The sequence below is a fragment of the Semicossyphus pulcher genome, unplaced genomic scaffold (assembly GCF_022749685.1).
Source record: "Semicossyphus pulcher isolate SPU_LCO1_2020_fin unplaced genomic scaffold, fSemPul1.0.p SCAF_6, whole genome shotgun sequence".
In the NCBI taxonomy this organism is placed as follows: Eukaryota; Metazoa; Chordata; class Actinopteri; order Labriformes; family Labridae; genus Semicossyphus; species Semicossyphus pulcher.
This window is the reverse complement of record NW_027211737.1, coordinates 18654165-18757866: the sequence shown is the minus strand read 5'-3', so window position 1 is coordinate 18757866 and position 103702 is coordinate 18654165. Positions and strand designations below refer to the sequence as shown.

Here is a 103702-nt window from a genome sequence, read left to right as displayed (position 1 = left end):
CACTTACAGCAGTGGAAAATTATATCTAAATATTGACAATATCTCATTCAGGAAACAGTATCACCAAAACACATTAGAACAGTTTAATAAGAGTTTCCATTTGTCACAGTTCTGTTGATTTGCACCATTGAAAATTGTGTCTGACTGTCTGAAATGTAACTGAGAATATACAGATGTCTATAAATAAAAGACATACATGCATCTTAAGTTGTTGCTGAACCTGTTTTATTGTTCTAAGTAAAGATTTGTCAAAAATACAGAATCCTTTGTTCCAATCAGAACACAAAGACTGAAAGCATGCACTGTTTAATAAAACATTTTCATGACATGTTAAAAATCTGTTCAAAAGGAAGGACACAGGCACTGAATAATAATAATAAACACACAACTTTTGCATTTAAATGAGATTTTTTTCTCTTCCAAAAATAAACACAGAACAGTCAGAGCTTGAATTCAGGAGGGGTATAAGGGAATAGTCATACTGATAAAACCCAGTAAGAAGATCTTGTTTGTGGGTGTAGCACATCACCCAACCGTAAAACATGAACCTGGTTTGCTCTTCGGACCAGGTTGGATTAAGGTAATGGACAACACTGATGTGTTTTTAGTGTAGAAAAATAAATGTTAATGCTTAAGTACAGGCTCTGGTGCAGAACACCAAGCAGTCAAAGTCTTGAATCACTTGGTGTGTCCAATTCTCACCTGACAGTCGACCAAAACAAAGAACAGATGTAGTCTGCTGTTTTAACAGCATGAGTCGACTTTATAAAGGGAGCATAAATTGTATTAAACCTACACAAACAATTTCAGTGATGAATTAGGGGAGGATGGCTTAAACATAGACATATATAAGCAGGTATATAAAAAGGGCTAAAGAGAAAACCACAGGCCAGGAGGCAACTCAACAATGGAGAAACGTAAAGAGCGAACTGGTGCCGACTAAACGAATGATCAGAAACAAAGATCAAACTTATGACAATCAGATTTTACAAGTGGAGGGATCGACAAGGAAAATATCCCTAAATATTCACAGCCAACTCTGCACATGAGCTCAATTCGTTGGGGGGCCGTCATCAAGTGTTGGCTGGAATGAAATCTGCCAGTCTGTTTGTGTGCATGTCCTCTTCTCTCTTTTATATTTCTCAGATTTGTCTTTTCTAATCACCTTTGGTGAGGAGGTCCTCTATGTATGCATCAAGTTCATCATCTGTGTTTATGTCAATGTCCTGAAATTGTAAAAAAAAAAAAAAAAAAAGGTGTAAGTACAAGTAATAGGGAGCAGTATTTTTTGTCACCCTGTTTGGAGATGTTGGTCTTACCTCTTGCACTTTTTGCAGAAGAGCTACAATGTTTGTTCGTAGCTTCTGTAGTTTCTCATCGGCCTCCTTCAGCTTGACCTCAGCGCTGTTACTCTTCTCTTCCACAGCTTTGGCCCTAGCATCCGCCCGGCTCTGGTACGAGTTACACAATGACTGGAGACCTGATTCATACTGCTGGAAATACTCTTTCTAAATAGAGGGAGAGAAAAAAACAAGGATACAGCAGCACTCATTACTCTGGACAAATAAGTACAGTCGTAAGAAGAAGTAAAACCATTCCAAATATTATTTCCTTCTCCATGCTCTTTCAAAGTAAAACTATATTTTCGATCTACAATCTATTATCTTTCTCACCAAAGGAAAAGACACCAGCTCCTCAGCCGTCATGCTGTTAACATCGTCCTTTGGAATCCGAAACGCAGGAGGGAAAAAGTAACGCAGCATTGTCCTGGAAACAAACGGGACAGTGAACACATCATGGTGCTGTGACATTTAGATGAAAAATAGGGCCTGGCTGTTGTGTGGTAACAAAACCAGTTCTTTGTAATCAGCTCACCTTAGCATGGTGACCAGACTGTCAGTCACCTCTCGACTGGTTCCTGGTTGGGTAGTGTCAGGCTCCATGGGTGCCGGGCCCTTCTCTGTCTCCTGTTGGGTGTCAGGTGTCTGAGAGATTGGAGACGGGGGCCGCATCAACCGTACCTCATCACTGCCCTTAAACACCCTTCACAGACACCAACATAACTTATTATTTATTATCTATTATTATTTATTAACTTATATTTATTATCTGGCATATAAACATGTGCCGTACATGCTGCAAAACAGACAAAGCATCTTACCATCTGTCTTTAGGGGTCGATCGAGGTACATAATCGAACTTCACCTTCCAGCGAACACTTTGTTTATTTGCCTCCACAGCGATCACTTTGCCTGTGTACCACTCTTTGTTGACACGTACTTCAACAAGAAGACCCTTATCTGTAGAAAAAAATATAAAGGAAGAAAGTCCTCTGAGCTTTAAGAATGTTATTTGCAGCTCCATGTTGATACATGTTAGTGAACAGGAATCCATCATCTCACCTCTCTGAGCATTTTTTGTGTCGTTCTCTGGTTCCTGCTGCGGCAGCTTCTCGGGAGCCTGCAAAAAATAAACAATCATCAACAACATTGCAGTCAGAGAAACGTTTGCTAGTGGAAAGACAGTTAAAGAAATGATTTGCATCCCTTTAAATGAAAGAAGAGAAAGTCCCAGTGTGACCTCAGGTATTAGATGGGAAAGGTATGCTTGATAGCAGAGACCTAGCAGAGAAAGACAACTTTGCTTTCAAGAGAAGGAGTAAGAAGAGAGAATGAGAATCTGCCAACACACCCAGATCAGCTGAAAGTTTAGGTTGTTAGAAGTGTTAGGAGCAGTGAGAGCAGATGCAGCTTCATTAGAGGTTATTAGAGAGGTGGACCGAGTAAAGCTACCTTTGCTTTAGCAACATGCTGCTGCATGGAAATAGATTTAAGGCCAGAGGTTGGTGTGGTTAGCGTCTGCCGTGTAGGAGTAGAAACCCCTTTCTTCCCAGGTTGTAAGCGTGTGTTAACCTGCAAGGTCAACAGCAGAAGGGCTCTGATTTGAAGTTCAGTAACCTACTTAGCCCTACAGGAACGTCTGTATTTCCGTCTTGTCTTCAATATTTGAGGCTCAAACTTATTTCACAAGCGTGTTAGCTATCTAAATACAGAAGGAAGCTAGTTAAGCAGTGCTTGCTGCAGTGAAAGAAACAAAAGAAAACACGGTGCAAGCAACTGTGAGGATCTTTCATTTTGGCATTGCCTGTGGACAAAGTGGTGTCTCTTATTTCTTTTCCAGACTGTCCTGTACATGTCTGTGTTATATTCTTCTGCCTCCTTCTAACTGTAAAAGTACCACTCACTGTGAAACTTTGCAGTGGAAAATGTAAAGAAAAGCCTTTTCCTTCTACGTGCTGTAAATCGTTACAGACACTGACACAGTGACAGACAGGAAGTAAAGAACAGGCCATAATTTGAATAACTTTTCCCCTGATAAACCATTAGCTGTGATACTTCATCTATAATAGATAAAGACCTTTATGGTTCTGAAAACAAACGTATGACTCAAATCTGTTCATGTCCATCTTCACTTTTGTGCTTAATTTGCACACTTCCCATCTCTTGTCGGAGGCAAGTGGTATTAGAGGAGGAAAGGCAACAAGCAGCGGAAAAGAGACAGCAGCACAAACCATCACAGCTCAGTCATCACATCATGTTATACAATGCACTGCACACCCCGACTGACACACAGGCTCGTACAGTCTTTGTTAATGCTGCCATTATATTCTCTACGTGTGGAAGTTTTATAGAATTATTTTCTTTTAAGTTTTCCTTTTAGAATCTTTAAGCTACATTATTTCTGACCTCATGCCAAAGAAAATCTACTCTATGTTGTGAAGTAAGTTGTGTGTTTACCTCGTCCAGCTTGCCACGTTTTGGAGGTGTGGCCTTTTCTACCACTTTACCACGGTTAGCAAGTGCTGCGGCCATCTTGGATTTCTTAGTCTGTGGTTGTTCCTCTTCACTCTCGTCCTCACTGTCGTCCTCCTCCTCCTTCTCCTCCTCTTCTTCTTCTTCTTCCTCCTCCTCCTCCTCACTGTCCTCCTGCTCTATGATTCTTTTGCGTTGTCCAGCAGCTGCGGGTTTGGCTGATGCTTTGGCAGGAGTCTATGTAGCGAGACAGAGACATTATTTTTTGGCTAAATCTTGAACATGCTGCCATATTTAAGCATATCACCAACAGAACCTTCCATCGGTACTGGTTCTGGGGAAACCTTTATAAAAACGTACCCGTGAGCTGCGACTGGGTGGGGGTGTTTTGGCAGTAGCTTTTGGTACAGGCTTTGCAGCAGGTGTAGGAGGCTTTGCTGCAGCTCTGGACCTGGATGCTTCCACTTTGGGAGGTGGAGGGGCAGGTGTTCGGGTGGTGCGCTGAGAAGCTGCACGAGATGGAGGTGTACTCTGGGCATTCTTGAGGTGAGCTGGGAGAGGTGGGGAGCGAGGGCGTGTTGAGGACCTTTCCGAAGACCTAGTTGCCTGAAACCACAGCATGTGAAAAAGAGACAAAACAGAACCTTACTGAAAAGAGCTATTAAAAAAACTGAGCCAGAATTAGAGAACTATAAGAAGCTTAGTACCTGAGAGGTGCTCTCTGTTGGTTTCATGCTGACCTCCAGAGGTAGCTTCTTTACATCTGCAGCAGATTTGACGGTGCTAGTTTTCTGATGGGTAAAAACACAAGTATTAAGTCCTGATGTACAGAAAGGGTCCGGAAGAGAAGAGACAGGAGGAGAGGGGTGAGGTACCTGCAAGGCCTGAAGTTTCTCCTGCTGCTGTTTGATTTTCTCTGTCAGCTCTTTCCGTTTGTCCTCAGCCGTCTGCTTGTCTTTCTTCAGAACACCACATGGCAAATTCTGTTTCTGTTCAGGAGCGTCACACCTGAAAACAAGAAATACACACTTTATGTAGCATGAAGTAACACTACATTGATTGCCAAACAGTCTTTTAGTGACTTCCTGTGTACCTGTCCTGGTTGCTGTCTGGGTTCATGAGACACATCCAACTGTCTGGGTAGCGTTTGTCCACAGCGTCCATCTGGAAAGGTAGCGTTCTCCACTTTAAACACTTGTCTGTTGATAGAGTCAGAGAGTCAGATGAGTTTGTGGCAGTAAGTCAGTATGCAGAGATACAGCATGTGTGTGAATGTGTGTTTGGTTCTGTAACATACCACACTGAATAGTTAGAGGTATCTCCATAGCGCGACGTCTCTTGTATCTCGGCTCTGATGACGGAGGTGCGGACCAGCTGGCCGACAGATATCCAAACTCATCCCAGAACTTCACTATTCCTTTCTGAGCTGCGTAACACAAACGCAAAAAGGTAATCAATAATATAACAACAAAAATGAAGATATTAGCTGCAGTCAACAGGTAGTATGACTTAGTGTGTTTCAACAAGGCCTTCAGTCGACCTCACTTCATTTAAAGAAGCTGTAGCTCATCTGGAAGGTCCAAATCAGCCATTATGATTAAATAAGGACAGGGTTAGCTAAAGCTTATACCGCATTGCTTGATGGTGGAGCACCTTCACTGTGCCCTACCAAGAGTAACAGCGATTAATGACTGTGATGAGATTATGACAGTCCATTCAAAAGGATGCTAAAATGTGTTTTCTAGTTGTGTTGGAGGGTTGAGTTTTGTATAAACTGTAATAAGCACCCTTCACCCTTCAGTCGTCTTTTTACCAGTTCAGAAACTCAGGCGAACAACTGTCAACCCAGGAATTTAAAGAAACTCACCAATGTTAGTGTCCTTCCAGTACTGAGCTAAATGCTCCCCCATTGATTTCAGTAAATGTCGATACTCCTTTGCGTCTGCGAAATCCTGTTTGTTGTGGGTCGGCTCTAGAACTAAATACGGGACATCCACCACTCCAACCACACCTCCACAGGCCCTAAAACACACAATTCACAGAGCTGTGAAACATCTTTCTTAATCATTCAAATATCGTCTATTTTAAATTGTTACGCATGAGTTACTCACATGCCTCCCTCCAGCTGGGGACCTGTCTTCTCGTACATCTTGATGAGCCGAGAGCAGTTGTACACAAACATCCCATCCAGCTCCCTCTGCTCAATGTTGACTCCAAAAATGAAATTCAACTCTTTGGGCTCCTTCAGTGCTCTGAGGAACAGAAAGTGTTGTGTTGGGTGTTGTTTTCAAGTTGCTTTCAAGTTTTCATGCAAAAACAGACAGAATGGCTGATTACATATCAATCAGTAAGCCAGTAAGAAATATACAAGATATATACCAGCCTAAGGAGGTTTAATTGTTAGTAATCTGTAAACAGGAAAAATAAAAGACTTCACAGTTTTGTCATCATACTTCTGTTTGACTTCAAGAATCATTTTCTTCATGTCAGCATCCCGTCTTAGCATCATGGCTGAATCTTGAACCTTCCTCAGGATGGCCTATAGGAAGAAAGGGTGTAGGGGGACATTACTTAAGACACTAAAACATCTTAGATTAAAGCTGAGTTTTGAGACAAAAGCATAGTGACAAACACACTTGCATTTGACAAAAAGCAATATATGCTCTGTGGCTTACCCGGGAGTCTTTTGACAGGTCCTCTCCCAGTCTGGCCTCCAAAGCTATGCGCTTACTCTCTGCCTCTCTTGCTTTTTCCTCCGCTGAAATAAACAACACAATTGTCGACTGATAAAAGTGAACATGAAATAAAAATGTGAATAAACACTCTTTTCACAGCTCACTCACAAATCTTAGCAAGGTGATCGGCTTTCTTCACTTCCTGCTCAGCCCGAGTCTTGAAACGAGTCGATGAGTATTTATAAACCCTTTAAACAAAACAAGAATGGTAATGACAGTGTTGTCGCTTGAATACAGTAGTTACAGACATAGTACATACACGTGTTGCCATATTACCTTGGTTTATACAGACAGCACGACAACCTCTTGGTTCTGACTTTATGCCCCTGGATGAAAATCCTCATACGTGGGTCGATGTACAACACAGCAGCGTACGCCCTGAATGACCTCTTCTCTGGTTTCCTGTGAGACAGGGAAGGGCATGGCCATTAATATTCTTTTCTGATTAATACCACACACACATAAAGCTAATTTTATATAAAAGATAGGGGTTCGTGATCCAATGACTGAATGCTTTAAAAAAAAAGTAACAACAATACTCACACTCCTTCAACAATTGTTCCAGCCATCAGGATGTCCTGGTGATCCGTCTCTACATCCAGCTCAGGTTCTCTGTTGTCCATCAACTTCAGATTATAGACGATCACAAGAGTACCTTTTAACAAGATACACAAAAACAGGAAGTATAATTATCACTATTAATTATGCCATCCCCCAGCACTTACGCTTATGTGTGATAATAAAGATCATCAAAGAGCAATATATTGTGTTTGACATAAAAACAATGAAAATTTTGAAAGTAGTTGGTATGAACTTGTCTAAAAAATAGACACAATCATACGCTTACCACTGCTACTTTCTATTTTGTGGAACTGCTCCATCAGCTGCTGTTCATTTTTAAAAGGCGAGTATTTGAAGATCAGCTCTGTCTCTATGGCGTACTTCTCTGGGTCAGAAGTTAGCGGCTCTTTGGTCTTCAGATCCCAGGACGGGAGGGGCACTATCACCTGAGGAGAGAGGTTTAAAGGCTTTCTGTAGAGAAGATGTTTGAGAGGCCCCAATCAAACAACAAAGCACTCCTGGTCCAACCTTTACCTGTGCATGACAGCTACCTCGCTGAACTGCTGCGGCTCTCATTCATGTGGTGTTTTAACAAACAGCGTTTAAACTGCAGTGCTGCTGCTGCTGCCAGCGTTCTATGCAACACTGAGTCTTCCTTTGATGTTTGCCATCAATAAGTGAATGTGACATTTCGTTTCTATATCAATTTTATACTTAGTTTATGTTCGGGACACCTTGTACGGATATAAAAATGTAAATATGTCAATATGACTATCCACAGATAATTTCCAGTCTATTTTTGTAAAGTACCAAATGTGACACATGAAAGAGACAACCTCAGTAGCGTGAGCTGCAACTGAGCCGTGCTTGTGAGGACTAAAACAGGACAGTAAAACCAGGCAGATTAAGGAGCAGCCTTGCCAGAGATAGAACTGTTTCTTGCAGAACAAACAGTATGCTTTGCTTGCTGAGTTTATTGACTTTGGGTTAATGAAAATGTGTAAAGTGATGCATGAAGTGACAAGTGTAGCATGCACTAACTCCAAAAACATAAATCAATTATGCAAAAAATGTGATCTGGTAAAGAGGCTGTTGAATTCTCACTTTTCACATGCAAAAAAAATGTACTGACTTGATTTGTTTGCTTTAAGGCAACCCAACTTATACAATATTTAAAGTGACTTTTGCCAATCCCTGACAAACAGTTGACTCTTACCTCATCCAGTCCCTCCTCTTCATGGAAAGTCCTTGACAGGAACAGGCATGTCAGCGTGTCGCCCTTTTTCGTGAATAAGATGAAGTCTTTCCCGATACGCATAGAGCCACTGTGAAAACACACACATTCAATTGATATGAGAAATGACTCAAACACCAGCATGTCAAGCCTACATTACCAGAACAACACAAGAATCAGATGAATGTCTTACGATTTCAATCCGTTTCCATACTGGCCGATCTGGGTGGACTCAGGGGACCTTTTGCTTGACTTTCCGAACTGAATAACATGGGTTGCTTCATCTAACAAAGAAAAATGTGCAGCAACATGTTTCAAACACTCACAATAGATAATCATAAAATAAATGTATCTAATTTTATCTAAGTAATAAGCATCACTTACTCGGGTCCATTCCAATACCATCATCCAGAAAACAAAGCATGTAGCCGCCCCGCAGCTCTGGCCTTTTTTCTGTAGCAAGAAGGTGAAAGAATCGTGTTAGAAGCAAGGAATTGATGTGTATGCTTTATAGTGAGAGTCATTGTGAGGTGTACCTGTGTAGATGTCTATTCGAGTGGCATTGGCATCCCTGTGAAAGAAACAAACCAACCGTGAGAAGTGTACGTACTAAAGATACCTGGATAATATGATAGTTTTCCATGCTGCATAACTTGATTGCAATTAAAGGCTCTGATGAAAATCATTATGGTACCTTGAGTTGTCAACAAGCTCTGCCAAGGCTCCAAATAAGAACTCGTGGGTTGTCCTGAAAGCAGACCACAAATTAATTACAATATAATTGAGTAAAGTGTTAGGTCTTGAGTTGACTAGGAAAGCTGATCAGAAAAACAGGACGCATGGGATGCTTGTTTCTCTCATAATTATAATAATAATGTTCTATGTGGGGTTGTTTTTAACTTATTAAACCTGAAGTCTAGAGATTTCTGTCAATCTTAACAGAGCAGAGGAGTGTCACTTTGTGTACTGACTGATTCCCAGTAAACCACTCATTCTTACATCCTCTCAAAGGATAGACTATCCCTATCCTTATATTGTTTTTTCTTTTTCGTACTTTGCCTCTGAAGAGTTTATCTGGTCACTTGACCCCTGAGAAAGTAACGGTATGATGGATGCAAGTGATAGCTGCAAATATTGTGTTTTGATTGGCCTTATAATGGCACTCACTGCTACTTATAGTTATTATGAATTAATACAGACACAATTAAAAAATCATAACTGTGAGTAACATTATGTTGTAGCACCTGGGAGGATTTAATTCAGAGCCACATTTTCGTAGTAATTGAAGGGTTTTGATTGAATGAACATGTACCAGAACATCAGAAAATTATGTTATTCCATTTCTAAAAGAGATCAAAAGCAGAACTGTAGTTTACACAGATTAATATCTTGCTTAATTTCTGTTATATACATGCTGGGTATCTAAATATGTAGGTGGGAATGGAGAAATTAATTTTATACATCATAAGAAAATACTTCCCATGCACACACAGTACACAGAGAGTAAAGTTAAGCAGATACAAGCAAATGGACATTACAAGTATCACATAACCTAACTGTAGATGGTCCATGCTAACTTAAGAAAAATGTTTCAATGGAAGACAAAGTCGTATTGAATGCAAACTGACACATAATGAAATGACAGCATATTCTCATTTTCTTTGAATAGATGATCAAGATTAACAGAACTGACCCTTATCATCTATTCACATTCAAACTTAGGTGTATCTGTCAAACAGTAATGTTAGGGCATCAATCTGTTGTAACCTACTCATCATCTTTGGGCAACAATAAATACATGGGTGGGTTAGGTTACGTCTATGTCTATTGGTATTAAACATTTTTATCATACTTATGTGTAGTATCAGGGTTATAATCAGGTATGAATTACCAACAAGCTGGTACTTACGAATTTGTGTGCAGGTACTCAAAGGTAAGTTGAGCCCTGCTCAGGTTGCTGTAGTTGGAGTAGGCCATGTCCATTCAGTTATTTCCTGTTTACTTCTTGTTCTCCTGTTTGTCTTCTTTCTGTCCAACCAAGCCCTAGTCCAGACCTTCCATACTAAAGAGGGAAGAAACTATTACAGGGCGTGTACATAAATCTACAAAGTGCCTTCATTCAGTGAAATAAGGGTCATGATCTGACAACAGCTGATGTGGACGCTTGACAACAAGTCAAAATGTCAGGTTAACACCCACTCCAGAAAGCCTCCCCCTAATGTGAGGGGTACCACGTGGGAGGCCTGCTTAGGAACAACACTATATTATAATTCAGTGCAAAGTGCGCCTTTGAGGAAGCACGAAGCTATGAAGACAACAACTTTGATGTATTTATGCAAAACTCAGTATTTGGTTTAGCTCGGTTTCAGTGAAGTAAGGCAAAGTCATGTTTAGTAAAAAGCAGAGGACATAAACATTTAGGCTGTTCTTCAGAAACGGTTACTAACGTTTTAACGTTAGGCTAACACGGGTAGCTAGCAGACGTTAGCGACTTCTACAGTGATTATGATGTAACACTAGCTAGCTAGCTAGCTTCACACTGTGAAAACATGTAGCTGACGTTAGCCAAATCAAGTAATTTTCACCGACTTTGCAAACCGTTTCATAAGACGGCGACTTCGTAGTGGCTTCGCGGTAGTGTAATAATCCGTCCAGTGAGTAACAAATACTTTGTAACGTTATGTTGCTTTTTTCTTTAACATAAAACAGTCCACCAGGCCGCGAAGAATCCGACCAATTCGACGATGGTTACTTGGTTTTTCTCTGGATTGCAGAAATCCCGCCTCCATTTTTCTATACTCAGCCAATAGGACAACACCATGTAAAGATTCGTAACGATGATTGGCTGAGAAATCTTGCTACGTAGAAGAGGGAACATACCGGTGCATCAGTTCAGTGGTTGCTCCTCTGAATACTGGAGGAACTCTTTGATTAGAAAAATAAAATGTCAGGTATATTTTCATATGTATAATAGAAAACTAAATAAATCATTGAGTTACAGAAGGAAATGTGCTTATTGTGTATTAGTCAACTATGACAATCAAAGCCTATTTACCGATTATAATGGCTACAGTGTCAGAAATGATGATCAAGTTTCAATCCTAACCCCAACCCTTACATTTTTGCAGAGGGTCTTCTCTTTTCTTAAGTTCTACACAGTCAGATCAGAGGGGCTTTCATATCATTTTCATCATAGATATTGTAATTTATTTTGTTCTCTGTAAGACATTTAAAGCAAATCTCAAGTTTGTACAAGTTGATTTACATACTGCAATTGAAAGATCTGAAACCAATACCTTGAAAAAAGAGAAGGACATTATTTAAGGTGAGATATATTTGCATTGTTCCTGTCTCTTAAAAGAATCACCGAACCTATTAATTTAGATCTCCAAATCTGACCTCCCTCTCCCCACTGCTTGTCCCATCTTTCACAAAAAAACTGATGAAGCCAAGTGTGTTATTTACTCCAGCCAGCTGAAGAACAGTTTGTCTTTAAGATAAATAACTGCAAAACGTTAGTTGTGTAGAGTGTGTAGATCAACACAAAACTTAATCATTACATTACTTTACTGGTTTTCCTAACCACAAACACTAAAGAAACTGTTGGTTTATGTAAATGTTAAGTTCTTTAACTCCCTAGTCATTTTCACAAATTAAATATAGTATTTATATTGTTCTCTCTTAATTTGAAGTTACTGTTAAAAGGCAAATAGTGTAAACAGGAAATCAGGATGCGTTCTTGACTGCAGTCACCTTGTTTCTGAGCTGTCTTTTGTGTAGAAAATCCAGAACAGACTCAGATACACACACAGTTTGGAGAAAAAGACAGTTCATAACACTGGTAATTTCCATGCACAAACCTTACTGTGCTAAGTGTCTTGTATCTCTTTGTTATTAATAATGTTACAAATAGCCTGTATCAAGGCAACTTCAGAACACCCTTTGCTTACTTAAACACTATCTGTTGCTCAAAAATTAGGAGCAAGAGGCATTTCAGTTTTTTCTTATCACTCACTTTTAACAGTTTCTACTATGAGCAAGGGATATAACACTTTGTAGTTGGATGCAATACTACTTAAATTGTGGATCTGTAGATCTGGCACCTGAGTACAACGAGCTTTCAATGTCAGGTATGAAAAATTAAAAAAAGGCAATCTAGCCTAGTATGCCTAGACATCTTTGATCCAGTAATTCTGGGAAATGTTCAAGATAATAAAGCACATAAATGCTGGAATGTATTGTCCATACCAGACTGGATAGTAAATGTATGCTCAGTCAACGGTGTGGGCATTTCGAGGAGTTGTTCCCATTACATCATGGTCCATTACAAAACAATCCCCTTCTCCATCAAAACAGTGTTTCTGACTTGAATGTTGAATATTTTAGTTTCCTATTACAAGGATGCTGCACTGATTAAGTTTTGCACTGTTATAAAGTTGAAAAATCTGTGTGATACAAATTAAAAATGGTAAAAATTAATGTAGCATAGGCTGGAATGTCCTTCCTGTGGGTCCTTTGTACGAGTCAGGCTTGAAAATTGCCACAAATATTCATTCTCCAAACCTAATCTGAGGGTACCCTGATGACATCAACAGGGTTCATTCCTTAAGTTTTTTGAAAGTTCTGTCCAGAGTCTGGGAAGACGTTTTACAACTGTATTCACAGGCTGAGTAGAAGTGGAATGCCCTCTCTCTCAACCAATGAATGATTTCTTCAGGTTGCAGAGGATTCAGCTGTCAATCAAGGGCTCCTGCAAATAAAGTAAAGCATTAAGGTTAGGATAAAACAGTATCTGCACATTTTAAACATGTGATATCTACATGCTGTTCTCATATATAACTAAACAAAAATTCCCCTTAAAACCCACATAAGCTATAAAATATATTTCATACATACTTAATTAGTATTTCCTGTGATAAGGTATATGCATTATGTATTTGTACATGTATTATAGGGTATGTTTTTGTCCGTGTAATCCCCTAGTTCTCTATTGAACGTTACCATAGACAGAAATACAAAACAAAGTTGTGTGATATTGTAAGAAATTACTGTTACATTTTGAAGGTCCAGTCCATTCCAATGGGGGCGGCGTAAAAGGGAGTGTGTCATACAAGCAGCTAAACAGAGAATCACACAAACTCCGAGCAGACAGACACTGACTTCCAACAGATGTCGCACTGCCACAGTCCGCTCCTCCTACAAAATAAAAGCAGAGAATGACTTAAAGGACAACGGGAGGGTATCTGAATCTATTATGGCGGGACAAGTTTTGTTGTTCATGTGTAATACACCGTACCTGTGTTAACATGACTGTGAGTGAAGGGTCATACTTGGAGTGTAAACTGTAGCAGGGTTGTGATGCTGTAGGCAGCTGATTGCTCACTTCCACATGGACAGGTGAAATCTTTTTCTCAGAAACAGGACACTCTGGTGGAAGTCTTCATGAGAGTATAAAGTGTATTCATGAAAAGACACATACATGCTTTGAAAGACACTATTATTGTAGTAGTTGGTGATTTTAATTAATGAAATAAAATAAAAATAATGAAAATTCAAAAACTGGACTTTAGAGTCAGAATGAACTTACAGGCTGGGCAGGAGGTGTGCTGGGGCACTTATAGTGAGGCAGGTGTAGGTTGCATTTCCAGACAAAATCTCTACAGTCACATTAACAGTCTCATTTCCTGGGGAGTAAAACAAACATTTATGGGTGAGAATTAGCACTTTTATACATTTTATTTCACGACTAAACCTATCAACTACAATACCAACCTCCAAGGTGTAGCTGACTGGCATTTAAGGCAGTGTATAGACTCAGGTCTTTTAGAGAGCCACTGTTTGAGTTAGTTGTCACAGCCAGAGGAACCTTGAGACGTAAAGTGGTGACGGATGGAGTCTTTTTATGTTGAACTGAAGTGTCTCTTTTAATCGGACGAGAGGGGGCTTGTGAGACAAGGTCAGACAGACTTGTATTAGCCTTCAAACATAGCTGGAACTGTGATAAAGAGGACAGCAGGTGGTTCCAGTCCTAAGGGAGGAATATAGCGTATATTTGCATGAGTATCGGGTCAGGACACACAGGCAAAAGCATACCTTTAGTCACAGCCTGCACAATGGCCAAGAATGTTTATACATAAAAGCAGTCTGACTACTCTTTTGTTCATCAGTCTCAATTTACTTTTATGGGTATATATAATGTAACAAAAAGGATCTATTCAATTAATATTTTCAAAAGACAAAAATAAAGACTATTAAAAAAAAATAAATGAGTTGGATTAGTGAGTCCTTACCTTTGTTGTGTCAGGGTTAGGCACAGTGTGACTGTAGCTGTAGGAGCTGAGGCAGATGAACGTGATAGCTAGAGTCAATAGACACAAGAAAAATGTCACCCCTGGAGGATTCTGGGATACATAATCTTTAAGGTTGGTGAGCGGCTGCCAGAAAGCCATCATCAGACCGTGACCTGTAAACAGAAGGAAGTAATTTCAGCTACTAAAGTGTAGTAGTGCTAGTGGTTGTATAATCGTAATATAGGTACCTCTTAACGTTCAGAATGAGACCTAACCAACAGTTGATTTTGGCTTATATTTACAACAGGTCTTGTGACTTTGTAGATATCCAAAAACAAGGCAATGATGTTACATTTCTGCAAGTAATAACCCCTACGGAAAGCTATCTCTCTAAAATACCAATAATACTGAAAAGAAAGTTTGCTGTACAACAGGTAATATACATCATTTGGTCCAGACTATAGTGCAAAGGGAGACGTGTAACTTGTCTTTCTTATCGGCCAACCAACTCCATCGATAACGTTAGGTTAACTGTGTAATGTTGCAATCATATTAGCATAAAGAGAAGTACATACTTTGAATTTGGGTAGTCTTCTCTAATCACGTCGCCAGTTGTGGTAAGATGCGGTGAAACCGGTGTTTTTTGTTGTTGGGTAAAGCGGAGTTTTACACTTGCAGATGTTAAAACTTCAGTTAAAGACACACGATAACACCAACACGACAGCAGCTAGGGTTTTTTCACGACAGCGGGGTCCGTTTACGATGGTGCACTGCTATGACGACGACCATGACGTGTTCTGTCATGTAAATGGATATTGGTAGCCAGCCTAGCACTGGTAGCAAACGGCGGTGAAGTTAGTATTAAGTTGGATATGCGACAGACATTCCCTCGGGAGCCAGCGACGCTTTCTCACTCGGCTTCCCCCAGAGTTAGCAGAGGGAGGAAGGTTAGCTGAACTCTGCTCTGAGCCCTCGCACTTAGCAGGCAGAGTCTGACTTATGGACCAACAATATATTACTGTAAAAAAATGTAATGAGATGATTTGAGGATAGTGGGTCATGTTACATGGAAGCTTTTTATCATTATTAAATATTACTAGATATAAATATTACTAAAACAACAAATACCAATAAAAGGAGGTGTGCCTTAGTTGCCCAGGTGAGTAACATTGATTTGAAGACACATGAAATGGAAGCTATTGAAAAAAATATAATTGATAGGGTGTGTCTTATTTGTCCAAATAATGGTAATTTCTCTTATTCATTTCAGGTTGCATGACCTCAAAGCTGTTTACAAAAAAAGACCTTATTTCTTTTCAAAAAAACATCTATAGAAAATAAATGAGTAATACTGAAGCATTTAAAATGAGTGGATGTATTATAAAAACATCAGTTTTGTATCCATTTAACAGTAATTTATTGATGGTTCCTAAGCCAGGCTCTACCTGTTGTGTGAGGACTCGGAGTTCAGCTAACCGTCCTCCTTCAACCAACTCTGGGGGAAGCCGAGTGAGAAAGTGTCGCTGTCGCTGTGGAGTTAATGGCTGTCGAATATCCAACTTAAAACTAACTTCACCGCGGTTAGCAGCAGACACTTTTATGACTGATATTGACAAAGCATTAAATTGTGCTAGTAATACAAAAAATTTAAACAAAAAACAAAAACGCAACAATCAGGGTATTTTTTATTCATAAAATACCTGACAAAGAAAACCTATACAATGCATTATTATTAGAATTGCAAAACAATATTTAACTCATGATTAAAACATTTTCATCCTTATTAAACAACACTGTTTAATAACTTGGTGATTTCTCATTTTACAACTCAAGAACCTTATAAAGCCATCGGATTTCAGTGGATTTTACATTTTCCCACAGTTAGCATTGGAAATAAAATCTTAAAAACAAACCATAAAAATCAGAAATAATTTTACATAGAAGCTCACTTTACAACTGCAAGCTGTAGAGTTGTGATTCTAGTTTACATTGCCTCACAGACAAGGCTCTGTGCTTGAATTATGCAAATAGTGCAATGCTATAATACCGCCAAAATTATTGCCACTCTCCTGAGAATTAAAAACATGATTATTGTGTTCATAAAAATCATGTCACACTGCATTCAAGTACCATTTCCCTTTGTAAAAACTTCAGACAGCACATCTGGCAGCATTTAAATGTATCATCTCTTTTTTGTATACAGTATGATAGCTACTAAGGAGTCCAGGTGACTTTTATAGGCTTAAATTTCCAAGTGTCAGGGTGACCCATGTGCACCAGGTCTTTGTAAGGGGAAGTGCTCCACTGAAAGGGTGGCACCTGGTCCCATGTTGGTCCGTTCACTGCCAGCATACCATAGTCACGAAACATCTCGTAAGAGGTCATCTAAACAGAAACGCACACAGCGCACCAGATTCAGCCAATATCTCTTTACATTACACAGAAGAGATTCAGGGATCATGATGCGTTAATGTATGGACATAGAAACTGGTGATAGTAAGAGAATGACAAATAAATACCTTCATATCTGTCCCTCCATGTGATCGCTGCTTTAAGGCGCCAAACGGATATGTTCCATTAGCTGGGTTCAGGTCTGAACGGGCTGAGATGGCATTTTCTCCATTCCAAGGTGGATCACAACTGTCACACCTTGAGAGTGGGTCTTCTTTAAAGTTATTGTACCTGAGAAGAGAAACTGCATCTAATGAACAACATTATATTTAGTCTAGACAAAAATAAGATAAAATATATAATCTAATGTTAAGAAGTCTGTAACTAAGTAACACCCAGACTTTACCTCATGAGGCGGACCATTGAGTCAATATCTGTGACAGCTGTCTGGTTTCTCCTGAATATCTGAGCCCGAGGATTCTGGTCCAGAGAGAACCACGGGCCGAACTTCTCAACCAGCTCATTGCAGCCACTGGCATTGAATATGTCCACATAGTACCTACACATTAATCAATATAAACGAAAGGAAATTTTACATACAACGCTATTAGAACATCAGTAATTTGTGGTATATGTTTACACAAAACTTAACCTTAACTTACGGTATGTTGTAACTTGCCCAGTACCCTTTCTCCAGCAGTTCCTGAGTTTTATCGGCGTAAACAATAAGTCCCCTGCAGCATTAAATATAGGAAATAAAGTGATAGGTTTGTAAGTCATAAATATAAGTACTGAAATATTCTTGTGTTTTGATTAAAAATTGGTTGCAAAGACTTACGGGATCTGCTCCAGCACAACAAGGAGCCCCTCTTTAATGTCAGTCTTTCCTGGAGTGAAGTGGTTATAGTCCACAATCATCCACTGGTTGTTATACCTACAATGTAGAAAGTCCAATATAAGAAAACCTACATAGACCTACTAGCAATTAGGGATTCTTATATTTTTTTTTTATTGTATATGCATTTAACTGAAGTTTCACATCCCTCTGTATGACCTAACAGACTTCTCATGTGACTCCTGATTTCTTAATGCCCTTTTCCCGCTTCCTTTACAGCTTCCCTTACTGCTATCAGTCCACATTGCAATCAAAGGTCACACGAAATCTTATCTAAACTTCTCATGCATTGGGAATCTGAACACAAGACAAAATGCAGCAGACAGCAGCGTGTGCTCAGGAGATTACTTCTGGACAAAGTGGTTGTACTGTTGGTTACAAAGTCATGAGAACCCGTTCCGGTGCATAAAACTCACGTTCCACTGTTGAACTCGCTGAATATCGTAGCCCACTCCTTTCCAGTAGTAGCCAGCCGATTAGCCACGATGTTCCTCAACCACTCCATGACCCCTCCTGTGGGCTGAACAAACTTCCAGCGATCCGGGTTACTGTTCCCAATGGTGGTTTCCAAAGTTACCTGGAGACACAAAATGGATTCATAACATGAAACTCTATCAAGCAGTCATCTATTTGTAATCAAAAGTAGCATAATAACACAATACATTAAAATACCAAATTTATTAACAATTTTATCACGCCAAGTACAAAGAGTTGTCGCACCAGGCCACTACTAAGGATATAGAAGTCATCTCCAGAGAAGATAGATCCAGGATAAGAGGAGAAAGCCTGAGTTCCTCCGGGGAGAACAGCCTGGTCTGAAAAAAAATAAAAAATAAAATCCATCAAGCTCATAATTAAAGGTATAATAAGTAGGATTTTACACGAAAAATAAAATATAGACTTTTACAAATGTAATATAATATAAATCATCACTTATGGGCCTCTATACATGTGTGTTGGTGAGTGTGTGTGCAGACCCTTGTGAGACCCTTCCCTCTGCATCTTTTCTGTTGTTTTGCTTTGCACGGGACGTTCTCAGGAGGGGCGTGTTGCGCTTCCCTGAGCCAATCACACCGTATAGGTGAGTGTGGGAGTGGTTCAAATTAGCAACTGGGCCCCATTCAGACCGGCGAACATGGCGAAAGAGAGATGCAGAGATGACCTTCTTTCCGTTGGACAGGTAGGTGCCTCAAACCAGGTAGGACAAGCTAACCGGCGGTTAGCATACTAGTGCAAAGGTAACCGTGATGCTGTTGGAATCCTGTTGTCATTGTGACTTTGCCAAGATGCGACGGCGGCCACCTGCTTGTCAGTATTTGGTTAAATCTGTAAGGAGAAGGGTAACCGTTTCCCCCCTTTTCGGTCTTTATGCTAAGCTGAGCTGCGGCTAGCTTTAGCGGCATAATAACTGAACAGAAACTGAAGCGGTATCTTCTCACCTTACGCTCGAAAGTTTAAACTACTCCTTTATTATGAATATACTGATGGGCGCTAGCACAGAAGCAGTCACAAACTGGAGACATACTTGATTAAGAAATCTACCTGAAGGAGAAACCTTGAAGGCAAAGATGTATTTCTTCATGATACGCAGCATGGATTGGTATGTGTTCCAGGTGTCATGTGACACCAGAAGTTCCTTATTGTTTGGCAGCAACTTGATGAGAGCGGAGCAGGAGCCAGAGCCAAGAGGTCGAGTTTGGCTGGATTTGTTCAGAGCTGATTCCAAGTCTTCAAGATCCCCACCCATTTGGAAAAGTCTGGTTGGAAAGAGTAGTAGTCGAGATAGTGAGAAAACAGTTTCAAAGTTTATAATCTCAGGAGCAGTGAAGTTATTAATACAAAATGAAGATGAGCACTTACAGGAAGCCAAGTGGGTTGAGGGAGATAGGCCCTGTTGGAAATGACAGATCGTCATTGTAGCTGTCCTCTAGGCCTTTCAGCTGCAGGAGTGTCAGGCGCACCTGAAAAGCAGAGATATTGAAACATATTATTTCTGGCCTATTACTATTTTGGAACAATGCAACAGATTTTATTCTTCCTAAAGAAGTACTGTCTAATTACCTGGTACCAGTAGGGTGAATCGGGCTGCTTCTCTATTTGCTCCTGAACCCATTGTAGATTGGTTACAATGAAAGCCTTTAGGCGCTCACAGTAACCGGTTTGAGCTGTGAAGGGTCCGCAGTAATTCATCAGAATGTTCATCCAGTGCTTATAGATGAGCTAAAACAAACACACAGCAGGTCTTAAATAAGTAAATTAAATGGAAAGAAAGTAAATGAAAAGTTTTGACTGCTACAGCACTAACAGGGCTGTAGATTTAAGCTGACCTGTGATGTGAGTGCAGCCTCTACTGCACCGGCTGCATACGCCTGCAGACTGTCATTGTACTGACTGCTGGTAGTGACCTCCAAGAACGACCAGCTGCAAAGAAAGCACATTTGACTGACCTGTACAGTAGGTTAGGATGAGACAAACTTTCCTACCAGACCAGTACCAGAAAGGATGGTGCACAGATATGGAATTATGTGTGATAACCCTTGGCTATCGTTTCATTATTACCTTCTGTGTTGTTTTATTGTCCTACACAAAAGTCTTTCTTCTTTGTAAAATTATTGTCCATTAAACATTGTTGCAAGTGCCTCTATATCTAGCATTGTTTTTGTCCAATTCATGGGTTCAACAACTTTTCTTAATTTGAACAAAGGTCCACTATGAGTTTAACGCGACCTTTCCTGTCATGTGATTTACTTCTGCTATCTGTTATTATGCCATGTCTAGCAGTACATAGGTTAGCTAGATTCTAAGTTACGGCTGAAATTATTAACTGGTGGATTGTTCAATCAAGAGAAAATGACTCAGCAACAACTGAACTGAATAAAAAATATAAATATAAAATGCCAAACATTATTAGGGTTGCAGATTTGTTTTACTCTATATCATTACATTTTCGACAAAGCAAGCAACTGAACTGTTACAAACATTTAAAAATGTCATGACTTATTATTAAATGTTTATTAAGCAGGGACAAAAAAAGTGAATGGTAAAAGACCATTTTCAACTGCAGTGCCTGGATAGAGGCCACTAATGATGCGCACGGACAGTTATGACAATGAAAATAATGTTTACGTGCATTTAAAACTTTAATTTTCTGAAATGGTTTAGCTGTCAGAGCTAACTAACTTGATCAATGACAGTATATCCCTTTAAACAGTCCGTTGTTTTGCCTTAAAACAAAGATGCTAACCGGTCAGGATAGTCCACTCACCCTGATGTTTTAATGTCATCAGTGAAGTTACCCCAAGCTACAAAGTCTTGTCGGTATCCCTCTATGACAGACAGCTGTCCGGTTTGCTTGTCGATAACAGCGGTTCGTATTTCAGCTTGAACAGATGAACTCATAAAACACAAACCGGATAAAACAGCTAAAACATTTAAAACCATTTTAACAGCTCCGACGGCCAACGTCTTATTTGGCCTGGCCGCCATGATTACATGAAGATGTCACGTGAGGACGTCACATGGCTGGTTCTTTCAAAATAAAAGACCCATCCGCTTTCTTTGTTTTATCATTTGTTATGTCAGATTCTCACACAAACACTTTCAACCTGAGACATAGAATGCAAAACTCTTAAAACATGAAATAAAATGTTTTATAAAAACAGTCCCATTATCCCTCTTGGTTGCATTGTTCAATACAAAACACGTAATGTAAAAAATGCAGGGCAAAACTGTGACCAGCTGATTAATTAATTATAATAGCTCCTTCAGCACACTCTACACAGGCCCTTATTTTGTACAACAGTCTTATTTATACAGAAAAACACAGAAGCACTGGTCAGAGTGGTGTAAATTCTTTCTTCCCATGGTCTCTTCCAAGAATTCAGTTTTCTGCAACCCCATCAGTGTCCATCGTCTCCAGGATTCCCTCCAAAACGTCTGCTTTTCGCTGCTTTTTGGAGGCCACTGTCATAGAGAATAATTGATATAAAATAAATTATTTAATAAACAGCAAAGTTGCATTTATATTTGCGTGTTGTTACAAATTCTTGTGGATTTACCATGAAAATGTTCGGCTGTTTTTCGTCTCAATGTCTCTACTGTTTCCTCAGCATCAGCCCACTCCAGCACGAGGCGTCTCCCATACAAATGGGTACTGTGGCACAGTGCAGCAAATGCTTTCTATAGAAAAACCAGAGCATAGGATTTATCAGAATAATAATGTACACTTTAATTGAGCACAATGGTAGCAAACTTCTTAAAAACACTGCTAAAGCTTTCACAGCACACAAACCTTAGCGTCTTGTTTGGTGAGGAAGTCAATAAAGCCGAAGCCTCTGTGATTTCCTGAACCAGCTGCTTTCTTTGGAAGACGGACTGTCTTGAGCTCTCCAAATGTACTGAAAGAAAAGCAATTATTAATAAATGATCTCTCTCTAATCGTTCTCCAAACACTGAGTTAAAAACAGTCGTATGTATATGTGACAACTACCAGAAGAGTTCCCGAATTTCCCTGACAGTGGCCTGGAAGGGGACGTTGCGCACGAGGATCTTAGATCCTGTCTGTTTCTTGTCGACTTGCTTCTTCTTGCGCGTCACCTCAGTAGTCCTGCACACAGAGGAAAAACACTCAATAAGTAGCCCCACCTCCTTTTAAAACCAACATTTTAAAATATAGCTTTTATACCTTATAGATACACTTTTATATTTTAATGAACATGACAGCTGATACTAATACCATATGAATGTATTTTCCTGTTTCTTCCAGGGTATCTAACATGTTATAATCTAACTGTGGTGTTTATTGCAAATGCACATGCCTAAACCACATGACTGTCCTCGTTTACTACTACAATTAACTTTTGGATCACCATCTGTATTCGTCAGTACAGTCAAAGCTCACTGAAACCGCTCTAATGCACATCTTACCTCGTCGCTCTCTCAGAAATCTTCAGCTCTAACTGGTGATCGTCAACATTACAGTGCTGGTGGAGACAAAGAAAACACATTAGTAAATTTTTTTTTAAAAAGCCTGTAGAGAAATTATGTGAGGGTGTCAGCAAGGAAATGGAGTTGATACCTGAAGCTGCCTCAGAGCTTTCTGTGCTGCCTCTGCAGTCTGGTACTGGACAAAACCGTAGCCCATGGACAACAGCTTGCCTGGAAATCAAAATGGTCAGAGGTCATAGAGAATATAGATACGCCTTTCAAAAAAGAGCCAAATGTTGTGTAATTTTAAAACATAAAAAAATGTACATTTTTATCTGAACCAAAGTATGAATAGTGGGTGAATATTTAAAAGATCACATTTTAAATTTTCAGTACCGGTTTTATCTTTCTTCTTGGAGATGGAGCAGGACATGACCTTTCCACATTTGGAGAACGTCTGCAACAAACAAAGAAACAATACTAACCATCTCAAACATCAGACTATGATTAAACAGCATTTCATAACTGAGGGTTGTATTAATGTAAAGACCTACCTCCTGTAGTTTCTCCTCTGTTGTGCTGAAATTAAGATTCTTAATGAAAAGTGTGGAACCAGGGGCAGAGTCCTCCTCCTCCTCCTCCTCCTCTTCTTCTTCTTCTTCTTTTTCTTCTTCCTTCTTCTCTTCTTTCACTGCCTCCTCTTTTTCTAATACTTTTGGAAAGATTTAAGTGTTTTTAATAATGAAAATTTACCTTCAATGTCTTAAAAATACGTATAATAGTGTTCTGTAGAAGTGTACCTGGTTGTGGTTTGCCTGCTACAAACACTCCCACAGGTGCCCACTCCAAATACAGCGGGACGTGCTGAAACTACAAAGTAAAGCGAAAGTCTTTAAAGAGTATCTGCTCAAACAGATGCTGTGTGTGCAGATAGCGTTGGTATGAAACTACACACACCTTGCTGTAGGCCAGCCGAGTGAAGGCTCGCTTCGCCTCAGTCGGCTCCAGGAACTCGATGACGGCGGTGAGTCCTGAGGGCGGCAGCAGCACTCGACCCAAAGAGCCATGAGGTGAGAAGAGCTCCTCCAACTCTGACGTCGTCACTCCAGCTGGAAGGTTTTTCACCAGGATCACAGAGGTACTCCTCGCTGCTGCCGCCTGCAAAACAGCACACGGGTAAACAAAACATGAGCCAAGGCAATTAAGCAACAAGTGAGTAGGAGTTTGTAAAAGGCATACCTGACTAAAGGAATCCAGACTGACACCGTTGTCTAGTAGAAACTGTCGAGTCTCCTGAACGATCTGGGTTTCTCCCAGAGCCATCCGCACTGCAACGCTGCCCTTTGACTCCTGCAGGAGAAAACGGGCCAGAGAAGTAGGAACAAACTTTAAATGTGCAACACATGAAAAATTACACATTCAGTCAGGCAACAGCCATATCCTTCATTTAAACTAGTAGGCTGCATTGGCTCAGCAAGGTCGCCAAAGCAGAGAGCCACATCTGCGATAAGATTATAGAGAGCAGTATTGCACAAGAACAGGATGCAGTGTTACTCACATGGTCCAGGACTTGGCTTTTTGTGGTGTTGTATTTTTCAGCAATGGCATCTGCCACTGCACTTGTGCCAAGAAACAGGGTGTTCCAGTTGTGGGAGCTGAAAGGAAGTGTACAATTATACAGAGATAAAAAAGGACAGGTCATATAATCGACCATGTACAAAAACATTAAATACTAACTAATGAAGTCATTCTTACAGGTACATTTGAGGAAACCACAAACACAGCAGAGAGGGGTTAATGGGGTTATCTATACCTGGAACTTGAAGCTTTATTTTTAGTATCTTTTTGCCGTTTGTAAGAAGAAGAGCCGGGACCGCCACCATCTGCAGAGTCAATCTTTTCCTTCTTCACTGTGGAGGGAAGCAGGTGAAGCATCCTCCCCTAAAGAGACCAGAGAAAGAATGTTTCTAATCAGCCTCAACTTAATTTGAAAATCAAGTTGTACTACTAAATAATGAAGCTAACACAGCTCTTACTGTGGAGAGAAGATTGTCAATCATTAGTTGGAGATCAAATACCTGAAATATATGTCCGTCCAGCTGAGCCAGAGCTGTCACAGCGTTCTCTGGTAGCATGTACGTTACAAACGCAAATCCTTTAGGCTTCTTCGTGAGATTGTCAATCGGAAAGAGCACCTCAGATAAAGGACCTGTAAAGATGTAATGTTACTAAAATCTAAGACAAGAGTGAATGTATTTTTATAGGTGCAGGCATTTTTCTTACTTACCATGCTTAGCAAACAACTCTTTGATCTCCTCCTCGCTGCAGGTGTAGGGAAGGTTTCTGACGAAGAGTCGACCTGACTCTGCAACATCCTCCTCTTCCTCGTCCTCTTTGAGCTTCCTGGAGAAGTTTCGGTCAATTTCTTTGTCCTTTCTGTCTCGTTTGGCCTTACCCCCAGAGGGATCTACACGGAAGAGCTCAATGTATCGCCCACCTGAAAACACAGACAGGAGGTTTGTCAAGGTCGGAGGTACGGAATGCCCAGGACGCGGACAAAAAGAGGCAGTGAAAGATGTCCGCCTGAGATAACCTCAGCAAATGTCTTGTTTTGTCCATCCAACAGTTTTCAATTATTTTAATAAAAGGCCGGAAAATAAAGGACACAATTTCCTAGAACAGTTGATTATCAGAATTGGTGCTCATCAGTTGTCCATCTAGCTTTTAATTGATAAAATGTTGCAGCTCAACACAAACTCCAGGCAGGCAGCAATAAAAGATAATCTTTCCCTGTTTAATCCCGACAAACATTTCAAAATGATGCAAAAAATAGAAATATGGCACAACATTTCTCACCTATGTAATCTTTATTCTTCTTTAAGGCCTTCTCCACCTGTTCCTCAGAGTGCAAGTCCACATACACATAACCTGAAGCACATGATACAAATATCCAATGAGTATACACATCCAATACAATGATCTACCCTTTAGAAATATAGAAAACAGGATATCATTATGAAAATATTGAATTTTTTGCTGAGAAAAACATTTCAAGTACAGTAAAATGCTTCCAATAACATACCTGTTCTATTTCCACTTTCATTCTTCCCAATCCTGATGGCCGCAGGCTTCAGCGGCGTCATGAACTCCCGAATTTGTTGCTGTTGATGTCACACAAATTGCGTTGTTGTAATGGATGCAGACAATTACATAGACAGAGTGTATACATCAGGAAGCTCTTGTTCACTTACCTCTTTCACATTGAAGGGAGCTCCTCTCAGCTTCACTGTGAACTCTGTCACCGGCTCCATCTGCAAAGAGCAGAAGTTAGTGTGAACTAGTAGGCACTGAAATCAAATACTGCACTGTATTGAATCGTATTGTTTGACGTGAAGATCTCTTAACAGTCACCTCCTGTTTGGCAGTTTTCTTGGCTTTGCTCTGCTTCTTTTCCTCAGAGGAAACTGAGGCTTTGTTCTTTGAGGCGTTTTCTCTGTCGCCGCTCTCATAGGCGCTGTCTGTGTGCTGCACAGGACCACCATCCTCATCTTCATCATCAGCCCCATCGGCATCATCCTTCTGCTCACTCCCCTCCATGGTGTCATCGGTCTGTGCAACCTTCGAGCGCAGGTAGTCCATATCTGATAAGCCAGACTTTAGTGCTTCTTTAGTGGTACCTGAAATCAACAAAATGTCAAGTCAAGAGACTGTAAAGTCAAATATTTCCAGGGTTAGTACTGTATAGTTGCGAGAAAAAGTGTAAATACTAGTATTTAACTGGGGAAAGTATCATATTAATGGTCCTAACTATCAGATAGTATACCTGCTTTAATGTAAATGCACTACACAGACTTCGTTCTGTAATACTGGAAATCCAGACATGAAAAGGATCAAACCCCAAATGAAGAGAGCTTTCATCTCGCTTTACTGAGAAGGGACCACCATTACCAACCTTCATCTTCATCATGTTCCTCTTCCTCATTCTCTTCCTCTGACTCGTCTGAATCAAAGTTGAGGTAATCATCTGAAGCAGGCTTCTTCTTGCCCTGAGTCTTTGTCGGTCCACTGTCAGGATCGGCCGCTTGCTGCATGCTGTCATTCGCCCAGGTCGGTGCTTGGCTCCGATTCTGATGTACTGAGAGAAACTCCTTGAACCCCTGATCCTTCTCCAGCTGACACACACAACAAATAGACACACATCAATTAAAGCATCACTTAAACCTAAAATCATATAACTTAAATAATCATTGCACATAAAGAATTTATTAAAATTTGAGCATATAAGAGTATAGTATCACGAAATATAATATTATATAACTCAAGAGTATCAATATTTTCTAAGACGTCTACTTTCTAGCAGACAGTCAATGCTGCTGCTGACACATTTACTCACTGTTCCAAGTGCGCTGGTGGTTTCCTTTGTCTTTGTCTTTTTCTAAGGACAGAAACAAAAAGACACAGACAGTATTATTTTAAAATAGTAACACAAGAGAAATGCAGAACTTAACTACATTATTCTCCTCCAAAACAACTGACTTTTGTCATATACAGACTCAAGCATCAAAGAGATTTAAGTACTGTGAGAAACAACCTTTTTCTGGGTATAACATCTGACATTGTGGAAATGTAAACTGGCAGGATGAGAGACTTTGTTGTTGTAACTCTCTGGAGATAAGGCTTTACTTTCAGGCCTATGTGTCTGCAGGTACCTTTTTGCTGTCAGTGTCAGCAGGAGTGGAGGGTTTGTCCAGGCCTGAGCTCTGGGTATGTTTGCTCCAGGCTTTGGCTTTAGAGGGATCTCCAAAGGCCTTACACATCTCCACCTAATAAAAAATAACACCCAAAATCACCTACAATAAAATGAGAACAACAATGTCAACAAAATTATCAGTTGTAAGGCCATCACTGAACTGTACCGTTACTCTGGATGTGTCCACGAAGCTCTTGTTGAAATGTTTCAATGCTCTGTTCGCATCTTCCTCATCTTTAAAACCAACAAAACCGAATTTGCGGAACTTTCCATCCTTGGTGAACTTTAGCGAGCAGTCTGTCACGGTGCCAAAGGCAGCAAACATGGACCTGAACCTCTCCTCCTTCATCTGCACACAAGATAACAGTTACATTTTCAGCAGGACTGAAACAAAATGCCACCGTTACTGAGCCCTGACATCTGGGAGGTTACTTACCCCATTAGGGAGGTTTTTCACGATGATTCTCGACATAGTTTTAGTAGTTTTGAATCCACTATTTGAGCATAAGCTTGTTATTAGAATATATGTCAACAAACGAGCGTGGACGGTCCACTAAGTCGCCATCTTGAATGGGAGGAGTCTTCTTCTTCTTCACTGTCTTGTACGTCACTGTTAAAGCGTTTTGTCGCCACCTGCTGGTCTGGAGTGTGTAGTGATAGATTGGCTGGAGGGGAATAAAAACAGTAGTGAATCTCCTCTGCCTAACCTGGTTATCTTATTTTGATTAATTTAGTAGATATTGTTTTTGTTAACCCTCCTGTTATCCTTGCGGTCAATTTGACCCCATTCAATGTTTATCATTCAAAAAATAATAGTTGACTTTTTTTTTTTTGCTTCATATTTCATGACTTTTCCGAATTTGATGTGAACAACTGATTAAGCATAAAATTATCATGATGATATTTTTTTCAATGTGCTGAACACATATTGCACGCATTGGCGTTCCTCTGGGGTCAATTTGACCCCAAGCTGTTTTAGCTGTGTAAAACTTGTCTGTCTGTGTGTGTGTGACCTAAAATCCCCACACCTGCAGAGGCAGAGTTGATACTTTTGAGTTGATACATAACAGGGGGGTGGGGAAACAACTATTCCCACCAGAACTTGGATAGTCTTTCCAACTACACATGCCTCCCCTCTAAAATTATCATCTCAAGTACAATATTTTCAATTGATGGTTATATGAAGAGCTCGAATAATGACTTTATGTCTTCAACATGGCTGACTGTGTGTCTGGTGGGACACACTCTTAGCAGCACGTCTACCTTGTTGTTGAAGTGAGTAGAGGGACCATAATTTTCCATTTTTGGTGCTAACGTGACATGGGGGAGGGGGAGACAATATTCTCATGAGAACTTTCCTGCACCATGGGCATGAAGGTGTGTGTGTGTATGTGTGACCTACTGTACTCAACCTGCCAAAGTAGAACTGATATTTCCTGTGCTGTGGAGGGCGGGGTAAAAATGGAAAGATAATATGGTCCCTTTCCCCACTTCAACAGCAGGGTAGACTTAACGCTACTAATATTATTAAAATGGTTCCAGGGCCCACCAGATATGCAACCAGCCATGTTGAAGACATTGAGTCATCATTAGAGCTCTTCATAACACTGTACTTGGGATGACAAATTTGTCGGTCCCAAGCCCGGATAACAAAAGAGGAGAGGTGAGTGAAACTTTATAGTAACTAACCACAAATATGTTAAAAAAAAGGATATAAAAATAAGTAAATAAATATGTTTATGAAAGGAAAGGGGGGGTCACCAACATCAATCAATATGGTTCATTCTGTGAGAGTCATGAATGTGCACCCCAAATTAGAAAAGATTTGGATGAAAGATACACTAACTCTAAAACTGAAAGTTTGACCTGGTGGTGGCGCTACAGGAAAGGTCATATCATCACCAAAACAAATAGGGTTCATATTCTTGTGTTCATTAATGTTGTCAGTAAATTTGAGAAGATTTGTATGAAAACTTTTCAAGATACATTCATTCTAATTTAAAAGTTTGGCCTGATGGTGGCGCTAGAGAACAGGTCGACTCACTGATAGGTTTCATTATCAAAGGGTTATTTATGTATTTAACAAATAAACAAACTGCCTGACACAAAAACTTGGTCAACAATTTTATGTAAATCATTTTCTGGAGGCAAATATACCTTGGGGACCCCAAGGGTAAAATGTGTTAGTTTATTTGAGGATAATAGGAGGGTTAAGTGGTTAAATACAGTATAACTAAGTACATCCACATAGATTATAATATCATCTGAAAAGTTAAGCTGCTTAAGTCGAGTCCTGCATTATTACTTTAACTTGAGGCCATGTTGCATGCAGGGTCCCTGTGTCATAACCAACTTCATTATTGTGCCTCATATTGTGCATAATCAGTAAATTTGGGACCAAGTATGGCAGCACTAGTTTACTTTTTCTGGAGTTGAGAAAAATATAATTTAGCTGTCATGAAAAGTATTGTATGTCTGTGCTGAACTTTAAGACAAAAGTGTGTAAGGTTCTTCAAAGCGCAGAGAATAAGAAGGATGGAGGTTTAACAGGGGTCCACCGCTCATTTGTCCCCCTGTGGATTAATCTGGCTGTGTGTGGTCTGTGCTCCAGACAAAGAGCAACTTCTGCAAAAAACTAAAAATGTCACAAATTGTACAAAAAGAAAAAAAAGGCTATCGTACAAAAGAAATTAAATTAAGGATTAGCTGCACAGGTCTGTGAACAGCATTCCTTTAAGGACATACAGTACATAAAAAGACTGTACTGGGCTGTTTTCAGTGTACGGCACCTGACCTAACTGATTATTCCTGTCCGCACACATTTCCTGAATGTTTGACTAACAGGCAAACAAAATCAATTTATGTAAATAAATAAACCTTTTCTGATCCCACTTTCTTCATGGCTCCTGTGCTAAGTCTAGAAGATAAGCAGTAGCTTATTTAATGAGTTGAGAGTTTGAGCCTTAAGAGTGGTACACAGCAGGATTTTGGTAATTGCACGTGTGAGTACATATTAAGGCAACTTCTCTCTCACTCAGACAGATTTGGATGATTTTTTGGCGCAGGCAGTGTTTACAGGGCAGCCTAAAGGCATGCTTTTGTAGTATAATAATTGCCCCATAGATATTTTACTTAGCGATGCTGGTTGGTACTGAAGAATGTATTAGTACTGAAATAGTGACTGTTAGTTCTTTGGCAGCTACCACGTGACTAAAAAATCACCAGAGTACTCCCAGTTATTATTTTCCTAAATCTATACATAGGCCTGCATGAGACACACATCAATGAACCCTTTGTTCTCCAAAGCAGAAGTCTGAAGGGCATAAGAAGAACTCTTTGACACTTTTCTTGAATGGATCTCAAAAAACAAGCATTCTTTGTGAAAGTTGTACAAACCAATATTTATTTCCACCAAAATATTACAGATCAAGTTATATTTCAAGGTGAGCTTACATAATCTAATCATTACTACCCAGTATATCTCTGAGGTTCAGGCAGGGCTCCATTGCTTACAGCACCTCTTATCATGCTACATTTTCTATAGTATATTACTGCTCTTTGTGATATAAGTATACTCTATATAACACATAACAATCTTAACTTGTCTGACCCCTGAGTCATGGGTTGTACTTCATATAGAAGTGGATAACAGTATAGTTCCTGCTCCATCCACACCGTTAGACTTTTTGTTGTTGTTGGACTGGAACGCGTACTCGATTTCCAGGAAGGTTTTGTTCTTGGTTTCAGGAACAACGAGGCAAATGTACGTCGCCACTAAGGCGCAGATGACCAAGAAGACCAGGAAACAGTACTGCTGCAGTCCGATCTGTGCAAATGAAGCATAATACAAGTGAGTACAACTCAAACATCCAAGCTCTTGTTTCTAAATTTGAATTGTAGCAGCTCATGAGAAAATGAAGGCACATTTTGGAATTATACTTACCACAATAAAAGGGAAGGCCAGGCCGATGAAAAAGAAGCTGAACCAGTTGAGTGACCCTGAGATAATGTACGCTGCCGGGCGCGTGCTTTGTGTGAATAGTTCCGCAGTCAAGATGTTCGTCACGCCACCTTCACGGGAGAAGACACAACAAAAGAAATCACTGTTTTAACTGTTCATCACTTCAGTAGTCACTAAATTTGACTCCAATGTTACTGATTCATACCTGGTCCCAGGCCAAAACTCAGGATAAAAGCGAAAACACAGGCCATGCTCAGGTATGGAATTATTGGGTTGGCTTCCTGTGAGACAGATAACCACACAAAAGTGTTATTTATAGATATACGTATTCAATTTCATTTATTATGATGTAAGCTTTAGTTATTGTAGAGGTTCAGTGAAATTGAAATAGCTTGAAGAAGCTGTTGTGAGTTTTAAATGTTGTTTGTTGATCAGTTCTTCATGATTCCTGGCTACTAGGGAAAGCGACACCAAGTGGAGTAAAAACCATATCAGTGTCGTGATAGGATAAGTGACTGGAAATTACAGACATGAATCAAATTAATTAATTGTAAAGCACCTTCTTACGACTTCAGACGGGTCAGTGAAGTGAAGAGAAGAGAAGGCAGCATGTAGTAAATAATGTGCCCATAGTTAAATACTTCATACCTGGCCTGTATACGTGCGTTCATAGCACTGTTTCTTTAACAGAAACCCAGCCTGACCTTTGGTGTCTTTACTCCTTTCTCACACTGAATGAGAGCGTGTCAGTACTTAAAGGATACTGTTTCATTTGAGTCCCCTCTTATGGTATGAATGAACATGAGATCTTGGAGCGTGCTTTGAAAAAGATCATACATTTGACCCAGAGAGAGGCTAATAAATAGACTATTGTATCATCTGCATAAAGATGCACTTTAGCTGTACGCATGTCCTTCGCAATGTTGTATAAACTTTGAGATCTCCATGAAGCTTAACTTGTGACTATGTGTAAATACACAGTGAGTTGTAAACAGTTCATGAACTCTCTATAGCCATACCACACTAACATAAGCAAGTCTGCATAAGCACAGCTCGTCATTCACAGAATCAAAGGCCTTGAACCGATCCAAAACCTGTAAACCAGATTGAGTTTCATTTAAAATCGTTTTAAGCCATAATTCCTCTCAGTTAAACAAGTTGCTCTGAATCCAACTGTAACCATCACTTTAAAAATTGGAACCAGTTTTTCCCACATGCACCTGCAGGTTTAGCTCCAACCTTTGGAATAACCTTTTCTGAGCATCCTGCACAGACCCAGTGTTTAAAACATGGTCACGTAAAGGTCTGCTGACTATCCATCCATTATCTATACCGCTTATCCTGTTCAGGGTCATGAGGATGGGATTCTATCCCAGCTGTCATTGGGCAAGAGGCGGGGTACACCCTAGACTGATGGCCAGTAAATTATAGGGCAGACAACCTTTCACACTCACACCTACGGGCAAATTTAGAGTCACCAATGAACCTTGTTGTGGATTTATTAGTAAAACTCACTTGTTCCTCTTCTTCCAGATTAGGCTCTTCAATCAAACCGACCTCTCCAAGGGTCGTCTTTAAACAGGAACTCAGTTCTACTTATAATCATAATCACCAGTCTGCTATATGCACACGATTCATACACTTAACTTCTTCGGTTAAACAGTAGACCACCACTTGCTCACACTGCAATCTTTCCATGCACACTATTTGATTCACCACTCTCCTTGCTGGGACGCTTAATCTCCTTAAATGGACTAATCTCTGCAGATTTGTTTATTCTTTTTATTTGGCCCACAAGGAGGATTAATTATGTTCCTTAGTTTTAAGGAACACCTTAGTTCCTTAATACAATCGGAGGAAAACATACAGTGATTTAAATATCTTTTCCTCTGAGGGTTGTTTACCTGAAAAGTGAGAGTCAGCGTGATTAAAACGCAGCAGACACTCATCAGCGTGTATCCTCCTGCGATGAGCACTTTCCTTCCCAGACGGTCAATGAGCAGACCCTGTGAGGCACACAGCATGTCACAAGATCAGGAAGAATTCTCAGGCCAGCGCTTGCATTCATATCTGAGCTTTCATGGTGATAATGTAGTTTTGGTCTGTCAGACTCTGCTCACACAGTGTGTTAGTTCATGTTTCAACCACATATACCTCGTTTCAATTATTTTATTCACACTTATTTTTTAACCTCTATACAGCTTTCTCTTTGGTGAACAATAAAGTATTTTGTGTCTTTATTTCAGGAGCTCTTTCCAAACTTTTCAAACACTTTAAGTTTTTTTATTATAACTGTCTGACCTGTTTTAGCCTTGTTCCTGTGCACTTATGCCTACGTATCTTTTTCTGAAGCATGGAGAAGAGTCATACAGTGAAACTCATACTTACACATGTTAAAGCCGTGACGCATTCACAGGCACCAGTTCCAATGGTCACGTATGGTATTTTCTCAGCAGGAATACCAGCTTGTTTGAACAAGTAATCTGCGTAGAAGTAAATCTGCAGAAAATACAGAAAAGAAGACTTTTATTTAGGAGTTGTACTTGAGATTCAAGACAGATTCAACCTGGGCAGAGACTATTGGACAGCAGGTAGATCATCATGTACATACAGCGTTGATGCCGTTCAGCTGTTGTGCGGCATTGAGCAGCAGGATGGTGAGCAGCTGCCAGCGGATGGTGCGATCAGCGAAGAGCTCCCACGGCTTCTTGGCCTTGAAGCCTACGAAATTATTCTTCTCCCTCTCTATTTCTTCCCATTCTTCGATATAGCCGATCCCTCCGTGCAGTTGCTTCAGAGCTGCGGACGGGAGAGCACATGACGCACTTGGTAATTGTAGTTTTTATCCACGAACACCATACTTTTAATCTGATCATGCTGAAAGGTCTGTATTTTGATAATCCCATCAAAAGCTTTACTGCATCAAATCAGTTTCTTAGAGTGTGATCCCATGCTTCAACTCACATGAAGACAAATGACGTTGCCTCTGGGGATGCCAGACAAAAGGAGTCCTTAAACTTTAAAGTGACGCTGTCATGTGCACTAAATCAATCTTTCCATATTAAATATAAAATCACAGCAAATTCCAAACTTAAGTGAGCGTCTGTGTACCTTTTTTACATCTGGCATCATCGCCTTTGTCAATGAGCAGGTAGCGCGGGCTCTCTGGGAACCAGGGCAGGATGAGCAGCTGCATGATGGCTGGGACACATGTGGTGGCGAGCAGGAGATGCCACAGCTCCTCTCTGCCCAGGAGCTCTCTGTCGAATCACACACAGATGTCTCATCTTGCTAAAAAAAAAAGATTCTGAGGAAGGGTTAATATTCTGTATGATTAAAAATGTATATGTCCAGTATTTACTTGAGGCCGATCACTTGTCCGGTCAAAATTCCACCGGTGATGAATATAGAAGTTCCAGTTCCCATCGCCCCACGGAGAGCCGTGGGAGCTATTTCTCCCAGATACAGAGGCTGAACACAAAGTCCGATACCTTTATGAAAACACAACATGATTAAAGTCAAACTTCAAATATTTATCAAATGATTTCATATATTTTTAAAAGTCAGTTCAGTGCGACAGTCCTTATATGTTTCACTGTATAAGTCACCTGCGTTTATTCCACAGAGAAGACGTCCAGCGATGAGTAACTCAAAGTATCCTGTTGGGTAACTCAGACCCATCAGCAGAGCAGCCAATAATGCAAAGATATTATTGGACAACAGTGCCCCTTTCCTGAAAAAGCAGGAATACAACACTTAATACTGAAATACAATAAGGAGAGTATTAACAAAATATTTTGTCCATACCTCCCCAGCATCATGGACATTGTCCCACCGATTGTTACTCCAATAAGTCCTCCTACTGTGAACATAGACACAATGGTGGACCACAGCAGAGTGAGGACGTGGTCCGATATGTCCGACTGGTAACGTTCACTCCAGGTTTGGTTGATGAAATCATGAACGTACTGGAGACAGAAGAAGGAAAAATCAACGTGTACAGCCAGCAGGTAAAATAAAAACGAGGGTTTAAAAATGTTTAAATGTATGTTTACGTGTGCGTCATCACCAGACATCACTATGAGGAGGATGTGTACTGTGTGTTAGTGATGGATACATGTTATTGAGTAACTACAGACTATGAATCAGACAAATACTGAGACACGTTGTCAATACTGTACAATATATATTAAACCACTATGTTGTAGATCTTATAGTGAGAGTTGGTGGCCTGTCCCTTAACAGTGTTCTTACCATTGTAGGTGCATTGATGACAGATACATTGTATCCATACTGAAAGGTTCCCCCTATACAAGCAGCACACACAGCAAGCAGAAGGGATCTGTTTGGGAGCTGCAATAAAACAGAACAAAAGAGAAACACAGACACAGAGTGACATATAAAACATAAACCAGAATAAAGCTGCTTCCCATCTTACTTCATCGTACTCTACATACCGTTGGTTGCTTTGTATCTTTGATTCCTTTTACAAGCAGAGGTTGATATTCGTCCATAAATTCTTTTGGCATTTTGTAGCTGATGTTTTGCTGAGCGTTTGGTCCAATAAAGTATGTGCACAGAGACTGGCCTTTCCTTCATGTAAAGAGTTTGTTCTCAAGTGGAAACTTGAATCTGACGGGAAGCCGAGTTTATCCTGAGGATGATACAATTGATCTGTTGTCATAAAGTCACCGCGTGGTGGAGAGAATCGGCTGTACCGTGCATGTTATGATTTCATGGCATCAGATCTGAATCAAATCGCAACAATTCGTCTCGGGTTGTATTTCTCCGAATGAAAAGAAAGGGGATGTGCTACAGCCAGGGACGTCAGGCTGGGGTGGGGGGAGAGGGACTGAGTTTATAAAGCCCTCATGAGACGGGCCTACAGAGCTACTAGAATGATTAGAAGCGGATGTGAGGAGGGGCCCATACAGACTGAGTTTGGAGCTACGCCCCTGACTAAAGCTATCTAAACACATGAATTGAAGGTCAGAAGACTGCACGTGTGTGAATGTATACCAGTGCAGGGTAGAAAAAAGTGCCACAGCTTCCTCACAGGCTGCAGAGGAGGCAGACAGTCAGGAAACTGACTGCTGAGAGATAAACTTCAGACAGTGGCCTCAATGAGTATCTGATTAAAAACTGTTTTTCTGTTACAATTAATATCTTAAATATTGTAATATGTATATCTCACATTGACTCTTTATCTCAATCCAGGTCTGTAAAATTGGATACAGTCCAAAAAAGGCATAAATGGTAAATGGACTGTACTTATATAGCGCTTTTCTAGTCTTTGCAACCACTCAAAGCTGCTTTTACACTACATATCACATTCACCCATTCACATACCGATGGCAGAGGCTGCTACGTAAAGTGCCCAACTGTCAACCAGTTATCACATTCGTACCGTCGGCTATGCCTCCAGAGGTTCTGTGTCTTGTCCAAGGACATTTCGACATGTAGCCTGAGGGAGCTGGGGATCGAACCTTTGACCTTCCGATTGAGAGACAACTGACTCTACCACTGAGCCACAGCCGCCCCAATCATGAAATCATGACTCTATGAGCCGTCTGAGTTTGACTCCCCTGATGATTCAGAGTTCACAAGAGCAGGCATTAAAGTGATGTGAACATCTGCAGCAGCTTCAGTCTGTCTGAATATTCAGAGTACAAAGGTTCCTGGAATACGTGGAGACGGGTAACTGATCATGAAGGCATCGTCACTCTCTACATGTCTGTTATTATTAATGAAAGCTCAGTGTTAAGAGGTTTATATGTTATAATTAATTGTTTTAGTATTATTTATGACTAATGTATTAATGAGTCATGTTTTATAAATCTATTAATAAGATCAAGATCATGAATTAACAATATTTATAATTTAATTATCACCAAATACAAAATATCAACACAAAGGAATTTTTCAGAACCTGAAACTTGATCTTATTAATGGCTTTTAATTGATCTTTGAATCATGCATATTTTTGACTTATTGTTCCTTTCTACAATTATTATTTACTAGAACTATTAGTTACAACTTATAACCCCTTTACAGAGTGCACCTCTATAAATAGCAGTAGGCCCGCTTACATTTTAGACAACATCGATAATATTTACCTTCCTCCTCTTCACTTTGACTCCTGAGATAGATGTTTTAAATTAAGCAAACGAATCATCCTCCAATAAATAGGAAAAAAATAGACAAAAAATAAACCCAAACACCTTCTGTGCAAAATTCTGCTTCCCAGGCCAGACCTCACACAGCTCCCCTTACATGGTCTTGTCGCAGGCTGTCCCTGTGATCAAATGATTATGCATGTGTGGACAAATAGACTCATATTCATCGCAAATTTGGCTTCAGTTCAAAATCGAGTCACGTGGAAAGCACACATTTCCATCTAAGCCCCCTCAGGTGCTAAATGATCAGAAAGAAATTAGCTCAGTGGGTTGATTCGTACTCACCTTTTTGCCCGACTCCCCAGCTCCATTATTGGTTTTCATTTTAGATGCTGCCTCAGAACCAAGTGCGAATGAAGCACGGATGTTCCCCTTAAGTCTCTGCACTTACATAATGAACCCCTGTTGTCAGGTGCAGCATATGATCTCAGGAGAGGAGGGGGAGTCTGACTCATTAACTTCTCAAACACATTCCTCGCCCCTGGGTGGCCTAATGGGAATGCTGAGTCAAACTCACAAACAATGTCATCCCTTTCATGTCCAAGTGAGGGCTATATTTTGTTTTTGTCATTGTTGGATGTTTTTTTTTTACCACAGTCTCTTAAAAATAATTCACTCCCAGTCTCACTTGGAGACATTGTCCTACTGTTCCCCATTAAAGATCTGCAGAGAACAGCAAATTAGGATTCATGAAACTGCACAGGAACAGTGTTCTCTGCAGCATAAAATAATACTTTAAATAGATGATAATAACTGAAAAAGGATCTGCAATAACAGGTATAATATTTTAAAAAGTATGTGTGGACATATTAACAGTCCTTTAAAAGTTCTTCCCAGGTTTTGTTCTTCCCAAGTCTGTGCTGTGACATCAGTGCTTCTGAAGTAGGTCGAACAAATTTAGGCCTCTGATATAACAACTTATTTTCAGAAATTTTTCACAAGTTCCACCAACTTGCTGACAATGTCCGCCCATAATCTGTGCCTGGCTTTTCAAAGGCATGCTGTTCTGCACGAGTTGAGAATTTCACTGCCATAAACTTTTAATCCTGAATCAGCCTCTGAGAATTTGCGTACAGCGGGAATTTGAGCCTTAAAAGGGAAAATCCTTCTGGCAAATGGAAGTTAAAACATGTCATTTATTTATAATGAGCAATTTGGTGTTTGATCTGAAAGCAGCAGCAGACAGGGTGAAGTGATGATGTCCTGGAGCTGGTGAGCAGACAGCAGACAAAAAGAAACAACATGTGACAGGAGTTTTGGCAAACTGAGAACACGTGATTCAAAGCCCTGCGCCAAATAAAATCCACTTGGATGTAAAATATAAAAACAACATGTCTGAGCTGCCGCGGTTAATAACAAGCAGATAGCTGTCTGATATAGTGAGCTCTTAGTGTACAGATGTGTTCAGCTACACCGTTATTCAGAGCAACAGGTGGTTATAATGGTCTCTATAGAGGAGGATAGGCTTCATGTTTATGTGTTGTTTCATGTCTTTCATGTGTTATTTCTAATATATCATAATGTAAGTGTTTATAATCTCTGCATGCCTTCTTCTGTTTGAATATTAAAGACTGTCACCGTAATCTGCTTGTTAATTTAAGACAGAATTTTATTAAACCTGAAGGAAATTCGAGTGCCAGATTGCTCCAAAATGACACACACAAAATAAGAGTGATTCAGAATAACAACTCAAATATAAGTGAAATATGCAATATGACTTATGGCAAGACTTTGTGGATGCTTTTAATTCAATTTTTAAGCCATCTTTGCATTGTATACGTTTTTTTACTTTTTATTTTTGCACAAATAAACCACTGAGAGAGTTAAACTTGATGAGTGTCTTTGTTTGCAGAAGTTCTTTTCCTGGGAACTCTTTTCCAAAGTCATGTATAAAGAACAATAACCATTTAGGATTTGGAGTTGGCTTTTCACTGTAATCTAAGGGTTGCTGGAGTTAATCCCTCTTATATGGTCCGGACTCTAAATTCCTAAATTAAAGCTTTGATTATAAAAGTGGTTGGCCGAGGCCACAAGAGCAATTATTAGGAATAAATTTGATTTGGAAAATAATTATAGACAAAATCATTTTAGATACAGTTTTTGAGAAGTAAGCAGGTTTTCTTCCTGCAACATGGTGTAAGAGAAGTAAATATCCACTAGTAGTAACTGCATTTCAGTCAACAAATTATGTCAATGATACACTGCACACTACATGCTTATCCTGTTCAGGGTCGCGAAGGGGGGATTGCATGGGGAGAACATGCAAACTGCACACAGAACGGCCCACTTCGTCTGAACCCGGATTCAAGCTAGGAACCGTCTAATGGCTGTGAGGCGACAGCGCTGACCACTACACCACCGAGCAGCCCAACAACAGACGGAAAATTCAAAAAACCACAAAAGGAAGCAGATTGAATTGAAATCAAAGAAAGGTTTCAGATTTTGAAGAAGCTCAGTTCAGTATGTTTATATTTTGCTGTCAGTTTTGCCCCCAAAAAATAATGAATATTGTTTGGGTCTGAGAGGGCATGAAAGTCTGGACACTTCAAGTATTTGACAGCTTACAGTCCCAAGTAAATTTAAATGAAATGCTTATTAATGCATCTGTATGATATAATCCAATAATGTCTAATTACTATAACACAGATGAGGCACACCCAACTACAGCACAAGTAGACGCTCCTTATACAGTACTAGTGTACCTTTATGAAAGGTGGATCTTTCACTCTTGGTTTAGTATTGGGATTGCTGTTTTTAAAGGATTTGAACAGGTGACTTTTATAGAGCAAATATGAACTGATTACCCCCAGCTTGGCCAGAAGAGGAGTAGAAGTGAGGTAAATGCAGGGTGACTTCTCACCAGTTTCATTCATATCGTGTTGAACTGCGTATTACCAAACATACAGTACAAGTCATCAGGGGCATTTGGGGGTGGGGCCGGTGGTGTGGGGCTGCAGGGCATTTGCCTGCTTTGCCCGGTTGGTAATCCAGCCAAAAATTTCCAAGTCATAGCCTATAGGGTTAAGTCTTATTCTCTAAACAGTAGCCTATAGACTCAAACCCTGCAGCTCGCGCCTGGGACACACTGCATGTAGCAGCGTGTGATGGCTGCAGCCTGCCGCACTGGACTGCTGTGGCTCGCGCTGTTCCACACCAGCAGAGGCGCTGTGGAGATTGAGGCCTGGGGGAGCTATTGGGGGGCTGCATTGATTATAGCAGGTGCTGAGGATTAATGACTCCAACAATAACAAACCAGATTAACACAAAATTAATTCTGTGCAAGACTGATAAACAAACCCATACATATGTAAACAACCACATACGACCACAATCCAAATCAAACCACAAAAAGCATCAGTGGATTTACACAGTGCTTTACCTGTGAGCACTAGCCAAAGTTGAGTACAGTATGGTAAAGACATTAATCTTCTATCGCTATGGAAACAGCACTACCAATCACAAGCTAGCTGCTGCCTGATAGCTGTAGCTAACGTCAGCCTGAGGCATCCAGCACAGAAGTAGCTTACCTTCAGCTCAAGACACATACTTACAGTTTGTTCATTAAATGCAGCTCGTCCAAGTCTTCTTCTTTATCCTCCTCATCGTCCTCCATGTTTAGCATCAGGATGTCCTCCACCATGTTAGCAGTTAGCATTCTTGTTGCTAGAATTAGCAGCCTGTGATTGTTGCAACTGTCATCACCCACTCTCCCATGTGAAGTGAACCTTTATCAGCTGATTAGGGTTAACAAACTAGAAGCACAAACTTACACTACACTTACACTTTAACTGCTAACTGCAAAAATGATACTGTATAGCAGGTTTATGTTGGCCCACATAGAAAATCAGAGATGGATTGAACCAACCAATCAAATTGCTCAACAAGCAGCAAAGGTCAAAGGTCAGTTTTCATCACTCACTAACAGCAACATCTTTACATAAATGATAAGTTCATTTGATTTTAGTTTTGATTTGACTTCTGCAGCAGTCTCTGTCTGTTTCTTTTTTATAAGGTCGATGGTCTTTTCATATTGAGTTGGTCCTTGATTATATCCATAAATAATCCAATGTTTAATTTTGTGTAAATATAAATTACATTTATACTTATTTTAGAGACATATCGAATACGATACAGAAAGTTTTGAGTATGTTACATATTATAAACAGACATTTACACTGTAAATGTCAAAGATGTAAGGTCTATTTTTTCTGAAACCTCACGGGGCTCTTTGCTTGTAGGTGGCAAGACTCCACTGTTCCTGTCGAGTCTGTACTTGGTGTTCTGTCAGCGTTTGACCGCAGGAGGGCACTTCATCCGCACAGCTGCCTGCTGGTGCAGCACTGAAACTCTTCCCCCGGCGGTTTGGGAAACCGCAGAGAGGCGGCTGGTGGCTGGTCGTCATAATGTCGGGCAGAAAGCCCCGGTCTGTGGCGAACCCACTGGAGTCCGCGATCACCACACCGAGTGAGAGGATCCTGAAAGAATGCCACAGTCTTTATGTGGACACCGAAAACGGTAAATTATCAACACACGGGATAAACATAGGCGACGTTACGGCACAGTTAGGACCGTACAGCAGAAACAAGCACGCATAGTTGTGCTGTTATGTAAGTTAGGGGTTCAGTTTAACTCTGTTTAAAAGTAAGGTGGGAGTGGGACAGCGAGGTGGTTTGATGTGAATATAGGGTGGTGGTCTGCAGCAGCTGATAGTGTCAAACACATGATGACATTGCACACTGTGTTGCCCCTCTGCAGCCTGCTGCAGGGCAGCGCCTCAACGGGCTGTCAGGTAACACCTCTGCAACATGTTGTTGAAAAACTGTTGAGCCCAGAGGGGCCTAAACTGAATCAGGCGTTTGTCTCTTTGGTGTGTGAAAGTAAATATTGGAGAGGTCTTGAACAATAAACCCTTTATACTATAAGGTTCACACTGTGCGTGCGCAGACTTTGCACTTAAGGAGTTGCCTCACGATGTGCCCTGTTTTAGTGAACATACAGAATGATAGTTGCAGCGGCATTATTTAGTTGATTAAACAATTATTCGTCAGCTATTTAATCAATTGCTAACTATTTTGATACATGATTATTAGTTTTGTGATTAGTTTTGACTCTTAATCTAAATCTTTGGTTTGCGGACAAAAGGAACAATTAAGGATGTCCCCCTGGGCTTTGGGGAACAGTGATCTAAATTTTCCATTAACGTTTATAGACCAAACAACTAATTGATTAATAATAATAAAAAAGATTAGTCAATGATGTAAATAGGCATTAGCTGCAGAGTTGTCATAGTTAACTCTGGTATAGCAAATGAGACAGGAACAGGCTTGTCTACTGTTGAGCTTCACTCATAATATCTTAATTTTCCACTTAATTTTATGGCTTCATCATTTTCATAGAACTTTCCTGGAAATACTTAGTAACTTGATACCAATTAAAGGATAAGTCAGAGTTTATTGTCCCTGTATTTGTATTTTATTTTACAGCTGATCTGAAGCATTACATTGTGATGCTGCATGCCCTGCTTACGTGTGTCTTTGTGTTCTCAGGCCTGGTGAAGATTGCCAGCAGCCTGGGAGTGCGTCTGCTGCCTCCCAGAAAGAAGATAATAGTGATGATAATGGGTAACCACTCTGCAGGGAAGAGCTCCTTCATTAACTGGTAATACATCTCTTTGTCTATGGGCTCTGTGGTGCCAGGCTGCCTGACCATCACATGCTCTGCTTCATGTGTCTCCATGAGATACACAACCAGTGACACAGAAATATCATCTTCACACATGATGTTTAAAAAGTACTTTGTAGTTTGAATAACGTTCTGCAGTTTAGTTCATCGGTTGTTAGTAACATGACATGTTTTTCTTTTAGCAGCATTTATTGGTTCAGGAAATAATTCAGATTCTCTCTAAGAGGAAGCTTTTTTTTTTAACCATTGTGATGAGCATCATTTGCATAATATAAAACGGCATGCTATCCTTTATTTTATGCAAATGTTACAGATGTTAATCTTACTGGATTTAAGAAGATGAGACTGTACAAGGTTTATTTTTCTGACTGTACTTTTTTTGTTCCTATTTGACTAAGTGTAGTTTATTGTTTGTAATTCAGCGAAACGGAAGGGATTGCAGCTTCACATAACAACTTTTTGGTCCTCTTACATATAAGCTGGCATTCTCTGTGCGCATGCAGCAGGCTATCTAAGTTATCAGTGCTAAAATGATTAAAAAATATATATTAGTTGAGTTGACATAAAATAAATTGACTGAAATTGAATAAATTGTAATCGACTGATTGCTCTAGTTTTTTATTGAGGAAAATGGCTGACGACTCAATGGCCCAAATCTGATTTCCATCTTTATAAATTGGATATCTCTGGGGTTTGGCCCGGCAGTTTGACAAAATAATCAACATAAGGACATCAATTTATGCACTTCAAAATAATAATGGGCATTTCTCATTATTTTTTGCCATTTAAAACTAAAAGGATGGGGAGAAGATGAGGCCACGACAATAGTCTTTGCAAATTATGCAAATTATGTATTTGCTGTAATTTCAGGTATGTTGAGGAGCACATACAGAAAGCAGGCGTCGCCATCGAAACTCAGGGCTTCACTTTCATCACAAGTGGTCGTAAAAGAGAATCATTGACGGTAAGACCAGCAACATTTCCATCACTGATACAGACAGACTTGATATTCAGTGTGAATAATAGCCCTAAAGCAGATCAACCGACTAATGCTTAAAAACAAAACAGCCAGCTTTGTTTTTATGCCCGATTTAAAGGTGTTTGTAATTTATCCTGAGATCTTATTCCTGTTTGTTAACTGTCAATATTTCATATTCAGTTGAATTTCTAACTTCAATAATGGGATCTGAAGCTGCAGCCAGTCATGAAGGTTAATGAAGCGATATGATCGATGTCAGCCTGCATGGAGGGCACTCCCTCAGTCAGCTGTGATTTCTCATTCTCTATGCTGCTTCAATGAGGGGCTTTGTGTACACACACACGCACACGCACACACACACACACCCACCCACACACACACACTGACGTCTTTGCAGCATACAAACAGGCTGTGGAGACACCTGTCCCTCTCTCTCCTCTCCTCCTCTGCCTCTCTGTTCATCTCCCGCTGTGCAGAAGGTGATGAAGATGAATAATATATTTGCAGGACTGCAGAGCGGAAGGATTATCTCCTACCTACAGGAAAAGCTTAAAGAACGCGCACTGAGCTGCAGCGCTGAGTGTCAGACTTGAGTGCAAAGTCTTAAGAAGAGAAAGCACTCTGTTGTAGCTCAGATGAACTGCACAGTAATATTTGTCTCATCAGTCTATTTATCACACTGTCTGTGTTTTGTAACTGTTTCACAGGGGAATGCTACGCTACATCTCTACCCTCACTTTCGACCACTCCTGGAGTTCAAAGGTAAGTCTTTTCTTCTTGTTTTAGCATCAGATGCTCAGGAATGCTTTTTGAAAAGTGCATGATGTGCCATGGTCGGATAGAAAAGAGAACCACCAAGCCTCAGCTTTGTACTTGTCCTCTGCTAAAATCCATTTTATGTTTCTTGATGAGTCATCATGTGTGGATTTGGTGTCTGCCTGCATTTTGTGCTCAGTAACTTGATACATAACATACAGAAAATGTTCTGTGTATTTCCTGTGAGGATTATCACTCAAAAGAAGACACTTTGCATCTTCCCTGCCTTAGATAATGAAGCAGCATTAATTATTTCCTCCTTTCTTGTGTTGAGATCAACACTGCAGTGTAAAGATGCAAACAAAGTACTCAACCCCTACTAAGCCAAAAAACAATACACAGCCATATGCTGTATATACTCAATGTTGGGATCTCTTGGCGGGAGAATGAACTGTGTAAAAGGGTTCCTGCAACCTAATGTCACATTTGTCTTTTGCACGCAGAGAAAAGGCAGCTCTAAAATACAGAACATCAAAACATAGTTTTTCCTGAAACTCTGGAACAAATAAATCCTGTTTCAAATGAAGTCCTGTTCGGTCCTAAAGCTTTTTAAATATCGAATCAGTCAGGTAAAAAATGAGGTTAAATGAGATATTATGTCTGGGGCGATATATCACTTTGTATACAGTGAACCTCATGGTGATGATGATGTCAATTTAAAAGCCCTTTCAGAATGACAAGGCTGATTGTTTTTGCTTCTTTGACCACTTGAGGGCAGTAAAAATAAGCTGTTTAAACAAAACACAATTATTCAGCTTTTGTTCGTATGCTAATTGTTTTAAAGTTGATGTGGTATATTGTTATCTAACAGGAGCTGTAACATGATCAGGAGCAGATAAAGAAAGGATCAAATATGTTTCTCTTTTAATACAACAACACTGTTCCAGCTGTTAAGATCCATGAATGCACTATTTTATCACAGTTTATTCTAACTGTGTTTAAAAGTGAGTAATCAGTCGTCAGTGTAGTTAAATGCTAAATATTATAAACCAACTAAATGGATTATGGATGCAATTATGTGTAGCGGTTAATATACTGCACATAATAAAATATTCAGATAGACTGAACTATGTGTCAGAGCTCAATTGATTTGAGAGGGAGAGAGAGAGAGAGAGCTCTTACAGAGTACAGTGGAAAGCTCTGACGCTCCCGTAGGAGCCCTGCAGTGCGGCCATGCTCGCGTTAGCAAGGCACTGCCCAGGCACTGGACGCTAGTTACTGGGCTCAGCATGAGCGCCTTGGCTCAGCGACACTAGCTGAAACTCAGGCCCATTGTCCGAGCCTCAACCCGGAAATGTAGAGGTTACTCTAATTACTCCCAAAGCTTAAGTTTACAACCTCAATATAGAAACCTGATGATATTTTAAACGACAACATTGATGCAACAACGCCGATCAGTGTCATCATCTTTGTTTTTTGGTGTATTCCGTACTTGAGGCTACACTTAATTATGTCATGTTCTGCAATTAGCCGTGACCAGTGACATCATCTGTGACGTCCACTCTTAACACACAGATATTCATCAGTAAAATTAAGCACGGTAAAACAATTTTTTTTAAATGACTGTTTTTGTACTGATTATTTTCCCTCTGCTGGCATCATGATGAAAACATCAGAGGGCAAATAAAGAGGATAAAGTGCAAACAATGATGCTGCAGAGAGAGGCAGCATCAGGACCAGTGAGCTGGACATGAATGTAATTGTGAGTCACAGTCACAGATCGCTTCCTTTGAGTTGTAAGACGGTGCTCATCTGTGTGGCAAATGAAACTGCCGAAGTTTGTCGTCATTTAAAACCGCATCTTGTCCCCTGCACTGATGGCTGTGTCATTATTTCTCTGATTCTGCTCATCTCAGGTGAGGTCGTCTCTTGTGATTGGAGGTTGAGTTTAGGTGACTCAGCACTGAGTCATGCTTTGACGTGTTGAGTTTCTCTCTATAAATCAGACACTTGGTCCCCTCTCTACATGTGTGCAGTTAGTTTCTGAGACGTGATGCAAGTTGAAGATTCCTCTCACATGAATAAAAGAGAGATGCTATTAAAGCACATTGTGTTAAGACAATTGATCAGAGCTCTGTGTGCGTCAGCGGTGGTCTGAAGCTTCAAGATGTTAAGGTGGTCGTGCAGAAGAGTCTGGGTGTGCCTGCTGTCTGAGTTGGAGCATCACAAGGAAGGGGGGAGGGGAGGGGAGTAATGTATGTGTGTGCGTTGACAGTGAGTGTGTGGAGAGCGAGGGTTCACTGGGTGCGGACCGGAGCGCTCACGGTATGTCGTGTGAGTCACACGCCCCATCGACAGCAGTGCAGTGGAGTCAGGAGGAGCTGCTGAGAAATGTCACAGCCGTTAGAGACGCCACAGCCCTGATCCAGGAGCAGCAGCAGCAGCAGCAGCAGCAGCAGCAGCTCCACCCAGCAGGCCCGAGCCTCGCACAACACCACCGATGTGCTGCTGGAAATCTTTTTATCTGAACTTCATCTCCGCCTCTGGAAATACTCTATATCAGGCATTTGTTTACCTGTCACAGCGGCTGTGGATGACTCATCAGAAAAGCAGCATAGATCCTTCTGTGGGAGTAGCTGCTGATCGTACAGTTTGCTCTCCTTCGGGATGTGCATGGAGATACTTCTTAATGTTGTTTCAGACTTAAATGAAGGATGTTTAACTCTGTCTGTGAGTCTTAATCTTAGCAACCTGTTGTCATGAGGTTAGACTTCATCCTGCATGAGAACTGGAGAGTTCTTCAGGGGAGAAACGACTCATTATCGTTGTATGTTGCTGTTTAATTTACTCCTTCGCTTCGGTTGTGTTTGCACTGCGTCTTGTTGAACTGTTTGGTCCAACAAGTCCTTCTTTAGTCTTGGCTGATGCAGCATTATTGCAGCCTTTGCCCTTTTCCTCGTGTACAGCGCAGCCTTCTCAGTAACAGCCACTTGAGGAACTTAGCACTCATTGGCGAGTATCGCTCTCGTTTCCTTTAAGCCTACTTAAATGACTTTCTGCAACTAGAGTGGATGCATACGTTTGTATCAGCGGCATTTTATTCACTTTTGCATTGTTACACATATACTGGCAGTCAGCCCGTGTGGAAATATACTTCTAAGACGTGTTTTAGGATGTAGATGCATTGATATTGTGGCCGTGCTGGTGTAAGAGAAACATGAGGGAATGCTAATGTGCCCCCGCAGCAGCAGCCCTGCTCGCTGCAGCACAAGGATGTGATTTGTGCTGCCTGTTAACACCTGCCTCTTCCTATGAAACAGCCTCAGTGTCATCCAAGGCCTATGTGTGTGTGTGTGTGAGGGGGGGGGGGGTTGTAAAGCGAGAATTGGGTGGGGTGGTGGGTATGGGTGGGGTTTGATTTGTCACTATTGGGGTCTGTCCAAATAGTGATCCTGTTCTGGTGCTCTGTGGTGTTTGTAGTGGAGTATCGTAACCTCTCAGTGCGTTGCCTCACAGTCGTTCTTCACTGGCTAGCTTTATGTCCCACGCCCCACGCTAAAGCTGCCAGTTGAAGAGCTGTTGTGTGTAACCATGACAACAGATTCCAGCACAAAGATTACCGTGACAAAATCTGAAAGTGTTTTAAAGTGTTAAAACAGAAGTTCTGTCTGTGAGGGTGTGGCCTTTAACCCACTTTTTACTGACACTCTTTCTCAGATGTAGCCAACAAACATACAAATCCTTATCCAGAATCATCCTTTATATTTTTGCAGTGCAATTACAAATGCACAAAAGCCAGGAAGCAGCAAATGGTTGACAGTGTTCTTGATCTTTAAAGTCACCGGTCTCCCTCAGGGGTTCAAGTATTGACCGCACTGCGGCTTCCAGGAGCACACAGTAATACAGTCATTAGAGGTGACAGCTTCCTGCAGAGAAGCAGCTTTTATTTATATTCAGCGTGTTGTTACTTTGAATGTGTCCTGAGGGAAGCACCGTCACACACACAGTGTATATGTGTATGTTCCAGGTGTTATGGACTATCTGTGTGCCGAGATCTCCACCTCCAAGCAGAAGAAGTTCAGTCTGGTGACGTTTGTGGACACGCCGGGTTTGGTGGACGGGGACATGGTCTATCCTTTTGATGTCAACAGCGCCATCATTTGGCTGGGTATGTCAACGCAGCTGTAAGTTTTACAATCCACCCTAAAGCTGTTGTGTTCCTCTCACAGATGTGATTTTTTCGTGTGTGTGTGCAGGAGAACAGTCCGATCTGGTGTTTGTGTTCTTCGACCCGATGGGCCAGGCTCTCTGCAAGCGCACGCTCAACATCGTGGAGAAGCTGAGTGAGAAATGTGGGGACAAGCTGCTGTTCTACCTCAGCAAGGCAGACGAGGCAGGGAAGGAAACAGACAGACAGGTGTCGACTTAATATCTATTTTTAAACCAAATCCTGATTGATTGAATCCTAAAAAAAGTCAAGTTTAACCTAAAAAATGACTTACACTTGTTTGTTTCTGCAGAGGGTGATGATGCAGATAGTCCAGGAACTGTGTCGCCGTCCAGGTCTGAACAAATGTGGTTTTGAGATGCCGACAATTTACATCCCCAACCCGCAGAAGGTGAGACAGTTTGTGTGCTTTAAGTTCATGTAATGGGCCATTAGCAGGATGGGACATAAGCGGAAATCTTCCTGCTTTTAGTTTGTCAGGGCAACCGATAATCAGTCTCTGTCTGGGATTGATGAGAAAGTGGATCCAAATACCACTCAGCACAATATTTCAGTTATTTAGTCAGCTATTATGGCTTGTAAGCAAGAGCCACGCCGACATGACTGAGGAGAAACTTTTTCTCCACTTAAAGTTTTCACCAAACTACTGGATAGACTTTATCTTACTCAGGATGTCATTTGTCTTCTATCACATGTTCCAGGATGGGGCTTCATCTTGCTGCACTCCTTTACAATGTGCTCACTTATATACCCTTACCAAACAGCTTGACCAAGTATTTTCCTTACACAAACATATCTCAGATCCAGGTCTGATCTCGGGTCTAGATTTAATACTCTTTGCTTCCCTTGGGGATCTGCAGCCATTGATTATCCTCGAATGTAAATTCTCCGCTCCAGCTCTCCTGGTGGCCTCTGATGGCTGGAACAGGATGATTCATTTAGCGTCTGATGACTGAGACAGTTATCTGCTCTAAGGGGGGCACCAGGGGTTGTAAACCATGGCCTCTGATCAGCCACCTTTGACATTTCCAGCCCCAGTCTTGAATTATTGCTGCGCCATGTTGTGATCTACAACCACAAAGCTCCAATAGTGATGGTAGATTTGTGCGTTCCTCCCGACCTCCAATTTATTTTTGCTGAGCGAGTGTAAGTTCACTTCCTTCTAAGTGCACATGGCCGTCAGTCAAAGGGTTTGTTGTGGAAGCTTCCAGACCTCCTCTGTTTAAGATGCACAGCTGATCACGATGTCTCCAATATCCTAAAACTGATGCTGTTGTTGTGGTTCTATTAATTCTGTTCAATCGTCTGTAACTACCTAAATAAGAACTATCAGGTTCTTAGGAACCAAACACTGAGATACACAAGAACAAAAGTCTGTTTTATCAGGTACAAAGTGTTTTATTCTTTGGCAAGTACATTGCAAAGCTGGAATAAGATAGGCGTGGCTTCAGAATACAGAACAACATTTTCCCTGGCATCAGATTTAAACCTCTGTGTTAGGATCAAAGTGTTTGGTTAGGACATTCCTGATAGGTCGGTCATGTAAACATGAAAGTCTGTAAGAGGTTAGCTATGATGCTGTTATTAGTCATGGATTCAAGACAAGATCCTGCACCATTATACTTCTGCCTACTTGAAGGAGCACAAGGAAACGTCTCTGTTTAATAACATTTTAAAGCAACTAACTGTTGTACCTGCAAGTGCAAAGCTTATCCTTGAGTTCTGCTGAACAGGAACATTTAGAAACAGAGATGCGACTTCAAACTAATTGCATTGCTTTGTAATCATAAATTAAATGTTTTTTGATAGAAATAAACACATCAAGGTTATAAAATAGGTTTTGCACTCATGCGTTTGTGTTGTTTAGCCGAGCCGGTGTGTGAACCAGATCGATGGAGTGTGTCAGACCATCGAGAAGACCATCAACCAGGCCGTTCAGAAGACTCTGGACCAGCTGGAGAAAGACTGCGATCTCATTTGTTCTACCATCAGCAGCAAACTGGAGAAGGACAGGTGTGACTCTCAGCCTACAGCCAAGCATGTGTTACTGTGTTCATGCTGTTGCTAAAGCTAATATAACCTTTTGTAAGATGGGAGACTGCGTCTTTGAGCAAATAAACCATATCATGATTAAACAGAGGAGATAAGACACAGCAGATATTACACGCTGCAGAAAATGTGATATTAAAAGCAGGTTTCCTTTGTGTGCTCGCAGGGCCGATGCGACGTACAACAAAAGCGTCCGCCTTCACTCGTTCCTGTGCGGCGCTCTGGGTATTGTCCTTCCTGCCCTCTTCATCCTCAGCTTCATTGTGAACACCTTCTCCAAAGAGCAGCTTCACGAGCTGCTGGGCGAAGGGCCGGCTCGGACTGTCTTTATCTTCACAGTGAGTCACGCAGGCCTTATTTATACAAATAACACTAAAAAACAATATAATTTAATATTTATATACCTATCTCTGAGTGTCTATTGATCATGTGTCCGACAGGGGATAGTGATGTACTTATGGGACTGGATACCAGAAGATGGACAAGTTGTGTTTGTCATCTTCTTTGGAGCTTTCTGCTACCTCCTGCTTTTCCTGGCAAAGTATTTTGCAGGGTGAGTATACAATTATACAGAACAAACATACACACAGTGCACCAGCAGTTTTATTGGTATTGATCTACAGAAAATTAATCTGCAGATATTTTTTGATAATTCTTTTAACAGTGCCAAAATGAATTGGTTTAGTTTGTCAGTTGAGAAGATTTTCTGCTTTCTAAGATGTAAACTGAGCATCTTTTGGTCTGTTTAACGTACAAAATTAGACATTTAAAGATCTAATTTTGGAGTTTAGGAAGCTCTGATGGACATTGTTCACTATTTTCTGATTTTTAACAATTCATCAAGGAAATTATTGTACGATTAATTTATGATGAAAATTCTTGTGAATTGCTGCCCTAAAAACACACATCCATTTGGTCCATACCTGGAAAAAGTAACTAAAAATTCAGTCCTTATAATAAATATCTTTGTTCCTCAGAGAAATGTCTGAAATATAGAGCTTTTTCTGTTTTGTCAAGAGGATGTGTGTGTTTACTTCAAACATACACACACACTTCTTCACAAACACAGAGTATACATTTTACACACATTGACATGATGTTGTGCTGCTCTTTTTTTCTCAGCCGAAGGAATACAACTCTAACGAAGAAGGAGAAGAGGGCGATGGCCGAGTACAGTGACTACATCCAGGATGTCGTCAGAACCAAGAAGGTTAGATTTCTATTTTGTGCCGTTAAATCTGTCTGGTATAAAAGTTCAAGCTGCAGTCATGCTCATTATGTGCTCATACTATCCATGTTATGTAGAACGTTTTATATAAAACCTCTCACACGGTTAATTTTCCTCCACAGGGGAAACTGTATGAATGGTACCTCCAGCAGTGTGCGGCAGAGTACGACCTCTGACCCCAGGTAAACTGGACACGGTTAACATGTTTGTGCATTTTGCGCCAAGCTTTTTGTGCAAATTGGCCTAACTGCCCGAGTGTGTCATTTGTTGTTTACAGTGGATTCAGAAGGACAAGTGATCATCCACCAAATAATCAGGTGTTCCTCCTCTCAGCCGGGCAGGTGTTACCTCTGATGCATCATCACTGCCAACATTTATCATCTCATGAGTTTAAAGATAGAAAATCTCAAAAGTGCTTTTATTTGTCAGTACTGGAGAAGCTGTGATTGTAGTTGTTTGATGAAAACAGATCTCAGAATGTGAATATTTGTGGCACATCAATGTTAAAGTCAGAAAAAGACTTCTTAATTCTTCTTAAGTAACTTGTAGGAAACAACAGTGTTTTTTCATGATAAAACCTCGTTGTTCACAAGTCTTTGTGCTCCTCAAATCTCATGACACCGTCCTGAAGACTCTCATTTGGTCTTTACAGGATACCAGAAGGTCCTTACTATAGCAATAATGCAACTACAGATGCTGTGAAAACCCTCGGGCATTAAAGTCAGACTCTTTTTTAACATATTTTCATACCGATACGAGCTGCAAGCTTTCTCCTGCCTCCAAGTATTTCATCAGCTATAATCATTGGTTAATCATTTTCAAGTGATGATATTTTCATAAACCACAGTCAACCTTGTTATTTAAAACTTGTATACAACAGTTTACAAAACGGATCAGCAGTCAGTCACGTGTTACTGCACAGATGTTTATCTCCTTGTTGTTAACGAGCCCTTCATGTTGTCTATAAATGCATCTAATTTAAATCTACTTAAAGACTATATCACCATGTACTGCCTTCACTCCAGTGTTTGTACCTGTATTTATTAGTCTTTGAGCTTTTTACCCAAATAATGTAGAAGAACCTCTGCGGGCTGTTTGCAATATTCTTGTGAACACTGTCAGTTTGTGTCGTGTGTTAATTGTCCTCCTCATTAGGGAAGAGACTTGTCTTACAAGATGCTTCATTTACAAGTTGTGTGTGACTTTATATATTCTGTGTACGGTTTCCAAAAACATTTTTAATGGTATGAAGCCTCGACTCATCTGGCTTGTCTTTAAATGCTTTTTGTAATCCGACTCAAAGAATGGAACTTTTCATGCAGCTGCAAACTCGGCTCTGTCACTTCCTGGACACTTATTAAAGATTTTTTAATGACCTGTGCTTGGACACTTTTTGCATCACTCCTGGATGACACAGTAACACTTCTTTTGAGGGGTTGTAAATAAAATCCATGTATATTGTGTAAATTGTACTAAAAGTATACAAGTCAGCAAGTGAATTAATTGAAATGAGTAAAGCTTACCTGCATTACCTAATTTTCAACAGTAACAATTGCAACCCAAAATAACATAACAAAATCTACATGAAGATATCGGGCCCGTACTGCAAAGTGCGCATGCGCCAACGTTTGTTCTTGGCTGCAGGCCAGGGTTGGATTATTCAGTGCGAGTATCACCAGTGTGGTAACAGATTCCTGTTTAACATTTAGAATGACTGACAGTGTTTATATATTTATTAGTTAGATATACCAGATTTGTACTAGTTGGCGTGTCTTTATATGACAAGAAATGTAACTTTGTAGTAGGAATAGACCGATTATCGGCCGCATTGACGCATATCGGCATCGGCCTTTTTTTTTTATCCGACGGCCGATAAGAGATCAATTTAAAACTGGGTTATTTTGCCTCTGATGCAGCCGCGCCTCTCTGTCTGCAGTCACTACTCTGTCTCCAGCATTGTCCCACCCACAGCACTGATTGGTTACACGCAGAGCCATGGCACGGGTAACAGCCAATCAGCAGTGCATGGAAGCTGTGCATGCAGAGTGCTCACACACACGGCGGAGAGGAGAAAAAGTTCATTTCTTTGCTAATTTTATTTAACTTTGTTTTATTTACTTTATAGAACTACAGGAAGTTATTTATTTATTTATTTAGATGTTCAGTTAACTTTATAAGAGATGCTGCTGACCCTGGGAACTCCCTGCGCTTTTTGTTTGTTTGTTTAATAAACATATGCTTAAAGGCATTTAAACAAAGTTAAGTGTTGGAGTTTGTATTATTCAAAATTTTGACGCCAATATTTTCACTTTTACTGCAAATGAATATCGGCTTCAAATATCGGTTATCGGCCTCCTTGACTACTAATAATCGGTTATCGGCCCTGAAAGAACCATATCGGTCTATCTCTAATTTGTAGCCCTCTCCTGGCGGTTACACTGGCTGACTCTCACAGTCCAAAGACGTGCTTGTTAGGTTCATTGGTGACTCTAAAATTGCCTGTGAGTGTGAAAAGTTGTCTGTCCCTATGTGTCAAGAATTATTGATACTCATTTTAATGAATTAGTTTTGTAATCTAATGAGAAATTTAATTTATTTTAGCTTATCATAGTTGTTAAATTTAGGTACTCCACTCAAAACGTATTAAATCCAATAAAGTGCAAATTGTTACCTCAATTTTATTGAGTAGATTTTAAAGGTAGCTTTTCACAGTGCATGCTCACATAAATACCAGGTGGACTAACATGAGGAAGGAAACATGTAAAGCAGTGAGTAGTTGTTGTTGGAAGACTTTTATTTCAAAGTTTAGTTATAAAAATGCCTCTTTTTAAAATACTTTGTCGACATGTGTGCCAGGTATTTTGGGATCATCATCATCATCAGCACATCAGGATGTAATCAATCATCCTCTTTATAAACGTTACAAGCAGGTCTGAATGGAAATGAATGCGCCCGTGGATTTACAGTAACTGGGGGGGGAAATATTAAAGCGAAGAATTCATGCCTAGTTGCAAACATGACCATTAATCCCAGTTAGCCCGGACCACAAACCTCAGCTCCCTGAGTTAGTAACAAAGTATATCCCAGTTATGAACCTTGAGCTACTACAGGAGTGATCTAAAGTGGGGAATCTATTTGTTAGAAAATACATGAATCTATTGTGCAAGCACTAATAATAATAATTCCAATTTAATTTGTGCAATCTACAAGCAAGGCAGCCATAACAAAGAGGTACAGTCTGTTGTAGTCCTAGTAACTGTCATTGATTACCAAATACAGCAGCGTGTGTGTGTGTTAGTGTGCCGCTTAAAGCTGCATTCAGGGTCATCACGCAGTTCCTTTCTAGCATCTGTGAGATTTGTTCGCCGCAAACATTTTCTGTTTAGGGTTTTTTTTTTGTTTCAGCTCTTCTTGTATTAAATTATTACATGCAGATCTAAGGCCTGCACACAACCAAACCTGTTACACAACACTTAGAAAAGTTCATTTGAAATTGTACGTTCTTATTTTTGTTACAGTGCATTCAGGATTATAGCTATATACAATGTTATTTGTACAAAAGGAAAATGCCCATCCGTGGCTTCTTATAAACAAAGTGTACAGTAGATACATCCTGCAATATTGCTTTGTTGTGAAACATGACAACATTGTTAAAAAAGACCTGCCAACACAGCGATTCAGCGACTGTTTGGCTCCGTCTGTCACGTTTAAGTGTCTCTCAGGAACAAAAGCAAGTCTCTGGTCCTCAGGTGAGTGTGTCTCTAACAGTCCTCTTCCCCAGTGTGTGTGTGTTTGTGTGTGTATGGGTCCAGACCGGGATAGCTGCTCAGTGTCTCAGCACCATTAGTGTCCATATTGAGGTGGACTTTGGGTCCGTCCTTCAGAGGTAAAGTCATTGAGAGCCTTTGTCAATCAACCAGGAGATGTCTCCAGTCCTGCAAACCCAGAGAACAGCGGTGAGACACATTCACATGAGTGTGTTTATGAAAAAGACTCCCTGCACACGCTCAGTATGAGGGGAATGAAAAAGAGAAAAAGCTCATATTTGTTCGTACTTGCCGAGCCGGGCTAACATCCTGGAAAGTTTGTGTTTGCGTTATTAGAAATGGAAGACATAAAAGACGTGAGCAACACAACATTTAGATCAGACCAACAAGACAGAAATGTGTCTAATAACAATATAGTAACACAAATACAGCAACATGATATCAGCCTAATGAACTTCTATCTTATAGCTTCCATACTTTGCCATAAAATACACATTTAATAATGAAAGGGCAGACATGCCAATTATTTTGAATATTCTAGGAAGTTAATTTTATATAAATTATATGAAAATCTCTTATTCCCTATTTTTAAGTTGAATCGAAATGCAATTAATTGCAATTAATTTATATCTATGTAATTTGCATTTTATTGTAAAGTTTAATATTATGTCATAATTATCATATTTTATAAAATATTTGTGTATTTCTTCACTCTTCATGATAACTAAATTAAATAAGTAGAACTTAAATTGAAATTGATTGTCAAAACTTTTGTTTTTGAAGTACAATTTAACGCTGCCTGTGAATGAACTGTTCATGCTTATAAATAGTTGAGGCGAGGAGAAGTTGTTAGCAAATGGATTAATTAACACTTAAAATATCTAATATATTCTTAATTATCCGCTTATTACAATAATATTCAGTGTTATTAACATTGAAAATCAAATAACCTGTAAAATAAAGTATCACTGAAGCAGAATAACAGCTGGTGTCATGTTCCTGTAGTCTAACATGTAGTTTCATACTCCAGCTGCTTTGCCCTGTGTAATACTTTCCATGTGATTTAAGTCACACGCTCTGCGAGGAGACATGTTCTCTGTCAAACTGATGACATTTGTCATGTTTTTCTTCATAGTGAAACCTGAGAAACCTAAAGAACACAACAGCTTTTGTAACCGTGACCAGATTTAGCTCTTACTTACTCCACATCTCGTTTCTTAATCGTCTTTCCGGATCCTAAGACCTCTGCCACTCGGGATACAATGGGATCATAGTTCATGCTGGCAACAGCCACCACCTCCTCACTCCTATAGATGCACCACAGGGAGAAACAGTGAGCGACTGTTATTAAATTATACTGTACGTCCCTGTTTAATCCTAAAATTAGATTATAAATACACAGAAATCAAATAATATATGGATCTACTCTGAACTTTTTCATTGTGATTAAGATTGCAGGGAAAATGAACTAAATAAAACCTACCTGGTGTAAAACGCCACAAATCTCAGTTCATCCAGATCTCCTTGTATGATGACATCATCAAATCCGTCACCATAACCTTCACAAACAGAACATTATAAACATATATTGTGTATCAAAAACATGCAATTTCAGGCTCAATTCTCAGTCTGAGGTGTTTATTTTAAACGTACAGCTAGGTGGCAGTGTGGTTACCTACACTTTACAGCCTCTGATCTGTCCCATGCTGCATGTTTCCCTCATTACACTGATCAAATGTCAGCAAACAACTAAAGACAGGTGTGAGGCCTGCACCTACCTGCATAGCGTATGGTCTTCCCGAACATGGCTGACCAGAAGTAAGGCACAGTTTTGATATCAGTGGCTCTGCCCATCATGCTGAGAGCTGCCACTCTTCCTGTCAGTGACAATAAAACATTTACATCACAGTAAAGTGGAACAGCTTTAGATATGCAGGCAGGACCGAGCGATTACACACTCACCGTGAACATGAGCCATCTGCCAGTGAGGGATGTTCACCTTCTTGTTGTTTCGAGGCGGGAAAGGAAAAATCACCACGTCTCCTCCAGCAAACACCCCGTCAGCATTTGTCTGCATCATCTGGGAGAAAGTTTACAAGAGTTAAATTGACATCACAGGACAAAACGGTTTCACTCAGGCTCCAGGATTTTATAAATTACCTTGTTGACAGTGATGAAGCCCCTGGAGTCCATGTGGATGCCGCTTTGTTTCAGGAAGCCTGTAGCAGGAACACTTCCTGCAGGAGAGAAGAAGTGACAGAAAGTCAGAAAGTCAATCAATCGAATCATCTTCCCTGTTTATACACCACTGCAGGTAACAAGGAGAGATTTGAAAGTCTTTTACATCACCTGCACCGATGACACACACGTCCGCCCGCAGGACTTTCCCACTCTTCAGCACCACCTCCTTCAGCTGTGACACAGGAAAAACTAAATATCCAGGACATGTAATAGATTTCCATTATGATACATTTACTGCTATGACACTTCGAGTGGTGCTAGGAAGTGAAAAAGTGGAGATTAAAAGGTCCAAAAAACATCCATACAGTAAGCACACATTTTTCAACCAAGCTTTAAGCTCTTTGTGTCACTTAAGAGATTTCAGTTACTCTGTTTGTGTTGGAAAATGTTGGCATCACGTAGTTTTCTGTTAAATGGACTGTACTTATATAGCGCTTTTCTAGTCTTTGCGACCACTCAAAGCTGCTTTTACACTCCATGTCACATTCACACATTCATACACTGATGGCAGAGGCTGCTACGTAAAGTGCCCAACTGTCAATCAGTTTATCACATTCATACCCGTTGGCTTTGCCGCCGGGACACTTCGACATGTAGCCTGAGGGAGCTGGGGATCAAACCGCCAACCTTCTGATTGAAAGACTCTACCACTGAGCCACAGCCGCCCCAATTCTTACAATACCACTCTAAAATCACTCTCTTAATACTATAAAACAACTATATATGACCCTCAAATATTTCAACAATGGCACAAAAAGTAGCCAGTGGCTCCATATGTTTTTCTATTAGTCCTCAAAAATAAGTGGTGCCTGGCTACTACAGAAAACATTGCACTTCCAGAAAAACAGTCACAGTCAAATTAAAATAAATAAACCTGCAAGCGAAATATTGTATTGACAATATAATTATATTGACCCTAACAGCATTCTCTGGGTTTGTGTCATCAATCCATCCTGAACTTGATAATGACATGTTTCAGTAGAGTCTAAATTAGCAAAAAATGCTTTGTGATAACTCGCATAATGACGCCGTGTAGGTAGACCAGGCTGTGCAAAACATAATATCTACAATATGTCTTTCACAAAAAAAAAGTTCTACAGGGAAATACCAAAAAACAAAGATCAAACTAAGGTCCTGCTTCGAATTGGGCAAACATAGTTTAGCATAATATGGTGGCCAATCAAATTTCAGCAATAGTTTTAAACAGTCGTAATACTGTGAAACAAATTCTTCAGGGGCTTTAAAGTTGTCACCCTCCAAAAAGTCGTTTTGTGTTTCTTATCTGACTCATCTTCATGGATATACATGGAGCGATTGTGCTGTTTCTCTCACTTTCAGAATACCTGTCCATGATGACCAATCATCTCTGACACCTCGTTCAGCATGTAGAACTTCACTCTGTTCGCCTCAAACAGCTGCAGAGATAAAACACATCACAGCGCATACAGTGACCAGGTGAAAACAACTGAAACATTTACACCCTCTCTTGTGGTAACTGGGGTATAGCATTTTAACCAGCAGGATTTTTTCCCCCATGTAGATGTACGTGTGTGTATGTGTGTACCTTCATTATGGCTTTCCCTACTTTCTCGCCGAGAGCTTGTTTAAAGGGGACAGTCTCGATCCCGATGACAGAGACCGAGTGGGCTTTGTCAGTGAGAGCTGCAGCCACCTCCATGCCTGCCAACACAACAAAGAAACAGCATACAAATGATGTATGTCCTAGTTAATGCAAAATGATACAAAGGGCGACAAATTAAAGAAGCACCAGAACGATCAGCGAGCAGAGGGGTGACTGAATGCTTTGATTACATTGACAATAATGTCTAGACAATGTTCTCTTATTTTATTACAATGTATATATTATAAATATCATCTCATTAGAATTTGATTGTTTCATAGCCACTGGGTGTATTAATTATTTCCCACGTATAAAAATATAATGATTTTTGCTGCAGAACATATCACTGATTTATATATGTGTTTGTTTTAAGGAAGGGAGCAGATGAAGGGTAAATCTTTCTCTCTGATTGGTTGTTAGTACACGTGAGTCATCATGTGATACTTGAGAGCTGCTTATAGGTTACACTTACACTTAGTTAGTGATTGGAGTGGGTCAGAGGAGTACATTGCTGTAGTAACTACTTTGCTATAATTCTTAAAGGTTTGATAAATAGCCCATGTGATGCTTATTGTCATATCACCACATGAAGGACCATGTTTTGTTTTAAGTTTAAGAAACTTAACCCGAACCAAGGCATGCTGAAAAACCTCGTAGTGCTTTAACCCTGTACTGACTCAATCTTCGCAGTTTTGTCACCCTCAAATGAGAAGAATGGGATTAAACGTAAATGTCTCTTTTTCTCACCAACAAAAGATGTTCCCACAATCACAGCGTTCTTGTTGTTGGCGAGCCTCGCGACGCTGTTAGCGTCATCCGGCGTCCTGAGGTGGAAGACGTTCTTGACGTCGTTGCCTTTGTAGGTCATTGGTTTGGGTCTTTTAGGAAGAAAAAGAAGCAATCAGACATCAATATTTAAATAATAATGTCAACTGCTTAATTACTCAGTGTAAATAACGTTTTTATTTACTTGCTTCCTGTAGCAATAAAGAGTTTCCTGTACTCCATCCTCAAGCCATCTTCAAAGGTCACAGATCGTGTTTTCACATCTATTGCGACAACCTGAAGGGAAAAATCAAAGGGACATAGAGGTTTATACTTTTGGATATATACTGTATATCTAATGAATTAATTGATCTATTATTAGCCATCAGCCAGCTGTCTCACCTCTTTCTCTGTGAGCAGCTCGATGTCATGGTCCTGTAGGAAGCTCATGGAGCGCAGTTTCAGCTGCTCTGCTGTGCTCTCTAAGGACTGAGGATCATTAAGTTAGTGCTAAGTCTATCAATAAAAAAATAAAATAAATTGAAGCAAAAAGGGCTGTTCCAAAATCAACAGCGTTAAGCTTTTCATGGCACATCTTCACACTCAGTTGTGTCTGTTTACATTCACTCCCTTTAAATCTTTGTTGCAGTGAGGTGCAGCTGTTCCCCAAAGATCTCCTGTTTTAGCACCGCTGACCAAAGCAGCACCTCTGCAGTCTGTTACATAACTGTTTAAGCAAAGACATTTCTGTCTTAGATTTACATGGTCTGAGTTTGTGTACAAACCTTACTCAGTTTAGGCCTGTCGTACGGAGGATGTCTGTCCATGGTGCACATGACGATGCGATCGGTGAAGCCCTCCTGCCTCAGTGTCTCTGCACACACCAGACCTGCCGGACCTGCGGACACGTTCAGAGAAAGCGAAAGACAATGCTGCTGGGAAGAGTCAAATACAACTGGATCCTTAGAGGAAAAAACTACAGAAACTCACTGACCTGAGCCAATGATGAGAACATGGCTGAAGCCCGTGTTGGAGTTAATGACGGCTGAGCATCGGGCCATGGGCTTTGACCTTTTCTGTGACTGAAGAGCCTGAAAATGTTAGTTTGAAGAAAGATCTTAGATCAGTCCGATGCTCTGTTTATTTTCTGACATAAATTCCCCACATTCCTTTTCTTGTTACCTGCTTGTTTGCACGAATGATCACCTTGTCCTTTTCAACTCTGACCTGGAGCAAACAGACATGAGCGATGTGTACACTTTTTGAAGGTGCTTAGAGACATGATAAGGCAGGGAATGTGTTAAAAGACAGCGCCAGCGTAGAGGGTCACCTGGAAGGTAGGCAGGCTGTCCAGTCCAGGGAAGTCCTCGATGTCTCCAGTTGCAATGTTGAAACACGCGCCGTGCCAAGGACAGCGCACGTGTCCTTTTGACAACACACCTGGAAGGACAGAAAAGGCAAGTTTATCATTTAACATAAGATAAGAATGTTATTAACAAAATATAAATATAAATTCCTTACCTTTGACCAGCGGTGCTCCGTAGTGTGGACACTTGTGGCCCATAGCTGAGAACTCGCCGTGTTCTTTGATCAACAAAGCTCTGCCACTTCCCAAGTCGACCTCACGCATCCTGTTAAACATATAAAACAGGCTTGTGTTTGCATTCACAAATGTTTTTTTTAATAAAATCTTGTCCACTTTTTTATTTAAAAGAACTATGTGGATGCCAAATTAAAAACACAAGAAGGCATCAGGACTATTGCTACAAGTTGAATTTTAGCAGCTGAATCTATATATTGAAGTTGCACTCTGATATCAAAAATCAGCACAAAAACTTGTGGAAAAAGACACTTTAAGTAGCAGTGTGTAGGATTTAGTGGTGTCTAGCTGTGAGGTTATAGATTGCAACGATCTAATTACCCTCCCCTGCCAAGCAGGGTTTTTGGGGGATGCACAAAAAGCAAAAATCCCGCCCTCTCCAGAGCCAGGGTAATTTTTCGTATGGGGCTATTGTAGAAGCTTTGCAGTCTTCATGGATGACACCTGCTCCCACTCTAAATGTAAAGACTTCAAGGTGACAAAAACCCAAACATACTTAGGAATATCATATTACATTTATGCCACTTCATCTTTTAACACAGCAGCCATTTTCCTCTGACGTCATGCTAAAAGTAAGAAGCTCAAATGCTGTGATAATGTTGCCCTGCTGTGTTTCAGGTTAAAAGTTATGTAAAATAAGGAAACCTGACAAAAAGTGAAAAAAATAAAGGTCCAACAGGCCAAAAAATATTATTACAATTAGCCACCTTTCGACAACAGCTAAAGTTAGCATTTAAGCACTTCCTGGCTAACATTACTGTTTGATAGTGTGTCTCAGTTCAATAGTAAAGTTGTCATATGAATTTGAAATATCATCACACACCTTCAATACACTCTAATGAACCCTGTGGGTAAAATACACTGGACCTTTCTTATCGTGTAACACTAATGTAACTGTAATGTTAGTTCGGCAGTGGTTCAGTGCTAACTGAAGCTGCCGTTAAATGCTAGCTAGTGGGTTATCCAATGTATTGTCCTTCTAGATAGAAGTCTCTCCAGACTATTCATTGAATTTTTATTTGTTGATTAATCTGGAAGCAGTGAAATTATTATGATGTGTCATGTTCACTACTTTATGGCTTATGACTTGTAACCTGGAACACAGCAGTGCAACAATATTTCTGCATTTGAAACTCTCATCCTTAGCATGACATCAGAGGAAAATGGACGACGTGTGAATATGATAGCTAGATTAATTGGAGATGAAACGCACCCTTGCTCATCCCAATACAGTCAGAGGTTTGCTACAGCCTTTACTGGTATTGTGACTAGTAATATATGGAAGCTAATGTTGCTAACGCTAGCAAACTTTTCATAGATGCTGCTGTGAGTTTAATGACTTTGCAACTCTTATTTATTGTGTCGTTGTTACACTAGCTTTTAGCCTTTAATCCCTTAATTGTTACATATGGCTGTTATTTAGTATAATTATTTTCCTTTTCGATTCGTTATTCGTTAATATGTTTTGTTGTTGTTTGCTTAATGTTTGTGTGATATATTAATTAATTTCTTACTGTCCGTTTTCCAGATCTTTAACGTGACAGACGGAGGCCTCCACATAGTCCCGTGGTTTGTGGTAGAGGGGGAGCGCCGTGGAGTCCTCATCTGAGCCGTGTCCCAGGGCCCCGTTAGGTCTGCAGTCAGCGAAGGGACTCGCCTTTCCATTAGGTGAGAGTCCGTCCGCCTCTTTTTCTTTTTCCAGGAGAGAGAGTTCCACTTTAACTTCAACTGCACAACACAGACACGTCTCACTTAGAAAACACCTGAAATGCATGACTGAACACACAAAGCGCTGTCACTTAAAGCAGGGAAATGATGCTGGAAAGATTTCAAATAGAACTCTGCTTCAGTAATTGTGGTAGATTATAAATGCTGCTAATCACCAATGGATTGCATGCACGTTTTTTATTATAGCTGACCTCTCTTGATTTATTACTTTCCTTCTCTATTGCTTTGGAGGAGTAATATGACTTCGGCTAGAAGAGACGTCTACAGCTTTGAGACAAATTGAGTCTGACATCTCCACTTAGGAAACAAATGAATGCAGGAAGTAGCAGAGGGGAGAAATGTGTAAGGGCAAGTTTGCCTTGTTTTTGCTTCCTTTCCTTCGACCTTCTTGTGAGTAGCATTGTTAGGAGTATCATTCAGATGTTCAAAACTCAATACAAACCCACATTTGTCTCTTAAATTGCAGTAAATCAGTTCTACAATGCACCTAAATGTCCCCATGTAAAGCATGTTTGCCATGTAAAGCAAACATGCTTTAAAACTGTTACTTTTCATACCAGATTTACCAGTGATACGGAGCAGAAAATCCACTAAAACTGAGACAGGTGGCTCAACATGTTGCTGCTAAATTTGAAACAAATCACTCCTCACTCTCCATGCCATCTGTCTATATCTAAATAAGCTTAATAAGCAAGTAAATTGTATTTTGACAAAACAAAAATGCCTTTAAAAATGACATTTCCATAAAGGAAACTGAAATAAACACCAAAAAGACCATTACAGTGAATCTTAGCATGTCAGTCAGTTTGGCTGCTTTCCTTTAGAAAACAGACTCTAGCAGACTGGAGTATATTTATTTCTCTTTTGTGTGACAGTCAGTTTCATTGCTAATTTGAGATGGGCTTCAGTTTGGTTTGTATATTTCTGAACATTAAGAAATGGTTGTGTAACTGATTTTTTTTTCACTGCCGCAGGCTTTATCTGTTCGGCTGGAAAAATGTGCTGATCATCCGGTTCTTACACAGTAATCTGGCAGGAATTTTCTCCTGCTGAGCGAGCCTTAATTAAAATCAATGGAAAATCATAATAGTGAGAGCAATTGCAGGAGAAAAGAAAAAGAAAGCTTTCCACAGCTGAAGAGATGCTGCTGCTAAATCACCACTGAGGCTTCATTTGATCAGCACTAATAACTTATCTGGTGTTCCAAAAATATTTTCTCTAATACTTTATTTAATCTCTTAAATGTTTTGAGCTTTAATGCAGACTTTATTTTCATCATATTTTGACGAAAATAAAGGAGGCAGTATGTTATGTCTACAAGCTCCCACTCCCTGTAGATCCTGTCATGCTACCAGTAAACTCCAGCTTAAACTCAGATGTATAGCTTTACCATATATTAAGCAGGTGTTCATTTATAGATATATTTTAAGGTCACAAAATAAGCAACTTAAAAATATTATCACCATTAATCAGTGTATTGTTTTGATATTCCAACTTCACAACCAATTTGTAACTTCAGCCCTGAACTTTTTAGTTATGGCTCAGAAATTAAGCCAACGCTGAAGTTCCAAAAACTGCAGTTCCTCAAGTGGCCACTTGAGGCCGGCTCCAAAAGTGAGTCATTCCTCATTAGGCCCCATATTAAAACATACACAACATGACAGCAGAATTAAACCTGTTCATAGTCTGGTACAAACAACGGTTTAGGTCTCTATGGCTACTTTCTTGACAACTCAGTGCAGAGGTGAATGTGTAACTCACCTGTTTAAATTGTCGTACAGTTAAAATTAGTCGCTTTGAGTGACAGGCCGTTGCAGCTAGCTGTCTGCTAGGTGTCACACCTGACACTGAACTCAACCTCTTTGCTTTGTTTGTGGTTTTGGAGATTTTTTCATGCTAGACCGTCTAAGTCTGTGCTCCAGCTTTTTCAGAGAGTGAATTAAGTATTAATATGTTAGCACTAGTTAGCATGTATCGTGTCTGCGCTCACTATATTTGTCCTGTTAGCTTGTTCTATGTTTGCATCCATTGATTTAGTTCTGGTGGTCCATGCAGGTGAGACAGGACTGTTGTTGGCTTTTCTCCTCAGAGAAGACTGCGCACCGTAGCGATGAGAAGTGTGGTTATTTTGAATAACCCTGTTAGCTTAGTTCACCTACTGCTTGCTCTCCCAGTGGAGAAATATGCTAGCTAGCGGCAAGTTTGCTTGGTTCCAGAAGCTCTTTTTACTTTTTAATAATTATAATAATAATAATAATAATAATAATACATTTTATTTATATAACGCTTTAAAAGGTACTCAAAGGCACTTTACATGAAAGAAAGAACGGAAGCAACAATAGCATTAGTCTAACAAATTAACAACTCCTGTCAGCTACCACCAAAAATAGAATTGTTGTAAGCTAGCTGATTTGCCAGCTAATTAATTTGCCTTGAGCATAGGCGAAAACCCTCTAATCTAATTTTGTTGACCTCTGGGTAAAACAAGATCTGGACACCCGCAGCACTAGAGGCTTCAAAACAGCAGCTCACAAACCAGTAGGTGATCTCACGTTGGCTGCATCCTCTTCTTTTATAAAGACCTGAACGTTAAATTTGTTTCTTTTTGAATTCACACTTGTTAGGAGCTTCATCATCGCTAATCTTTCCCTGGTTTGTTCGTCCTTAAAATTTCAACTAAAAATATACAATAAAACTAATTTAACCTCCACTTTAGATAACACTGAGAATAGTCTGACAGTCTAAATGGCAAAAACAGTAGTTAGTTAGTATCACCTGCAAGACTGCAATGGAGCACTGAAATGGATACACACATATAAAGTGTCATATTTCTATATTCATGTCTCAGTATGTAATCCTCTTGACCAAAGATGCCACAGCCATCATTGAAATTCCTCCCACACAAACACTATACAGCGCACAGAGGAGGCTGGATGGGATGTGTAACAGGATTTGGAGGATGTAGCTATGAGAAGGATCCAAACTGAACAAAATGTCCCGAAATATTTTGGAAAAACAAATTGTTCATTTTTACCGGGAAAAAAATGTTCCTCAGAAACAGAGATGAGCGTAGAGTTTTCAATCAGAATAATTCGCTTTTTCTGTTGTCACAGATTTTATTAGCAATATATTTCCTGGACCTCATGTTTACAGCTACTGGCCTTAAAGTCATTGTTATCAGTTTTTAACCACAAAAATACCCTTTCAATTTCCATATTTAACACCATATGTTCATCAGGTTGAAACTTTAATCTACATTGTTTGACTCTCCAGCTGCAAACCACTTATTGACTCATTAGTAGACACATTTATTTAAAATTCAACAACAATGTAGGCCAGACTGAGATGTGGAGACTTATTTGTTACCTGGTTTGGTTTTGGAGAAGCATCCTCCCATGGTGGGCCTGGGATTGAGGGATACCCAGGGCGAGGGAGGGAGGGGGGAGAGGGAGCGGAGGATTGGTCAGTTCCTTGGGCTGGGCTGTTTGGTCGGGAGGTCACGATAACGCAGAACTGTTCGTATGAGGACCTGCAGGTCCAGGCTGGCCATCGCACACGTCAGCTCCTCCACATAATCTGGACAGACAGAGGGAGCGACATCAACAACACGCACACACACCAGACAGATCTGTGTGTAAATGTAAAGCCTTATCGTGTTGTCATGAGTGTTTTTCTTCTATTACAACGTGGCTTGTTTGTTGTTGCTCAGGCGACACTTCAGTTAGCTTTTTATTTATGTGTCTTTCAAACTGACAGCATTTGGCCCTCATTTGTTTCCGTACTTTTTCAGTGGTCCCACTAATCAATCATAGTCATTGACTGTGTTTGTTATTAAACACAGAAGTGGTGTGATGTTGCCCTGAAGTCAGGATTCGACTGCCAAGGAAAGCTAGCCAGATTATTTGCTGTTTGTGTGTGTGTGTGTGTGTGTGTGTGTGTGTGTGTGTGTGTGTGTGTGTGTGTGTGTGTGTGTGTGTGTCTATGTAACATGTTAGTCCTTGTAAAAAGGAAGCAATTGTGTTAATTAGGAACATTTCCACACACGTTGTTACCTTTGTTCATGCATATTGCATGGGAAAGCGTTAAATATTAACAGCACTCTGACACCTATTAACTTTCTCGTCACACTGCGCTTTAAAGGGAAGCAGGGGCCCCTTGAGTTTCAAAATCCCCCTTGTTTTTTTGTTGCCACGTTGCCCTCACATTTGTGCCCGCTCTGGTATTTCACTCTCACATACAGTACTTAGTTACTCACAGAGCGGCTGGCTGCTATGAATCTGAACAGTCGAGGGGATGGCAGGTGAATCACTCAACATCCATCCATCACCAAATTATCCCTTTTGAGGTACAACCAAAAGGACTGCTTGATATTCTGAGCACAGCTTAATGTCCTTGAACTTTAGAAAAAAAAGAGGAGTGTTGAATGGAGCGCTGGTTAGAAAAAGTTCCTGAGGACAAACGAGAAATGGAAAGATCTCTGACCACAGCTCTGCAGCTCAGACTCACATGTTGTTTGTAATCTTAGTGTGTCTTTGCAGGTGGTGGAAGAAGCTGTGTATTTCTTACTGTGTGTTACTTTTACTTGAATATATCAAGTGCTACTTTATACTTCTATTCAGTTCAGAGGAAAATATTAAACACTTTATTTTACTACATTTATTTGACACTAGCAGTGACTTTGCTTAAAGATTGAAGTATTTGTTTCCAAACCATTTTGACCTTTGACCTTTGTAAAAACGTTTAAACTTCTGACGGTGACTTCTGACTCTTTACTGCCCAGTGAGACAAAATTATTCATATTTCATTAAAAAGACAGAAACAGAAAGGTGCAAAAAAACTGAACTCAACACAGATTTGTGAGACAAAATCTTTCCCCTCATTAATCACCCAGGACCCCCCCGGATTTATCTTGTGATCATTTAAAGGGGCCTGACCCCTACATTGGGAACCACTTGATCCATCTATATGACTTTGTGTAAAGAAGGTAAAAGTAGCTTGGCCAGCTTGGACAGAAATATGTTAATATAAATAAATATCATTTGCAGGAGCAAATTCTGCTGCTGATACTTCTGTACTTTTAATATAGTAGGCCTTTGAATTGTGCTACTGTTTCTTTGAGATATATATCACTTAACAAGTTGTAACTGAAAGTATAACATAAAGCATTTTAAATAAAAGGCAGCCACTGACGATATTTGGTCCTCATATCACTCCAGATTATCCAAATTGAGCCTCTTTCACAGGTGGAAAAACCTCTTCTTGCTCTGCACAATACATCTGTACTGAAGACTTTTTCAAGAGCCAGCAGAGACTCTGATGTTGTGTGTCACTAAACACAGAGATCAACATAGCTGATCTCTTCATGAAGAGAGAGGCATGTTGCCCCTTTAATAATTTGTCAACACTGAAATTTTGATGAACAACAAATTGGATCACAACGAGCTGCCATCCTGGAGTTCCAGCGAGCTCAAGATATTTTGTGCAAAACTAAAGTAGGTTAAGCAGATTTGTTCCTCACAACATATGACGCAGATCCCGCTCTCTCACTGTTGGGCCTGTCCCCAAGCAGTGCTAATAATCCTGCCTGCAAACAAGCTGTCAGATTCACTCACTTCCCTACAAATGTAATACCTGTTACTGGAATGTTGGAGCGGAGAATTAGCAAAATGCAGCTCCCGGTTGGGGGGCGAGGAGGCCGATCTGAACACTGACTGTGAGTGAAAAAAAACCCAGGAATGTTATGGGCTCTGAAGGCCACAACAATCACTCACACTGGACTTAAAAACATTTTCTGCAACAGCAAACACTGTTCATTAAATGTCACTTTCCAGCACTTCCACAAGCTGCTGGCGGCTCATTCAAACACTTGCTCTGCAGGTACATTGGCCTGTAGTTAAAGATTAGGGTCCTCTGATCCTCAACTGATAGTGGACAAATGCTCACAACAATCTAACTACCCACACACACACACACGCCTCTTTCCCTCGCTCACGTTCTCCTGGTTTGTGAAATAACCAGATAAGCCTGAGGAATCATCCCCCCCCCGATTGTGAAAGCTAACTATTGAGCAAAAGGGCTCACTCACCGGGCTCTTAGTGGTTATATAGTTTGTTTACGTTCCGCTTAAGGCGGCAGGGGACAAGTAGGTGAAATTGTTCAGGGTTTTAATCTTTGATCTCTTATTTTGATCTTGAAGGCAGCCATGTTTGAAGACAGATTTATCCTCCTTCGTCATTCACAGGAAGTTTCCCAAAATGCCAAGAAGCTTTTGATTAACTTCTATTTACTCACTCTCCTACGTGTCTTAGCTATAAAAGAATAAAGAGTGGATTAGAGTGAACCGCAATCCCCATTAAGGAGCTCTATTAGGTGACACAATCGGACATTATGAGCAGGTTCATTCACACCATTTTGGGCCAGGTTTGCTCGGAAGTTGACGATTGCTCGCTGTTACATAAATGACAGTTATTATTATATTACAGGCAGGATCAGGAAAGCTGACAACAGATTCATCAGGTCACAAACAGTATTAATTATTAAATATATAAAATGTAAAGTCAGGCGTATGTTTTTGCTCCTAGTCTGTGACATGCAGGAAGTTGTATAGTAAAATTTCAATAACAAACCTTTAGTTCTTGATACTTATAGCGGCCACGTGGCTCTAGAAAACAAAGATTATACTTAAAGCCTCGTTTACTGTGAAACTCAAAAGACAAAATGTTGCATTTCTTTCACTTTATTTTCCTCCTAAAAAGTTGAACCAAACTTAACATTGCGTTATATTTGTCCATAAAGCTAAACCTGGTTATCACTACTGGTCATTTTGCTGCTGCTCTGAGCGTTAACCTCGCCATGATGTCATGGAAAACTAGAATTGTGTGCGCCTTCATAACAACTGAGCAGTTTCTCAGCTGGCACACACACAAAGACACGCAAACACACAAATATAAGCTACTATAAAGTTATTGTTGGATGCTTTTATTATATTGATCGGGTTATGTTTAACTTCATATGTAACAGATCTGACCCATGAATTAAATTGTACTGAAGCTCTGTGTTTCTGCTCCTGTGATTTCAGGTCTACAGACTGCACCACACTTCATGGTTCTCCAGAGAACCACACAGCAACTTCCACACTCTGAAAGTACTCTGTGTGCCCATAGAGCCACAATGCAGGCAAATCCACATGAAGAGAAAAGTCTGATTTTACACAGCAGCATTCAAACACATCATATAGGAAGCTAATGAAACAGAGCTATGTGATAGTGTAAAGGAAATAGAAGCAGCTTACCGGTGTGCATGGAGCAGGTGCACTGAGATCCTGTCAGACTCCCCGGTGCTCAGCTCCCCCCACGGAGCTCGGCAGCATATTAGCACATGAGTCTCCCAACAATCCCGTCCACTGGAGTATTCCCAGTCTGTGTGTCCCTCTGTGCCCTCCTCCGCTCTCCTCTTCTGCCTCTCGATGCAGCAGAGACTACAGTGAGTGTGTGAGGGAGTGAGTGTGTGCGTGTGTGTGTGTGCCCCTTCTCTTCCAGCAGCAGCAGACTGAGCCGACCGGTCGTGGGAGTTGCTCTGTTTCCCTGGACGAGTCTGCAAACGCAGCACAGAGGACCTTTGCCAGTTCCTCAGCTGTATGCAGTATTGATGGAGTTGCTGAGGGGATGCTAACACAGCATGAATTCTCACCGTTCCCCGCTCTCGTTCTCCCACCCACCCCCTCCTCTTCTTCTCTTTTTCTCAAACACACACTCTCTTACACACTCTCTTCTTTTCTGCTCAGACCCTTTCAGCCTCGCCTTCAGATGTCAAAGACCTGACTTGCCAGTTAAGCCTGATCAAACACTTGCTGCCCTCCCCACTGCACTGCTGGTCTGACTGCCCACTTATCACACTGCCTGCTTGCTGTGCATGCATTGTGCTGCATGCCTGAGCGGCTGCAGGAGCATCAGCTAGTGTTCAAACTCAGGAGGGACATTTATTCTTCTTTTACTGACCAGCAGGAGAGATACACATGATATAAACTTTCCCCTCTTACAGTATGTGTGTGCTAAACTTCTTTCAGCGTGCAGCCGAGGGAGAAGGAGTGAAAGTGCAGTTGGTGCAGTAAATCCCAGTTTCAGTCAGGGTGGGGCGGGATTAAAAAGGTATACTGAGCCTTATAGAAATGAATTCCTGAGATATTTCCATTCCTCATGCCTCCTCTGTGCCTCCCCTTTAAGTAACTGAGACAAGGTCATTCACCTGATAATGGATGACTCAATTGTATGGAAAAGATGACAGCATTGACACAGGGCGAAGACCAAGATGCAGCATAAACAACCTGTACAGAATGTGCCCAAAGTTAAAGATAAAAGCGATCCCTGCTGTATTTCCACGCTGTGCTGACAGCTGACACACGTGCACATGTGCTCCAGCGTCACCGTGTTTGTGTTGCTCTCTGCGTGTGTTCGAGCACATTTTAAAGCATGTTTGAGCCCGAGCCAGGGGAGGGCGGTGCGCACATGTACGACAAGATGACTGATCAGGCTCTCCCAGCGAGAGAGGAGGGCCCATACATCACTCACTTTAATTGAATTACAGGGGGGGGCTCTGTTCTGCAGGGGCCAGACGGAGCTGCGGCATCCAGAAACACAGATTATAAGAGGCGAGAGACGCAAATGAGGCATAATATAAAGTCACAGCCTGCCAAAGTATTAATGTCAGCTGATATCAGGGGAGTTTATGAGATCTAAACAGCGTCTGTGCGTGTTAAATGGGAGCTATAAAGCTTGATATGATATAAACTGATCCCAGTTATTTATACTGTATTATTTCATGATGTGTTGTGACATCCAAAATCAGCTCTAATCATCACGATGTACAGCAGCAGATCGATGCCAAACAGTCTATTAGGGACTAAGAGGAGCAGGTTGGTGCCAAGTCCCTCCCCCTAAGAGAAATTTAACCCAGAGGAGCTGCAGCACTGGAATGCAACTCACATTAAAGCAGTCAGTCCTGCCCGGGCAGTGGGCTCTGGGTGGGCTTCACATATGCAACAGAAAAGAGTTAGATACAGGTAAAAGATTTACAGATCAAAGCCTCACAGGTTTAAACTTACATTGTGTCATGATATTTCCACTCTGGTCCAAAGAAAAGTTTACCGGTAATAAAAATCCATCCAGTTTATTCAGGCTTTGTAGAGATTCAAGGAAAAATAACCACTGGAGCTGCTTGTAATTGCACATTTCTTTAATCGTTCTGAAAACACAATGACAACAATCTCTCTTTTAACCAGAACAGAACGGTTTCATACTTTCAGTAACAATTTGACGCAGAAATAACAAATATAGCAGGAAAACACAGGCCTCCCTATGACACATAGAATAAGACTTCTATAAAACCTCCGTCTTCAGGTAGTGTTTGGTCCTGTGCTTCACCTGCGGGCTGTTTGGCACACTGGGTGGCCTCTCGTCGAAGTCCCCCATGCACACAGCCACAAAGAACAGAGTCCCTCCGATGACCAGAGCCAAACCTCCAAACCACCCCGAGAACATGGCCTCTCCGTACTCCCAGCGAGGCATCACATCAGGAAAACCCTGATCCCAGAACTCCACCACCATCGTGTAAGCCAAAATAGAGACCGGAGCCAGCGTGGTGACCCCCGACACCCAGGACAGCACCCCACCCAGGACCAGGAGCCGTCTCTTCAGGCTGGGCTGCCCCACACACATCTCCACCCCCTCCAGTCCTGCAAAAGCAGCCAGCAGAGCCAAACTTCCCGTGCTTACAGACACCAACATGAGCACCCTGGAGATCTGCAGGTCCATTGGCAGCCACAGCATGTTCTCGTAGGCCTTACACTGAACCCCCACCTCCTCCGTGTAGAGGCACATGTGCCACAGTCCGGAGTACCAGTTCTCCACCTCGTTCAGGTCAGAGTTCATCGTCTTCCACAGAGGAAGGAAGGTGGTGACCAGAGAAGTGACCAAACCTCCCAACGTCACAAAGAGTGCAGTCCTTTGCATCATTTTCACTGTTAGAAAAACCATCCTCTGCCTCTGCGCTGTGACTCCTGCTCACGTCTGCAGGTCTGAGTCACAGGTTTGGAGACTCAGAGAGGCTGTGTAGCCCGACCCACCTGCTGAGGTAGCAGCACCGACCCGGACAGCCCACTTTTTTTTAGCCTCCTTGTTAAAATGCACCTGATAAGTGAGAGATAATCTGAGGCTGAGGCATGACAACAGACATATTGTGTTGTGTCAGTGCTCAACATCATGGCAGTGAACAATGACCTCTGTTTTTAGATGAAACCAGAGACGACCAGAGGGATTCTGGACTGTGCGCGCACAAGTGGACTTAAATGAATGAAACATGAGGAAGATGAGTGCGGGTGGTACACACCGAAGAAGAACGAATAAATACCCCGGGTGTAATTATAATACCTTGATTCTAGGTGGATGTTTAATTCAGCTGATCCTAATTATTTGAGATGAATTGTTCCTGTGACGTCAGTGATGAGGCAGTATTTGAGTGAAGACATTTTCACTCTAAGGAGCTGAAAAGAGAAGCCTTTGATTTGCCAAGTGTCTCAAGTATCTGGACCATGAATAGCACTTTGTGCTCAGTGCAATGGTACTTACAACAGAGTCCAAAGGAGTCCAACACTTTGTGTATTCCACTGAGGCTCTTTACCGTGCAGTACAAGTGGGAACTAACAGGATATTCAAACTAGTGCCTCAGCATGTGGGTCAGCCTTCTTCTTTTTCAGTCCCATCAAGTTAACTACATAACTTCAAAATAAACTGGTATAAAAACTAAAACTAATCTATTCAGGCCTTAATGCAGTTGGAATCATCAGGGTTGAGTCAATAAGTTTTAAGATGTTGCAATTTACACGTCATAATTAACCTATTGAATTTTAAATAAGCTCGCTTAAATAAATTATAATCTTTACAAGTGCAAACGTAGCACAAGCTCATAGAATTCACCGTCTCAAACCATGGAGCCATGTCAGAGCTTATCACCCACAGATCTGTGGAAACTGAAACCCCCGAGGGACACGGCTAATTTAATGAAAGGTCAAAGATTAACCTTCAGCTTTCTCACAACGTGCAGAGGTTACAATGGCTTTATTTCATGGCAAGAGTCTGTGGATGACCGTCACGTGTGTGCCAGTATGTAATTTAATAACATGTGCTTCATTGTAATTTAAGACTCAAGGGAGAAACAGTATCAGTTGTGTTTTGATTTTTAATTGATCTTAAAGTCCCAAGTTCCCAAGCTACCACGAAGCAGCTGGACTGATAAACACGATGAAACTGTATTAAACTTTGGTTAATCCTGAGCAATTGTATTGCAGGTGAACATCCTGAGTATCTTCCCTTTGATGGGTTTAAAGTCATCTTAAAGGTAAGTCAGTTCGAGGGTAGATAATGATGTTGCACACACACACGTAGCCTGTTATCTGCTTCAGGGCCAAATTAAAGGTAAACATTAATCCTGAAAGCTCCTCCAACTTTTGGCACATTTCACTGGTTTTGGACGGCTGCCAAAGGATGGTTGTATAATTGGCTGGTTTGCTCAGAGCAGACAGCTAAAGCAGCACTTTGGAAGCTTTAAAGTAACAATCTTGAACTTTTTTAATCTAAATAAATGTCTTTTAAGTCACTATCTATCACCAAATGAGTTCTCACAATGGTAATTGAGCCTATGGCCCACTGATGAAAGCCTTTGCATTTGCAGTATATTGTATTTTTATGGACTGGGTGTCTGAGGAGACATTTGTGGAAAAAAACCACAAGCGGCGCCCAGTTAGTGACGCGTTTTCTATCAACCAGCAGGGGTTGGTCTGCCAGAGAGGGTAGGCGGAGCTAAGCGGATGCACTTCCAGTTTCTGTAAGCATTGCAAGGAAACGGTAATCTACTATAGCTGAACAAACAAAGAGAAGATCAATGACTACAGATACAACTTCAAAAATAAGTGAAAATCCAAAGAAAAAGAAACAAATTGGACGCTCAGATGAAGACAAACAGTCTACAAACGAAAGCGAGAAAAATCAAGAGTTAGAACCACGACAAAGGGAGCCGGCCGTAGACTTCTGGTTAAAATATGAAGCGTGCTCCCATAATTACCAATTATCGCCAGTGGGTGGTGCTCAAGAGCACGAAACTGAATTACCTGAGATTGTTACTTTAAGTCGATGAAATAATCGTCAGGTGAATTCAGCCTCTGCTGGTCCTGTGAGCACAGGGAGACACGGAGACTCACAACATGACTAATATTGTACGAGACGATTTATTAAGGCTTTAAATACATGTAACCCATGTGGGTAAATATTTAATGACAGCATACTGATGTTGCTAAATATACATTGGTATAATGTAGGATACAGAAAGCTCGTCCGTTAGTAATGGTGATTAGTATCACAAAGATGTGTGACCACGGTTACAATAATAGTAAACAAACAGCTTTGGGACAAACATACATTCTGTTTCTTCCATATAATGATTTTGATTCCTTACAACATGTAAACCAGGCTTGTTAACTGTGTCAGAGCGGAGAGTAATACAAGTGTTGAATACAGATGGAGATAAATAATCATTTTATAGGTCACTTTGATTAAGTATCCGAGCAGATAACTTAAAGAAAGACAGCTGAGGGGACCACTTGAATATTTCTATAGTGTCTTGAGTATGAATTATCACAGTCCACTGCGTGTCTATTAAACGATGCAGTAACAACACTGAACAAAACAAAGCCTTGCAGACATTTTTTCAGACAAATTAAAATAAATAATCGCTTAACTAACATAAAAGGGAGTTTTTTTTAATGCTAACTGAGCTAGAACCTGGTTTCTTCTTCTCTGATTTCATTGCAGGGATGAGAGGACGATTTAATACTTCTCCAATAAAAAGCATACATAAAGGGGCTCGGATATGCAACACAGAAAAGTCCTGTGTGTTGTAGAAAAGGGAATGACTGAGAAGTAAGCGGAGCAGAGATGTATGGCTTCTGAAAGAGGAGAAAAAGAAGAGGCCGGCTTTGGTGTCATCCTAAATGTCCGAGCCCATCTCAGCACACTGTTTGTCTGATATGTGTGTAGCTAGAGACTCAATGATGTCCAACAGCAGCAGCTGGCTGAGAGACCGCAGGTTGGGGAGCTTGGAAACCTTTGGGAAGGGGAGGAGAGCAAAAAAAGAAACAAAAATGAGCCATAAATTAAGACAAGATAGTGAGTCAAACAGAGTAAAATGAGGAATAAGCAGCAGTTTATCGCTCATGCATGAAAAATGAAGATAAACAGAGGGAAGATAACAGAAACACTGCAGAGGGTGAGAATTGAGCTCTTCGCTGTTCCTTTGAATAACAAACAATAATCAGAGTGGCACTATGACCCTCGGCGCTACGTGAGGAGGTGCTTGTACAGCCGGCCGGTTTGTAAACAGTCTCCTCTCTACTTAGAAGATGGAGGGTGATCCACCAGGAGGCCAACAGGTGTCAGTGTCCCGCAAAGAAGATGGGCCTAGAGGGTTAGCTCAGCTGCAGCGAGTGGGCAGCAAACCCCCAGTGCTCCGGATACAAGCCCACCCACCTTAATGAACTGGTGGACAATAATGTGCAGGCAGTGCCTCTTCATGTCCAGAGCCTGAGTCTTATCAGCGGCCTCCAGAATCTGAGGGGGGGGACACAGTAAGCGAGGAGATGATTCACTCAGACAGAAAAAAAATAGCGTCAAGTAAAGAGCATCGTCGAATTTAGGTCACGGCTCCCCTCTGAGTAAAAACATAAATACCTGCAAGACATTCTCCACAGTGACGTTCATCTCCAGATTCTGCTTACAGTACGCCTGCAACCTGTTGTTGGAAAAGCCGTAGTAATACGGAGCAGCAAACAGATAGCTGAGGGTCACAGGTCAAGGAGGTGAAAAACCATACTCTGTTACATTCCTCTGAAAATGTCTTATAAATTAGACATAAACACATCAAAAGAAAATCATGACACTAATGAAATAATCAGAATCTATATTTTGTTCCTTGCATGGTGTCTTTTAACAGCAGTGACCAGATGGGCTGACATGAAGAGATGTAGTTCAAGATGCAGTTCCTATAATGGCCACTAGATGCTAACTAACATTTTTATGGATCTACATTACCTAATTTAAACACCTCTTACACTAATAAAGACATTCATCCCACAGTTTATAACGAAACATAACTTGTTTTTAGCATATGCTTAACCTCTGGTTTGGTGAGCTACTAACAAAACAAAAGCTGTCTCCCATTTCAGCTTGCGCCTTCGTCAAAGGATGGTGCCTGTTACATAATTTATTCTCACTCAATTTACAAATGTTCTCTGCCTGGGAATTACTTTTATCTGGTATAATAATGTCTGAATTTAAGAAGGATACAGGGAATCCTCAGGAGGCATGTTGACGTCGCCGTAGTAAATATAACGCAGCATGGACTCAAAGGCCTGCTTACTAGGAACCATCTCGCCGATGGAGATGTTAACCTGACCGTCCTCGGGCATGAAGGAGCGGAACATCGCCTCGAAGTAGCTGAGGAGTAAACATTTTAGATGTTGGAAAGTGTCATATAACATATAACTAATTACTAATAACTAGATTATAATTATTTCATCACATTTTCACATGATGCAAAATGCATTAAAACTCATAACATACATTTATAATTAAGTATAAAAAGGTATACAGTGAAAAACAATCTACACATACAATAAAATTGTTATAAATATAAGATAATGATCAAACCTTACACCACAAAAGGAAAGAAAAAGAATACATTTAACTTCTCTCCAAATGCCTCAAATCCTGTCAAAGAGATCTAAACCTGATCGACAGACTGACCCCAGATAGGCTGAATGTGTTTTTCCCCTCTTTTGACAGTTAGAAGCATCTCCTTGAATCACAATCAATTGTAGAAAGGAAGAAAAAAGGGAATTATCATTGCTATCATTAAACCTGTGTATTCTTTACCTGGATCTGGCTGCCAGTATGGCTTTATGAGCAGGTCGTGGGTGTCCGTCCAACAGCAGGACAATGTCACAGAACTCCAGGCCGCCTCCCTCCAGGTAGGCTTTCATGTCCTGGACCAGAGAGGTCCCGATATCCACAGGCTGATCTGAGTACAGCCGTAGAGGAGGCTGCTGCTTTCGTCGCACAATCTCCACAATCAGCGGGGTGGACAGATGCTCAAACTCCTTCGTCATGATCACCTGGTTGAAGTGCGACTCCTTCACCACAAAATTAAGGCAATGCTCCTGCAGGAAGAAATCTTTTGTTAGCATTAAGATTGTCTTTCCTTAGCATCTAAGCTCCAGAGTATTACTTTACTAAGCTATAGTACAACATTTATTGTACTGATGTTTAACCACTTGAGGGCAGTGAAAATGAGATTTGCTGCTGGTGTTAAGTCCGTCTTAAACTCTAATCCACATGTACCTTGAGCTGGTCCAGTTGTAGCTTGTTGGCGTTTTCACAAACACTGAGGACGTTCTGCAGGTCGACAGATGCCTCGATGTACTGCACACACAGCTGCTCCAGGCGGGAGAGCTTAAAACTAAGAGCCAGTTTGTACACGTCCATGATTAGAAGAACATCCTGGACATGACCTACAGAGAAAATCAAGGAAAGGACAAATTATCAGTTTCTGGAGATTCTCTTGGGGATTTTTTCAGTTACAACCTAAAACAAGAGAGGTACCTCTGCGTGGGTACTGGATCTTGTCCGTGTAGAGGAACTGCATTAAGACTTCAAAAGGCTGTGCCTCCGCTTCCCTGATGGCTACCTCTAGCATTAGCCGAGTGCTTGATGGCTTGTTGAATGCTGGGATATCTCTAGGGCCTCCAGCTGCCCCATCGTCACTCTCCTCACTGCTCTCCTGTTTAGACTTCTGCACACACAGACGGAGGATTATATAACACTTTAACATGAAACAGTTTGTTTAAGGTTCCATCTGAGGTCCCTCTATAACAGCCGCCTCACACTGTTACATCTGTTATATATGTATCTACTGAAAAAAAGGTTTGTATATGTATGTGTTCGTATAGGATTCGAGGGCAAAAAGTAGTTGTTGGTTTTCCTGTGTATAAAATATCTTCGGACAACACCGATCATCTTCTCTTGTCTCTGGGGAAGTGTAGTGCGCTTGCTGCATGTCTCTGACCTGTCGCTGCCTATCCCAGGCCTGCAGGATTTTCTTCCGCAGCCACTGACATCTTGCAGTCACTATGGCGATGTGCCCCAGGACTCTCTCCTCCCTCTGTAAACAACACAACAAGGAAACAAACAGATGGAAAATCCTTGTAGCTGGTTAATGTGAAATACAGCTTGTAGTTTTTAATTCAGCAGTTTTGGTGTCAGTTACATTCAGAGCATGAAACCCCACCTCGCCCAGAATAAACTCTACATCACAGAACTGACGGTTCTCCCACAGTTTGCCGTAGTCCTCGTGGAGAGTACACTTTGGGTAGCAGGAGAACTGCAAGAAGAAAACAGTGATTTTAAGAGGCACATAACAGCTGAAACTAATCTTGTTATTTAGACAGGAAAGGTTTTTGACCACAGTCTAAATGATGAAAAATGATTGATTGTTTGATGCTCACCTGGAATCTGTACATCTCCCCACTGCGCACATTGTTGTCCACAGTTCCTCCAAAGATGTACATGGCATCTTGAATCACAGCAGCAGCGTGGAAGAGTCTTCCACTGGGCATCTGGAGGATGAACAGGGTAAGGAAAAATTCAAAATCAATGCTTCAGACTTTGTAGTTGAGGATTTAGATGCAGTTAGTTAAAAGTACAGTACGGTTGTTAAGAAAGAAGCAACGTGTTATTGTTTAGAATTCAGGCAATTCAGGCAACAAAACATATCTGTTGTATCCTTAAAGCACTTCCATTGTCCACTGACACAGTTGTTTGTAAATACAGTAGGTTTTCACCTCGCTGTCCATGCTGGGGTGGATCACCTCCCAGGTCTGAGAGTCCACATCGTAGCAGTGCAGCTCGTTGGGCAGGGTGTTGTCAGCAGCACCTCCAAATACATACAGGTGGCGGTCAAAGGCGACCATAGTGTGGCCATAGCGTCTCTGCGGAGGTGGAGGGGAGCCCCGCAGTAAGTGTTCAGTCGGGATCCGAGTCCACCTGAAAAGATGGAGCAATGATTTGTCCCATCCAACACTGGAAAATACAGGATTAGTGACTTAAGTAAGTTACCGGCACAAGCAAAGGGTGAACTCACATTTGACCCTTAAACTCAAACTGAAACAGGTTGTTGGTGATCTTCGCTCCACTCTGACCAGAAAACACAAACATCTTGTCCCTGCATACGGCTACAGGGAAGTTACAGCAGGATGGAGGAATCTCACCACTCTGATCGATCTGATGGACACAAAAGAGCAGACAGAGATGGTAACTAGTACTGTTGTTGATGTTTTCCAGGTTCTTGTATATTTAAATTAATTATACTGGCCTCCTCCCAACACGCGTGTTCTCGATCCTGCAGATTGATGGTCCACATGTCATTCAGCCTGCACATGGGGACATATCTGTCACTATTATATGCAAAAAACAATGTGTTCACTGTGATGAAGTTAAAATGACGGCAAACCTACCTGGCATTCCCATCATAGCCAGCAAATATCCACAGTTTATCACTGTACACTGTGGCCCCATGTGCAGACCTGGCCACTGGCAAGCTGAGACAGAGACAAAGGAGAGCAGGGCTTGACTCTGATATTTTACTGGATGAGTTTTTGGCTTTTAAGTATTCATGAAAAAAAAAGTATTAAACCATTGTTAAAACCTGTTTTTAAGTGACAACTGTTCTTTTTTTCCCCACTAGTTTAAAAGCATAATACAATGTACATACCAATCATTTCCATATTTACTTATTATATCAGTCATAGACTGGCTTTAAAACAATGTTTTTCAAAAAATATATCCCAGAAGCACAACTCAATCATCTTAAAAAATACATTACCTCCCCTCCACTTTCCATTCAGTCCACTGCCCCGTCGCAAACTTGTACTCGAAAAGGTCATTTTTGTTTTTCAGGTTTGAGTTCGAGTAAATGTCTCCAGTGTAGCCCCCTGGAGAAAGGACAAGTCAAGCACTGAAGCATCAATTTATGTTATAAATGACATTTTATTATGAAGAAATTAAGCTTGAAATAGTTACCAAAAACAAACATGCTGCTGCCATAGACGACAGCTGAATGGTGATATCTGGGAGCCGGTGGAGTTCCAGTGGTGAAGGCTCTGTGGTGAATATCAAACACAGAAAATAAACCATACTGAACAGTATAGATTTACTGTTGTTTGATAATTTAAGGTGCACTGTTGCAATCTTACCGACACCATGAGCAATCCTTCACATCAAAGCGTAGTAAGTCATTCAACATGTTCTTCCTATTAGGTGACACAAGAAATAAATACATGTGATGCTGTGGACAATTAGAAAAAAGGGAAACAAGGAAACATGCCTGTGCTACTCACCCATTATCTCCCCCAAACACGTAAATGGCATCCCTGTATGCCACAACAGTGTGCTTACTGCGCCTATAGAGCACATAAAGTTGAGGGTAAATAAATGACAGCTAATAGAGTCAGATAATGCTGCACCTACTCATCTGTCAACACGTTACCTTGCACCAACAAACTCATCACATGGAGGCAGTCTTCTCCATCGATGAACAGTCTCATAAGGGCCAAAATTTAGCGTCAAATATTCCACGCTGTCGGAGCAACTGTGGTCGAAATCAACACTCGGGGCTACTTTGGTTGATTTGCAGGACATTGTTGCTTCTTCATGCAGCTGAATCACTCCTCAGGGCCACTCATCTGCAGGGACATCCACAGCTAACGCCATCGTTTATGCTCTAACATAAGAGCTTACTGAACTGTTTCTGATCCACTGCTTACTTAGCCGTCTCTTCTTGGAATTTACTATTTGAATAAAACTAAAATCCGCTTTATCTACTTTAGAGGAGCATGGTCTTGCGGCTAGCAGTTAACTCCTAGCGATGCTAATCACTGACACTAGCCTCATAGCTAGCCCTTGCTAGCTAGCTAGTTAGCTTCCTGCCACTGCTGAGATGCAAAAACAAACAGCTAACATGCAGAGAATAAAGAATGAACTGAAAACCGGTCACGTTACACTGAAAAGTATGCTTTAACCGGTTACTTCTGCTTGTATAAATGCCAACTAAATGAATTCTTAGCGAGCCATTAGCCTCAAAACTAACGTTAAACTAGCAAAACAATAGCGCTGTCATTGTAGAACACAGCCGCCGACCACGCCCCCGACTGAGAGCGAGATGAGGACTTCACTTCCTGTGATGAAAAAAAAAAAAGGAGAAAAAAAAAGAGAGACTACAATTTAATAAAATATGAATGTAACCCTTAATGTATTTAACCACATATGTTGTATTTAAAGTATACAACATGAGTATAACACTTAAAAGTGTTAAAATCAGTATAGATCATAGAATTACTATGAACTAGACAGGGGGATTTTGCAAAACCTGGCAACACCAATTTCATCTGTAAAGCAATGATAAATGAAAAGTAGATTACGTGATATATTTTTAATATTGATTTTATATACTGATCAGTTTCTAATCAAGGTACAGTTTAAACATACCATTTGTGTGTGTCACTAAAGCTCATATCAGTGACTCAAACCATCTCCCACTGTAGCCACTTTATATCAACTAATGCGTGTTTACTGTTATTTCTTTATTTTTTATACACCACCTACATAAAAACACTAGCAGTGACCGTCAATTCACAGTCTCATTCACAGCAAAGACTTTGACTTGACATGGTAAGAACTGCTTAATGTGTGCCTGCACTTGTGCTACAATCACAAGGCCTAACACCTGTGATTTTCCAATGAAATGTCTGCATAATAATAATAAAAAACCTTTGTAGACCCATTTTTAAGTTGGGGGTTTAACTTTATTGCTGGCACGTAGTCACATGTATCACATACACCTTCTCTATTTATATGAATAAGGTGGCTCACTGACAGGCAGGATGATGCTTCAGATCACACTAAAATCCAGTTTGTCTCCAAAATTATACTGGTCTTTTATAAAAGTTTCTTGATGAACACACCAATCCTGTCTGTGAGGTTGTACAGGTGTAAAAAATTACTTTGATATAACTTTGTTTTGGTACTTCATATTGATATATGTCAAAACTAATGTATGTGTGTATTATTTGCATCCCAAACTAATCTTAACAGGACCAGTTTCTTAGATTGTTTCATTCACAAGTGCCCCTGCCAAAAATGGTAAACAGACCCAAAAATTGGTCGCTTAATCTTGGTCCATAAATTCATAATGAGGTGTATGTGAAGGTTCTCAGTCATCCAGGTCATGGTAATTCTAAGCTTAATCCAAAAGGCAACTGGACTTGGTCAAAGTTCTTGAAGACGTTTCACCTCTCATCCGAAAGGCGTCTTCAAAGGAGCTACAAACATAAGCCTCTGTAGGTCATTGCTAATAGATGTGTAATCAAGGGTGAGTTGTTAACCTGCGCTGTGAATGCAGTATCACTGAGAGTCATTTGTACCCACTGGTGTTGATGGGTTGTTAAGATCACATGATCCTGTTTGGGCAGATAATTCAACACTGCATTCTAAGTGGTTGATAGGCTGTGTCTTAGGCCACCACCTCTGTTAAAGGATGGTTTTTCCAACTTAACATAGATGGCTCCCTTCACACCTCTTTCGAACCAACAGTCTTCTCTGGGCAGGATGTGAACCTTGCTGTCCCCAAAGGAGTGTCCTTTGTCCTTCAGATGTAGGTGGACAGCTGAGTCCTGACCTGAGGAGCTGGATCTGAAGAACCTTTCGGATGAGAGGTGAAGCGTCTTCAAGAACTTCAACCAAGTCCAGTTGCCTTTAGGATTAAGCTTAGAATTCATTATGAGATGTTTTTCAACTTATTTTTAGATGTTGTGATGTCATATCATACACAATTAACCAAGAATAAAATTGCTTCTTATTAAACAGACATAAATGAGGATAAAACAGTCACAGATGGAGTGGCAGCTCTCAATTTTATGAATCAGACAGGACATTTAATACATGCAACATTACATGTAGTTTTCCCTTTTATTTTGAAGGTACAAAGATGATCACATATTGCCCGGAAAAATGGGAAGGTGTATGGAGGACAAAATCAGTAAATAACAGATAGATTAAACTTGAAATCAAAACACTGATCAAAAATAATTCACAAAATATGAAATGCATAGAAATACAGATTAAATATGTGTTAAGGTAAACAGACAAAAAATACTAAGTAAATAAGTGATAGTGAGCATTTACAGGGGGAAAGATCAGTTTAACTCCCTTTATTTCTACGATAACAGGGCTGTGTAAACATACTCAGGTATTGTTTAACACTGCTACTGCAGTAAAAGCAGATTACGTCAGCTACATTTGCTTCAAAATAAGCAGTTCTGGGGTCTTGCAACAAATGTGATCATGACTGTTAGTAGTTAAACCTCTGCTTTCCCTGTTATGACGAGTGAAAATGTCAGCCATTAGGAAGGTCTGTATCGCTCTTTATCTTTTTAATTTTGGCTGATTTTGTCCTCCATAGACCATAAAGTGAGATCTAATTCTTACATTCACTTTCTTCACAACTGTATTTCAATTATTCAACCCAAAGAGATGAGCATTCAATTAATTAATTAAATTCTTTCCATGTCTTCAAACTTTATTTATTTTGCAGGAATAGCAACACTTGTCTTTATTCCATTAAAGGGCTCATACAATTAGTCTTGAGTCCGTTATTCGCTCATAACAAGCTCACATCTGAGAGGAAGAACATTTCTGAAAATGGACTCACAAACATAAACACCACTGGGCCTCATATGCGTGTAGTTCACTGCGGTATTTGTAGATTGTGAGGTCTATGCTTTTTTAAAAGTTTCTTAAGCACCTTTTAGAAACATAACAGTAGACAACATAATGAAAGGCCAATACAGTGTATACATTTCAACAAAACGAGACAAGTTTTAGGATTGAAATGTGACTTAAACCTTTAACCTTTCACTCCATCAGCCACACAGTCCTATCAGTCTATCAGAGTTGAATTGGCCCCTCGTGCTCACATCTCTAGTCACCAGTTAATGATGTCTCTGACGTGGCCCCACAGCTTGGTGATCCACAGGTTGACCCCCAGCTCCGTCAAATACTGAAGCTCCGGCATCAACATCTTGCGGCACAACTTGCGATGTGCCTTGTCCACATTCTTCTTCAGGTTGTAACCCATGATGGACTTCTCTCCGATGGGTTGCCACGGCTGCATGTCTGTCTCCTGGATGCTGCCGGCGTCTACAGCCTGACCCCCTTCGATGCAGATGGATGCCATCTCCGCGTTCCTCCTCCTGAGCTCTGCCACATCCTCAGCCATCCGATGCCTTCCATATTTGTCGACTTTCCTCCAAAAAGTCTGGTTGAAATGTTGGTAGAGCCTCCAGTCTATAGCGTTCCACTGCAGAGCCCTGGCCCTCAGCTCAGGGGTCAGTTTGGACACAGTGGAGCCTTTGCGGGCGTTAAGCTTGAAGAAGAGCAAGTCGTCCATGTCCCAGCAGAGGGCGTCCTTGAGCAGGATGAGTGATTCCTCGAAGTGTTCCACCAACATGACCAGCTGAAAGCGCCCTGTAATGAACTTGATTCCCTCGTCTACCCGCGGGTCATCCGGCTCCAGAGTGTTGTCCTGTCCAAAGTCGAAGAACAGCAGATTCTTGAGGTAGAAAGAGTTGAAGCCCTCTTTATCAAAGTAGTAATTTGGGTCACGCAGAAACTCAGTCAGCTTGTCATCACCTGGTATCTTCCAGGTAAAAGGCACCAGCCGGCCAAAGTAGTGGAAGGACGACTCAAAGAGCTCAGCAGGGTCTCTCAGGATAGTGATGTAGGACGTGTCCAGAGGTAGCAGCTTGGCCACTTCGCTCGCATTAAAGCGCATGTGATTACAGATCACATTAAAGCACATTCCAGGTCTGTAGTCTTTCACCTGGGAGCGCTGGAAAACAGACGGGTAGAAGAAGTCGTTCCTGCTGTCGGGGAAGGCAAACTTGAGCCGGTGCTTCTCTCCAAAGCGGAAGAGGATGTTGAGGAAGGTGCTGCTGGCTGTTTTGTGTGTCTTCATGAACATGATGTCGACTTTAGGAGTGCAGGACTGACCAGAGGTTTGTTGGGAGATGTTGGTGGAGGGTTTGGGGTGGAGCTGGGATGGACGGTGGGCGCAGGAGTACGGCACTGGAACCCTACAGAGAGGAAAACAAGGAAACAATCATATAATGAATGTGGTGATAAAGTTTAGTAGCAGCTCAGTCTTCTCACAGAATATTATGATGTTATTATTATGTTGTGTTATCCACAGATGCATGTACAGCAGTGCAATGAGTCTTACTCAGGCAGACTGAGGTGGATCTGTGGGGTGGAGAGGCAGTACAACAGGATCATGCAGCTGGTCAGGAGGGTACCCAGGACCAGGCCTTTGCACATGGACCTCCACTGCCTGCCTTGTTTACCCATCATGGTCCAGCAGGATCAAGGATTACCTTAAAAACACAGAACATCATCATCATGGTGAGCATTTTCTACCAGAAAGCCCAGATCTGTTGGAACAGTTTGTCGTCTGCTCTTAAGAGGCCTGTGGACACGATGACAACATTTGATTGATGCTACCTGAATGATTTAGACGGTTACTTCAAGATAAGTTCAAGTGTACTCTACAGATTACAATCTTTGCTCTCTGGTTTCTGCAGGAGTAGACAATAACAAGAACAAGTCTTTTGTTTTGTGTGATGCTGCATGCACCCAGTCATTTTGGAAACAACTTAATGGCTGCTCCAAAAGCTGTCATTTCTTGTCGATTACAGTGCTGTCACCTGTTGCACCATAATTAAAGATGCTAAAGAATATTCAGCCACAGAGGAGGCTCACTTTGATACCGTTTCACAGTCACCCTCACTTCACTTGGCTGTCCACTTCATCACATTTTAAACAGAGGCTTTAGGTAAAATTATATGCCGAGCTACAAAATGACAGACTTGAGACTATATGTTATGTGCGTGTTCCTCAGCTGCCCCACAAAATAAATAATGCATCTCTGTGGAAAGTGATCTCGTATTCCCCCCGCAGACCACGGTAAGACGAGCCACCTGCTGACTCAGCTACACAGGTAACAAAGTGACACATACCACCTGGAATTTAAAGCGAGTGGACCAGTGTGACCCGCCTACAGAGCAGGAGATGTTCTGTAGACCACAATATTTTTTTTGAACCTCTTATGTCAAAATTCAACTGAGTTTTCTCTTTTTTAAAAACAGGAACAAAGAGTATTTTCCACCTGTGTGTGTCATTGGTTGGGTAGCTTGTTGTTAATTAGCACAGCTCCTGGTAGAGGCGGTATGCAGATGCTCAACCTCTATCTGCAGGAGATGCAGCTGTAAACACACAAGATAAATCTGAGAGGTCGTGAGATGACTAAAAGAGGGGAGGGAAAAAAGTTCTTATATTAATTTCTTATATTTTTCTCTAATCTTCGCTTTATTTATGAAATGATAAATCTATTTTCCTTTTGGGCCTCAAACAATCTGAGAGGTTTACAGACTTAACGTCTCTTTTAGACGTTTAATTCTCTTCTTCACACCATTGTTTGGCTAATTATAGACTTCAACTTATGCGACATCTCTAAAACGACCTATGATGTTTTGATATTTGCCTCACAGATGCAAATGAATGCTACTTCTGCTAACACTGTAGAGTTTGAATGGTGAAGACTTGTCTAATACCATCGCAAATCATAGGCAACAACACGCTGTCTTCCCTTCAGTGAGATTAAAGCTTCTTTTTTCCATTTTACATCCGTGTGCTGCACATTATCTCACATGGTGCATGGTACATCTTTTTATATCAGCTTAAGTTAGAACACGATGATCATGTTGGTAAATCGCTCACTGAGTTCTAATGAATCCATGCTCATTGTTAGTGTTACAGCCTCTTTACCCTTTTGAAATCAAGATTTAATACAGTCTTAAGTATGAAGTCTCTTTTTGGTGTCAAGTGAGTCATTTATAATTCATCTTTGGATTTGGTCCAGCTCTGGGTCATGGCTCGTGTAGATATCTTTAGCGCTCATATCCGCTGGAGTTACTGTGTGAGCTATGTGAACTGTAGAGTTACATTTTAGTCTTATCATCGCTCAAGCATTACTCTCCAAACACAGCTAAATGGGCTGTTTCTGCTCTTTGTCTGGAGCCCATGAAGGGGCTATTATGGAGGCATGAGAGGGAGCTTTCTCTCTGCCATCAGAAGCCGCTCTGTTGGGAGACATTTGAGGACGAGGCGAGTTCAGGTGGAGCAGTTCGGCCGGGAAATGTGGAGCAAATTGTTTTTTATGTTGTTGCCTGCAAAAGCTCCAAACCTGAAATCTATATCAGACAGATAAAAGGCTGTTTTTTTTAAGCTTGTTGTTATTGTTTGCTTTAGTCTCCAGCAAAAAGTGCCATTCATCCTGTGCTTGCAAAAGTCTCCTTGTTCGACTTCATCCTTTATCTTGCAATGTTGTCGCACCAATTAAACATCAGAACTTCCTCCAGGCAATATCACAGCCTACCTTGGCTACACATCAAACCCAAAGACAGACTTATTTATTGTTGTGGTATAATAGGATCACTATCATAATATAGCAAGCAGTAGAAATGTAATATTTAAGAGTAACCACAAGTACATTTAGGATTTTTAAGCTGTTTTCATTGTCAGTATTTCATGTAACTTAAGGCTTTTTATGTATAATGTCTCAAGTATTTCTTGTTTTTTCTAAACTATGATAGAAAGACAATTATCAGTATTACAGATCATAAAATGATATAATTAAGGAGAAAAGCAAAATTCAATCAAAAGACTGTAGGATGTTTTCTTACCTTCATACATGAATCCAAAGAGAAACTACTGAAAGTGTCCCTCGTCCGTCTGCATCGTCTCCTCCCTTTGCATCCAGCTCCAGATGATTAAAACAAGTCGATCTCCCTCCTGCAGCTCTTCTTATGTCTGATCTCGACATGCACATGCTGTTATAGAACCTGCACAGTCCGGCGCTGCCCTTATCAAATGTCCAGGGCTACTGAGCTCATTCATCTGGTTGCTGCTCCTCTTCTCCTCTTTCCCTCTGCATGCACACCTGATGCCCCGGGCTACCTGCCTCCCCCGCCTTCTCCCCTCCCTCAACTTTCAATTCCAAAACTGATCTCGCTGAAAAAGCACTGCAGGGACGCTCATCTAGCCACCTGTGACGTCAACTCTCTGTCAGGGGACGAGCATGTCAGTGAGTGTAAAAAAAAAAAAAAGGAGGGGAGGCTGCATAGTCCCTATTCTGTCTCCATACAGAGGGCTATTGAGTGTGGACACTGGAGTCTGAGCTGCAAGCTGACAGGAGGGGTGGAAAGCAGCATAAAAAGAACAAACGCAGAAAGCAGAAGCACAAAGGCTCCGATTGTACCACTTGATCGAGACTGCTGTGTCTGTATTGTTTGAAATGCTTATTGCTTCAGGAGGAATGTATACACAGGACAGATGTTGCATGTTACACACGGATCAGATCATTATCCAAACAAACTTTATGACCTACACAGTCTGGACTATCAGGCGATAAAGCTGCACACGCATGTTTCATTTATAAAGGATGAATTATTTTCTTTTTTTTCCTGCAGTTCATGCATTTAAAGTGCTCAAAATTTAAACTCTGTGACCTGCAGGTTCTGATTTTTGCAGTAAATAGTTTGTTATGCATGTGTGACTGCATTCTCAATATCTCGCATGCAGGACATCAGACATGTCAATAGAGAAGCAAATGGACATTCAACTTGTGTGACAGTCTATTTGGCTCTGTAAGGCAGGATGTAGCAATATGTGGTGCTAATGCCTCACACATTACAGTAAGTCTGAGCTCTCTCTCTCTCTCCTCACTGTGGCCCCTTACTCACTGGATTCGTGCTGCTCATCCCACACACATCATGCCACGGCACAACACTGCTTTTGTTGAGCAGGGCGCGCCTTTGCCCTCAGGCACCCAGAGTGCCAGGCTGAGAACCGAACTGGGTGGGCAGGCGTGGAATGCAGATCAGGGTGAGAAGGGGGGAGGCAGAGAGAGTGTCACAAACTGAATGAGGAGATTGAGGAGAGCACGGCATGACTAGCCTGGCCTTTGGCCCGACATGATCGCAGGAGCGTCTCAAGAGGGCAGAGGGGCTTCTGCTTATTCGTCATCAACACCCACTGCCCATGTGCGGACAAATCAATCAAGCAAGACGGACCAAGAACAGCAGCAGTGACCTCAGCCTCCGCCCACTGCACAGCTGTGGACACTTTGGGTCCTGTAGGATGTCTAGTACAATATTTGCATGTTTTGTGAATCTGCTCTGATGCAGTCACAGCTGTGGGAAGTGATGCCCGAGGGAAACTCATCTCCGATCTGCTCGTTTAAAGCCAAACATCAGGTAACCAAAGAAAAGAAACCTCAATAGAACAGGCTTAATACTTCGACTATTTACTTTAAAATACAGACCAATTTAAGTACAGCTTTCAAAATAAAGTACAAGAAATATCGTATGTCATGGAGAAGAGTTCATACAAACAACAAGAAGGAAAAACAGTCACTTATACATTATTAATTACAGTTAGCATAAACAACATCCTGCATTTCAGCTTGAGTCAATGCACCCACACCACGGTGCATGGAACTCACTCATATCTCTAATGCACATACAGGTTTTATGACACCTGATGCACATTAAATACATAAAGTCAGTCTGATACAATACATCAACCGAGTCATTTTTTGGCCTTTTTCTTCTTGGATTTTTCAGCATCATCATGAGCCTTCCTCTTGGCAGCGAGCTTGTTAGCCTGTAAGAGCAGAATGAAAGAAGTTACGGCATTTTACAGATTTGAAAAAGTTGTCCCCTGTAATTTAATACTTGCCCCATGTCCTGTTCATGGGAACTACATATGCATATTGAGGCATGTGTGCCTATTTTGTGTTTCTGAATATGTGTTTGTACTAAACATTTCTACTTGTTAAAAAGGAAATAAAAAGCTGCTTAAAAACTAAAAAGGTGTTTCAGAGGTCGGTGAACTCAGGGGTCACCGCTGGGCTTGAATGTACTGAACACACAGCAGCTTTACAAAACTGTTGAACTTTCTCAGATAAGACACCTGATTGTGAAAATACAGGATCCACTGCTAAGAATGTTATCTGTGCACATGGCTGCACAAACAGACTTATCTGCACATGAATCCATTTTCAATCAATAAGAAAGTGGGACAAACCTCTCTGATTTTTCGCTTCTTTCCGAACATGATCTTGTCGTAGAGGTACTTTTCCTTCTTCTTCATCATCATGATGGCCAGACGCTTCTCCTCCGCTTTCTCCTCCTGCTCCAAGCGCTCTGGATTTTCTACCTTTACCTTGCCAGGTGTCACTTTGACCTGCAGACAGTAAAAGGAGGAGAGGAGTTTATAAAGGTTCCACCTGGATGTACAAACGGGAAAAACACGGATATAGAGAGAAGGGGATCACAAGTGTCTTACCTTGCCCTGGGATCTTTGTTCTTCCATCTTTTTGAGATTCTTCTCTTCTGCTTCGTCCTCTTCATCTTCCTCTTCGTTGTCGTCTTCCTCCTCTTCATCCTCATCTTCCTCTTCTTCCTCGTCCTCTTCCTCCTGTTCAGTGGCTGTGATGGAGGTAAAATATAAAAATTATGCACCTAGCTACTAAAAATCACATTCAGGTTTGAGGTTAAATTCAAAGTGTATGTAGTATGAATGTTGTGACGACTCAATATAAAAAGTATCGTTTGGGATTAAATCTTCAGAAATGGAGCTAAAGTTATATATAAAGATTTTTTTGGCACTGTATGAGTAACGTTGATTCGTACCAGGTTTTTCTCCCCGCTGTAAGGCCATGATCTTGAGTTTTTCGGGGGGCACGTAGTCGCCGTCCTTCTCCTCCACGAAGGGAGAGAGGTGAGGGGGCAGAGTCACTCCAAGGAAGTAGTCCTCCACAGGCAGGAGGATTTTTGCATTGACACAATCATACACCCACTGCGGCTGGATGTAGTATCTACGACAAATAGTGACACAGGAAAAGATAAGAAGAAAATCTCATTTGACACATTTATTTTGTCCTTAATCTGATACGAACTAAAAAGCACCTCTCTCAGTATCATATAAGGTCCGTTTCTTTGCTTTTGCTTAAGAAATGAATAAGTAGGAAGTCGTGATGAAAGTGACATGATTCTTTGAAACTACAGAGCTAAATTAAGACAGAGGACATGATCTATGAAGAACAGGGTTGCTTTGAATGAAGAGCTGAAAGACAATTCTGAAAGGAGGCATTGTAAGATGTATGGTAATGAGAGGAGCTCAATCACTCAGCAGAGACTTCCTATATTTAAGATTCAGACTAAATGCTGCAAATACACCAGTTGCATAAAGAGATTTTTCTCGTGTAAAAAGAAGAAAATGTGATGAAATCTTCATCACCCTTTACCTGTTGATGTACTGTTTCTCGATGTTGGGTCTGTCAACAATCTGATGTGTGATGGTCTCATCGGTCACCTCGTACGTGCTCCCAATACAGACAGACTTGTCCCAGGACACCTCACCACCAAAACACCTGGAACAAAGCAGCAGTTGAGTTCACACATAGTGAAAAAGCTTTGCCTCAGTGTTAGCTTTATACGCATGTTTTTTTTATTTGACCCTGTAAAACCGTCCTGTGATTCTTAGTGCAGCAGCTTTCACTCACCGGATGAGAAAGGCCAGCGACTCTCTGGGCGTTTCTCTGTTGACGAAGAACTTGAGCCCCACAAAAAGCTTTTGTTGAGCCTCCTGCTGCTGTTGTTCCTTTTCCCTGGCCTCCATCTTTTCTATGTCCTCCTGGAGAAACATTTACAACGGAAAACATTCATTACGTTTTTTATAAAGGTGCTTTATAATGCTTAGTCACAAGAAGGCATGAAAAACTTAATTCAGATTCAGCAATAAAGACTTTCTATGGAAGATATCATTCTCAAAATGTACCAACAAACACTTGTAGATGGTTTAATGTACCAAATGAGAGAAAGTACTTGCAAGTACAAGTGCAATAACATTTAACATTAGGCCTGATGATAGTTTCTCAACAGCAAATACCTCACATCTTTTTGTTAGGTCTAAAACAGATGTTCCAACAGCAGCACAGACTACAGTGTTGATATAAATAACTGAGCTCCTAAAAACGTTTCGGGGTTCCTGGAAACTCCCTGAGTTGGTACAAGGCCAATAGCTGAGAACAGGCAGTAAGTCGGGTAGTTAAGCTTGGAAACATCTCGTGCTTAGTAACCAAACATGAAGCTGCAGTCCCCAGTCTCACACCTTAAAACGCTGCGACTCCTCTGACAAAGATCGTGACCTCTCACTTCTGCCCTCAGAGACCAATTAGTTTATCAACGGCTGGATTTTGTCTATGATGTCACATTCTCACCAGCTTTAAAACAGGCGAGAACAAGTGACTCCTGTTTTATGATCTGCTTTTCTTACCCCTTCAACTGGAAACTGGTCGAGCTCGGCCTCCTCCTCCTCTGCAGTAGAAACGACACGCGCCAGGCTGGAACTCAGAGCCGACAGTTTCTGCCAAAAGAAAAACAGACTATTAAAACAAAAATCCCAAACTTTATTATTTACATCAACACTTAAATAACCAGATTAATGTAGGACGTTTGCATTGTCCTGATTTTTACAATACTACTATAAAAGTAAAGTAAAGTAAAAGTAAACAACTATAACATTTAAACAAGTCTCACCTCTAAGTAGCTTTCAGAATTCATGGCATAGTCATCCTCATCCTCCTCCTTCAGGTCCGACTCTGCTTTGATTTCCAGCTGCAGAAGGAGGGAGGACATTTATAGTGTACATGTGTGTGAACAAAATCCCTGCTGTATTCGTGCAGTATCAACAATTGTACATTTTAGATTGTTTGAAAACAATGTTACAATTATTGCAATATACATTTTGTCTTTAGCACCATCTGGAAGTAACTGTCACATAAATAAAGCTCATAAGTTATATGTACCTTTGGTGGGTAGAGCAGGTTGAGGGAATGGTAGAGTCTGAAGTTGACGAACCCCAGGAGGGTGGTGTACAGCTCTGTGAAAGTTGCCATTACTCTGTAGTCGACATCTGTTGGGTGCTAAAAGAGTAAAAAATAGTGTTTACTGGAGTCTCATTGGTAAAATTAATTAAGATGACTGCAAACATAATAACTTATCATTTTTAGAGCCCAGAAACTTTCAACAGCAATTCACATTAACAGAGAATATTTCCTCAATCTGGCAACATTGCCTTCAATTTTCTTGTGTATGACGGCCACACTGTTTTTTATTTGTGATAGGTCCAAATGCTGACAGAGCTGTGTCAACGGTGTAATCTCTTAATAGTACAAAAGTTCTTATTATCAGCATATTCACTATGGGCGGCATTTCATCATTCACTTACATCATGGGAGAACTGATATGGCACCAGCCATGTAATGAGCTGTCCCATCACCTCCGCCTGGTAATATATTCCCTTGATGGAGATGAACACCTATCATGAACAGACAGGTGTTAGGATCATTACAGCACAGAGGACAGTAAACTCACGACACACCAATTACCCCCTCCCTCCGTTGTATGTATATGTCAAACAGAGATGGTTGCTGCACCTTTCTGAGAGCACGAGATGTGATCACATAGTTCATCCACTCCACGGTCAGGCGTCTGCACAGCTGGATTGTCTGAACGTGACATTTTCCAGTGCGGGCAAAGGTGGAGAAGAGGAAGGACATGCACAGGGCATCGTCGATATCACGGAGGGCATCAATGAAGGACGGGTACCTGGCAAAAAAAGGAGCTCCAGTTAGACAACGAATAAAACGTACTACCTTTTATTACAGGCTATGTCGTGCTATTTAATAAAGCTTGGAAATCATTCTGATACCCACTACACGTCTACATGGTAACTGTAATGTTTTGTTATTACAGATTTTGAGGGGGTCACTGAATGGTTTAAGTATGAAAATGGAGTGAATCATACACTATGGCTTTCACAATCACCAGATCTAAACTTATTTTAACACATATGGGAGATTTTGGACCGGTGTGTGAGACGGCAATCTCCAACACCATCATTAAAACACAAAACTAAGATTTACCAATGCCAAGGTACATATGTCTGGAGTCAGTAAAGCTAAACGACGCCCTCCAATGTTGAGTGTGGAGAATAACACTCTCTCACCTTTCTTTGATGATGTGGTCCAATTTATAGGTCGGCTTATTCTCCCTCAGTCTCTCCACAGCAGAATATTCTGTTTTTGCATAGGCCTTCTTAAGCTTGCGCACAAATACCTGTTAAGATAAAACACATTTACAAAGTGTTCACATCTTAACATCATTATTCAGAGAACATCATCAGAGAAGCTACAAGATTTCCCTATAATACAAACACGGAAAAAATACTGAGAGACTTAATTTCCATTGAGTTAAAAAAAAAACGTTTTTCTTCATATTGGAGGTAATGTATAACCAATTAAAAACAGACAAACTAATATCTTTCCCAAAAAAACAAAACCAAAAGTCACTTATAACGATATGTGAGGTGTTAAACTTAATATTAAAGACAGGCAAGATGTACATGTAATACCTTGTAATCTCTGAATTTGCCAACGATGGGCTCATGCAGCAGAAAGCGGATGTCTTTGAGCAGGTAGAAGGTCCTCGCAGCTGTAGAGCCCTTGTTCACCTTCTTCTTGTGCTTGGGCTCATGAGGGTAGATGCCTTTAAGGATGCACAGTCGCCTGAAAGTCAGAGATCAGGAATTATTCATCTGTTACAGAGCTCTGCTCCTATGACCTGGGCAACATGATATAGTACTTAGTGTTTGTAGTTGCAATGATTAACACAATGTTGTACTAAAATAGTTGAGCAACGCAATATATTAGTAGGTATTTCTGCTATTTCTCCTTCCTTGATATACATGTGATAATAATTTGAACACCTCCCAGTGTAATGTAACAAAAAATCATAAGCATCAAACTACAGTGGGCATAAACTTGAATAAATACAAGCCTAAGACAGTTTCTACAAAAACAGAAGAACATTATAGACTTCACATAATTATGAAATATAGCATAATGTTTACTGTTGCATTAGTTTTTTCTGTTTGTACCTAATAGATCGGCAACTACGTGTAGATGGACTTAAAACCACAGACACCATGGTACAAGATTGTATCCATGTCGCCCAATCATTAAAAGCAGCAAGGTTAAGTTACCTGAAGTCTGGGAGGCTCAGCTGCAACTTCTTACGAGCTTTGTTTCTGGTGATGTAGTTGGTGGCAGAGCCCCTCTCAAACTGGAAAACAAGGACAGGCAATCATATTAAGCTCACATAATACATAATACTTTAATTCATGGACAAGTAAACCAGGTGCTTTGATCTCAAAAGCTCATCTGCACGCAACAGAATATACTGTTTAAGAAAAACAAGCTCTAGCTATCCTAGCTTAGTTAGCGAAATAGCTAGCTAGGTTGCTACGGTACTTAATGTGTAGCCTGACAGTAATCCTAAGTCAACTCTTACCTTTTTCTTTTGAAGACCTCCCATTTACAAATGATATCTGACCCCCCACACAAGTTTACGAAAATTAATTAATCCTCAAATTAAGCAGCTAACATAGGCACGCAACGCTGTCCACCAACACAAGCAGACGATGCACGTGTCGTTTGACATGCGCGGAGGAGGCGGAGAGTTTCTAGGACCCAAATTAAAGGTCGGCCGTTATTCCGCCTGTTTAAAAACAGGTAACAAAAAAAACAAACCTCACTGTAACTGTGTAAGCGTTTATTGTATGTTAGTGTTTTGTATATTCCATTACATTTGACATGCATATATGTCAACACATTGCATTTCTGCGTTTACTTTGTAAGCACAAATGCCTCCAAAATAAGTTGTAATAACTAGAATAAAAATAAATAATACTTATAATAAAATAATACAGACAACACAAGGAGCAATATGATACAAATTTTCAACCTAATAAGAAAAAAATGTTCAGTGGCAGTTAGAGGCAAATGTTGTTGTTGTAAAAATGTCAACAAATTGAGTTCATATGCAGAACTGAATTACTTCTTTAAATTTGAAGTTGATCAAACATAAAGCGTGTACAATCATCAGAATAAACTGAAGTGAAAAAAAGAGAATGATTTAACCACATCTGAGCCCCACCCCCTTCACGTCTCCCTTTCTCTGGTGGGTTCCAGGGATGTTTGAGAGAGATGCAGACTGGAGCTGAGCAGGAGCAGAGAGTGGAGAAAGAAAAGTATTTTTCAGATAAAAAAAGAGCTCTTTACAGAGAGATAGATTCTTCGAAAAATTAGTTTTCAATCTCTATCGGATATGAGTGAAGCATTTCATCAGTTCACCATGGGCCTACGGGACTTTATAAAGGATTATTTTCTTAGCTTTTGGGACTATGAGACACCTAAAGTGATGGTGGTTAAAAACAGAACTCTTGGAGTCATATACAGAGGTGTTCAGTTTTTTGTGATCACCTATTTCATCTGGTAAGTTTCGTTGTTGATATTGCATGCTCACTGTCTTAAAGGAACAATCTATCACATTGAAAGGCGTTAACATCATGTGTTTTAAAGGTTAAAGTGAAGTATGTAATTGTATTTACTGTAAAAGGAGCTTAAAAGGAAAAAGGAAATGTACTGCGACTTTAAATTCTCAAACCCATAAACTGCAGTTTTGAGGGCAGGAAGTGCTTCCCAAGTGCAATTAAATGGAAACAAAAAAACTGCATAATTGATTCATCAATCTGTCCCTTATGAGGCATGTTGTTTGAATTAAGGCGAAACGTTTCTCGCAGACTTTAATTTGTTATATTATTTTTCATCTTATTGTTTCAAATTCACATTATTTCTTAGATGAGTCTTGAATTACATAATTGAAGTGTGTCATCTTTTAGTCCGTCCTGGTTGCAGCAAAGAGCGCTGAACAGATCTTGGGTAATGTGATACCTCCAATATAACTTGACGTCATCACAGAAAATGTGATATTGGGTCTGTCTGTTCTATCATCCTGAAGGTATGTCTTCATAAGTCAGAAAGCCTACCAAGAGAGTGAAACCCGTCCGGAGAGCTCAGTTTACACGCTCATGAAAGGCTCAGCAGTTCATGGAGATGATATCCTGGACACTGTGGAGTACGCTCGACCCTCAGAGGTAAACAATGAACCGATGCTGAAATGCATTGAAGGACTTACCTCCTATACTCTGTCATTATCATTATGTCTTAATGCCAAAGTGACTAATGAAATGTTTATGGCATTTCCCTCAAAGGGTGGTGATGTGATTAGCACGATATTGAGACGAGAAGTGACATATAATCAGAAGCAAGGAACCTGTGCTGAGGTGAGAGGTCAACAACAGCCTTCTAATACAATAACAGTTACTTTGTACAAGAACTCTGTAAAAGCAAAGCACCTTTGTTCTCCTATTACTGAGCATCTGTCCTGTTTCCTGTCAGCATTTCGAGGTTCCCAATGCCAACTGTAAGACAGACTCTGACTGTGTCCAGGGAGAGGTTGACTTTGATGGTCATGGTACTGTTTTTATCCCTTACTAAATCTTTCTTCTAGCTTGACTGGTCAGTCTTTTTTATATCTTTGTAATACTTTCTTGCAGGCAGAAGGACCGGCAGATGTGTTCAGTACTACAACCACACCTTCAAAACTTGTGAGATCCAAACCTGGTGTCCTATTGAGGAGTACGCTGTAGTGCGGTAAGAAAGATGATGGAAATTCTGTTAAGTTTTGTTTATTCTTTATCTGGATCATGCAGAGGGCAATGCCAAGATAGACCCATAGTCTATCTGGGGGGAAAATTACAGCAATAATATATGAATATTATTTGTATTCTCAAGCTTTTAATTCTTTGCTTGTGAATTACTGAATCATTTTAAATCCTCAGGCTCTTAAAAGAAGGAAGGACAAGTCAGTATTTAGTTGCATTGTTGAATTGCAACCTGTGGCAAGGGATCCCAAGACCCCAACTTGTTTAAGCTTTTCTTTAAGGGGTTACAAGGCTGAGAAGTTAAGAACCACTGCTATAAAGATAGTGGTCTTGGATGGATTATGAGATGACAATGAAACTGAAATGACGGAACATGGGAGAGTCACAATTTCAGATCAGCATTTAGCCACCAACAAAAAAACACTAACAAATTAGGAAACACACAAATAGTCAAAGTAAAGTAAAAGTGTAAGTGTAAATATAATGGTCCACAATAAATGGACAGCTTACTGTGCATAGAACGTAAGATCAGGATGCACGTTAGCTTCTTTCAGCTAGCTTAGTGGTTAGCAGTTAACTGTTAGCAAAACACTTTTAATCAAGAAATACTTTAATCTACAGTCACAAGAAAGATACCGTTGCTCCAACAGTAAGGGCATTAAAGGAGAACATTAACTATGTCAGTTAATATTTGCTTGGTCACAAATCTACCCAAGAAGCTGGATTAAACAATGTCAGTATGTAACTTAACTAGTAGATGCTACTTGCTAAAGCATGTTTAAACTGAAACCAACCGATGCAGAATATATTGTTTCGTTTCTTCAACAGAGAACCAGCGTTAGTGGAGGCCATCAATTTCACTGTGTTCATCAGAAACTCGATCCACTTCCCCAGATTTAAAGTGCTGAGGTAGATTACCGTCACACATGCACACACACACAAACTCACACACACAAAACCACAGACAGACACACTGGACCCACACCTCTTGGATAACTGCAGATATCTCTTGCTCTTGTCTCTTACAGGGGAAATATCAAAGATGCCTCTAACAAGCGCAACATGCAGAAATACCTCAATAAATGTCAATATGATGAGGAGAAGGAGCCCTACTGTCCAAACTTTCGCCTGGGCTTTATCGCAAACCAGGCGAGGGAGAATTTCACTGAGCTCTGCAGGACTGTAAGTATGACTTCTGCAAAAAAGATGATATTCTTACACATGTCTTATTATGGACAGCACAAACAGTCATATGGTATTTAAATGATGGCACAGAGATGTGTTACGATGGCCTATGCTGAGATATGGTTGCATTGTTTATATGATTATCGCTGTTTTTACTCAGGGAGGAGTGATAGGGGTTTTCATCAACTGGAAGTGTAACCTCGATTTGGATGCTTCCAACTGTAAACCTACTTATTCTTTCCGTCGTCTTGATCTCCGAAAGGATCAGGCCAACTCTGGTTACTATTATAGGTGAACACAAATGTTGACCTTCTTTCTTCAGTGTTTAAAAACAGTTATAGCCGCTCCGGCCTGTGGTAAGTTTCCCAGCATTAACCCTTGTGATTTCTGTATAACTGTCCAGGTTTGCCAAATATTACAGTAAGGACGGGGTACAGTCTCGGACACTTATCAAGGCCTTTGGCATCCGTCTGGATGTCATAGTTCACGGACATGTAAGTAGATACTCCATCCCTACAGTTTCGCTCCAGTTTATTGTGATATGTTATTAACATGTTATTTTGTTTAGGCTGGTAAATTCAGTCCCATCCCGACCATCATCAGCACAGTGACTGCTATGACTTCAGTTGGGATTGTGAGTAATTTATATGTTCCTTTCATATCTTTAGACTGTGCTCTTTTATGCACCTGTTTTTCTTTGTATGTCACCACTCTAGTGTACTATAATCTGTGACTGGATCATGCTGACGTTTATTGACAAGAATGAAGTCTACAGTGACAGAAAGTTTGATGAGGTGAGTAATAAGCGTCATGTATACAACCTAAAGACATATGGGTTTATCTATGTTCATGGCAGTCTGGTGAAACTGTCGTCAAGGATTTAATTGTATTGTTCATGTTGGCTCAGTCAAAGAAGGATATCCGTCTTCCACAGGTTATCAAGGAGCCGACAGTCCCCATCCCCACAGAGCTCAGCTACATCAACAGCTTCAGCTCAAACCTCTCAGACCTGTCAGAAGGTGTGCCGCTTTAATGTCGTCACAGTTGCCCCCGTCACAACTGGACAAGAGTTTGGACTCTCCTCCTCCAGCTGACTGTGGCAACAACTCTGAGAGGTTTCTCAGCTCAGTAATGGACTACCTGCGACCGCTACACTGTGGCCCGTGGAAATAAACAGACAGAGAAGTTCAGACACAGAGGACGTCTTCTGACAAACAGCTGGTTCTCTCAAAGCCTGTGCTGCAGATTCAGTTCATATATCATCTTTAACCTTGATGGACCCCAAATTTACAGCAATGCAATTGTTTCTCAGTCACTTGATTAGATTTAAGAAAAATGCCTCTAAGAAAATGTGTTTTTTCCTCATTATGTAAAAAACGTTTTGATAGCATTTTTAGAACACAACCACACAAATGATGCCTGTTTATATCCGTGTATTGCAGATGTTGAATGCAGTAAATGTCTGTCTCTATCAACTTAAGAATTAATATTAAGTTTATTATCATGTATCATCCAACAATTATCTTCTGTCTCATACATCTGCATTATTACAAACATAAAAAGGCACTCCATGTTCGAAAAATAAACATATTCTGATTGATTTCCTCCGTCTCTCAACCCGATGTGTTCAGCATGACGAGAGGATACAGGGGGAAACTGGCAGGCAGCGCACGAGGAGGCCGATGAGCTGTAATCAAATAACACTGACATTTCCCATAAAATGGTTTCTCTAACAAGATTGTGGGGAAGAGGGAATCCATCTGCAACGCTGAGAGCAATACAAATGTCAGTGGTGAAAAAACGACTTAAGATGAAGTCTAATGGGTCAATTGTTTACCATGATGAATGGCGGAGTACGATGGAGAGTGACATGTCAGTTTAGAACTGATGTTTATAACTTAAAAGAAAACGAAATGAAGAATGTTTTATCTAACTTTAAGTCGTTAGTATGTTAATCTATTTCTCCTCTAAGGTCTAAAGTGTCTGATCGAAGATTTGTAATGATTGAAAATGTAAATAATTTCGAAGGCCGTCTGAGTGCTTTCATTCCTTCATCTATCAACCTACATGTTCAGTGTTGGCCGGTGAGAGGCTCCAAGAAGCCAATCTAATAGTGCCTCAGATCAGAGTCTGCAATGTGATTACTCGTCTGGGAGACACCCATCAGCAGGCAAAGTGAGTCATCCGTGGGCCAATGAGGTTAAAGTGATGGAGATGCATGTGTTAAGATCATTGTAAAGCA

General features: G+C 40.7%; 12 protein-coding genes across 16 annotated transcripts; 2 read left to right on the top strand and 10 right to left on the bottom strand.

Moving 5' to 3' along the window:
* Positions 1–290: 290 nt before the first annotated feature.
* Positions 291–11079, bottom strand: morc2 (MORC family CW-type zinc finger 2). Of its 3 annotated transcripts, XM_069683424.1 has the most exons (28): positions 10932–11079; positions 10252–10404; positions 9037–9090; positions 8879–8913; positions 8727–8795; positions 8536–8626; positions 8325–8433; positions 7395–7554; positions 7091–7202; positions 6824–6949; positions 6656–6735; positions 6488–6570; positions 6266–6351; positions 5924–6064; positions 5680–5834; positions 5110–5238; positions 4906–5011; positions 4688–4820; positions 4520–4603; positions 4173–4418; positions 3798–4049; positions 2793–2912; positions 2403–2460; positions 2162–2300; positions 1876–2043; positions 1674–1767; positions 1320–1508; positions 291–1226 (listed from the first exon to the last, which is right to left on the bottom strand). In XM_069683424.1, exons 2-28 carry the CDS (start codon positions 10323–10325, stop codon positions 1158–1160), a joined length of 3162 nt encoding a protein of 1053 aa, XP_069539525.1. In that variant the 5' UTR covers positions 10326–10404; positions 10932–11079; the 3' UTR covers positions 291–1157. The 3 variants fall into 3 exon arrangements, with proteins under 3 accessions (XP_069539525.1, XP_069539527.1, XP_069539526.1); XM_069683426.1 differs by lacking the exon at positions 2793–2912; XM_069683425.1 differs by lacking the exon at positions 10932–11079 and having other exon boundaries at positions 10252–10916.
* Positions 11080–11631: 552 nt separating this feature from the next.
* LOC138610686 (transmembrane protein 248) lies at positions 11632–15340 on the bottom strand. The gene is made up of 7 exons (XM_069683486.1): positions 15208–15340; positions 14633–14805; positions 14115–14370; positions 13930–14026; positions 13639–13780; positions 13398–13538; positions 11632–13092 (listed from the first exon to the last, which is right to left on the bottom strand). The coding sequence occupies exons 2-7, from the start codon at positions 14792–14794 to the stop codon at positions 13072–13074; spliced, it is 819 nt and encodes a 272-aa protein (XP_069539587.1). The 5' UTR covers positions 14795–14805; positions 15208–15340; the 3' UTR covers positions 11632–13071.
* A 997-nt stretch (positions 15341–16337) lies between these two features.
* Positions 16338–21476, bottom strand: plbd2 (phospholipase B domain containing 2). Its single transcript, XM_069683250.1, has 12 exons — positions 21184–21476; positions 20246–20339; positions 19980–20138; positions 19779–19879; positions 19461–19675; positions 18639–18733; positions 18335–18495; positions 17862–17957; positions 17686–17757; positions 17430–17582; positions 17152–17314; positions 16338–17017 (listed from the first exon to the last, which is right to left on the bottom strand). Exons 1-12 carry the CDS (start codon positions 21402–21404, stop codon positions 16847–16849), a joined length of 1701 nt encoding a protein of 566 aa, XP_069539351.1. The 5' UTR covers positions 21405–21476; the 3' UTR covers positions 16338–16846.
* Positions 21477–21798: 322 nt separating this feature from the next.
* Positions 21799–28122, bottom strand: rbm19 (RNA binding motif protein 19). The gene is made up of 24 exons (XM_069683249.1): positions 28031–28122; positions 27761–27943; positions 27554–27667; positions 27238–27279; positions 26797–27016; positions 26256–26521; positions 26096–26155; positions 25927–26005; positions 25701–25772; positions 25132–25341; positions 24923–25053; positions 24658–24785; positions 24403–24499; positions 24084–24194; positions 23802–24002; positions 23645–23714; positions 23399–23556; positions 23241–23301; positions 22996–23075; positions 22845–22900; positions 22408–22524; positions 22210–22315; positions 21977–22097; positions 21799–21881 (listed from the first exon to the last, which is right to left on the bottom strand). Exons 1-24 carry the CDS (start codon positions 28064–28066, stop codon positions 21799–21801), a joined length of 2802 nt encoding a protein of 933 aa, XP_069539350.1. The 5' UTR covers positions 28067–28122.
* A 2921-nt stretch (positions 28123–31043) lies between these two features.
* slc2a11b (solute carrier family 2 member 11b) lies at positions 31044–36084 on the bottom strand. The gene is made up of 12 exons (XM_069682646.1): positions 36013–36084; positions 35810–35908; positions 35363–35523; positions 35164–35288; positions 34917–35046; positions 34667–34815; positions 34167–34354; positions 33944–34054; positions 33460–33561; positions 31761–31836; positions 31538–31665; positions 31044–31420 (listed from the first exon to the last, which is right to left on the bottom strand). The coding sequence occupies exons 1-12, from the start codon at positions 36082–36084 to the stop codon at positions 31226–31228; spliced, it is 1536 nt and encodes a 511-aa protein (XP_069538747.1). The 3' UTR covers positions 31044–31225.
* A 6018-nt stretch (positions 36085–42102) lies between these two features.
* Positions 42103–54028, top strand: LOC138609964 (uncharacterized). The gene is made up of 13 exons (XM_069682647.1): positions 42103–42246; positions 43278–43389; positions 44284–44377; positions 45100–45154; positions 49176–49316; positions 49405–49565; positions 49669–49767; positions 51244–51389; positions 51592–51763; positions 51866–51978; positions 52548–52635; positions 52776–52835; positions 52931–54028. The coding sequence occupies exons 1-12, from the start codon at positions 42135–42137 to the stop codon at positions 52827–52829; spliced, it is 1347 nt and encodes a 448-aa protein (XP_069538748.1). The 5' UTR covers positions 42103–42134; the 3' UTR covers positions 52830–52835; positions 52931–54028.
* Positions 54029–55477: 1449 nt separating this feature from the next.
* LOC138610253 (apoptosis-inducing factor 3) lies at positions 55478–71977 on the bottom strand. 3 transcript variants are annotated; one of them, XM_069682977.1, is made up of 21 exons: positions 71667–71977; positions 67742–67951; positions 64162–64375; positions 62569–62678; positions 62378–62487; positions 62230–62274; positions 62042–62138; positions 61833–61945; positions 61450–61536; positions 61253–61344; positions 61030–61160; positions 60226–60341; positions 60005–60076; positions 58770–58833; positions 58581–58657; positions 58383–58500; positions 58199–58297; positions 57904–57979; positions 57623–57727; positions 56709–56729; positions 55478–56588 (listed from the first exon to the last, which is right to left on the bottom strand). In XM_069682977.1, the coding sequence occupies exons 2-21, from the start codon at positions 67770–67772 to the stop codon at positions 56546–56548; spliced, it is 1821 nt and encodes a 606-aa protein (XP_069539078.1). In that variant the 5' UTR covers positions 67773–67951; positions 71667–71977; the 3' UTR covers positions 55478–56545. The 3 variants fall into 3 exon arrangements, with proteins under 3 accessions (XP_069539078.1, XP_069539080.1, XP_069539079.1); XM_069682979.1 differs by having other exon boundaries at positions 64162–64339; XM_069682978.1 differs by lacking the exon at positions 56709–56729.
* Positions 71978–73749: 1772 nt separating this feature from the next.
* cldn26 (claudin 26) lies at positions 73750–74406 on the bottom strand. The gene has a single exon (XM_069683880.1). The coding sequence runs from the start codon at positions 74404–74406 to the stop codon at positions 73750–73752; it is 657 nt and encodes a 218-aa protein (XP_069539981.1).
* A 2240-nt stretch (positions 74407–76646) lies between these two features.
* On the bottom strand, positions 76647–83629 carry lztr1 (leucine zipper like post translational regulator 1). The gene is made up of 19 exons (XM_069683752.1): positions 83021–83629; positions 82872–82934; positions 82728–82784; positions 82555–82634; positions 82358–82466; positions 81990–82073; positions 81848–81905; positions 81617–81756; positions 81318–81519; positions 80982–81092; positions 80765–80857; positions 80543–80638; positions 80080–80269; positions 79819–79988; positions 79354–79637; positions 78766–78915; positions 78151–78256; positions 77950–78030; positions 76647–77527 (listed from the first exon to the last, which is right to left on the bottom strand). The coding sequence occupies exons 1-19, from the start codon at positions 83170–83172 to the stop codon at positions 77411–77413; spliced, it is 2343 nt and encodes a 780-aa protein (XP_069539853.1). The 5' UTR covers positions 83173–83629; the 3' UTR covers positions 76647–77410.
* Positions 83630–85435: 1806 nt separating this feature from the next.
* On the bottom strand, positions 85436–90386 carry gal3st1a (galactose-3-O-sulfotransferase 1a). The gene is made up of 3 exons (XM_069683364.1): positions 90327–90386; positions 87809–87959; positions 85436–87662 (listed from the first exon to the last, which is right to left on the bottom strand). The coding sequence occupies exons 2-3, from the start codon at positions 87934–87936 to the stop codon at positions 86513–86515; spliced, it is 1278 nt and encodes a 425-aa protein (XP_069539465.1). The 5' UTR covers positions 87937–87959; positions 90327–90386; the 3' UTR covers positions 85436–86512.
* A 1546-nt stretch (positions 90387–91932) lies between these two features.
* Positions 91933–98190, bottom strand: pes (pescadillo). The gene is made up of 15 exons (XM_069682855.1): positions 98061–98190; positions 97753–97832; positions 97123–97276; positions 96718–96827; positions 96146–96317; positions 95938–96027; positions 95516–95632; positions 95247–95324; positions 94984–95073; positions 94211–94341; positions 93953–94078; positions 93339–93523; positions 92992–93134; positions 92731–92889; positions 91933–92307 (listed from the first exon to the last, which is right to left on the bottom strand). Exons 1-15 carry the CDS (start codon positions 98082–98084, stop codon positions 92233–92235), a joined length of 1734 nt encoding a protein of 577 aa, XP_069538956.1. The 5' UTR covers positions 98085–98190; the 3' UTR covers positions 91933–92232.
* Positions 98191–98876: 686 nt separating this feature from the next.
* Positions 98877–102493, top strand: p2rx2 (purinergic receptor P2X, ligand-gated ion channel, 2). Its single transcript, XM_069683596.1, has 12 exons — positions 98877–99043; positions 99570–99705; positions 99823–99894; positions 100010–100085; positions 100168–100264; positions 101104–101184; positions 101304–101457; positions 101621–101751; positions 101864–101954; positions 102029–102094; positions 102177–102254; positions 102395–102493. The coding sequence occupies exons 1-12, from the start codon at positions 98877–98879 to the stop codon at positions 102491–102493; spliced, it is 1248 nt and encodes a 415-aa protein (XP_069539697.1).
* The last annotated feature ends 1209 nt before the right edge of the window (positions 102494–103702 follow it).

Bases quoted from the DNA above. Each gene is read 5' to 3' on its own strand.
- morc2 (XM_069683424.1), bottom strand. From the start codon at position 10,325: ATGGACATGGCCTACTCCAACTACAGCAACCTGAGCAGGGCTCAACTT. The intron at 8,434-8,535 runs GTAAGACATTCA...GTGTTTTCACAG, and splicing joins TATGGAAACGGATTGAAATC to TGGCTCTATGCGTATCGGGA. The intron at 7,203-7,394 runs GTAAGCGTATGA...TCTTGTTAAAAG, and splicing joins CAAAATAGAAAGTAGCAGTG to GTACTCTTGTGATCGTCTAT.
- LOC138610686 (XM_069683486.1), bottom strand. From the start codon at position 14,794: ATGATGGCTTTCTGGCAGCCGCTCACCAACCTTAAAGATTATGTATCC. The intron at 14,371-14,632 runs GTAAGGACTCAC...TTCCTCCCTTAG, and splicing joins CTAACCCTGACACAACAAAG to GACTGGAACCACCTGCTGTC. The intron at 14,027-14,114 runs GTTGGTATTGTA...TTTACTCCCCAG, and splicing joins CAGTCAGCTACACCTTGGAG to GAAATGAGACTGTTAATGTG.
- plbd2 (XM_069683250.1), bottom strand. From the start codon at position 21,404: ATGGCGGCCAGGCCAAATAAGACGTTGGCCGTCGGAGCTGTTAAAATG. The intron at 20,139-20,245 runs GTCAGCTTAAAT...TGTTTGTTTTAG, and splicing joins AGGCTGCACTCACATCACAG to CTCATCTATAAGCACTGGAT. The intron at 19,676-19,778 runs GTAAGTGCTCAT...CTTTCCAACCAG, and splicing joins CTCAACCCACTTGGCTTCCT to ACTTTTCCAAATGGGTGGGG.
- rbm19 (XM_069683249.1), bottom strand. From the start codon at position 28,066: ATGTCGAGAATCATCGTGAAAAACCTCCCTAATGGG. The intron at 23,302-23,398 runs GTAGGTCTTTAC...TGTTTGTTGCAG, and splicing joins CAGAGGAGAAACTACAGGAG to ACGTTCTCCAAATGTGGAAA. The intron at 22,098-22,209 runs GTTTGTGTGCTG...GTTTTTCTATAG, and splicing joins TCACCAAACAAGACGCTAAG to AAAGCATTTGCTGCACTGTG.
- slc2a11b (XM_069682646.1), bottom strand. From the start codon at position 36,084: ATGCCAAAAGAATTTATGGACGAATATCAACCTCTGCTTGTAAAAGGA. The intron at 35,047-35,163 runs GTGACTTATACA...GTTTTCATAAAG, and splicing joins TCTCTGTGGAATAAACGCAG to GTATCGGACTTTGTGTTCAG. The intron at 31,837-33,459 runs GTAAACAACCCT...TCTGTCTCACAG, and splicing joins CGCTGACTCTCACTTTTCAG to GAAGCCAACCCAATAATTCC.
- LOC138609964 (XM_069682647.1), top strand. From the start codon at position 42,135: ATGTCGGGCAGAAAGCCCCGGTCTGTGGCGAACCCACTGGAGTCCGCG. The intron at 42,247-43,277 runs GTAAATTATCAA...TTGTGTTCTCAG, and splicing joins TTATGTGGACACCGAAAACG to GCCTGGTGAAGATTGCCAGC. The intron at 43,390-44,283 runs GTAATACATCTC...CTGTAATTTCAG, and splicing joins AAGAGCTCCTTCATTAACTG to GTATGTTGAGGAGCACATAC.
- LOC138610253 (XM_069682977.1), bottom strand. From the start codon at position 67,772: ATGGGAGGATGCTTCTCCAAAACCAAACCAG. The intron at 60,077-60,225 runs GTACACACATAC...TTATCTCTGCAG, and splicing joins TAGGGAAAGCCATAATGAAG to CTGTTTGAGGCGAACAGAGT. The intron at 58,658-58,769 runs GTGATGTAAAAG...TCTCTCCTGCAG, and splicing joins CGTGTGTGTCATCGGTGCAG to GAAGTGTTCCTGCTACAGGC.
- cldn26 (XM_069683880.1), bottom strand. From the start codon at position 74,406: ATGGTTTTTCTAACAGTGAAAATGATGCAAAGGACTGCACTCTTTGTG.
- lztr1 (XM_069683752.1), bottom strand. From the start codon at position 83,172: ATGTCCTGCAAATCAACCAAAGTAGCCCCGAGTGTTGATTTCGACCAC. The intron at 81,757-81,847 runs GCCAGTATAATT...TGTGTCCATCAG, and splicing joins AACACGCGTGTTGGGAGGAG to ATCGATCAGAGTGGTGAGAT. The intron at 80,858-80,981 runs GTGAGCATCAAA...TTCTTCTTGCAG, and splicing joins GGGAGATGTACAGATTCCAG to TTCTCCTGCTACCCAAAGTG.
- gal3st1a (XM_069683364.1), bottom strand. From the start codon at position 87,936: ATGATGGGTAAACAAGGCAGGCAGTGGAGGTCCATGTGCAAAGGCCTG. The intron at 87,663-87,808 runs GTAAGACTCATT...TCCTCTCTGTAG, and splicing joins ATCCACCTCAGTCTGCCTGA to GGTTCCAGTGCCGTACTCCT.
- pes (XM_069682855.1), bottom strand. From the start codon at position 98,084: ATGGGAGGTCTTCAAAAGAAAAAG. The intron at 95,074-95,246 runs GTGAGACTTGTT...TTCTTTTGGCAG, and splicing joins ATTCTGAAAGCTACTTAGAG to AAACTGTCGGCTCTGAGTTC. The intron at 94,079-94,210 runs GTGAGTGAAAGC...GCTTTGTTCCAG, and splicing joins TCGCTGGCCTTTCTCATCCG to GTGTTTTGGTGGTGAGGTGT.
- p2rx2 (XM_069683596.1), top strand. From the start codon at position 98,877: ATGAGTGAAGCATTTCATCAGTTCACCATGGGCCTACGGGACTTTATA. The intron at 99,044-99,569 runs GTAAGTTTCGTT...ATCATCCTGAAG, and splicing joins GTGATCACCTATTTCATCTG to GTATGTCTTCATAAGTCAGA. The intron at 99,895-100,009 runs GTGAGAGGTCAA...GTTTCCTGTCAG, and splicing joins AGCAAGGAACCTGTGCTGAG to CATTTCGAGGTTCCCAATGC.